We start from the raw sequence: 138225 nt of genomic DNA, 5'->3' as shown, positions 1-138225 counted from the left end.
GCACTCAGCCCTCTATGGCATTTGCCCCTGATTGGTATAGCTGGGCCCTTCACTGTCCGTCCAGCCATTGACCTGCAGAGGGGTTACTGCTGAGATGTCCATTATTTCTCGTCTGTTGACTTTCTTTGATACATCCATGCCAGGTCTGAGGGCCCAGAACTCCTAGGGGCTGAGTTCCCATCTGCCAGCCTCCCTATGCCACCATTCCCTTTCAGCTGCGCCGGCTCCAGCTCCAATACACTCATGGCTGCCTCCACAGTCATCGCTTCCCCTCTGCTCCTTCTCCCTCAGCCAGGAGGAAGCTGCTCTAGTTTCTGGAGGGAGTCCCCACTCCTCTCAGATTTATCCCACCCAGCTTTCACCCTGACACTTGCTTTGAATATTCAGTCTATGTTCAGAGGCCTCGCCATTCCCCCCAAGGTTAGGTATCTGGAGAGGTAGGTCAGAAAGCAACTCTATATATAAAGCTGAGACATTATCTCCTGAGGCAATGAGCACAAGATAACCCAGCTGCTTGAAAAGGGGGCAGTGCTGGGGATGAGGTGTTAACATATCAGTAAGGATGACCAGCCCGTGTTGCTCAGTGGTTGAGCTTCAACCTATGAACCAGGAGGTCACGATTAGATTTCTAGTCGGGGCACATGACTGGGTTGTGGGCTCGATCCCCAGTAGGGTGGGCATGCAGGAGGCAGCCGGTCTATAATTCTCTCACATCATTAATGTTTTTTTCTCTCTCTCCCTCTCCCTTCCTCTCTGAAATCAATAAAAACATATATTTTTAAAAATATCGGTAAGGCCCTAGCCAGTTTGGGTCAGCGGATAGGGCATTAGCCTGAGGATTGAAGGGTCCCGGGTTCAATTCTGGTCAAGGGCACATGCCTGGGTTGCAGACTCGATCCTCAGTGGGGTGTACAGGAGGTAGCCAATCCATGATTCTCTCTCATCATTGATGTTTCTATTCTATCTCCCTCTCCCTTCCTCTCTGAAATCAATAAAAATATGTTTTTTTTAAAGATATTAGTAAGGAAAAATTCGGTAATATTTCAAAACTTTTATATCAATAATTATATATAAACTTAATATAATTATTATTCATTTTCCAAATTTCTCTATCCTTGGGGGCAGAGATGTTATAGCCTTGCAGGGCTTAGCAGTAGTTGTAGTAGTAATAGTAATAATAACAACAATAATAATAACTATAATAATAATAAATGATAAGTACTTATGGGCTAGGCACTATGTTAAGTGCTATATCTATGTTACTTATTTAATTCTCAGAAAAATCTTGAGGCAGTTCTTATTATTTCCATTTTATATACGAGGAACCCGATCCTCAACGAGCCTTGTCCCCAAGACGACACAACCTGTAGGTGTAGAGCCTGGTTCTTACCCAGTTTGCTGCCTCCAACTAAATCAGTTTGGGTTAGCCAGCCGCATAGCAACCACTGGCCATACTGCCCAGATGCCCCATGAAGACTCACCAGTTGGCTGGTCAATGTCACTCGGGCTCCCACTCGCCAGCGTTGAGAAATTCTGTCAATGAGCAAGTTAGACAGGTACCTCCCCAGGTGCAGATGTGACGGAATGTTGGCGTGACTGGTTTCACCATGGAGGAGCAGGAAGTTGGCTAGAAAGGAGGTTACTCCCAAAGACCGAAAGACCAGCCTATAGGTCCTTGGCCCACCTGGCAATGGGCTCCCCAGGCCAAGCTCAGAAACACTGCCCAGTGTTCCTGCATCTTCCTTCTTGTCTGAGGGATGCTGCGAAACCAGGATCCCCCCACCCACCCAGAAGTGAATTAGGTAGCAAGTATGTGTCAGGTGAAGCAGGTGCCAGTAGTCTGACCCTAGTGGGTTGAGAGGGGGTCAGGCAGGACCAGAAGTGCACATTCCAAGTCCAGCTGCTCCCTGGATGAGTGTGTGTGTGCGTGCGCACATACATGCACACACACACACAGACACGCACACACACTGACAGAGACTGCTAACTTCCCCCTAATATGAGATTCCTTTTCTTCTATAGTGATAGAAGTTTTTATTTATCGCTGGGCAACGTCCACCCAGAATGAAGACTTCATTTCCCAGTCTTCCTTTTAGTGAGGAGTGGCCATATGACTACATTCTGGTCAAGAGATGTACATGTACGTATCTGTGCAACTTTCAGGCAGGGCTCAGCTGGGCGATTGTTTTGCTCCTTGTGCCATTAACTGAGGTCACCTAGTGGTGTTTAGCTGGTGCACGGATTGGCTTACAGGGTCCAAGACAGCTTCGCTCAGATATCTGGCACCTTAGCAGGCACAGCTGGGACTGTCAACTGGAGCACCTACATGGGTCCTCTCCAGCATGATGGCCTCAGGAGAATTGGACTTCTTACAGGGCAGCTCAGGGCTCCAAGAGCAAGGGCTCCAATGATCCCGAAAGATGTTCCATGGTCTTTCGCAACTGAGCCAATCGAGTCAGTTGACATCACTTCTGCCTACTCTATTGGTCAAAGCCGTCACAAGCCCACCCACGGTCAGGTATAAGGGTCATAGACCTGAACTTCTTAATGGAAAGAGTGCCAAAGAATTTGTAACCATGTTTAAAAAACACAACATCAGCCCTGGCCAGTGTGGGTCCGATTCCTGGGCAAGGGCATGTACCTGGGTTGCAGGTTCCATCCCTGGTCCTGGTTGGGGCGCATGTGGTAGGCAACCAATTGATGTGTCTCTCTCACATGGATATTTCTCTCTCATTCTCTTCCCCTGTCTCCCTCCCTCCCTCCCTCCCTCCCTCCCTCCCACCCTCTCTGAAAGCAATGGAAAAATATCCTTAGGTGAGGATTAACACAAAACAAACAAACCCACAACACCAGCCCTGGACTACATCAGTCCAGTCTTGAAGTTAGAGCAAACATAAACTTCTATCTGTTATTTTGGTTATCTGTTACTCACAGCTGAATCCAGTCCCAACAGAAACATATATGGACACGGATACTTTCACAATATGCAGCGTGCATACAGCCCACAAGAGACAAGGGGGTAAGCAGTATTGGAACCTCGCAGGATTAGAAGCATTCATTTACTCACATTTACTCATTCAGCACACTAAGTTCATAGCTGTCTTTCTGCTATGCTCTTATCTCACTCCGGACTTCCCCGTCCTAGCACTTGCCTGATCTAGTGTGATTATCCATCTATTTCAGCGGTTCTCAACCTGTGGGTCGCGACCCCTTTGGGGGGTCGAACGACCCTTTCACAGGGGTCGCCTAAGACCATCGGAAAATACATATGTAATTACATATTGTTTTTGTGTCCAATCACTATGCTTTAATTATGTTCAATTTGTAACAATGAAATTGGGGGTCACCACAACATGAGGAACTGTATTAAAGGGTCGCGGCATGAGGAAGGCTGAGAACCACTGATCTATTTGTTTATATCGACCTTATCGGTTCATCTCTTGGACCTTGTCAGTCGTGTTCATCACTTAGTACTGAGCTCAGGACCTCAAAAATATTTGACCAGGTTCACGTTTCACAGACAGCCTGCAGGTGACGCTTTGAGCCGCTGGGGACTGGAGATTGGGTGGAGAGTAGTGAGACTACTTAGGAGTTTGTACGGTGCCTGGAAATGATGGGGCCCTGGACTGAAACCTCAGCAGTGGGGATGGGTGAGAACAAGAGGTGGGATTGTCAGGCCTTGGTGATGTTGGGTGAGAGAGAAGCAGGAGTCAAGATTGGCACCCAAACGTCTAATCTGATCAGCGGAATAATGAACAGTGGCACCACCTACTGAGAGGAAAAACCAAAAGGGAGGTGGAAGACTCTGGACAAAGGTGATGAGCTTGGTTTTAGCAATCTGCATTCCAAACGCCTGGGGGACATCCAGGTGGAGGCATGCAGGAGGCAGCTGGGCACACAGAGTTGGACAGACCAGAAGACCATGAGGACATGACCACGAGTTCAGGAACAGTCTCACGTGTGCGCACTCATTGTTCACCCAAAAGTGTCCAAGGAAACAGGGCCCTCGGGTGGAAGCTCACAGACCCGCATTCCTCTCTCCACGGCAACCTAATGTGTCATCTTGAACAAGGGACTGCCTTTCGGGCTCATAGCTTTCTGCTTTGCTGTGAAAATGAGAGGACTGCCTCCAACCTCTGTTTCCTTCCAGCTCTCACATGCCATGATTCCCAGTTAAATATCAGAAGGTCTACCACGTGCAGGTTACTGTGCTAGACGCTGACCTCGTTTCTGCTTCCCACAGAAAACCAAATCAACAATAACAACAACAAAAAGGAGGTCAGCTGCAGGAGGAGCCTGGGAGGTGAACCACATTGCAAGCTTCCCACTCCAGCCTGTTCTTCCTTTCACCCCACACCCAGTTCTCTGTCCACCCAATTCTCCAGCACGTCCACCTCAGGCCTCCAGGCTCCCCCTGGCACTGCTGGCCTAACCCTCTTCTCTCTCCGAAGAGCAACTAGGGATAAAAATTATTCTAATTCCTCACATTTGTGTCACACTTTATTTATTTTTTTAAGCCTTGAAGAATTTTTATTTAACGTAACAAGAGGTTTAATAGCTTAGATTAAAGACTATCTAGCACTCTTCTCTTGTCGTTCACCAACTGTTTTTATGATGATAACTCCGAGATCTGGAATGTGATCGAAAATGAGGGTGTTTTGCTGCTTGTGCTTTTGTTTCAGAATTGGTATGCCCTTTAGGAGGTTGACATGGGGATCTTGCTATGGAGGCAGAATGTCTTCCATGTGATCTTGATTTCGTTCCTGAGCTAGTCCGCTTTTGAGGTGAACTTGATTGTGATTTTCCTCTTGATTTTGATCTTTTTTCTAAGGACTTGGACCTTGACCGTCCTCCAGAACCAGAATTCCGTCTTGGAGTTCTTGGCTGCCTTGCGGAGGTAGACCGCCTTGGTAGTGACTTGGAGTGAGATTTAGACTGGCTATAAGAAAGTCGCCTGTGTCGAGACACCCAGAATGGAGCCCGACTCAGCTCCGGCATCACCACCAGGGGCTGCCTCGCCCTCTGCGGGCCGCACACCTCTACCTCCCAAACCGCCGGCTCGGCCCGGCCCTAAGTGCGCACGGAAGACTCTCATAACGGATCCACGCCAGGACCTGGGCCCGCAAAGGCGAGGAATTTAAAACTCTCCCCAGCTGCGATGGTCTTCCGGCTGCTGTGTCACACTTTATATTTCTACTTTTCCAATATAAATGGTATTTATTGCACAGGAACCATGTGGTAGGCAGTATGCCAGGCTCTGAGGCCCTGCCTGGAATGAAGAAGACATGGGCCCTGTCTTCTTCACCATACGCAGAGAGGAGAATTAGCAACGTAAAACTATGCCATCCAATCAATCACCCAGGGACTGGAGGAACCACATAGGAATCACATAGGGCTGCAGGGGGAGTGTGTGTGTGTGTGTGTGTGTGTGTGTGTGTAGGAGGATCTTCAAACCCTGTTAAGTTTTCATAAAACACCAACATTGAAAGGATCTCATACACCAGTTAATCCCACTCCCTCATTTTAGATGTGTAGAAACTGAGGCTCAGAGAAGTTAAGTGACTTGTCTAAGGACACACAGCTGGTGAGGGTAGCAAAGCCTAGACTGGAAACCTATTCCCCAATCTTCTTCCAGTTCTCATACATTGTACTCTTTTTCCCTCATCACACTAGCCTCCTAAGATTATTTAATAATAATAATAATCTAAGCTTTATAAGTGCTAAGACACTGCCAGGCATCATGCTAAACTCTCCACATGGATTCCATGTGTGTAAAGTACAACATGGCAAAAAATGAATCTAATGTTAGATTTTCATTTATTGTTGATGGCAACTCTAAGAGTTAGGTGTGTTTTTATGATCCCATATTATGGTTATATGGAGTCTTAGGTTGATTGACTTGCTCAAGGTCACCTCGTTAAAAAAGCCAATATTTGAGTACAGGTAGTCTGGTTACAGAGTCATGTGCATCAAAAAACCGCCTTGCAACTTTGTTCAACATGCAGTCCCCAGCCCTACCCTCCAAAAGCCTGATTCTATAGGTCTGTGGTGAACAAGCAGGGGCCTTCATTTTAACCACGAACTCGAGGTGATTATGATTTGGTTGTTCTTAGGCCACACCCTACAAACCCCGACTCTCTTGTATCATTTTTCTAAATACAGAATTTTCTGGCAGAGCCCCTCCCTTCGCTGGGACCCACGGAACTGTCCCCAGGGAACTGGCTTTGGGAGACTAGGAATCAGGGTGCTCTAGGGACAGTCATGTGCCCCCTGGTGGTCAGAAACGGGAGGCCAGGAGCTGCTGCTCCAAAGATCCCAGGGCCAACAGTACACATGTGAATTTTTCTTTAATTCTGCTCAGCCAATGTTACTGAGAGGCCACTGTGTGCCAGCACTGAGCCAGTGTAACTCCCGGCACACCCAACAGAAACAAGACTTGTGGGAGCCAACTTCGTCAAGGTGGCTGCTCACTTGTTTTTTCCACTAATACAAAGGCACAAATTTCAACTGGCCCGGGTAGGCATTTCCAGCAATATATGGCTGTGTATTTTCGATCTCTCGGAAGGCTGCAAAAGAGGTTTTTGAAAAAGGCTGAGCGAACACTCTGGAACGGGAATCCGGGAGCATATTTGCAGAGCAGCGTGAAGAGCCAGGCTTCCGAGTCAGGCTGCTGCTTCAGCCTTTGGGGCCCTGGGCCAGTTATGTCATCTGTCTGGGTTGCAGCTGCCTCACCTGAAACATGAAACAATAAGAATACCTGCCTAAGAGGGCTGTAGTGAGGGTGACATGGCCTCTTAGACAGCACCTGGCACATGGTAAAAGCTTTAAAAAAACTTCAGTGATTTTTAAATACTTGGTTGTTATGTACCATGAAGTATAGAAGACACAAATCAAGAGACATGGCATCAATCTTGATTTATTCTCCTTGAAAAAGAACAGTAATAATTTTCGAGCTCGTGTAGCTGAGGGGACAAGTACTGCTCTGAATCCTCTAATATATGCCCACGAACATGCAACGTGCTCCACACCGTTGGTAACGTAGGACTGCTTTGGAAAATTGTTTGACAATGTCTGCTAACACTGAGCATGGGTATGACCCCGCAATTCCTCCCCTGGGTACATTCCCCTCAACATGCTTACATAGCATAACCAAAAGCATATATAAGCTTGTAACAATACTATTTTTAACAGCTCCAAAGTGGGAACTACCTAAGTTTATCGACACAATAATGAACTAAAAATCGATGGTATTATCAAAGAATAGAAGGCCATGCAGCAATGCGAATGAACGAACTACACATACACACCGTGACCTGAAAGAATCTCACACAAAAAACCTGATGAAAGAAAGAAGCCAGACACTGAAGAATATAGACCATATGATTCCATGTATCTAAAGCACAATGTGGCCAAAATGAATCTAATGCCGCTAGAAACTGGAATAGCAGCTACCTTTCAGAGAAGAGGCTACGAGGAAGCTGCCCCAGGGCTGCCAGCACGCTCTATATCTTCATCTGTGTGGCAGTTATACAAGAATGCGCACTTATAAAAACGTACAAGACGGTTCACTCATGATCTGTGCACTTTCCTACAAGTCTGTAAGGTTCCAATAAAAAGATTTTAAAACACTCTTGATAGGTCCCTCATGATGAGTCACAGAACACACTCAGACCTCATTTATCACAAACTGAAGCCCAGAGTCCTTCAGGGTATCAGAATCAGGAATTTAATGCCCCTCTGGGGATGGCAGATGTGACCGCAGGCCAATGATCTCGGACCAGATTTCCTGCTCAAAGCCAAGAACAAATAGGCTGCCTTGTAGATAAAACAGGCTCTAGAAAAACTGCACTATTGGGCTATGGGGCAGAGCAAGAGAGCTCAGTGTCTTCCTGGAGTCTGTGGGTGGAAAAATCAGAACTCTAACACTGTGCTGATCACAGCGCTAGACTTGCTGTTTGAGAACCCTACCCGTGGTCGGCAAACTGCGGCTTGCGAGCCACATGCGGATCTTTGGCCCCTTGATTGTGGCTCTTCCTAAGCCTTAGGAGTACCCTAATTAAGTTAATAACAATGTACCTACCTATATAGTTTAAGTTAAAAAAAATTTGGCTCTCAAAAGAAATTTCAATCGTTGTACTGTTGATATTTGGCTCTGTTGACTAATGAGTTTGCCGACCACTGCCCTAGTCCAAGAAATTCGCAAAAATTGTCTGGAAGTAGTGAAACTCATAGAGGACTAGCATAGAGAAACACAAAAGCCCCTATAAGAATTCCTCCAGAGCCCGGAAAATGAGCAAGAGCCTGCTGCCTGAAGACACAAATAAATAAAGAAGCAAAGTTCGTGATGGAGAGAGATGGCAGATGCAATGAGTTCAAAAACTTATAACCCCAGGTTTACAGATAAAAGGACAATATGAAAAAATGTTTCAATTCATAAAATGTAAAAACTAACTTAAATATGTTTAAAGTGTTCAAACATAAAGGAAGAAATAGAATCTATATAAGTGAGATAATATGGAGGAAAGATAGGTTTATAGAACAATCAAATAGAAATTATAGAAATTAAAAACTCTTAGACACTTGGGTTTTAAAAACAGAATTTAATACATTGATTAAACAGCTAACTAGATCCTGCTATAGAATGAATTCATTAAGTGGAAGACAAATATGAGAAAATAATTAAAAATGTGGTACAAGAAGATAAAGAGATAGAAAATAAGAGAAAACAAAAGACATGATATATAGAATGAGAAGCTCCAAATAGAAGTTTGGGGGGGGGGGGAATAACAATAGTGGAAGAGAGAGGCAGTTACAAAAACAGGTAGTGGTGAAGTTTCCTGAACTGAAGAAAAATATGTGTTTGCCAACTAATGAAGTATATGGCCTGAATAGAATTAAAGAAACAAAGTCCATACTTAACACATGCTGTGGCATTGCAGAGCATCAGAGATAAGTAGAACATCTTAAAGGCTACTAAAAAGAACAGACTACCTATGTAGGAACAATAATCAGAATAATGGATTCTCATTATTGATGAAGTTTCCACAAAAGACAATGACATAATATTATTAAAGTGCTGAGAGAAACAACTGTCAATCAAGAATTTTATTTCTAGCTATACTTGCATACAAAAGTAAGGGTGAAATAAATGGTTTTCAGACATACGAAGATTTAGAAAGTTTATTACTTATAGAAATTTGCTGAAAGAATTATTAAAGGATTGCTTTAGTAACAAGGAAGACAAATCCAGAAGAAAGGAGTGAAATGCAAGAAGGAATAATAAATAAATAAATTAGTAAATCTAAATAAATATTGATTACTAAAAATGTAAAATAAAATAATAAAGAATCAAACAGCAATGTAGAAGATGAGAATGAATGCTCAGAATTAAGATCTTTATCTTACTGGGAAGGATTGAGAAACTAGACACTTTTAAGATTAAAGTGTAGCCGAAACCGGTTTGGCTCAGTGGATAGAGTGTTGGCCTTCGGACTGAAAGGTCCCGGGTTTGATTCCAGTCAAGGGTGGGTTGCGGGCACATCCCGGGTGGGAGATGTGCAGGAGGCGGCTGATTGATGTTTCTCTCTTAGATGTTTCTAACTCTATCTCTCTCCCTTCCTCTCTGTAAAAAATCAATAAAATATATTTTTAAAAAAAGATTAAAGTGTAATTTTTAAAATACTAGAAATACAATGTATACTTTTCAAACCAGTGAGGGGTGAAAATTATAATTTAAAAATTTAGTCAGAAGACAGGAGTGAAGGGAGAAAACCACAGAAAATAATAATAAATAGAAAACATTAAGATTATAAATTGTAGTCTGGCCAGCATGGCTCAGTGGTTGAGCGTCGACCTATGAACCAGGAGATCATGGTTCCATTCCCAGTCAGGGCACATGCCCAGGTTGCAGGGTTGATCCCCAGGGTGGGGCATCAGGAGGCAGCCGATCAATGATTCTCTCTCATCATTGATGTTTCTATCTCTCTCCCTCTCCCTTCCTCTCTGAAGTCAATACTAGTAAAAGAAAAAGAGAAATAAAAAACATTTAAAAATATTACAAATTTTAGTATATTCTATATTCTATAGTTCACAAAACAAGTGAACATGATCTATATGCAGCAACATGGACAGATTTCAAAAATATAATGTTGAAGGAAGAAAGTAATTTACAAAATTTATATGTCATGTACATGTACATTTATACAATTTCCTTGTAGATTATTTATGTACCTTTTTACAAAGAGACTACACATATTTATATAAGTATGTAGTAAAATATGCAAACATAGATGGGAAGCATGTATTCTAACTTCATGATAGTGGCTGCTTCTGAGGAGCAGGAGAGCGGGAATAAAACTAGTAGGAAGCACGAAGAAATCTTCAATTTTATCGGCAAGGTTTCTTTTTTAAAAATATTTGAAGCCAATATGACAAAATGTTAGCACTTGTTAATTCCAGCCAGTAAGGCATAAAGTTTAGATATTGGAGGCTACTGAGAAAGTTCTTTCTTATTCTTTAGAAAGCCACAGGAAGCCACTGTCTTTCACTCCTGATAGATGTGAACAATGAATCACACAGCCCCGATTGCTACTGGAAAACACCCAACAATCATGAAAGCAACCAGGCTTAACATGAAGCCAATACTGCAGTCAGTAGAATAGAGATGGGAAAAACCCAGCTCATTGAAACATCACTGAATCAACTAAGCCTGAAGCTTACCTTACTGCATTATTGTCTGTTAAGTGAACCAAATAATTTCCTTATTGTCTCAGCCAGTTTACATTAGGTTTCCTAGTACTTGGAGACAATACTGATGATAACTGATACAATGAGATGGAGAAGTGTGCACATGCAGAACTATTAGGGAGGTAGAATTAGCAAGATTCAATCAAAGGTCGGATATGATGGCGAGAAAGAGAGAGGACTCAAGATTGATTCTCGGATTTCTGGCTTAGATAACCAGATGCACGGTGGTGCAATTTCTGAGACAGGAAACATCAGAGAAAGGTCAAGGTGAGGGTAGAAGTGACAGTGGAGAGAACCTGATCAGCTTGGCTATGTTGGGGAATCTTTGGAAGCTATCCAACTATAGCTGAATAGTGAATAGTGTCTCCCCAAAATTCATGTCCACCTGAAACCTTAGAATGTGACCTTATCTGGAAAATTGGTCATTGCAGATGAGGTGAGGTAAATTAAGATGAGGTCATACCGGATTACAGTGATTGGTGTTCTTACCAGAGAAGGTCATGTGAAGACATAGACGCACACAGAGAACTCCACACGAAGACAGAGGCAGAGACTGGAGTGACGCATCTACCAGCCAAGGAGGCTAAGCATGGCTGACCAGTAGCAGAAGCTATGAAACAGGCCTGGGACGGTGTCTGCCTTAGAGCCTTTGGAAGGAATCAACCCTGCTGACACCATGATTAGCACTTCTGGCCTACAGCCCTGCAAGAGAATACATTTTTGTTATTTTAAGTCAGTTTTGTGGTAATTTGCGCAATAGATCTAGGAAACTCATACAAAGACAGATGTCTGAACCTGAAATATGGATTTAGGAGCCATCGGCAAAAGTGGCTGCTGAAGCCTTGGGGTAGATGAGATTACCTAAGGAGAGTATGGAATGAGAAGAGAAAAGCAGTCGAGGACACACCCCGAGGAAGACTGGCCTGGAAGGAGCAGGAAGAGGAAAAGGAACAGGCTGAGGAGGTTGTGCAGGAGCAGTGCAGGCTTATGGGCAGAAGAAAAAGAGTCAGTAGGAGTAAGGTTAACAATTACAGGAACAGCCCTGGCTGGTTTTTCTCCGTAGTTAAAAAGTCAGCCCTCAGATCGAAGGGTCACGGGTTCATTTCCTGGTCAAGGGCATGTACCTCAGTTGCAGGTTGGATCCCGATTCTGGTCAGGGAGCACGCGGGAGGCAGCCAGTCAATGTGTCTTTCTCACATCTCTCTCTCTCTCTCTCTCTCTCTCTCTCTCTCTCTCTCTCTCTCTCTCTCTCCTCTCTCTTTCTCTCCCCCCCCCCGCCCCTTTCTCCTTCTGCCTCCCTTCAATTATCTTTCTATAGATCAATGGAAAAAGATATCTTCAGGTGAGAATTAAAAAAAAAAATTATAGAAACATTACCTGGACACCAAAAATCAGAAATACAAATTTCATCACTGATGAAACCAGCAGACATATAATTTGTAATCGGAGCTTTAAGACAAAAAGTGGATGGGAGCCATTCACTTTCTAAGGAGATGAAGCATAACTCACCACGGGGCTTTGCACAGTGACTTTCTTCCAAAGATTACAGAAAGGAAAGGATGGGCGGGGGTGGAATAATTTTCAAGTGGAGATATCTGACAAACACTACCTTAAGCCAGGTGCTCAGGATGAATATCTAAGTAGCCATAAGCCACTTGATAGTATGTGCCCTTGATGTGATATGAGAAGGGCCCTTTGCCTCTGGGGATCTTCCTTCCCAAAACACATTAGCCAAGTCTAATGAGAGAAACATCAGATAAATCCATATTGAGGGGCATTCTACGCAAATACCTGACCTGTACTCAAAACCGTCAAGGTCATCAAAAACCAAGGCATGCCTGAGGAACTGTCACAAACATGCAAACTAAATGGAATATGGTATTCTTGCTGGAATCTGGGAACAGAAAGAGGACACTAGGAGAAAACTGAGGAGAACTATATAAAGTATAGACTTTTGTTAATAATAATGTGCTAATATTGGTTCATTAATTGTAAATTTAATGTAAAATAGGAAAAACTAGGTGTGGGGTATATGAGAACTCTATACTACACAATACTTCTATAAATCTAAAACTATTCTGATTTTGTTTGTGTGTGTGTGTTTTTTTAAATACATTTTTATTGATTTCATAGAGGAAGGGAGAGGGGGAGAGAGAAACATCAATGATGAGAGAGAATCATTGATCGGCTGCCTCCTGCACACCCCAAACTGGGGATCGAGCCGGCAACCTGGCATGTGCCTTGACTGGGAATTGAACCATGACCTCCTGGTTCATAGGTCAATGCTCAACCACTGAGCCATGCCAGTGGGGCAAAAATGGGCTCTTGAATATTAAAAATGTGACTTTTTAAAATAACAAATTTGGCCAAAAAGTTTGTGGTTGATAGAATACTGGCTCTCCAAAGGTGTCCACATTCTAATTCCCAGAACCTGTGGATATGATCTGACATGGCAGGGACTTCGTAGATATGATGAAGGAATTTGAGATGGGGAGATTATGCTGGATTATCTAGGTGTGTAATAATAAAGGTCCTTATGAGAGAGGCAGGCAAGAGGGTAGGAATGAGAGAGAGAGAGAGAGAGAGAGAGAGAGATCTGAAGATGCTTAACTGCTAACTTTGAGGCTGGAGGCTGGAGACAGGAGCCGAGAAATGCAGGCAGCCTCTACAAGCTGGGAAGGCAAAGAGGCAGATGGTCCCCTAGAGCCTCGGGAAGGAATGCAGTCCTGCCTCCAGAACTGTCAGGTCATAGATTTGTGTAGTTAAGCCACTATGTTGTGGTAATTTGCTCTAGTAGCAATAGGGCACTAATATAGTATTAAAAGCTAAAACCAAGGAAATCTCTTAAATGTCAGAACCAAAAGACAAAGAGACATAAAAATAGAATACAAATATAAGAACACTAGAGTATCAGCAGAGGGGTATAGCTCAGTGGTAGAGCATTTGACTGAAGAACACTAGAGTATCAATTCAGGAGGTCCAACCTCCAATCAATAAAAGTTGCCGGAAAAGAGACACAGTACACAGAGGTAAGAAAGCGGTCCAAGAAATAACACAGGAACATTTCCAAGAGCTGGAGAACATACCTTTCCTGAGGTTGAAAGAGTCCATCACATGCCCAAGGAAATAAAGGAAAAAAGATTTTCACCAAGCACAGCCTCAGGAAACTCAGATCACTGGAGAGGTAAAAAAAAAAAAAAAAAAAAAAAAAAAGATTTCAGCCCTAACCAGTTTGGCTCAGTGGATAGAGCGTCAGCCTGCGGACTGAAGGGTCCCAGGTTCGATTCCGGTCAAGGGCATGTACCTTGGTTGCGGCCACGTCACCAGTAGGGGGTGTGCAGGAGGCAGCTGATCGATGTATCTCTCTCATCAATGTTTCTGACTCTCTATCCCTCTCCCTTCCTCTCTGTAAAAAAATCAATAAAAAATTTTTTTTTTTAAGATTTCAAAAAACTTCTAGAAAGAAGAAAGTGTCTCATGCAAAGGACCAGGAATCCAAATGGCATTGCACCGAGGAGAAATGCCTTCCTAATTGCCAGGGGACTGGTACTCTATACCCAGCCAAACCTTCCATCAAATGTGACTGCACAAAAATACATTTTTAGACATTTTGACCTTAAAAAATGCATTTCCATGTGTAATTTCCAGGATGCTATTACAGAATGTGCTTTACCAAAACTATGAAAGAGAAAGACAGGGTCAACTCTGAACACAGCGAAGGGCATTCCTAGAACGCCAGCAAGAGAAGTTTCTGGGAAACACCTATGCAGCCGCATAGAGAGGAAGTTCTTCAGCCTGGAGCAGAACAGGCTTCCTGAGGGCAGTCTGCAGCGGGTAAGACGGAGCCAGTAGGTGATGTGATAGGTATGAGCATGTAGAATACGGTCTTAAGAGGTATTTAATGAAGGTGCTGGAAAACGGAACCAATGGGGAAAAAAAAACACAAGGCAATTTTTAACTCCAGGAAAAGCAAAATGGGGTTCAAGAAAGGAAATGTTATGATGTCTAGTAGTCAACAATATTTACAAAGTCACAGAAACAGGTTCAGTATGGGTTTAAGCAAAAGTTGTAATATACCTACAGGAGGCGGGGAGGGAAAGAGCTAGAATCCTATCTGCCAAGATAGGAAATCAGTACATAATGTCTAAAATCAATGAAAACCAGAAAACAGAGCTCAAAGAATTGAACACGGTAACCTCTAGGTAGCAGGGCTGCTGGGTTTGTAAAAAATATTTATGATACGTATTTTATGAACACATGAGTTCCTCATAAGTTATATATACTTTTGTAATAAAATATGGGGGTTACTTCTTTAAGTACTATAGACAAGAGGGAGCTAATTGGTTATGAAGTTCCTGGGAAGGTGGAAGCACATGTTACCCAGGACAGGAAGTGGTGGACATCTGAGACTGGAGGTGAGGAGGTGAGGGTAGTGTGGAAACAGATAGTGTTGCAGGTACTGTAGGTTCCAGGGGCAGGAAGTTGTGGAAATCCATGCCTGATGAAACAGGATATAAGGTCTCCTGCTGGGAGGAAAGGGTATATGGGTGGGTGAGCACCATGAAGGCAGCAGTGAAGTAATACACGTATGTAATAGGATGTGAGCATGGAATTGTGGCTGAGACCTTAAAGTGGTAGATATCAGAAACCAAAGCGAGTCATGCGCCAGGCCACTATGCAGAAATCTCAAAGGAGGGGTTTGAGAACTGATGTGCTGGCCCTTAACCCTCCCTTCTTACCCCAAGAATATAAGGAGTCGGAGAGATTAGAGACAGGGCTATGAAGAGAACTTTTGGAGAAAGCTGTGCTGTGAACGCCCCGCCCTTCAGGGAAAGGAGAGAAAGGGCCTCACCTCAGGGCGGAGGAGAAGGCTCCAAGGGGCCCACTTGGAGAGATTGCTGTGTGTCCCCAGCTGTTAGAATTCGAAAGGGCAGAAGTTGGGTTGGGCAACCGCTGAGGGATGAGGCAAAACAGAGGAGGCTGAGTAAGAACCAGCCACACACCAGAATTTGCTGTGGCCAAGTACATGTGAGAGTTTCCAAAGGACCACAGGCAGGCCATGCCTCAGAGAGCTGGCGTGGGGCTGGAGTGGATCCAGTCCACGGGAACTCCGGAGGGTGGATGGGTCCTCAGCAGAGTGAAGCTAGAAGTAGATCACCAGGTGCCTCGGGGCTGCAGGAGGAATGGCAGCCATAGTGAAGACGCAGACCTGGGCCCAGGTTACTGCGAGTGGGACCCCCCTGAGAACCAGAAAGTGCCCACGAGACAAGCAGCTTTGAAGAGTTGCCAGGCACAGAGCGAAGCCATCTCACCAAGGGACCATCAAGTAAGAAGTGTTCTGCTCTCCTTCCTCTCCCATCCCCTCCAACCCTGGAAGGATCAGAAACCACCGACGAAGCAGGAGAAAGAAAAGAGTCCACTTCCCCAGGGTGCAGGCTTTCTGCCTAAAGCAGGTCCCATCTGGGGTCGCAAGGAGAGGACTTACCTTTCACTGGGAAAGAAAGTTTTGGTTACTGAACACTCAGTGCCCTGAACATTCTAATTGAACACTGAGAGCGTCTTTTTGTGATTTAAAGTAACCATCCACTCATCCACTTTTATTCCCTAAAAGTGGGCAGAAAACAAGCATGGGACTGCCCAAGGTTACATCCAGGGCAAGGGAGAGAAACGAGCCCCACTGAAGAAACAAGAGGGGCAGAGGAGGTGAAAACAACGCTGCATTCACAGCTGCTCCTGGGAGTCATGCTTGCTCATACAAGTGAAGGGTAAGGGCCTCCTCTAAACAGCACAGTAAAGAATACAGATTTTGGTACCAAGAAAAGTGAGCTTGGCATCTGGCTCTGCTACTTTCTAGCTGTGTGACCTTGGGTAAGTAACATAAGCTGTCTGAGTCTGTACAATAAGGTTCATTAAGCATATCTTATAGTTTGGGGGCAGATTAAATAAGATTTGGGAAAATACTTAGAAATGTATTGATTCTATTCTCCACTTTGTTACAGGATGTTGCGGGGTGGCTAGTGAGCCTGGTGTGCCAGGGAAGGCTTTCTGAGGATGGCTGCTTTTCACACCGTTATCTCCAGAGGACAGAAGAGAAGCAGATTGGCAGAGGGGCAGCACAGAATATTCTAGACAAAGGTGGGAGGAGACTACGTTGGCGGGTAAAACACGGAATGCCAAATAATTCTTTACTATAAGGATTATTTTCTATTTTTTTTAAAAAAAAAAAAAGGTGGGTGGAGGTGGAGGAGGGTATAGGAGGGATAAATGGTGATGAAAAAAAGAAAAGAAGAATAATATTTTGTAGTGTAAATGGAACCCAGATTTAATTAAGTGTTCAAATTTAATTTTCATTTGCTAGATCTGGTCATTCTAAATGAGACGGAGTTGGACTGCTCCTCTGTGGTGGAGAGAGTGAGCTGAACATCATCACCCCGTAGGGTAAGTTCCATCCTCATCCCTATTTTTCTAAGAGTTCCAATTGGGAGGAAATGCAATATCAAGAAATTCAGTTAAAAAAAAAGTGGGGGGAGGTGAAGGATGGTATAGGTGTGGCTCAGTGGTTGAGTGTCCACCCATGAACCAGTTCAATTCCTGGTCAGGGCACAAGCCTGGGTTTCTGGCTCAATCCCTAGTGGAGGACATGCAGGAGGCAGCAGATCAGTGATTCTCCCTCATCATTGATGTTTCTATCTCTCTCCCCCTCTACCTTCCTCTCTCTGAAATCAATAAAACATATTTTAAAAAGAAAGGAAATCAGATTGAATTGCGTTGAAATGCCCTCACCAGTTACGTACAGAGGAAGCAGGCAAGGGAGACTGGTCCCTCAGCACAACAGCACCCCATCCAGGTGGGCACCGTCTGTGCCTGGAGGCAGAGAAATGGATGACTGGAGACTCAAGATGCCTCCCAAGCTCTCTCCCAGTGCTTGTGCCTTGTCAGGGGCCGTAACCCTGGTTCTCTTGCTTGTTTAAAAGGGCAGCAAGGGGCAGGGCAATAAAGGTCCCCCGGAAGCAGCCCCCCCCTGGGGAGGGAGGGGTGGCTGAATGCTGACAAGGCCCTTTGCTTTGTACCCATCCTGCTTATCCCCAAACAACAGGAGTGCTGCTCAGCCGCCTGGTCGGCCTCATTATGCTCCCACCACAAAGTGCTGAGTCCAGCGGCTGTCCTGGCCCCATGACCTCACCCTCCCACACTGAGCCTCATCCTGTGAGGCTCCCTGGGCCCAGAGGCGAGGCCGGGGCATTCCATCCATCCATAAAATTCTGCGTCTCCACCATGCTTGACATGTAACCCTAGTGTGGAGGAGCCCAAGGTTCAAACCCACCATGTTCCATTTGAAAAGTCATCTCATTCACCTCCAAGTCTAACAGTCCATCCCACTGGACACCCAGTTGCCCCACCTGCTTGTGCAATGAGTGTGTGCACTGAGAACGGGGTTCAAAATCCACGTTCCCATGCGCTTTGGAAAATTAGACTGACAGAATGCACGGCTAAAACTTAATAAAGCCGAAACCGGTTTGGCTCAGTGGATAGAGCGTCGGCCTGCGGACTGAAGGGTCCCAGGTTCGATTCCGGTCAGGGGCATGTACCTGGGTTGTGGGCACATCCGCACTGGGAGATGTGCAGGAGGCAGCTGATCGATGTTTCTCTCTCATCGATGTTTCTAACTCTCTATCTCTCTCCCTTCCTCTCTGTAAAAAATCAATAAAATATAAAAAAAAACTTAATAAAGAAAAATATTGGAAACAAAGAACAGCTGAACGAATGTGGTCTTTTCCAAATTCAAAGAAAACACTTTTTAATCTGATCATTTTTCTAAAGTTTTTGCTGCTTGCTCCCACGTGTGTCTGTGAAAATCTGGAAGATGATATCAGATCTGGACAATTACTACTGTAGTTACCCTTTACTGAGCTCTACCTGAGTACCTAATGCTGCCCTAAGTACCTTTATCTCCCTTCATCTGATGTCAGTGGGTCAGGTAGGTATTATTATCCTACTTTGTGTCAGAGGGACAGGGCTGCCCAGAGGAAAGAATATGGGCTTTGAGTCACATGGACATGCATTCAAGTCCCTGCTGGGTTTCCTGGCCCAGAACTTGGCCCCTCAGAACCTCAGTTAACTCATCCGTAAAATGGGTGTTATAATGATCTACTTTTTGGAGTTGTTGTGAAGATTAAAGAGGCACCATCCGGTTCATAGTAAATGCTCAGTGAACTGTAGTTATTGTTATTATGGATAAACAGGACAGAGCCAAACCCAGCTTGGGAGAAAGGATTACAAGGTGGCGGCTCCCTTCCTTCCCACTCCTGGGGTGGCTGTGTCCTGACTTTCCTGGGAAGAGACGGTGGTGGGAACTGGAGGTAACCAACACGAGCAGGTGAAGCAACAGTTCCAGGCAATGTCAGCGGGGGAATCCTCTAGAACTTGGTTAAAAACCACATTGAGGGAATATTTGAAAAACATCATGGTTAGCGCGGGAGATCTGGTAATCCTTTCCCAACCTCCACGGATTTAAGGTAATTGAGGAAAGTGGAGAGAAGACAGGCTGGGGCTGTATATGACTCTGGGAATATGTGATGGATATTGGCAAATCGTTTGCACAGTAACCCCAACCCCCTTTCCCCCCATGTACACAGACAATAGTTTTGTGCATGTGCATTTGGTCTTTTCAATCAAACATTAAAAAGCTCCACTGTTCTGTTGGTTCAAACAGTCTTCACTGTACTAACTCTTCAGTAGGGTATAAAGCTCCCACATTAAAATACTGAGAGTAGCCCTGGCCGGTTTGGCTCAGTGGATGGAGCGTCGGCCTGTGGACTGAAGGGTCCCAGGTTCGATTCCAGTCAGGGGCATGTACCTTGGTTTCGGGCACATCCCCAGTGGGAGGTGTGCGGGAGGCAGCTGATCGATGTTTCTCTCTCATCAATGTTTCTAACTCTCTGTCCCTCTCCCTTCCTCTCAGTAAAAAAATCAATAAAATATTTTTAAAAATAATAAAATAAAATACTGAGAGTATATGAAGCACAAACACAACACAAGCAAGTCAGTGTGGCCAGGGCCCAGCCACGGTGGCTCAGTGATTGGGCATTGACCTATGAACTAGGAGGTCAGGGTTCAATTCCTAGTCAGGGCACATGCCCAGGTTGTGGGCTTGATCCCCAGTGTGGGGCATGCAGAGGCAGCCATTAGTGTTTCTATCTCTCTATCTCCCCCTTCCTTTCTGAAATAAATAAAAAAATATATATATATTTTTAAAAAGTCAGTGTGGCCAGGGTAAATAAGAACTATATCATGGTTACCTCTGTGCCTATAGAGTCACAAACCCCATCATAGGATTAATTTATTCAAGACATATTTATTGTCCAGGTTGGGTGGCTCAGTTGATTGGAGTGTCATCCTGTGCACCAAGGCAGATTCAATTCCTGCTCAGGGCACATACTTAGGTTGCAGGTTCAATCCCCGATCGGGGCACATACAGGAGGCAACCGATCGATGTTTCTCTCTCATCTCTCTCTCTCTCCCTCCCTTCTTTCCTTCCTCTCCCTCTAAAATTAACAAAAACGTATCCTCAGGTAAGGTTTAATTGAGCTAGGAGTCCTGCCCAGAGCTGCAGATGTACTGATGAACGAGACAGATGAAGCCCCTGCTTGCAGTCTCGTGAAAGAAGCAGAGAACTGAGCAATCAGTTTCTTTATTTTCAAGAATACCTTTAATCATTTTGCTAGAAAATATGTTCACACTGTTCAAAACTCAAAAAGTAAAGAAAGATATATAGTGAAAAGTTCTGTTCTATACCTGAGCCCCAAGTGCCTCAATTCCCCTCCTTGGAGCCCAATATTTCTAGTTTCTTAAGTAATTTCTACAGCGTGATCAATGCAATAATTGGAGAAGTACAGAGTTCCATGAGAGCACATTGCGGGAGTGCCCAAGCCAGTCCAGGGTTTAGGGAATGAATGAATGAATGAATGAATGAGCAAATAAGTGTTTCTTGAAGACCCCAATTCTGTGGAGGAAGAGAAGAAAAGGTGAGGAAGAACCACCAGCCATGGACCCAGACACCTTAAGTCCTGCACAGCCCCCAGCCGGCCAGAGATCATCCCCAATGCGACTCTGTCCCTTGCCGGCCATTGATCCCGACATCACCAACTTATTTAGCAGCAAAAACATCCTGGCGCAATGCATCGTGCTTAGCATCAGGCCTGTCCATTTGGAAGATTCTGCCCAAATCTACAAATACTTGTGTACATACCAGAACTTGCCCCCTGAGTTTTGGTTCTGAGAACAGGGGATTCTGATGAACCTTGAGTCACAGGCCGAAGAGTTGGCAGAGGGATTAGGAGAACTGCACTGGGAAAGGTTTCTTCTCTCCAGTCAGGTTTTCTAAGGTATCTGTCACCAGAAAGAGGGTAGGATAATAAGTAATAATAAACCAACAATGTATCTTCTTTTTTTGGAGTTGAGAGAGGCTGAGTGACTTGCCCAAAGTCACCCAGACAGAAGCTGGGATTTGAACCTACATCTGCTGGGCTCCACTACACCTCACCCCTACTTCTCACAGTAGCTGAGGTGCTTAAACAATACATCCTCCCCGTCAGGGCTCCTGGGGAAGCCCATGAATCCCCTACACTACGCTCCTCAATTGCTCTGACCTTCCTGAGCAAAATCTTTTTACCCATTAGGGTACTTACTATAGTATCTTGGGCCTGTGAGACTGCCAAGGGCCGAAAGCAGTATATTAAAAATCTAAAGAGATCGCCCTAACCAGTTTGGCTCAGTGGATAGAGCATCGGCCTGCGGACTGAAGGGTCCCAGGTTCAATTCCAGTCAAGGACATGTACCTTGGTTGCAGGCACATCCCCAGTAGGGAGTGTGCAGGAGGCAGCTGATCGATGTTTCTAACTCTCTATCCCTCCCTTCCTCTCTGTAAAAAAGTCAATACAATATATTTATAAAAACACACTAAAAAGATGTGTAGGCTCCAAATTTTTCAAAGAAGATTGCAAAACTAAAATGAATGTTTAATAAAATAGCTACAGAGAGGCATGTCTACTAGTCAACCGTAATTGAATTTAACTCTTACATATTTATGTATAGGTATATAGTATACAAAAAAGATTCCCAAGAACAGAGTGAACCATTTTTTTCTTAATAAAGTTCAGAATTAAAATAATCCCTCACATTTTTTAACCACAAAAGACAAAAACTGTATTTCCTATCTGGGAAGTGAGGTGAGGTTTGACGTGTTGGATAGGACACGGGTCTTAGGAAGGGCCTGGGGTGGCGCGAGGAGTCTGGAGAAGGACAGGGCCAAGCACTCACCTCCCAGCTGCTTTGCGATCACGACCACAGCAGCCACTGCCGCCAGCCTCACCCACAGCAGTGGGGCCTCTCTGTTTCCCTCGTTTTAACAAAGGCCTGAGGGATGCCTGCCCAGCAGGCTGAGCCACCAAAGCTCTGGGGATCAGGGAGAACTAAGCAGAGGGAAAGAAGAGTGCTGACAGGGCAGAGGCTGCCAGCCTTCAGGGCTATAAAGGGCAGGGCCCCAGAGAAAGTGGCACCACACGGAGACCCAGACTGTGCATCGAGAGCTGGGTGAGTAAAGTCCTGAGGGACACTCGGGCCCTTCCTTCCTTTCTCCTGCAGACACATGCCCAGGAGGGGACCTCATGTTCATGCCGCCTGGTCAGAGCCTCCTAGGATGGCTGGAGAAGAGTGGGGAACTCGGCAGGGAGGCAGCCGTCTCTAGCCACCCCAAAAGGAGTCACTAAGAAGGCAATAATCACTACCCTCACCATCACAGCCGGGAGGAGGCATGGGGCTGCAATAAACTACAGGCTCCTAGGGCATAGGGAGAAAGTAGAGGGGGCAGGAGCTTGGAAATGCTTATTCAGAAGTTCAGAATGGAAAGATAGACCACAAAATTGACATGCATCAGCCCCTGGGCCCGATACCAGACAGAGGGAAGGGCCATGAATGGCACAGCTGCCTGTCTTCCTTCTTTTCCCTCCCTCCCTCCCCTTCTTCTCCCTCCTTATCCTTCCCTTCTTTATTCTCCCTACCATCTTTTCTGCCTACCTAATCTCTATGAGACTCAGTATCCTCATCTGCAAAATGGGGACAATGATAGTACTTACCTCACAGGCTGGTTGTGAAGATTGCATGTATTCACGCATGCAGAGCATTTAGGACAGGGTCTGGCACAGAGTGAGCCATTATTAGGCGTTAGCTATTATTGTCCTCTTTTCTTCCTCACTTTCCTTCAATAAGTTTTTTTCAACGGCACCCGTGCCCCCACACCCACAACCTCCCAGTGCCCCAACATGGACTCTGCTTGGTGCTGCAACTTGCACTCAGGAGACCCAGGCCCTCCATTGAGATGTTCACCAGGACATATTCAATAGGAGCACAGGTCAGTACTGTGATGAGCGCTAGAAATCAGGGAAGAAAGAAGCAAGCCGCTGCAGGCTGGGGAGAGCAGCAAAGTCTCTCTGAGGAGCTGGGCAGGTTGAGAGACAGAGAAGTAGGAGGGGAATGGGAGCATGGCCATGTACAGCCAGTCAGTCAGTTTGAGGGCTGTGAAGAGCTAGGTGAGGGTGAGACCACACACTGGTAATATGAGGGATCTGGACTAGATGGTTGCCAAGGAGTTTACATTAGGGTGTGAGACTGAGGCAATGCTGCCACCTGTAGGGGGTACCTGGAGGCTGGCAAGTGAACGAGAGCTACATTCATCAAGAGATCACGATGCCTGTGCCATGCTTTACCTGCACTATTGCTTCTAATCCTTATAATAACTCTGCCATAGAAGCTTTACTGATGGAAGACAACAGACTCAACTAGTGAGAGGCAGAGCCAGAATCCCAACCGAAGTCTTTCTGCTGGACTTCAAGCCTCCTTTACTCCCCGCTCTGCTCCATCACCTCATCTCCATCCCAGACGCCATGTCATCGGTGTGTGTTCTGTCTTCCAGGGACCCTTCCAACCACCAAAATGGCTCAAACCAACCCCATGCCAGGGTCTGTGGGGCCATGGAAGGTAAGCCCTCCCCCATCACATGGAAAAGTTCATAGGGGAAGGTCCAACCAAGGTCCAGATGCTTTTTCAGGAAGGATCGTTTAGGATGTCCCATTTGGACAGAAGGATGATGGTGGAAGCCCATGATGGGTGGGAGATAATACCTAGTTTTCTAGTTCAACTCCTCTCTGTGCTGCAAAAATCATCTTAAAGTTGAGCAGCCCAGAGTAGATTATGCCCTGGAGAAACTGAGAGCCCAGAAGAGAGAGATTTGCCACTGGATTAAAAATAAGTAATAGGACCCAGGTCTTCTGACTCTCATCCTGAACTTGGTTGTGACTGTTACCTGAAGTGGCTGATCCTCAGTCTGACCCTCTACCCTCTTCATTGGATCAACTTGAAGGCCAGTTCACAGCTTTGGGAGCTCGTTGTCCTCTAGCCAGGTTTAAGAATTCTCATTCAAGGCATTACAACTCTTTCTTTATACCTTAGGCTTCTATAGCACGTTTGGCTGGAGAACCTAAGCAATAATCCACAGGGAGCCCCTGGGCCTCCCAGAATCCTGGCCCCTGGGCCATATTTATGCAGGAAGCATAGTGAATAAGAGTCCTTGAGTCCTCGGTCTGTCTACTGGGCCAGTTATTGTTCCTAACAGACCATCCTATATAATAAAAGGCTAACATGCAAATCGACCAACCGGTGGAACTACTGGTCGCTATGATGCGCACTGACCTCCAGGGGGCAGACACTCAACGCAGGAGCTGCCCCCAGTGGTCAGTGCACTCCCACAGGGGAGCACCGCTCAGCTAGAAGCCAGGTTCACGACTGGCAAGCACAGCAGCCATGGTGGGAGCCTCTCCCGCCTCCTCAGCAGGCAGTGCTAAGGATGTCCGACTGCTGGCTTAAGCCATCAGTCAGACATTCCCCAAGTGCTCCCAGACTGCGAGAGGGCACAGGCTGGGCTGAGGGACCACCCCAAGTGCATGAATTATCGTGCACCAGGCCTCTAGTTCCTATCATAAACCAATCCCCCACACCTTATCCTTATCCTGGGCATGTGAACACCACCAACTAGTGGCATTAATTCAAACCCCTTCCTATCCTGTCTACACTGGAAGAGACCTCATCAGGCATCCTGGACTATGGCTAGTGATGGAAAACACAGGGTCACACATAAGCTACACTGTTGACCAGGACTCTGTTTTTCCTGATGTACCACATTCTAGCTCTCTTTCCCATTCAATCTCATTTCAGATAACCATCTATGACCAGGAGAACTTCCAGGGGAGGAGGATGGAATTCACTAGCTCCTGCCCAAATGTCTCTGAGCGCAGTTTTGATAATGTCCGATCTCTCAAGGTGGAATGTGGCTCGTGAGTATGGACCTCAGCAGAACCTCAGGCTCCTTATTGCCAGTCCCCTAAGACTTGGGGCCATACAGGTGGGAATTGGGGAAGAAAAATGTTCCCCGGACTCTACACATGTAATTTAGTAACTCAAAGCTAGAAGGTACATGAGGTTTTTAAGTGGCTTGGTACTAGATTTGTGAGGTATTAAAGAAATATATAGACCTAGCCAGTTTGGCTCAGTAGATAGAGCGTCGGCCTATGGACTAAAGGGAGGATTTGTTCCAGTCAAGGGCACATACCTGGGTTCAGGCTCCATCCTGGTCGGGAGTGCATGCCAAAGGCAACCATCGATGTGTCACTCTCACATCAATGTTTCTCTCTCTGTCTCTCCCCCTTCCTTCTACTCTCTCTAAAAATCAATGGAAAAATATCTTCGGGTGAGGATTAAGAGGAAGGAAGGAAGGAAGGAAGGAAGGAAGGAAGGAAGGAAGGAAGGAAGGAAGGAAGGAAGGAAGGAAGGAAGGAAGAGAGGGAGGGAGGGAGGGAGGGAGGGAGGGAGGGAGGGAGGGAGGGAGGGAGGGAGGGAGGGAGGGAGGAAGAAATATATATAATGGGTTGGGGCAGTGACAGTAATCAGATCTATGCTTCTAGACCCCATAGGCTGCTACCTAGGATTCTCTTCACAACAGCCCAGGACCCTTGAGTTTTTCTTGCCTGCAGAAAATAGAGAGAAAACAGCCAAGCTGCAGCCTCTTTACAACCAACTCCCCTCCTGTATGTCCCAGAGAGAGAGCAGACATCACTAATTTCTCTGTGTAAAAAGGAACTCAAACACAGCACTTGAGAGTCATGTTGGTTCATATTTAGTCGTCCAGGAGTTTCTGGTTGATGGTTAATCTCTTCGGTGAGGAAGACCTTCTCTTGTTTTGTCTTCTGACGCTTGGCAAGATAGTCGAGGCCTTTATTCTCAGTTTGAAAACACATAAGGAAAGGACTCTCATTTGGCCTAGGCAGTTGCTCACCACCAAAATTGAGCTTTTTAACTTCTTAAAAGGAATAATACTTTAAGGTATTGTCAGTAACTGGAACCTGGTTGTGAAAATATGATCTGAGGGGTCTTATAAATAAGGTATGGGTATGCAACAGCAGGAGAAAGAACCCACAAAGTGACAAGGAAACAAGAGACTGTAATCCATCAGTTGCCTGTCCAACCCTTTGCTTCCTTAGGAAGAAGCTAATAGGTTTGGCTGGAGCCAAAGCAATAGTCAGTCACTTTATCCTGAACCTGGAGCTCCAAGTAGAGAATAAGGTAACTAGGAAAGAAAGGAAATATAACTTTAGACTGACTTTGCTAATACACATTACTCAGACGAGTGAAGTAGATCCTTTCAGTGGATAATCCCAAAATAAATGTTACATTTATAAACCTGCTTAGTGCGGCTGCCAGCTCATTTCCCACCTCGTGTGGTAAATGTATTCTTTTGTATGGCTTTGTTAGAATTGGCTTGATATTTTACTCCACTATTAACATCTAAAACAAAAATGCCTTCTCCCTGAGGCCACGTAGACTCTGAACACCAGGAGCAAACGCCACTAATTGTCTTTGGCAGATGGATTGGTTATGAGCATACCAGCTTCTGTGGGCAACAGTTTATCCTGGAGAGAGGAGAATACCCTCGCTGGGATGCTTGGAGTGGGAGCAATGCCTACCACATTGAGCGCCTCATGTCCTTCCGCCCCATCTGTTCAGCTGTGAGTCTCTGAAATTTTTACTTCTGTGCCTGTGGGGAATGGGGCAAGAAAGGGTGCATATGGACTGACACACATGTTACTTCTCATCAGTTATGCTGAAATGTGGCAGGAAAAAAGAGAAAAGTAAGAGAGAGAAGAAAAACCACTGGTCTCTCTGTTCTAAGTTTGCCATTTGATTTTTATTTACTAGATAGTACTTTCATTAAGCTAAAAGTAAATGCCTTAGTATTTATAGGTGGCAGGAAGTGGATACTCAAGAGCCCAGATCTTCAACAAGTGCAATGGGGTACTAGTGAGAGCCTTATAGTAAAAAAGTAAATCCTTAGCCAGTTAAAATTCAATCTGTATAACATTTTACCCAGAAACAGGGAAGTACTAACGTGACCTTTCAATAAGTGGGATAACTGAAGAAACAGATAAATTTTCCAGTCTTTTATCTTTGATTCATAACCTTCTGGTTTTTAATACTAAGCATTATTCAATTCTGCATCAGACTAGGATACTTCCCAGTCTTTGGGAATTCAAGTAGACGCAGGATAATCTTCAACAGTTTGTTGAAAATGATCCTTATATTGGGAAGAGTGAGACTGGGTTACAACCTTTCCAATTATTTGTCTATATCATGTGATTTTTTTTCTCATGATTTTAATTAATGATCTCACCTTAGTTTAAAATCCTACTGAAATTCAAGTAGTAAAGAAGGTAACCTAAAGTTATAGATCTAAAATATACTGCCTTATCTGGATGTTTGCATCTCACTTTAACTCTGCATTTTTCCTGTGTATACTCTGATGCATTTTAAAAAATATGTACACCCAAGAAACCAATACCCTACTCAAATATAAAACAATTTGATCACCTCATTAAGTTCCCGGTGTCCCTTTCCAATCAATTGCTCCTCCCCAAATTCTATCACCAGAGCTAATTTGGCTGTTTTCGTACTTCATACAGGTTAGTCTTTGCACTAAGAAATGCTTGTGTAGTATTCACATCCCCTACTGGACTTCTAGATTATTTCCAACACCACACACACACACGTTTACTTTCCCTATTAATTTGTGGGATCTTTTTCCACATTAATGAATGTTAATCCCTTGGTTGGCTGTGTGTTGCAAGTGTTTTTTTCCCTGCTGTTATATTTTCATTAGTCTTTTGTTGTTTCAAAGTATAGTACCAGTTATTTATACATTTCAAATGTTACTAGAGGCCCAGTGCACAAAATTTGTGCAAAGGGGCTCAGCCCTCGCAGCCCTGGCTTCATCTGGAAGGTTGTCCTGAAGGACATCCAGAAGGTTGTTCAGCTGTCCGGTCTAATTAGCATATTATGCTTTTATTATAGACTAGAAGCCCCGTGCACAAAAATTTGTGCACTGGCAGGGGAGGGGGTTCCTCAGCCCAACCTGTGCCCTCTCACAGTCTGGGACCCCTCGGGAGATAACCACCTGCTGGCTTAGGCCCGCTCCCCTGGTGGCAGATGGCACGCCCAATCCCGCAGTGTCTGCCCCGTCTTCCCCAGTCGCAGATGGCAGGCCTCTGTGCTGGGACGGGCAGCTGCTCAGATTGTGCTGCCACCCGCCCCGCCTACCCCACCCAAGACACTGCAGGCCCGGATCCCGCGCTGGGGCGGGCAGCAGCTGGGGATCGAGCTGCCACCAGCTCCAGGCGCAGTGGCGCAGTGGGATCTGCCTAGATTATGCAAATTAGCCATCTTTGTTGGCAGTTAATTTGCATATCACACTGATTAGCCCATGGGAGGCATAGCAAAGGTACAATTACCATGTTTGTCTATTAGATTAGATGGTATTAAACTGGATTAAACAGGATTATGGGTAAATTTTTTCTTATAAAAAAACTACTTGAAATATTTTGACTTCAATGATCATGTACTTCTTTGTGTAAACCAGGAGTGTTATGATTTTGAAAAATAGGGCAATTACAAAATTAAGATAGCCATAACACTAGTACTAAACTTTAAAAAAATTTTGGATTACAGAATCATAAGGAGTCCAAAATTACCATCTTTGAGAAAGAAAACTTTATTGGACGCCAATGGGAGATCTGTGATGACTACCCCTCTTTGCAAGCCATGGGTTGGTTCAACAACGAAGTTGGTTCCATGAAGATACAATGTGGGGCGTAAGTGCAAAAAGAGTGTTGGAGCACATTTCAAAGTAACTCTCACAGCTGTAAATCTTGAGACTATTAACATAGCAGTGATTGTGTCTTATCCAATTTCATATATTGGCATCATATTGATATGGCTGTAACAGTCTAGTTATTTATAATTTTGAACCTCAAAATCTTGGTACCAACTTCAGGTCAGTTTTTCTTTCCCTGAGACTCCCCTAGAGTCTATGGAATCATTTGTTGACTACCCATACCTTTTTTCATGATCAAGGTTAATTTTTAATTAAGTATAGCCATTACTTACAAATGGCGCCTGACATTTTCTAGGCCTAAAAGTATTCCATACCAATTGTGTTGAGGAAAAGGGCTGTTTTGAAGTATTGACCAGTTCCTAATTAGGTTTTAATAGGCCAATGTGCTTTTGGATTTTCTAGCTGGGTTTGCTACCAGTATCCTGGGTACCGTGGCTATCAGTATATCTTGGAATGTGACCATCATGGAGGAGACTATAAACACTGGAGAGAGTGGGGTTCTCATGCCCAGACTTCCCAGATTCAGTCAATCCGCCGCATCCAACAGTAGTGGATTAGAAGCTCCAAGAGAATTCCTCAAGCATGAGACAACCTTGCTAAGCAATCTAGAATGAGCTTTATGTTCTGCTCACAGACACTGCTTACAAATGTTAGCTGCTGAAATCCACAATAAATGTCATTTAAAAAATGAATTAACTAGTGTGCTTTATATAAATCATACTTAAATGGCTGCAAATTTTTAGAAACAAGTTTCTATAAAACCCCAGATTTCCTTCTGTGTCCTTGGAAGTCACTTACCAGCCCAACCACAATTATTCCCAATGTCAAATAACATTCAAGCATATAACCCAAACGTACCAGTCTATGCAGTGACAAACACACTTTTGGTAAGTGTTTCTGCGTATTTTCTCCTCATCCCCTACCCTAATAATGTTGATGTCAGCATTGATTTTTTTTTTTCAACTTGGTGACGACAAATCAATGCAAAACAAACGTAGGAAATTTCTTAAATAATGCATTAGCATATATTTCTACATAAAGTTATGAATAAATCCAGTCTTGGCAGCTTATTTTGGTTGCTTAATTGCTTAGCTCAATTTTGGTTTCATACTTTCAGGCTCAATGTCATGCAAAAAGACAGGACAGCTGTCCTCACAGCTGATTTTTCAATAAACATGCCATTTTTAAGCACCTTAATAATCTGGATATTTAAAAATGCCATGACATAAGACCACAGTACATTTAAGACTTAAGTTTGTACATTTCATCTTTTGGAAATATATCATCAATGTCACAATATTAACTTAGTTTTCAGTAATTTTTGTTAAGCATACAATATATAACACAAACACCTCAGAAAACTTTAAAATTTTTTTATTCAACCATGTACACTTATTGTCTCTTAATTGGGTCTACAAAGTTCTCAAGTTTTTTTCTGATAAAATAAGTAAATCTTGGTATGGATGTAGAGTGTTTGTAATTTATATTTTTAAAACACTGAACATGAAGTAAGACATCAATAAAGGAAGATCATTACGTAACTGACACTTCTTCAGAATCCTTATCAGAAACAGCTATGGCAAATACCTAAGCATTTAGCAAAAGGATAAATTTCTGGCCACTATTCTTTTACCTAGAAAAGGCCTATCTTTTTGACTGGGCAAAACAAACAGTGGGAAAAAAAAAAAAGTCTTGAATTGGGAGAAGGAAAACATCCTCTAATATAATTGTAGTTCATTAATAATCCTTTCCCCCAGATTGAGGTAACTCAGCTCCTAAATGATGACGCACACAAGACTGAACATAAGTAAACTACTGACAGATGCTGAGAAGCCAGAGCCATCTATGATGCTACACTCCTGCATTTATGCCGTCTGAGGCCATGCATTATCGGCCACCTTTTGAGTCTTGACTAGTAGACTTCGTTTCTGTCACTTTCAGTGAAGATACAGAAGGGTTCTGCTGTGTTTTCCAAGTCAACAATAATACATCAAGAGCACACTTGATGACAGAGAAGTAACACTCTTCTATACATAATTAAAAACTATAAAACAAGGATTTCTTTTGTATCTAGAAGCATGGGGAAAGTACCATTAGTATTATCTTCTACTTAAACTTATTAGCCTCTTCTACAAAGGTCCTGGAGAGATTACAAAACAATCTTTTAAAAGATGACTGACAAAACCTGGCCAGTAAATCTACACAATCTTTTAAGTACACATACATGTGAAATAAAGCTACTTATTTAGTACATGCAAACTGCAGCAATTTAACCAAATTCTAAACTTTTCTAATCAGCTTGGATAATTTTAAAAAGATACACATTATCTTTAAAACAACCTGTGCTTAGATATTTAAGCAAGATAATGATTCTAATTTCAAGTCAATCATTCATTCATTAAGCCAAATTTATGCTAGTCATAAAGGTAATAGGTCATCCTACACCTTTAAACCAGGTTTAAGTCATAAAATTATCACAGAACTCCATGTGGCATAAGCTCCTTCCTTCATTTCAGTTTGAATTACTTCCCATTTTTATTTGATCAAATAAACCAAAAATTTCACTGAGGAAGTAAGAGCATCCAACAGTTTATACAACTGATAAAAATGCCCTGTTTCAAGAAAAGCCCTTTAGTAGATACAAGTCAAGCTCTCATTTAAACTGAAGTTTACTAAAACAGGTGCCAGTTTTCCTCTCTTTTGCTTCTACTGATAAGCTAGCCCAGTACTATAATTTTGAGCCATGTTTCTAAAGATGGTGAAGCTAAGAACAGCAAAGTAATAAGGATAAGTCACTTTGGGTAATGACACACAAATTAAAATTCAAAACATGTGCATAGCTTTATTCATCTACTTAGATCTAACCTTTTCATGGAGCTTCGGCAAAATTCGAGTGTGCAAAATGCATTTCTAAAACGTAATGCAAGCAAAGCTTTTCACATTTACACTGGCAAGAAATACAGAGAAACTAACAAGTCACATTAGGGAGAGTTTTTTTAATGACAAGAATTGCACAGTTCATTATTTTGAGACAATTGTTGCAGACATTAAGTATTTAAATTTTTCTAAGCAAGGTGCTTTAACAGTAAAAAAATTTTTAAGTTGGAAAGAGCCAATAACTTGGATCATAGCTCACATAGAATTCCAAATTAAAGCGGACTGTTATCTCCCTAGATTTTTCAAACAATGCTTTTTATAACACTTTTTTTTTAAATAACACTAAAGGAAACAGCAAGCTGAAACTTTTCAAAGCACACAAGAAATGGTGTCATCACATTACTCGAAGAAGGTGCTAAGGAAGGAGGGAAAGGGAGTGAAGAGTTCTTTTACTATTTCCCACTACTAGAACAGCCACTAACAGACTAAGAACAAACAAAAGAAACAATAAAAGTAAATTAAATCACTTCCCCAGTTTATAAAATAGTTCCAGTTTGTGACAAGATCTATAACTTTAAACAGAGAGCACCAGTTGGGCGATAGAATGAGCATTTCATACTGCATAAAAATTAGTGAGGTGGTAAGAACCATCAACCATCTCAGGCATTACTACATGGCCTTTCCAATTTATTTTTTTAATACACATGCAAGGCACATTGATATAAAAATAGATCTCTGGCCAAGAAATATATTAAATAAGCAAATTAAAATTTGGCTTTGCAATATTGGCAACATCAAAATATAACCAGATAGCTTTGGACCACACATCTTTCTCATATTCCTCCACCCCATTTGGTGTTTTTTCCTCCTATTTTGGGTTCAATCTTCAAGTTTGGGTATGTGCTTGAGAAATGACTTTTCTCTTGTCAAGTAGCATTCCTACTATACTTGTTTATCTTTGCCAAGTAAAAATATACTAGAGAAGCAGAATAGTTGGGAGTTCTAATTGATTTAATTAAACTAAATCGACTGGCATGGGGCAGCCTTATTTCTCTTCTGTATACAAACAAAAAAATTAAGTCCTCAGCTTATATAGCAGATATTTTCTTTCTAAAAGAGAAATCAGCAACAAACCAATGCTACTCCCCTTAAGCCATTCTTCCAAAATCCTCCTTTTGAGGCAGAGAGAGGAAATAATAGAAACAAAACTAAGTTTAAAGGATTTTTCAGTAGTAGAAGACATTTTAAGGCCAAAAAGTGTAATACTAACAGAATTTTTCTTTTCCTACGTTATTGTCCTTCATAGGCCAATACCACAAAGTTAATTGTACTGATTCCCTCCCAAAGAGAATTTTAAAATTCATTCGCTTTTGTTACTGGCTGTGCTACAGGAAAGGTATCAAAACAACCTATAAAGGTATGGTATGTTGTAATGTAAAAAGTGCATCACATTTTTGATTTTCAGTTTCTCATAGCAGCAGCAGGATTAATCCGAGACAGATAAACAGTTTTATTTTCATTCTAAAAATGCAACATACCTAATGAAATGTATTCAAGATCATGAAAGGATCCTCCTCTTAAAGGATAAATGAAACAGACTAACAGACAAACAGGGGCAAACTAGAGGCATTCATTCATATTTACATATTAAAATCATTTTGTTAACACCAAATCTTTATATCTAGCAAAAGAAATACTTTAAAAATAAAGCAGACATTACTAAAGCAGTATCCATTTTTGGAGCCTTTGTTTAGCACCTGAGGAAAAAGGGTATATGGAAAGCTATATAATTTACCTCAAGTTGGTTTATTGGTCTGTGGAGTAAAACTGATATACAATGAAAGGGATACTGCACTGGGAAAAAACACATTTGTAACTATTTTAATAAGGCTGTAGAAAAGGGATACTGCAGTATTATAAAATGGCTTTAAAACTCTGGACATACACAATTGTATGGATAAATAGGGAAGTCTGAATCAGCAATCCCATCACATGTGAGGATGGCTGTTCCATAGGCTTCTAGCCAATAACTGCTGACACTCCCAGTAATGCAAAAATCAACATACCACTCATGCTTCACTGGGTGTTTTTATTATGCATACAACTTGAAACACTATTTATTCATAAGACTCTTGAGTAGCAAAACTGTGAAGTTTAATTTAAAACACATTAAAGCACTGCTTTTGAGTGGAGCCAATGATTCATCATTTAAAAAACCAACATAGGGTGGTCCTGTTTCTCACATCTGAACAGATGTAAGTATATTAAAAAAAAACACACACATTTTATGATACTTAAAGCAAAAGCCCATCTTTCTCACCATAAAAGAATCCTGGTGCCTGTTAATCACATTAATAAAAATAACATCAATATTAAGAACTGATAACCTATGTGTCTCTGCAAACTTTGAGCAGCTATACTTCTAGTCTTGTCCTTTGCCCATCCCCTTTAAACAAATATGTATACTTTGGGAAGTTAAGCAAATCCTACCCTTTCTTTTAAAATTCAGCAGTACTACCTAGGACTTAAGAGACAATGCTTGATTAGAATCTAATTCAACTGGTGCAGGCCAACAGACCTATTATAAAAACTATTGTCCAAATGTGTGTTTTTCCCACTATAGTGTCTGTTTTGCAGTTAGCATAGGTATACAAGAGGGATCATGTTATTTGAGAATATGGTCCAGTGGCATAACTACACTCATAATCCTTGTAAATGAGACTTTTAATCTATTTCTCCAAAGAAAGCCTTGAAAGAACGACTTCTTATTTAGTGGAATTTAGAATCAAGTGCAGTCCTCTTACAGATTTCTTTGCCTGTGGCCTTTTGGTATGTAACATACAATTTCACACTAAATGGCTTTTTCATGTTTGAAAAAGTGTACAGCAAAAGATAAACCATTATTAGATCCCTCTAATTAGGTTAGCAACAAACCTAATGACTAAGGATGAAACCACCACTGCTATGTACTGCTTTGTGAATAAACACATATTGTATTGTGGACAACATTCATAATTGAGGTTTGCAATACTTTCCCTAGAAACTGTTATTTGAAGGAAACAATGCAGCACTTCTTTCCTTTATAAAGCTTTTATAGATTCTGAGGGATGACTAGGTAAGCAGGTGATTAACAACAAAATTCTAAAATGGAATCTTTCCAGCCATTTATTTCAAGAAAAAAACTATTTGGCATTAACAAATTCCTAGTTATTTTCTATGGCCTCCTCAAAGGCAGAGGAGAAAGGGCTAACTACAGATGCTGTAAATACACTTTATGTGAAAGTTCATTACTAGGAGGTCAGAGGAAAGGCTATGCAATTATCTTCAGTTCAGCAAAGTGGGAGTGAATAAAGAGAAAGATAAACACACCCTGTCTTTTGTGGGGAGGGGGAATTATTCAAGACATCTACAAGAGAGTGGTATGTGACACAAAAGCCTATAATCAAGACAGATTTTAAAAAGAAATCTTCACCCATAATTAGTATCTTCATAGCTATTAAAAAAATAGGTCATGATTTCATTCTTAGTGCCATTTTTCAAACACTACCCCTTAAAGGATTAAAACCACCTGACTTTATTCTGTAATGAAAACAAATGGCACAAAATAAATAGAAGTTCATTCTCTGAATACTAATGTCTTACACACACTTGTTTACTAACTTTTAATATCTCCTTCTTTCCCTCACACACACACAAGCAGTCAACACACACATACATACACACACACACCCACCCCATTTGCAGTCTTTATAATGGAGGGATGTTAAAAATCCCCTCTAGACTGTATTTGGTTTATGCTACAGTACTAATACTCTGAGTTGAAGGAAAATTCTTTATACCAAACAATAACACATTAATGTTATTTAAATGTGCTAAATTAATCACAGCTGAAGTTTTTTTAGAAGCTTACACAAAAATAATGAGAAAACAGATCAACTCTTAAGATTTTTTTTTTAATAAGTGCTCTGTAAGGAATTGTGTGAGGACCTAAGGAGAAAGACTGCGACAAGTAGAGAGTTAAGTGTTACCAAACAGCACAAAGGAAATTTGTCCCAAAGTCCTGCTTGTACCCTAAGCAATTAAGTCCATTAACCCAATGCCCCCAAAATACTGACAGTTAATATGATGGGGCACTAGGGTTACCAGAAGGTTAAGAGATATTTCTAACTATATACCTCTAACCATATACTCAAGGAAATTTCAGTGAAATCAAAGTGAAATGTTGCATTGTCTCATTTAGATGTGAGACTCTGAAAAACCTTTGGACAAACAGAAGGGATACATTCTCTTTTTGGCTTCTCTAAACATGGAGGCCTGAGGGATATGGAAAGGAAGTAGGAAAGCAACAATTTCCTAGAAATATTTTATAAGTGTTGCTTCTAAATTTAAAAGCCCAATTCAGATGGGGACTGGTTTGGGATTTTTTTTTTCTTTTTAAATCTATATTAATTCAACCTCTGTATGTCACAAACCCAGTTTCCTGTGAGTTGTGACAAAAGAGCTTTAAAATTCCAGGCAAGCAAAATGGAAATTTAAAAAAAAGAAAGGGGACATGGGAGGGTGGGGGTGGAATCTGGCCCTAAGGCGACAAGTGGTTACACAAGGCAATTGAACACACAGCAGAACTTTAAAACCTGTAAAACAAACTGGAGCCTTTTTTCCTTTAATCAACCTTATATAGTTTTTTTAAAAAAACTTTTTGAAAATTTTTATTAAAAAAAGAACACAAAAACACAGACTTCTTTCACTTCATTGCATTTCCAGTTTGTTCAATGCTTTAAAGCTCAAGGATGCTTCTGCTTTCAATTGTACATGGGCCTGAAGCATCCTAGCTTTTGGCAAGCAGGCAGGAGACTCAACAAAAATCAAAATGGGAACAAGGCAGACTAAATGCAGGGCACATCTGTAAACATATTATACATTTAAAAATTACAATATCAGTAAAAGTGATACAGTTTACAGGTGAAATGAAACTATCTGAAACTGGCCTATCACAAGTTTCTGAACCTGTACTGATACAATAAGTTATTATATATATATATGTATATATGTACACACACACACACATATATATATATATATACACACACACATACATATATATATATATTATGTATAAAAAGTTTTGTTTACATCAAGTGGAATTGGCAATCCATGCTTATACTTTTTAAATCTAAGCAGGGCAGAAATCCAGACTATAAAGATATTTATTCTATGTTGAGTCCAATAGCTTCTTTCAAAAACTACTTGTTAAAAGCCTCAAATAGTCAACAAAACAAGAAAACTCATCCACACTACAGTCGCTCAAAACTGGACATTTCTTAATCAACAGGGTTGAGCAAAAGTAGTTGCTTTCTCCCTGAACAACCCAGGGTATCCAGTCTACTTTTATTAGAAGACTACACCTCTCTATAGAAATGCCCTGCTATTTTAACCTGTATCTGCCATACATGGATATACTAATTTCTGTGTGTGTAATGTGATGCTATATCAGGCCAGAAAGCTTGTTTTTATGCCACTAACATCACCCAATCTTAAATTGGACCCTTTGTTTCTGCACACACAAAAAAACTTATTTTAGCATGCTATATACAAGCTGCAGTGCAACAAGATGGCAATGTGATAAGACAGGGTCAATGCTCTTCTCTGCCCAAAAGAAAATTTCCAGAGTTTCACATTATTTCTTAAAAAAACCCATTTTGCTCTAGTAATAAAATATATTTATTAAGATATAATTAGAAAGCTAATAAGCTCAGAAGTATAATTTGCATGAAAACACATCTCCTATTGGCAGGGTTTATTATCTCCTCTCTGACTAAAAACATTAAAAGTTTTAGTTTTCATGGAATTTTTTCTTCCCTTTAGGATATTTCTGAGAAATTAAAAGAATTTACAAAAAGGTACAGAAGTTTCTCTTTAGATGTTTGATGAAAAACAAGGAAAACATCACATTTAGTGTTAGTGACAGAGAGCAAGTTTGGAGCACCTACAGTTGAAAAGCAGAATATATTTTTGCTCCCACTTATATAATTACATTAAAAGATGGGCACAGGAGTATTTTTTTATATTAAATATCTAAAGCCAATTGTTTGTTATGTTACTTTTCTTTAAATGACACTCATGGATTCTTCGCTTGTTAAAGTCCAATATGTAACTAAAAGCCAAATGAACTATGTACCACCAACTATTCCAGAACTGTAAAACTTCAATGCCCTCCCCTAACCCCACCCAACAAAAAAATAAAAGAAAGAAAATATTTCCCCAACACCCCACAGAGGCTGCTTAACTCCTGGCAAGACATGCAAATCATACTTGCTAAAAAAATACACTCCTGCAAACTTCAAGGCATTTATCCAGCATTCTTGCAGGGCTCAAAGCATAACCAAAAGATTAAGGGAGGAGTGGGAGAAAATGTTGACTCATTCTGGGTTCCCTGTGATTAGTGTATCACTTTAGTCACAGAATAAGATACAGAGATCTCTTAAGTGGATCTGCTTTTCCAGTGGGTCATTTGTTGCCCAATTGATGACAGCAGGAACTTTAGAACCACAAGTCTGTATTCATTAATTACTTGCATTCACACTTAAAAACAAAAACTAACATAAGAAAAAAGAAAAAAAACTATTCAGTACCGGAGATTAAATAACCATGTGTTGTCTCTTGAAATAAATTTGATTCCTTAAGAAGTCTAATTACTTTCAGTTGCCTTTTTTTAAATAACTATATATATATATATATATATATATATATGTATATATATATATTTGTATATATTATCCTGTGATTCTACTTATGGTTCCTCTGCTGCGTTGAAGATCTAGGAGCATAAAAGCCTTGTGTCCCCCATGAACAGTGGCTCTAATGCTGCAGAAAGGTTACAAATAGGCAGTCTGGTCCTTCATTGATCTGGACTATCCATGGCTTCATTGTAAGTGATTATCCTTTTGGGATCTGGAGGGAAGGTTAAAAAAGAAATACATAAATAAAAACAAGGTTTGGAATCCTCAAATGGCCATGTTCCAATAACAAATCCAAAATAAACATCATCATTTAAACTGCACCTCCTTTTAATGAAAATACAATTTAAAGACCATTTCCTGTTTGTATTAACACATGCATGATCCATTTTTCTCTGCCCAATAGCTCAGCATCCTAATGGATTCCCAGCAACAGAGTTGTCAAGCCAATGCAAACCTTAACTCTTAAAAATGAGAGTTGAGCTTACTAACAAGTGATTTCTTTATGTGTTTTTCCTGATTATAACAGTAGTATATTGGAAAAAAGCAGGCCAAAACAAACAAAAATCTTAAATTGTCAATAACCCAATACTAAAACACTTGGATCTCTTTTCTTTTGTTCACAGAATAATGAAGTCAAATTTTATTTTAACCAGTGTGGATTGTCTATAGTTAGAAATTGTTCAAGTAACACCTACCACCAACAACTTCAAGATAAGCTGGTTGCGTCCTAATCATAACTTTTATTTCCCATAGCACAACTAGCCTTTTTTCTCAAAAACAGCAAAAGTCTATGGATCTGCTGGGTTCAAAGTATAAAACAGTCAGAATATGTCTGGCCAAGATGCCGGTGTTATTTTAAATTCCTATTATATAGCTATATGCCCCCTCTTTTGAGAGACAATGATTTTATTACATATTATTTCTACCTATCACAAGAACTTTTTATTAAAAAGTATATATGCTTTAATAAAAAATAGAAAACAATAAAACTTGTCACCTAATGGGAAAGTATAAAGACCTGAAAATAATACCGAAAAACTCAAGTTCCCCTCATCTTAAGATAGAGCCAATCTAAAAATTTAGTCCAGAGATAATATTCTTTCTAGGACTTCAAAGGCCATCCACTAGCATCCTGCCCTGAAGATAATGCTCATTCTTAATAGTTAATAGTCATGTTACAGTAAAAAGAGAGGTCCACCTCTCTTTTTGCAGGATATATTTTCTTGTCTACCCTTTTTTCATATGTGTTTGAATATAAAGATACACAGAAAGTGTTTCAAAATAGTTTAAGAGATTGCTAGTTATCTTTAGGCTATAGCTTAAAACAGACCAAAAAGACCTGGCCAAAGAATAAGAGCGAGTTGGAAGAAGGAGCAGTATTAGGAAATCAGAGAAACCTAAATTCTAGTCCTGCCACTTTCTAATTTATACAGTAACCTTTCTGGGCCTCAGTTTCTTAATCTGTCATAAGAAGAAAATCTAACGTCCTTCAAGTTCTGAAATTCCAGAAATTTCACATTCATCTGACAGTGAGATACAATTCAGTTACAGGGTTCTGAAGGCCCAAACCTATTAGTGACTAGTTCTCTATACTTTATAACTACCATATCTTAATATATTTGGAAAGAAGGCACATACTAATTAGGATAACCAATTCCAATTTTATGAAAATTTTAAATAATCCAGATATGGATTATCTAGTCCCTGTCCTCCTGCTAGTCATATCTTGTTTATTGGGATGAAAGAAGCTAATTTGCTATTCTCTCAATTTCTAACCATCTTTTCAGAAAATATACAGCCCAAATAAGGTTTCTAAAACAGCAAATATTTTTTTGAACTATGAATTTCAGTTATTAGGCTACCACACTAGTACTTGTCTACCACACAAGTACAGATAAAGACTGACCATAAGTGGAAACACTTATTTATGTTGATTTCCTAGATTAAAAATATTTATGGTCTGTCTTATTTTCATAATCAGGAGCAAAATAAAATATTTATGTTCTTTACCTAGCAGATAAAGAGTACTTAATATATTTTTTTCCCTTAGTGTTACCCAATCCTTAGCAGTCTTGATATGGTTGCTAATGCCTTTTGACTACAGTTATCAAATAACTCAAAATACAAAATCTTAATTATGTGGTAGGCCATTATTCATGTTATTCACATTCCAAAATAAAGTATAGTAAATAGTGATTAGTACTAACATTTCTGATAACCTAAACATTCTTACCTTGCTTCTGTAAATTCCAAACAGATTCCATTTCTGCAAAGGAAAAAAAAAATTATTTTATAATACACTAAGTTTTGCAGAGCACTTTAAAGTTATGCTGAACTCTAAAAAACCTACACTGGTGATTGCTGGCTGGAGGTAGGATTGAAATAGCACAGTTCTATGGAGCTCAGACAAAACAACTCATATTTTTCTATATTTTTAAGAATGTCATTCAGACTGCCTTAAGTATTGATTATAGAAAGTTAATTATCTAAAAATCAAACTGCCAAGAGAACTATTTTGTCTACATAAATAGCAAAGATATGTAGAAGCATGCTTAAAATATTTGTTGTAATAGCTCATTGTTATTATTTTTAAAAGTTATTTTTTGGCAACCCATCACCCCTCAACAAGGTCCCCAAATCTTCATAATGAAACATTTATTAAATGTGATTAAGCTTAGTGCTTAAAATGCCTTATTAAGCCGAAACCGGTTTGGCTCAGTGGATAGAGCGTCGGGCCTGTGGACTGAAAGGTCCCAGGTTCGATTCCGGTCGAGGGTATGTACCTGGTTGCGGGCACATCCCCAGTAGGAGATGTGCAGGAGGCGGCTGATCCATGTTTCTCTCTCATCGATGTTTCTAACTCTCTATCTCTCTCCCTTCCTCTCTGTAAAAAATCAATAAAATATATTTTTAAAAAAATGCCTTATTAAAATTTTACTTAAATTTTGCTATAAGCAAATGGTTCTATTTTTTAAGCCACACCCATTTATTTTAAGCCTTATGGCCAAAATGCCTATCCATAGCCATTTATTAATAACACAATCTTTATTTGCTCCAATTCCATTCAAATGTGATTATCTACAATGTGATTACTTTGGTATCTTACAATAAGGGAAATATACACACGACCAAACTTTAGTGACATACAGAAAGAAGGCAAAAGCTCTACCTGGGAGGCATACTAGAAAGCTTCACCAAGGGGATATCTGAAGTATTGATGAATAAGAGTAGATGAGCCCTAGCCGGTTTGGCCCGGTGGATAGAGTGTGGGCCTGATCATGTTATCAAATAACCAAAGGATTCTGGTCTGGGTATGATTCCAACCAAGGGCATGTACCTTGGTTGTAGGCTCCTCCCAGGCCCGGACCCAGGCCTGGTTGGGGCTTGTGCAAGAGGCAACCAATCGATGTCATTTCATTGTTCCTCTCTGTCTTTCCCTCTCTCTTCCACTCTTTCTAAAAAGATCAATGGGCCCTAACCGGTTTGGCTCAGTGGATAGGCAGGGGTGGGCAAACTTTTTGACTCGAGGGCCACAATGGGTTCTTAAACTGGACCGGAGGGCCGGAACAAAAGCATGGATGGAGTGTTTGTGTGAACTAATATAAATTCAAAGTAAACATCATTACATAAAAGGGTACGGTCTTTTTTTTTTTTTTAGTTTTATTCATTTCAAACGGGCCGTAGTTTGCCGACAGCTGGGATAGAGCATCGGCCTGTGGACTCAAGGGTCACAGGTTCGATTCTGGCCAAGGGCATGTACCTTGGTTGCGGGCACATCACCAGTGGGAGGTGTACAGGAGGCAGCTGATCAATGTTTCTCTCTCATCGATGTTTCTAACTCTCTATCCCCTCTCCCTTCTTCTCTGTAAAAAATCAATAAAATATATTTTTTAAAAAAGATCAATGGGAAAATATCCTTGGGTGAGGATTATAAAAAAAAAAAAAAAAGAGTAGATGACTATTACACAAGAATCAAAAAGAATTGGACCTTGCCCTAGCCAGTTTGGCTCACTGGATAGAGCGTCGGGCTGGGGACTGAAAGGTCCCAGGTTCAATTCCGGTCAAGGGCATGTACGTTGGTTGCGGGCACATCCCCAGTAGGGGGTGTACAGGAGGCAGCTGATCGATGCTTCTCTCTCATCGATGTTTCTAACTCTCTATCCCTCTCCCTTCCTCTCTGTAAAAAAATTAGTAAAATATATTAAAAAAAAAAAAAGAATTGAACCTTGAAAGAAAATACTATACTAATAAAATTACTATACTATACTATAGTAGCAGATTAATGGAAACAAAAACTACTTAGAAACAGGAGTGAGCTATAAGTAATAATGGGAATAAGTGCTCTTCCTGTGACCATACAACTACCATTTTTAAAAGACAAAAGGTGATTTTAAGCTCTATAACTGAATTCTGTGTAATTGTTTTTTATTTTCATCAGCAACCAATTATAATAAGCAAAACAAAACTGGAGCTCACTAAGATAGGATATATCTGGACATGGATTACAGTTAAGATACAACATAATCCTTTTCCATGGCTAAAATAGGTGCATAGATTCTAAAAATTATTTTTTGTTTTATGAATATGGATGGTGTTAGAGCATGGGAGGAGAATCACACTCTCCCTGCCTGACTGCCCACACTACCCCCATTCCAATCAAACTCACTTCTAAAAAACTGGTACTTTTTGAAAATTTGTCAGAATTGAATATTTGGAACAAATCGGTTAATTACTCCAATGATCAAATTATCCAGATAAAAGCCCCTTAAAAGTATTACAACAGACTTAACTGGTTTGGCTCAGTAGATAGAGCAGTGATGGCGAACCTTTTGAGCTTGGCGTGTCAGCATTTTGAAAAAGCCTAACTTAACTCTGGTGCCGTGTCACATATAGAAATTTTTTGATATTTGCAACCATACTAAAACAAAGACATATTTTTGATATTTATTTTATATATTTAAATGCCATTTAACAAAGAAAAATCAACCAAAAAAATGAGTTCGCCTGTCACCTCTGACACGTGTGTCATAGGTTCGCCATCACTGGGATAGAGCGTTGGCCTGCAGACTGAAGGGTCCCGGGTTCGATTCTGATCAAGGGCACATGCCCGGGTTTCGGGCTTGATCCCCAGTGGGGACCATGCAGGAGGCAGCCAATCAATGATTCTCTCTCATCATTGATGTTTCTAGCTCTCTCTCCTTCTCCCTTCCTCTCTAAAATCAATAAAAAGTATATTTTTTAAAAAAGTATTACAACAATTCTCTTATTTAACAAAGACTGGGAAATAATGCACTGATCGTCATTTGGTTCAAGAGCTTAGCTGGATGCTATTGCCTTTAAATTGCTGGGTAGATGCCCATCCTCTCCTACGAGGCCTAAGAAGGGGAGAGAATTGTAACCAATCTAATTTACCACCAATGGATTACTTGTAACCCACTTATGTCTCCTTTGATTGTAATGCATAAAACAAGGTGAAAAAACTGCCATTCTGGAGGAGCATTATCCCAATTGAGATTCTGCTTCCCGGCAATTGTGGACAGTTTGGCTCAAATAAACTGACAATTATTCTTTGCAGATTTGAATGTGTTTTTCCCCCATTAACAGACCACACAAATAAAAATCAGGAAACCCACGCTTAAATATGATGATTTGCCCAAGTATCTGACTTCTGTCATTTAAATTACTTCCATTCCACCAGTCTATCTTCCTGACATTCAAATGAAAAACTTACCTTCCTTCTCTTTTAGAGCTACTCAGCACATCCTAACTGGATGGATCCAGTCTAATATTTACATTTACTCATGATTCTCCTCCAACTTTTATATTCTTTATCTTCCTCTTTTCTGTATTTCCATATCAAAAATGTTACCTATCAAAACCCAGTTTAAAGCCATTGCCTCCATGAAAACATATCATACATTTACTCTTTCTACTTTCACTCCATTAAATTCTCTTCCTCCACTGAAATCTCCTAGCTATTTGTATCCTTCTTATGACATTTAAAATCTTACCATATAAACTTATTGTTTTCTCCTCTACTTGATTAAGTTCTTTAAAGGAAAATACCCTGTCAAAGTCTTCCATAACTAAACAAAGTGCTTTGCCTAGGGTAGGTACATCATAAGGGAAAGAAAACACACACACAAATTATTGCACAACTCCTTAGTAGTAGAGAAAACAGTGGCAAAGAGTAGGACAGAAAAGTATGACAGAGGAAAAAACAAGAAAAACAGCATTTTAAATGCTTGATATCCTTCAGTGCATTCTTAGTCAGGTAAAAGAAATCAATCTGGTTTAAATTAACACTGACCAAACACACATCTCACATCCATCCACCATATTTCAACAGACTTGGCTTCAAATGACTTAGACCTTTTCAAAACCAAAGATTTGCCTTAGGCCTGGCCGCAATAGCTCAGTGGTTGAGTGTTGACCTATGAACCCTCAGATCTTGGTTCAATTTCCAGTCAGGGCATATTGCTTGGGTTGCAGCCTCGATCCCCTGTGTGGGCATGCAGGAAGCAGCCAATCAAAGATTCTCTCTCGCCCTGGCTCGTTTGGCTCAGTGGATAGAGCCGTCAGCCTGTGGACTAAAGGGTCCCAGGTTCGATTCAGCCAAGGGCACATGCCTGGGTTTCGGGCTTTATCCCCAGTGGGGGATATGCAGGAGGCAGCCAATCAATGATCCTTTCTCATTATTGATGTTTCTCTCTCTCTTTCTCTCTCCCTTCCTCTCTGAAATCAATAAAGATATATTTAAAAAAAGATTCTCTCTCATCATTGTGGTCTCCCACCTTCCCTCCCTCTCTGAAATAAAAAACAAAACAAAGTATTATATATATATAATTCACCTTAGAAAGCTAGGATCTAATGTTATAAGCCATTGACAACAAATCAAAGAATTTTGCTAAACTAAGAATTCTGAGTAACTACTTTGAAGGAGACAACAGTTGTATGTTCATTAAAGGTTGATACTCTAACATACTCAAAGTATTTAGTAAAATGTTATACCTGGAATTTGCTCTTAAAAACCCCTATCAAAAAAAGTGTGAAGGCAGATAGTTGAAACAAAAATGATAATGCTTTTAAAATGTCCAAACTAGAAGCTGGGTACATTGGAGTTCATTATATTATTGACTCCATGTTTGTGTATACTTAAACTTTTTCATAATTAATTTAAAAAGACTTCACTTCAGCCCTAGCTGGTTTGGCTCAGTGGATGGGGCGTCAGCCTGCAGACTGAAGGGTCCCTGGTTTGATTCTGGTCAAGGGCACATGCCTGGGTTGCAGGCTCCATCTCCATTGGGGGGGCATGCAGAAGGCTCTCTCTCATCATAGATGTTCAACTTTCTCTCTCCCTCTTCCTCTCCCTCTCTTAACTCAATAAAAAGTTTAAAACATTTTAAAAAAAGGATATCACTTCATTAAAATTTTGCCTCTTGAGTATCACTTTAGATAAACAGGAAAAGAGGACATACCTCTCACCTTAAATACTGGTACTGCTATGTAACAGTACTATATACCCCCAGATAATACAAAAATTAGCAGTCTTACTTCTTTTAAAAAGTTAGCATAATATATATAAAAAATTAAAGGAAAAATCCCCCCAACGAGAATTCCCATCAATCCCTTTATGTCTTAATGTATCTTCAAATAAATATCCTCATCTGTACTAAGCATTCAGATTTTTAATAATCAGAAGTACTTCTAAGGCTGCAAGTAATAAATCTAAAACATGCACCATTACTACTGAATTGATATAAGGCACCCTCCTACCTACTACTTCCAAAAAAGTTGTTGAAGGGCTTATTTTTAAAGTTAGGAGGTATACACAAAACTTCCAATTCTAAGCCTAACTTCAACTCACTTAGTACTAGACTACTTTTGAGCATTTGAAGACTACATTAAAGGACCAAGAAAATAATACAGATGCTCACCCTGGCCGGTTTGCTCAGTTGTTAGAGGACTGGCCTGCACACCAAAGGGTCTTGGGTTTGATTGCCAGTCAAGGGCACATTCCTCAGTTTCTCGGTTGCAGGCTTGGTCCCTATCTGGTGTGTGTGTGAAGCAACCAATGGAAACATCGATGGTTCTCTCTCTCTTTCTCCCTTCCCCTTTCCCCCCACACTTCCACTAGCTAAAAGCAATAGAAAAATATTGGCAGGAATTCAAAGAACCTGCCACTTTGGGATCTAATTGAACAGAATATTGCTTATCATTATAGGGGGGAAAACAGTCTTTACCAATTTAATCTCAATAATGTCCAACTACAAAAATCAAAACTGCCTACTTTACTAAAGCAAATCTTTCAATAACACCAGCTAAACTAAACATAACTGCATCCATATAGGGACATTTAGTTTATCTAAATACCATTAATTTCATATTCAGTTAGCCTATCTATAGGGAAAATACAGAATACCTAGAAATAAATAGGAGTTAAAACCCGCATTTTAAAAGGCCTGCAGTTCTCTATAACAAAAATCACACAAACCCACCAACTAAACACCTAATGAAACAACTTATCCCAGAATCTTTTGCAAGTTGTGGGAGATAACATAACCAGATATCCTCTCAGCCTCACACAATGACCACCAGTACAAAATACTTAGGTAGATTTTCCCAGTAATGGTCTCTAAAAAGGGCAGATGGCACAGAAAATAACACTAAGAACACATAACTTCCCTGGCAGAATTTAACTTATAATTAACCACATCTTAAGAAACTAAACATATTTTTTTCCCTTGACTTTCCTAAAAACATACTGCTCCTGGTTAACTTATTAAATTGAGAGAGAGGGAGGAAGGGAAAAGAGAAATATCACTTTGTTGTTCCACTCATCCATGTATTTATTGGTTGCTTCTTCTATGTGCCCTGACCAGGAATACCGCCTTGGTTTATCAGGTCAAAGCTCTAACCAAATGAGCTACCTAACCAGGGCTAGTTAACTTGTATTTACTTCCGAAGAGCAGTGCTGAAGAAAAGTGAAGAGAGATCATTTTACCTGCCAAGATTTCTACTTCTAAACTCTTATAAGGCAATTCTACTTGCTCCCATTTTTTTAAAGAAAAACAGAAAAAGGACATCTGTTTATGTCATTAAATGTCTTCCATTTGCAGATAAGAAAATATATGCAGACTGAATAACTTGCTTAAAAGTCATATAAATAGCTTTGTTATTCATCTCTGAGCCAGTGATTCTTCCAGGGAGAACAAGCTAATTACCACATCCCCCTGTGTATGCTGCTCTGACCCTGCAGTTGGTACATGGCTGCCTAAATGAGTCAGTAAAAATGGAAATGTGCCCTGGCCACTGTGGCTCAGTGGTTGAACATACTGCCTAATAATAGACAAACATGTAAATTGACTGTCCCTCTGCTACACTCACCAGCCAATCAGGAGAGTATGCAAATCAACCCAACAAAGATGGCAGTTAATTTGCATACATAGGCGAGAAGTGGCAGAGCAAAGACTGAAGGCTCCAGCAGGAGGAGCAAAGGCCTGGGTCCTGGGTGCCGAAGGAAAACCGGTGGTGGCAGCCAGGGTAAGGGAAGACCTATTGCACAAATCTCTTCATGCAACGGGCCTCTAGTCAGTCAATAAACCAAGAGTTCGATTCTGGGTAAGGGCATGTGTCTGGATTGCTGGCTCAATCCCCAATGAGGGGCGTGCAGGAGGCAGCCGACCAATCTCTCTCTCCCTTCCTCTCTAAAATCAATAAAAACATTTTTTTAAAAAGGAAATGTAGCTTTTCCCACCCACCCATGCATCCCCGCCTTCCCTCTGAGATTCGACAGTCTGCTCCATGCTTCTATGTCTCTGGATGTATTTTGTTCAGTTTATTTTGTTACTTAGATTCCACATATGAGTGAAATTATGTGATATTTGTCTTTCTCTGACTGGCTTATTTTGCTTAGCATAATACTCTCCAGGTCCCTCCATCCCATCTCAAAGGGTAAGAGATTCTTCTTTGTTACTGCTGCATAGTATTCCATGGTGTAAATGTACCACAGCTTTTTTACCCACTCATCTATTGATGGGCACTTGGGCTGTTTCCAGACCTTTGCTATTATAAATTGTGCTGCTATGAACATAGAGGTGCATAAAACAACAAGTTATCACCTCACAGTTGTCAGAATAGCTACCATCAACAAATCAACAAATGACAATGCTGGCAAGGATGCAGAGAAAAGGGAAGGTGGGAATGCAGATTGGTGCAGCCATTATGGAGTTTCCTCTAAAAATTTAAATATGGAATTGCCATTTGACCCAGTAACCCCACTTCTGATTTACATTTTAAATAAACCTTGGTGGCTGTGTGGAGATTGAATTGCAGAGCAGCAAGAAAGCAAGTCTAGTGATCCTGTTGGCTGCCCCAACAAGAGTTCGTGTGGGAGATGAGGGGTTCAGTGTGATGGAGTTGGTACAGGATGGAGGAAAGTCTATAGTTCGGGGATTCGTTTTGAAGATGAGGGAAAGACAGAAATGAAGAATGGCACCTATAATTTGGGTGCCATGCTGAGATAGAGAATGTGAAGAAAGACCAGATTGGGGGTGGAGGGGCAGATTGAGAGCTCTGAAAGTCAATATATGGAAGACATTTCCAACCAAGAGACTGAAGAGCACACTTAGAGTGAGGGTGCAGGTAGAGAAAAGAAAATGTTGAAACTAGAACTTTGCATTCCATGAATGTCTGTGTCACTCAACAATGAGAACAGAGAGCACAGTTAATGCAGTAAGAGCAGCTGCAGTTTCTAGAAGGCAGGAGCAACTGCATTGTGTGCTGCGGAAATTTGGGGTATGATTGGATTTTCAAAATACTTCTTTTAAAAAATATATGTACTTTTTATTGATTTCAGAGAGGGAGAGAGAGAGAGAGAGAAACATCAATGAGAGTGACACATTGATCGGCTGCCTCCTGTACACCCCTTACTGTAGATCGAGCCCACAACCAAGGCATGTACCCTGACCTGGAATTGAACCAGGGATCTCTTGGTCCATGAGATAACACCCAACCACTAGGTCACACCAGCCAAGTTCAAAATACTTCCTGTAAGTAAAATGTTAAAGTACCTCAAAATGATTGTTAGCTATGTTCAGTAAATGTTTGTTGATTGAATGGATGAACAGAAGAATGTATAGATTAATACAGAAAAGGCAAAAATTATGGATCCAACTCTTGGTTCTGTCAGTGACTAACTGCTTAGACTTGGGTTCACTTAAGATGTGAACTCTTGCCCTAATCGGTTTGGCTCAGTGGATAAAGCATCAGCCTGCGGACTGAAGGGTCCCAGGTTCAATTCCAGTCAGGGGCATGTGCCTTGGTTGTGGGCACCTACCCAGTGGGGAGTGTGCAGGAGGCAGCTGAATCGATGTTTCTAACTCTCTATCCCTCTGTCTTCCTCTCTGTAAAAAAAAATCAATAAAATATATTTTTTAAAAAAAGGAAATGTAGCCCTAGCTGGTTTGGCTCAGAGGATAGAGCATCAGCCTGCAGAATGAAAGGTCCTGGGTTCAATTCCAGTCAAGGGCATATGCCCGGGTGTGGGCTCGATCCCCAGTAGGGGGTGTGCAGGAGGCATTGTTGATATTTCTATCTTCCCCTCTCCCTTCCTCTCTGAAATCAATAAAAATATATTTTTTTTAAAAAGGAAATGTACATGAAACTAACATTATATATCAACAAAAATTGGAAAGTCAGTCAACTAAAAAATTTTTTTTAATGGGAACGTGCAGTATATATTAGGTGTGTGCATGCATGCATGCATGGGTATGCATTTTCTTGGGGGTGGGATGAGGGATGAAGGGTGGAAGACTGAAACCTACTGTTCTTAAAAGTACTGAGGCTGTAAACTTCATTAAACCTCAGTTGCTTTGTGGATTTAAATAAATCTATTTATGCCATACATCAAGTTAAGACACAAACCCTATCCTAAGAAAATTAGCATGATACTTGAAAGATATCTGGTTCCTTTTTAACATGGGCTATGAAAAGTACAGCCTCTGAGGAGCCTGGTCCCTACAATGCTAACTGTGCTTACCATTGTAATTTGTCTAAATTATTTTCTAGTTACCATTCAGCACCCATTGTTCATACTAATTTTAAGCAAATTATAACTATCAAGTAAGCTCACTAATAAAGAAGTATATGATGTAAAAAGCAAAGGAGCGGGAACATCTGTTCAAAAAATTATTTAAAGAACTGAAGTTGGAAAAGTGAACATTTCTTCTAAACTTGAACTATACTATTTCCAAACACTCTGAATTAGTTTTTCAGCTGTTTATCCACACTGCAATCAGCTAAGTTCTAAAATTCTTAGAGACTCTCATAGCAACTTGTAAAATTCACCCTTCATACAACAGCTAATAAATATATATTACATTGACCAATAAGAATCTTTGTATAGGAAACAAATGAGTTACCTTTAGTGTGATATACAATAGCAGCCCTCAGGTCAAAAGAACCCCAGCTATCATTCCTTTCTAGGCCTCTCTGGTATCTCTGTTCTTTGGCGGAGCCTAACAAAGTGTTCGTAGGAGACGCCAGAGGATTTTGATTTTCTACCTCGTAGTCCTTTGAGAGAAACACTAAAGCACCTTGACTACTGGTGTCTGCTTTTTGCAGGTCACCTATATGACTGGGCTCCAAGGATAAGGCTCCACTTTCATTACTAGTCCCAGATTTTAGAATGCTGCCCAGAACTTGAGGACTAGTCCGTTTTTCCAGCTCGTAAGCCTTGGGAAACACAGGATGCTCAGTTCCTGAGGGGATTATTTCAGCACCCTGTGAAACCAAAGTGGCAGGATATTCCCCTTGAAATGTCACCTCCATCACTTTATGATCTGATGACTTCCCAGTAACAGTCTCAGGGCCAGCACTGGGCTCATTTATAAATGATAAACCCCACTGATTCTGGAAGATATCCCCCAGGTTTTGCTGATCGGTCTGAGAGGGTAGATCCACTTGAGCTGTGCTCACCAGCACAGTTTGCATATTTGAAGGGTAGATAAAAAGGCTAGTTGTAATTTGTTCAACAGCTGCTGAAGTCAGACTCTTGTCCTGGAGAACTGGATCAATCGCAGCAGAGATGAGTGTCATACTATTAGCAGCAGTAGTTAGCAGTGGCTGACCCCCTGGAGAATACACACTTGCATCAGTTCCTGCTAAAACAGGCCCATTAGAAAAGTTGGCAGAAGTAACAGATTTCAGCGCTGACATAGGAACCTGTGATAACCGACTTGAAGATTGGGTCTGATTTTCCCCAGCAGATGATGAAGAGGATGAAGATGAAGACGGTGACACAGAAGAGTTCTGTACAGTTTTGTTGAGGTTTTCCTTAACTTTACTTGCATAACTTATTTTAGGAACTATTTTAGCACTGCTATTGTCCACTGGAAAAACTGGGGGTGGTTTAAATAGGGTCCACGAGTCCTCTTTGGAGGCAACAGCAGAAGCATGCTTTCCTTTAGGCCGATCATCAAACTTTTTGCTGCTCACACCAGGTTTAATATCAGAACTTTTCCGCAGCATATCACCCACAGGAGGTTTTCCTCGACTCATTCCTCCAGGCCCAGTTTCATACTTCCAAATGGGCTTAGAACCATCCACTCGATTTCCCTTTTGTTCACTGTAGTCAGGCTTGAAAGTTTCAAGTCCCTGTTTTAAGGTTGGGACACTAGTCTCTTGCTGCATTATTTTGTCCTGCACTAAATTAAGGTTTTCACAACCCTTGGCACTGTTGCGCCTAGCTTTCCTTTTTTTAGGAGTGGTATATCCGCTCTCAGATCCACTACCATCGTTATCTGCTCCTTTGCCCATATAACCATTAGTAATATAGCCAGAATTATTTGTTACAACACCATTTGGAATTGATATAGTATCACTCTTATCTACAGACTGGTTCTCTCCAGATTTACTTTCATATGATTTTCCATTCTTTTTGTCCATACTGTTTTTCTGAATGAAATTCCTAGTTTTAATTCCTGCTTTCCCAAAGGTGCTGGACTTTATAGTCGGCTTCAGGTTAGTGTCTACAATTTGTTGGTTGCCATTGAGGACCCTGGAAATAGGGTTGGTAGCTTCATCAGAACCCAGGTTCTTTAAAGGTATTTCTCTTTCTCCAGCATTACCATTTAGTTCACCATATCCTAGGGAGGGGGAAAAAAAGGTTTTTAAAAATTATAATATACAAATTACAGTAGTACTTAACATTTAAGGAATATTTACTTACTGTATGCTAGACACTATGCTATGAGCTTTAGTCTTAGATATTATTTCACAGGTCTCTGAAAAGACACTTGTCAACCCCATTTTATAGATTAGGAAGTCAACTAAGAGATAGGACGAAGCAGGAATTCAAACCAAAGTCCGAGTTCAGAAAGAACATGACTTCAGCAGTTTTCTACTAAACCTCTCATCTAACATACTCAACCTCCCCATCATTCTCACAAGACTGTTATAAAATTTCCTTTATAATTAAGAGCAGAGCTACCCTTTGGGCAAAATCATTATACTGATACAGCAATTTCTATGAAACTATAAATGATTGGTGGTGACCATAAACAGTTTCTATTGCATTCTGTCAAAAAAAATCTAACACCTGTGAACTTTTTTCAAAGTAGTTAAATTCATCTTTACATTCCCCAGATATTAAATCATACTTTTACTATAAAACCAAAACACATATATTTTCTTCACTTTTACATTTGGGTAAACAGTCTCAGATAAATTAAGTAACTTGCCCAAGTCACAAAGTGGAAGAACTGGAAAACTGAATGAACTCCAGTCTATATGGAACATTTCTATCACTATGTCATACTGCCCTACACAAATGAAGCAATAAGAAAATACAATCAAAACCACAATGAAAGATAACTAGTTTTTAAAAGAATGGTATTTGAGTTTAAGACCTCCAACTGCCATAAGTAATTTATTACCATAGGTGATTCAACTGAGTCCAACTTTTCCCATTTCCTTACTAGCAAAAGAGTGATACTGTCTACCTTTCTAAAAAATGTTTCCAAAACATCTTGAGGTCAAGTCATTAGAAACGGATACATAATAGGATACATATATACACATTTAAAGCAACTTTACAGGGGGCAAAGGGTGGGCCTCCAACAGGAATACCAAATAATTTGCCTTTGTCACTTTCATTCATTCTTTTGGGCTTTTAGTCTTTGAAGGCACATGAGCTTTTATATTCCTTAGGTTTTGAAATTTTGTTTTAATTTCTAATATAATATCAACAGATATAGCCCACATTAAAAGCTCTTTGCATATTTTAAGAGTACAGCCCAGCCAGCGTTGCTCAGTGGATTAAGCATCTTCCCATGCACCAAGAGTTCACAGTTGAATTTGTGATCAAGGCACATGCCTGGGTTGTAGGCTCCATCCCAAATAGGGGGTGTGTGCGGGAGGCAGCAGATCAATGTTTCTCATTGATGTTTCTCTCTCCCCCTCTACCTTCCTCTCTCTTTAATTTAAAAAAAAAAAAAAAAGGAGTAAATTTTTTGAATTTAATTCATTCGGAAGGCTGTTCGAGAAGCGATTTGTTGGAAAACCAAATCATTTTTTCCCATTAGGAATAATGTAAATTAAATTAATCTGTTCCAGACCCCCAAATGATTCCATTATTAACCTTTCTTATATACAGTACATGTCTAATGTACTGTTTAATCTATAAACGCTCCTTAAATTTACTGAACCATCCCCTAACTATCCTTACAAAATGCCATCACCAGTTTATCCAATCAACAAGTTTTTCTACCTACTCAATTGCCTGTAATTGTTTTGTGAGCACTTTCACACCCTTAGCAACATTAGCAGTCTTGATGGCCTTTGTTTTAAAATTGTGCTAATCTGTAGATTCCGCCAGCAACAAAAGCATTCTCTCCTTTGTTTGTTGCCTGAGAGATGCTTTTTGTCATGCTGAGGTATCAGCAAGAAAGGGTTGTCCGATAGAAAACTGAAGTCTTGTCCACAACAGGGACATTTTTTTGTGTGACCATTGGTTGAGAACCAAATTGTTCAAGATGGGAGACTTTCAAGAACCACAGTTGGACTGTATAAGGAATACTAAGATTAAAAAAAAATTGGGGACCATTGTTTTAAAAGAACTTGATGTTTTAATAGAACAGTCTTGGAAGATTCACAACAGGGCTTACTTTTACATGTTCTACATCAGAGAAAAAGGTGGGAATACTAAAATGAGCACATAAAGGCATTTTCTTCCAAGAAAACATACTTAAGACATAATCATTTCCTAAGAGTGGCACAAAACTTGTACAATGATAATATATTCTATAGAAGTTCTTAACTTCTGGAGTTATATTTTATTTCTTGGCTGCTGAAAAAGCTGTATTATCCAATCAAGTCAAACTTAGTGTAAAAAGTCTAACTATAAAACAGTAAAGAAGAGATCACTACTCAGAATACTTTTTAAATGTTTTTTGTTTTGTGTTTGAGAAAAGCAGAAAGTCTCAATATTTTTAACAGAAGTTTACCCGTGCACAACTCTAGACCAAAGGAGAATTACACATAGCATTTAATATTCTAATAGGCTGACAAAGACTTCTACCCTTGCCCTAACTGTTTGGCTCAGTGGATAGAGTATAGGCCTGCGGACTGAAAGGTCCCAGGTTTGATTCAGGTCAAGGGCATGTACCTTGGTTGTGGGCACATCCCCAGTAGGAGGTGTGCAGGAAACAGCTGATCCATGTTTCTAACTCTCTATCCCTCTCCCTTCCTCTCTGTAAAAAAAAATCAATAAAATATATATTTTTTAAAGACTTCTACCCTTGAGCCCATTAATTATAACTTGCTCTATCTCAAAGGTAAGCAGTCTTAAACATCAAAAAAATCCAATGTCCAAACCAAGTTGGACCAAATCCAAGACTTTTAAGCGAACTAGATTACTAATATTTAGTGCCTCTGATATCAGAAATCACCAGTTAAAAGAATAGTTCCTATGCTTCCACCTCCAAGTTTTAATGACAGAAACTTTTTTTCTCATTTAACTATTTAAAAAGTTTCCCATGTTAACCTTGTTGGTATGCAAAAAGTTTGCCAGAGAATTTTTTTTTAATTTAGGTATTTAAAAAAATGTAAACACTAAAATTATTGAGGAAAAACCCCTCTCCTTCTAGTGCTTTTATTATTCAGGGTTGTTGCCATGCTAAAGCATCTAACTCTACTTCAGAGGGACTCAGCAAAACTTGAGTCCTGATAAATCCAGCTTTGGATTGGAAACTGAAATTAGTGGGCACATTTGGCCCTCTTTTGCGCCCTCTTCTGGATAAAGAAAAACCATTCCTCTTTTAGGTCTGTGAGTCATAAACGCCCATCTCTACACATTGCAGATACAGTTCAAAAATCATAACTTTTCTTATTAGATCAGCATTATGCATGCTGAAGCAACAGTATACTGTGACCAGGCCGCGCATGAAAAACTGCTCCTCCCAAATTGTTCATGTTCTCTCACAATAGCTCAGCCTCGTTTCCCCTCCGTTTCCCCCCCTGGAAGAAGACACACTAATTTGAAGGGTGCCCGTTTGAATGGTGCAGGGCCTGCTTCTATGGGGAGAGTCCTGCAGGGGTCTATATCTGGCTGACAAAATACTCTTCATACTACTACCTTCTCTTCCAAGCAACTACAAAAAGTCAAGATTTTATCACCTTTAAGTTGACTGTAACGTTAAAAAAAGACTTAGTGTTGTACAGTTTCTTAGTTTCTAAACTGTTCCAAATCCTTAAGATGAAACACACTTTTATGTTCATTTCCACTGCACACAGTCAGTCCCTACCACCCCCCAAAAGGGAAAATGACGTTTCCATGTCAGTCTTCGAGTCCCATTAAGTCTGCAATACAAAAGCACTTTTTTTTCTTTCCTGCTCTCAGTTAAGGGCATGTATCACATTTGACATGCTGGATCTAACGTTCATTCTCTTTCCGTTCCCTTCATTTCAATGTACAAAGAACCCTTATTTTTAAAAATCTGCGTGGTCATAAACTTTTAAAGTTCATCCCTTCTCCAATATTTTCTACAATAACTACTTTTACCCTCAATTTAACGTCTGCTAAAAACGGAGAGTTTAGGGGTCAATATCGGTTTGAACGTAGGAAAACACCTCGCCTTACGCTGTGGAAAAACGCCTCGTCCAAGGCAATATGGTAGCGAACCCACCTCACGGACGAAAGAAACTTGCCTTCTCCCCGCTACAATCAAACGTTTTCCATTCTCTCTTCAAAAATGCTACCCAAGCCCAAGAGAGAAACGTGGGGGTCGGAGGAAGATGGAACAAGGTTTTTTTGTAAAAAACGAGCTGCGAGGAGGAAAGGGCCCAAGCGAAGGCCTGCGAGGCGGAGTCGTGAGCGAACCTGGCAGGAGACGAGGTTCCTGTGGCAGAGAAACTCGTGACCAGGGAGCCGGGTTCCCGCTGGGTACCCCACCCGACCGCCAGGCACCGCCTCTACCCCAAGTGGGTCCCCCCACCCCCAGCCCTCCGGCCCGAGGGGCGCCGCGGACGCCGCCCGCCGGCCGCGGCCTCCTCTCCTCTCCCCTCAGCGCCGCTTCGCGACCAGCTCCCCGCCCCGACCGCCGGCCGGCGCCTCACGCCGCCCCCGGGAGCGGGAAACGCGGCGGCCGGCGCGCGGGACCCGGCACAGGCCGCTCCCCTCGTGGCCGTTTCCCTCCCCCACCCCTCACCCCGGGGACCCGCCCGGGGCCGCGAGGCCGCCACCGGGTTACACAACCCGGCCGGCGACGGGGGAGGGGTGGCCGCGGGCCGGGGGCGGCAGCGTCCCCGCCGCGCTTAGGGGCCCAGCGATCGCGGGTGGGGACCCCGAGCCACCGGCTCCGCCGCGCCGGGCGCCCCTCGGCGCCCCCCCTCCGCTCCTCAGCGAGCCGGAGTCTGTGACAGGAATCGGCTTCCAACATGGCGGACAGGAAGCGGCCTCGCGAGGAGAAGAGAACATTCCAGCCGCGCCGGCTCCGGGGGGAGCGGGCACGGGGCGCCGGCCGCGGGAGCCGCCGCGGGGGCTGATTGCGGGGCCCGGGCCCCAAAAGGGGCGTCTAGGGGTAGACATGGCCCGAGAGACGAGGGGTCCCAACCGCCCCCCACCCCCAGACGGGGAACCCCAAGGCCACAGGTGGGCTTGGGGTGGCGGGTAAGGGAGGGCACTTCCTCAACTCTGCCCGTCTCCCCTTTGCAGGCCGCCCGCAGTAGCGTCTCGCACACCACCACGGTCGGGATTCGCTAGGCCTTCCTGAGTTCCACCCCGAAGGGTTTGGGGGGGCTAGGTTCGCCCCAACTCAGGGCCCCCAAGAGAGAGTGCTCCCAGGACCGCAGGCAGGTAAACGGGAAAGGAATCCTGAGGCCAGGCCTCCAAGACCAACCCTCCGGGTCCCCCCGAGCCGGGCGGGGGCCGGGAAGGTCACACTGGCCTAGTTGGGCCTCTCCCCCGCCGAGGGGAAGGGAAGGGCGCTGCAAAGCCCCCGGCGCGAGCTTGGGGAGAAATGAAAGGGGCTCCCCAAACCCGCGGGGGAGACGGACACACACACACACCCCCACGCCCCGACCGGGTCCGCGCTCTCCAGCTCCAGCCCCACCCCCATCGCCCCTGCCCCCCACCCCCATCCCCCTTCCCCCACTCGTCCTCCCTCACAGACCTGTTTTCTTCTTCGGCGTTTCCTGGTGCTGCTGGAGGGCGTGTTTCTGCTCATGTTTCAGCGGCTTTGGCTGGGCCTTGGGGCTGCCCTCTGAGCCATGCTGCAGGTATTGATGAGGCTGCTGGTGATGGTGGTGGTGATGGTGGTTGTGGCTGTGGTTGTAGAAATAATAATGGTGGTGGTGGTGCGGCGGCTGCTGCTGCTGCTGCTGGGGGTGATGGTGCGGGTGGTGGTGGCTGTGATGGTGCTGAGGCTGTGGCTGGCCGGGCTTCTCCTCCATTGAAAGCGGCTGGGACTCCCTGGCTGAGGCTGCGGGCGGCTGCACCGTCAGGATCTGAGACCGCTTCCCCGGGCTCGCTCCGTATATCTGAGCGCGTCGCGCCAGCGCACTGGTGAACCCAGCGATTTCGCGAGATTGGCAGCCGCACTCCGGCAATCAGGGGCCACGCTGCGGCGCAGGCCCCGCCCCCCGCCGAATCCGCTTCCCTTCCTCTGCGGCCCGGCCTCCCGGCCAGCGCCGCTTACCCGGCGCAACCTCGCAGGGCCGGGCCTCCAACGTCAGCACTATGGCTCTCCCTGCTGTCGCTTTCTCTCCGCCGCCGCGCTGTCTGCAAGCAGCACTTTCTACACGCCTCGCCGGCGAGCCAGCTCACGTCCAGTGGAGCAGATTCCACGGGCGAGTCCACCGTCTCGGAGAGCCATCTGTTGGTGTTGCATCTCCTCGAAAATGTTGGTTTTTTTTTTTTTTTTTAATCCTTTTCCGGGTAACCAGAGGGGAAGCTCAGTTCCGTTCCTTAACCCCGAGACCACTAAAGGGACAATACAAAAAAGAGGAAATAAGTACATTTTTAAGATTACCAGAGCTTCACAATCGGCAGAGCGTTTTGTATTCTGGATTAATTTTACTTTATATTCATATGCTAATCTCTTCCTTTCCACGAAGGGATTATAAGGTTCCACAATGGGGTATCTGTGTAATTTTCTAAAAGGGCACAAAGGGTTTAAATCACTGTTTCTTTGTAGTTGGAGGCAATAGAGAGCGGGAGGGATAAAAATCTAAAATCTACACAGAATTAGTTGTGGTGTGTGTTTTTTAACTCTGCAGGTGAGGTCAACTGTGGGACCAAGATAGGTTTTAGATTTAGACTATAAAAGAGTTTCAAGAGTGAAAGAAGGAAAAGAGTACTTTAAAAGTTATTAAGTTTTGAAAATAAATTTTGCACTTATGGGAAATATTGGCATTTAAAGACTCCATTGCATTTTGTAGTGTCAATTTAACTTACCCAGCATTATCACATCACAGCCTAATTTTTAAAAGCAAATGTTAGCGTCAGGATAGTAGTTACTCAGTAAGGAAGAAAAGGGTTAGGATGGAGAGGGATACCCTGTGATAGTATTTCATTTTTTGACCTAAGTGGTGATTCTACAGGGATTGGCACAAGTAGGTTTACAGTTGTGAATATGGTGGAAACAAAGTTTATTCTTGTATTATTTATTTGTTCTTGTATTTATTATTAACCTCGTTTTACCACTCCTGAATATAGTTCTTAAACTGGATATGTATGTGTGTATATTATACTTTAAAGTATATGTTATATTGAGGTATTTAATTTACCATTGTAACCATTTTTAGTTCAATAGCAGAAAGTACATTCACATTGTTGTGCAACTATCACCACTGTCCATCCCCAGAAGTATCTCATCATTCACATTGAAACTCTGTGCCCATTAAACAATAACTCCCTTTCCCTCCTACCTCCAATACCCTGGTATCTTCTATTCTTTTTTCTGTCTCTCTGATACCTCATACATGCAGAATCATGCAATATTTGTCCTTTTGTGTCTGACTTATTTCACTTAGCATAATGTCTTCAAGGTTCATCCATGTTGTATCAGAATTTCCTTCCTTTGCAAGGCTGAATAATATTCCATTGCATGTATATGCTACATTTTGTGTATACATTCATTCAGAATGGACACATGAATTGTTTCCTCAATGTATACTTTATAATTTTTTTTAATGTGGCTTGAATTCTTACAGCAGGACATCATTAAAGGAACAAAGACGCTTAAAGGAAGAGTTTGTGGACTAAAATCAATGAAGGTCAACACAATAGTATAATTAAAAGGTAAAAGCCTATTTCCAAAAGCAAATGTCACCGAATCCAGATAACCATGACCAGACTGTGACCTGTTCAATATGTTGAGGTTTCACATTGCTTTGCTAATTTTTAAAGAAAGACCCCTTTGTAGCAGGAGTATGTTTACCCAGTTTTGAGAGCTAAAGCCCCAATAAAGTCCCAATATATTGTCACAAATAAGTCTTTGCCATTGAATAGTATACCACCACTTTCCATCTACTAAAGGAGAAATAAAAGTGTATATAGCATTGATAATGCTTTATATTCTTTTGCTGATTTATACATTTAGTTGGAAGGCAAGAATTCCTGAGTTCTAATTTCTCTTTTTACATTTTCTATATTATAATTTCAGGCAAACCAAGAGCACTCATTCTGAGTTTCTGACTTATCACACCTTAGCTTGCCTTAGGTTCTTCACTTGCAGTTGTATAAAGTTTAGGAAACTCAGCCTTGTTCTCAAATGCTCTAGTTAGTAGTAATGGAGTAGTATGGAGAAAAGCTTTTGATATAATGTAAGAAAAACTGGTACTAAATTCTATGTACACTAGGATCATAAGCTTGTAAAAATAAGAATTTTTAATAAATATGAAAATACAACAGTAGAATGTGTACTGTTTCATCTGATTTTTCTAAAATAGTTTTATATAAAACATTTTTGAGATTTGCCATGTATTTAAAAATAATAATGCCATAATATCAAACCTCTGTGAGAAGAGAATAATTGGGTCTACTTTAAGCATATTTTGATAAAATTAAATCTGCATAAAGGAAAAAATGCAACATGGAAATATAACATGAGCCTGGTGAAATTATGGGTGCTTTTTTCTTCTCTCTATTTGCCAAATGTTCTATTCTAGGTAAGTATTACCTTTCAGAATAACATTTTTAAAAATATATTTTATTGATTTTTTTTACAGAGAGAAAGGGAGAGGAATAGAGAGTTAGAAACATCGATGAGAAACATCGATCAGCTGCCTGCTGCACACTCCCTACTGGGGATGTGCCCGCAACCAAGGTATATGCCCTTGACTGGAATTGAACCTGGGACCCTTGAGTCCGCAGATCGACGCTCTATCCACCGAGCCAAACCAGCTAGGGGCAGAATAACATTATTTTTAAAAAATTAAAATAAAAAATTGAATCTGCACAATGCTTTGAAAATCATTTTACACCTACAGTCAATGTGGGAAGTTATAATGGGGAGTTAGGAGGTTCCCATATATGGTAGGTTAATGTTTTAACTATTGCTGTAATCATAATAGTGAATACTTATTGAGCATTTATTTATTCTTTGTCCAGAATTACAGCAAGTATTTTATCTTTGTCTTCATTTATAATTCTTTGAGATGGATATTAAGCCCATTCGACAGATGAATAATTTGAGGCCTGAAGAAGTTAGGTGGCTTATAATTTAAAAGCCACCAAGTTTATATGGGGCCTGAAAAAGATTCCAGGTCGGTTGGATAGAAAGAATTTCTAACACTATTTAAGTGTGATGTACTTTTCTAAAATTTTAGTACACCTCTAAAAAACATTCAAGCTATATCATAACCACCATGAAGATAGTTTCTGGTTATTAACAGAGGCAGATGTACTGTGAAGCTATTGAAGGTTCAGGGCTCCTAAATGCACAGGACCCTCCAAGAACCTGGAGGGGCTCTAGAAATGGTCTTTTGAAAGACCTAGATATTTTTTCATTATTGTGTAAAAAATTTTTCCATTTCTTTTTTTTTTTTTTAATCTTTATTGTTGAAAGTATTACATATGTCTCCCTTTTTCCTCCGTTGACCTCTTCTACCTCGTCCCCCACTCCAGGCCTTCACCACCCTATTGTCTATGCCCATGGGTTATGCATATATGTATGCAAGTTCTTTGGTTGGCCTCTTGCTACCCATCCACCCTCCCCGACCTTCCCTCTGAGGTTGGACAGTCTGTTTCATGCTTCCATGTCTCTGTATCTATTTTGTTCATTAGATTCCACATGTGAGTGAGATTATGAGCTACTTAATCTTTCCCTGACTGGCTTATTTTGCTTAGCATAATACTCTCCAGGTCCATCCATGTTGTTGCAAATGTAAGAGTTCTTTTTTAAAAAAAAAAAAATAACTGCGTAGTATTCCGTTGTGTAAATACACCACAGTTGTTTTATCCACTCATCTGCTGATGGGCACTTGGGCAGTTTCCAAATCTTAGCTATTGTAAATTGTGCCGCTATGAACATAGGGGTGCATATATTCTTTCTGATTGGTATTTCCAATTCCTTAGGATATATTCCTAAAATGTTTTCAAGTAACATTTTTGTAATTTTTTTTCCTCAATAAGAGTCCCCCAAACCTCGATTTACCCCGGTTAACAGTCATTTGTGATCTGACTCAGAAGTCTTATAACTTCAATAGGCACTTTAAAAGATTATAGTCATATTTTATAACAACATGGGAAAATGTTGACACTATAACTCATGTGCCAAAAGCAAAGTAAATTATATGTATATATTATGATTGCTTATAAAATATGAATTCAAGGACTATGAGGCAACTTGAAGCCTAAAAGCAATAAAATATTTTTATTCCTTTTTTCATTCACAAATATTTATTAGGCACTTTTTATGGACCACATATGCTTTTGGTTACTTGAATTTTTTAAAACTCCATTTCTCTTATTGGTACAGTTTTGGAACTTTCAGAGTTCCAACTGGTTTGGAACTGTTAGTTATCAATTAATTTGTCTTAATTATCAAATGAAAAACGTTTTTCACACACCTTTAATCTTACATTTGTGAACTATGACATGTTAGAAGATACAGAAATATTTAACTATTTGGACCTCAGTTTTCTCTTTAACATACGGGGAGTGGGCAAAATGACCTCCAAATCTCTTCCTACTCTAACATTCCATGATCATATCTCTCCTCTTCATTCCCAGACTACTCCTTTATTTCATTATAATAAAACTATACAATAGCAAGAAATTTAGCTGAGAAAAATCTAGTTTTTCAACTGCAATGAGTATAACTTTATAGAAATTATCATCAGAAACAGTATTATGTAGCTTTCTATAGATAGAAATCAGCTTTCTGATGACAATTCCAGTTTCAAAATGAGGCAAATCACTGGTAACATCCACTGTTTCATTTCAGCTGGGAAAGAATTTTATCCATGTATATTTCCTTCAGATGTTAATATTTTTGCCTAGAGACACTAACTTCAAAAAAACGTTCAAAGGAATTGAATAGAGGTATGGGTAAATTAGGTTAGTCTTCTAATAACTGGAGTATGATGACTTTTCTAAATATAAAAGTTTTCAAAAGTGACAATTTGCTTTTAAGAAAAGTATTATGGGGGGGCGGGGGCGGGATTGAGGGAGAAACTATAGCTGAGTGGTTAAGTTTTGTCACCAGACAGAATCTGTACTGAAACTGCTTAGCTTTGTAACCTTGTTTGGGCACATTATTTAACCTCTCCAAGCCCTGCTTTACTCCTTTGAAAAATGGAAGTAATATTAGTGCCTAACACACAAGATGTGGTTAAATTTAAATAAGATAATCCAAATAAAGTTGTAGAGGATAGTGTTTATAATATCAGTAAGTGGTACTAAATATTAAATATTAGTGATACTGCCCTGACCGGGTAGCTCAGTTGGTTAGAATGCTGTCCCAAGGTTTCTGGTTCCATCCCTGGTCAGGATACATACAAGAATCAACCAATGAATGCATAAATAAATGGAACAACAAATTGATGTCTCTCTCTCTCTCTCTCTGAATTTTTTTAATGTATTTTATTGAATTTTTTACAGAGAGGAAGGGAGAGGGATAGAAAGTTAGAAACATGGATCAGCTGCCTTCTGCACACACCCTACAAGGGATGTGCCCGCAACCAAGGTACATGCCCTTGACCAGAATTGAACCTGGGACCCTTCAGTCTGCAGGCCAACACTCTATCCACTGAGCCAAACCGGTTAGGGCAATCAATTTTTTAAATACTGTAAATATTAGTGATACTAAATTTTTAAATATTATATATATAAAACTAAACTTCCTGATATAAAATTTCATTAAGGAAACTGAGTTTTAGAGAAGTTAGTTATCAAGTTAACCAAGAATAGAGTGTTTTCCCAATTTTGAAAAGGATAGGCAAATAGCCTTTTGGCTCTCTGAGCAGCACCATGGCTGTTGGCAAGAACAAGCACCTTATGAAAGATGGTGAAAAGGTTGCCAAGAAGAAAAGTGGTTAATCCAGTTATAACAGATTGATATGATGTGAAAACACCAACTATGGTAAATATAAAAATATTGGAAAAACACTAGTCACTAGAACTCAAGGAGTCAAAATTGCATGTGATGACCTCAAGGGTCGTGTTTTTGAAGTGAGTCTTGTTGATCTACAGAATGAAGTTGCATTTAGAAAATTCAAGTTAAATACCGAGAATGCTCAGGGCAAAAACTGCCTGATTAACTTACACAGCATGGAGACAAAATGTGCTCCACTGTCAAAAAATGGCAGACCATGACTGAAACTCATGTTGTTGTCAAGACTGTTGATGGTTATTCGCTTTGTTTATTCTGTGTTGGTTTTACTAAAAAAAAAAAAAAAAAAACCACAATAATCAGATTCGGAAGCGCTTTTAAGCACCAACAGGTCCACCAATCCTGAAGAAAATGGAAACCATGACCAGACAAATGACTTGAAAAAAGTGGACATTAAATTGATTGCAAATAAATAAAGTGATTCTAGAAAGCATTAGAAGACTCATAGAAAAGGCTAATCAATCTATTTATCTGTTCCATGATGTCTTCATTAGGAAAAATATGCTGAGAAAGCCTAAGTATGAATTGGGAACACTCAGTTTTCTGGTGAAGGTAGTAGTTCTGGAAAAGCTATTGGGGATGAGATAGGTGCTAAATTTGAATGTGCTGATGAATATGAGCTACCAGTTCAAGAATCTGTTTAAAATTCAGACTTTTAGTGGTGACAAGTAAAAAGTCTTATTTGTAATGTTTAAAAAATAAAAACAGCCCTGGCTGGTGTGGCAAAGTTGGTTGGAGCCTCGCTCTGTACACTGAAGGGTCTTGGGTTCTATTCCTGGTCATGGCACATACCCAGATTGTGGGTTTGATCCCCAGAAGTTACTTGACTGATGTTTCTCTCTCACATCGATGTTTCTCTCCCTTTCCCTTCCTCTCTCTCTAAAATCAATAAAAATAAGTAAGTAAAATAAAAACAAAAAATAAATAAAAATAAAAACAATAGTGTATTCAGTCTCAAATAGCAGTTCTTTTTGAGTAGCAAGTTCAAATTTGACTTTTAGTTTTTTCTTTTTGGCTTCTCTATTTTCTCTAAATGTTGTACATTGAATAATTTATTCCTTTTGTAAAAAAATATTTTTTCAAAATGAAACAATTCTGGCAGGGGATGGGGGAGGGTTAGAAGGAGTCAATGGGGGAGGGGGAAGGGTATACCTGTATTTCTTTCAACAATAAAGATAATTTTTTAAAACAATGAATAAATTCAACATCCAATTATCCTGTAAACATTAATGCCAAAAAAAAGACCAAGGAAATTAATATGCCATTCAGTTGACAAAATAAATTTGTGTATGAATGAATCAATAAATATTTAGTTGTCAGTATGTATATGCAGGTATATTGGAGTCCATAGTTAAATGCATCCAGAAGTTGGATAAAAGGTCACTCCCTGAGAATCAAACCAGTAAGATTCAACATAAGCGGGATAAAATGAACGAAAGAGAATCTAGTCCGTGTGACTAGAATGCCTAAGAAGTGATAAGAAAATAGTGTAACCATGAAAAATAAATAAATAAATAAATAAATAAATAAATAAATAGTGTAACCATGAAAACTACAGCATATTAATTTTATTTCTCTTCCTATTCTCACTTATTGTTTTTAAATTAGTACAGTATTTCAAAAGTTATGTGATTGGTATTGTATTATTGATTGCTGTGTAGCAATTTACCCCCAAAACTCAGGGCCTTAAAACAATAAACTTCTTTTTCAATTACAGTTGACATTCAATATTATTTTATAGTAGTTTCAAGATGTACAACAACAAACATTTATTATATCACGGGGTCTGAGGGTCAGAAATCCTGGTGCTGCTTAGCTGGGTGCCTCTGGTTCAAGGTGTCTCATGAGATTGCTGGGGCATCTGTTTTCAAGCTCACTCATGTGGTTGTTGGTAGGATTCAGTTCCTTGAGAGGTGTTGGACTGAGGGCCTCAGTTCCTCACTGGCTGTTGAATAGAGGCCTCTCCATAGGACAGTCCACAACATAGCAATTATCTTCCCTCAGAGTGAGCAACAGAACAAGAGGGAGCACTCAAGATGAAGACACAGTCCTTTTGTAACCTAATCTCAGGAACAACTCCCCATCACTTCTGCTACGTTCTATAGTTAGAAGTGAGTCCAACCTACACACAATTGGGAGGGGATCACAGGAGGGTATGAATACTATACACTCACAGAAGGAATCATTAAAGCTTATCTCAGAGGCTGCCTAGTATAAAAGCATTCATCAAACTTATTCTGTTTGCTCTGATGTCATCACCTAACTATAGTCTGAATATAATCTCGCATTATGTATGACTTCTCTATAAGGAGAGAAAGTACACATAAATTCTTAATATGTATTTTATTAAACTACTAGAGGCCTGGTGCATGGATTTGTGCACGGGGGGGAGCGGGGGGAGGGGAGGCGGGAGGGGCGGGGAGAAGGAGGGTGTCCCTCAGCCTGGCCTGTGCCCTCTTGCAATCCAGGACCCCTCAGGGATCAGGCCTAAACTGGCAGTTGGACATCCCCTGAGGGATGTAGCAGTGCACCAAGCAGCAGGCAGCCAGGGAGGAGCCAGAGCTGGGCCGGGTGCCATGCCGCTGCTCGGTAGCACTGCTGCAGAATTGGGAGAGACTCCCACCACTGCAGCTGCGCTCACCAACCATGAGCCCCGCTTCTGGCTAAGCAGCGCTCCCCCTGTGGGAGTGCACTGACCACGAGGGGGCAGCTCCTGCATTGAGCGTCTGCCCCCTGGTGGTCAGTGCACATCATAACAACTGGTCAACCAGTCGTTACAGTCGTTCGGTTGTAACGATTTCTTAGGGTTTTATATATATACTAGAGGCCCAGTGCACAAAATTTGTGCACAGGTAGGGCCCCTAGGCCTGGCTGGCAATCAGGGCAGATTGGGGCCTTCTGGCTGCCAGCTGGGGCCTTCCTTCTGGCTGCCGGCTGGGGCCTTCCTTAGTTCTGTGCCAGCCCCTGGTGGTCAGTGCACGTCATAGCGAGCAGTTGAACCCCCGAGGGGACAATTTGCATATTAGCCTTTTATTATATAGGCTATAGATTGAATATTTTTAAACACTTGCATTTTGTCACTTGCCAAACTTGTGATTTTGGTTAGTAAAATTTGGTGTCCCTAATGCTGGTCAGTTACTGAACCTACATTTGTGACCAGGTTCAGGGCTGTAGTCTCATCTTAAAGGGCCTACCTGAACTTCCAGGAGGCCTCCTTGTACAATAAGAATGGCTCTATAAAATGCCCACATGAGCCAGGCAGGTAACTTAACTTGGGTGAATTTACTTGGGTGTCAGCAAACTTGAATGTAAAAAACATTTTTCCCAACATAGCATCAAATTCTACACTAATAACTCTATTAAAATATATACGTACTTACCTTAAGAACTGAGTAATTTAATTTCTCAGTCTAATATCTGCATTCAGCTTACTTAAAGATAATCTGATACACACGCTCAAAATCCTTAATCACATCTTTTCACATAAGGTAATGTTTACTCTTTTACCATGTGAGGTAATATTCACAGGTTTCAGGGATTAAGATGTGAACATCTGCTGAGGGGACACTACTTAGTCCATGATGGGGCTTTGTCTATAAAGAAGTTTAAAATGATAGTAAAATTGACTAAATGTCACTCTGCCTTTTATTATGACCATGTGTTGGCAATTTTAAACAATGCCAGTAATAGCCCTGGCTGGTTTGGCTCAGTGGATAAAGCATCGGCCTTCAGACTGAAGGGTCCCAGGTTCAATTCTGATCAAGGGCACATGTCCAGGTTGCAGGCTCTATCCCCTGTAGGAGGTGTGCAGGAGGCAGCTGATCAATGATTCTTTCTCATTATTGATGCTTCTATCTCTCTCTCCCTCTCCCTTCCTTTCTGAAATCAATAAAAATATATTTTAAAAAAACACAACAACCAATGCCAGTGATAAAATACTCCCATGAGGCAGACCACTCCCAACACCTCCCCTCCTCACTGTGCCACTTCTAAATATTCCAATATGAGTAGTTCAGCCTGCCTTAACTTTTCAGGGCCAAATACCACATAAAACAATTTGGTGGTTCATCGATGGCCAGCCCCCCCCCCCCCCCCGCCCCCCGCCCTAATTTTGTTGTGACTGACTCCTCATTCTTTAGAAATCAGCTTAAGTAAATGTCACCTACTCAAGGAAGATTCCCCTATCTAGACAAAGTATCTTCCCCCACTTATTCCTTGTATTTGTTTCTTTCATAGAACTTGCCACCATTTGCAGTTATTTGTAGGTTAAATTTTCTCACCTACCTTATTAGGCTGTAAGCTCCAAGTCTTGACTGTTTTTTTCTCTGACTTATTCCCAGAGCCCAGCACAGTGCCTGCCACATGGTAGATGCTCAATGTATGTGTAGTATCATTGCATCCTCCTCAGCTTGTGTGCTGCCAGTAATGATTGTTTGTTCAACAATGGACAAATTATTCTTTCTTCATCTCATGTCCGTTACGAAAAGAAATAGCCACTCGTCTAAGACTGGTGACATAGAGAACCATTTATTTCCATAATTCAGAAACAGATGCAGCGTTATGGATTTTAGTAGAGTTTTCTCTTATTCCAAAGTCCAACTCAGGCATGATTAGGAATGTTCTATTCTGAAAATTCAGAAATATCATAAGATTGAATCATATAATAAAATATAAATAAGGTGTTAACATTATGAAGGGGGCTTATACATTCTGCCCAGTCACCACTAGAAATAACAAGAATCGAATCAGTACTCCAAACGTAACAAGTTCCAAAGATAAATTACCAATTTCCTCTTCAAACCACATACAAACTCCTCTTAATTTTCTTCAGCATTTCTTTCTTTCTTTCTTTCTTTCTTTCTTTCTTTCTTTCTTTCTTTCTTTCTTTCTTTCTTTCTTTCTTTCTTTCTTTCTTTCTTTCTTCCTTCCTTCCTTCCTTCCTTCCTTCCTTCCTTCCTTCCTTCCTTCCTCACTCGAATACATTTTCCCATTGATTTTTAGAGAGAGAGACAGAAATATCAATGTGAGAGAAACACATTGATTGGTTGCCTCCTGCACGCACCAGACCAGGGCCCAAGCTACAAAGGAGCCTGCTACCGAGGTATGTGCCCTTGGCCAGAATTAAACCCGGGACCCTTTTTTCCGCAGGCTGACACTATTCACTGAGCCAAACCGGCTAGGACCAACATTTCTTTTAGTAGCACAACTCTTCACCTGCCTAATTCCTTAGCACATTCTGTTTCTTCTGCCATAATTCCTCTAGCTCTTCCTGTAGCCCGTTCCTTCTCATCCTAAAACTTAATGTAAATGTCACTTCCAAGACTCTGTTCCTTCCTGCCCTATATAAATCATCTCTTCTACTCTTACATGCACTTATTATATCCTATACATTTCCTTCATAACATCTTATCCTAATTAATATATTTGGTTAGTCTTCCCCACTAGATTTGAAGCTACTTGGGAGCAGGTATTGTGTTTTGTTTACTGATATATAGCTAGCTCCTAAAGCAATGTGTGGCACACGGCATGTGATAACCAGTTGTAGAACAAATTAAGGTGCCCTTTTCTGTTTGGCCTATTACAAGTGTGATGCATTTGCACAACATTATGCAGAAGGAGGAAATTCTTATCCCTCTATTTCATGTCCATCACTTTAAAAAGTCACTTGTTTGCCGAAACCGGTTTGGCTCAGTGGATAGAGCGTCGGCCTGTGGACTGAAAGGTCCCAGGTTCGATTCCGGTCAAGGGCATGTACCTGGGTTGCGGGCACGTCCCCAGTGGGAGATGTGCAGGAGGCAGCTGATCGATGTTTCCCTCTCATCGATGTTTCTAACTTTCTATCTCTCTCCCTTCCTCTCTGTGAAAAATCAATAAAATATATTTTTTTTAAAAAAAAGTCACTTGTTTGAGACTAATGACATAGAGAGCCATTTATCTCCTTAGTGCAGAAACAGCTGCAGTGTCATGGACCTTAGTAAAGATTATTTTTTCCCACCATTAGGAAAATTTCATATTGAGTCTTACAGGAATTTCATAAAGAAATTGAATTGTAAAATACAGGACAGATGAAGAGTATGAAGGGGGAGGATCTGGAAAGTTTTGCCTAAGTTTTGCCTAGGGCAACAAGATATTTTCTATAAGCTTCCGAGATAAGCATACAGATTATTTTTTGCACACTTTCAAAACATCTCACAAAGATAGACAACATCTGCTGCCTATCTTGGCCAGAAGTACAAAAGTTATGTATTAAGGCTTTCATTTTCATGAATAGGAGAGGACAACTAATTTCAGATAAGTCTGGCATGGTAATTTGACCTAACAGAAAAGTGGGTCCACAGTACCACTCTCTTGGACCTTACACCGTATGACAGTGTGCAAAGCTATGTCCCTTCAAGGCTATCTATCCGTCAGGACTGCTTTGCATATCTGGGCTTCCCAGAAACTAGCCCTCATTTGCTATATGCCTCAAGCAGTCACACTTTGGCCTAGCTTGAAAGTGCTCATAGCTATTATAGCATTCAAACAATAACAAAAAGTCTTCAGATTTCCTTAGTGTCTATCTTTGAACAGTTCAAAGAGTTTCCACATAAGAAGATCTGAGATGAGAGAACCTGGAGTTCAAATAGTTTGTTCAAAGCTACAGTGAAATTATGTGTCACAATCAGCCTTCATTCTGCTGATTCCCATAAGGCCATGTAGCTTCCCAAGGGTTTGAGACCCTTTATGAAAAATTTCAAAACTACATATAATTATGAGTCTTGAGCATTTTTCTAATCCTCTTAACATAGAAAAAATATTATTTTGTGGTTTTTAAATAAAATGGCTTTGTGAGAACAAGCTTCTAAATCCACATAGAAGAGATCAAAGGAATAAACACAGAGGAAAAAACTTCCACATACCAGAAACTTTGAGGAGTTTCTGCTGGTTCAAATGTAGAGGAGCTCAATTAGAAGGAAGGGCCAGTTCAAGATTCTACTTCTGGAAAATGTTATCACCCTGAGGGAATTCCATGATCATCTGCTTACTTGGGTTGAAGGCTAGGCTAGGGCAGATGGAGAGATAGTCAGGACATACACTTATATCATTTTCAATCTTTTTTTAAAACTATATTTTATTGATTTTTTACAGAGAGGAAGGGAGAGGGATAGAGCGTTAGAAACATCGATGAGAGAGAAACATTGATCAGCTGCCTCCTGCACACCCCCTACTGGGGTTGTGCCCGCAACCAAGGTACATGCCCTTGACTAGAATGGAACCTGGGACCCTTGAGTCTGCAGGCTGACGCTCTATCCACTGAGCCAAACCGGTTAGGGCTCATTTTCAATCTTTTAATCTCTAATAGAATCCACTGTAATTCCTACTTAAGTATTAAACAAAGCTGGACATGCACATATCCCTCTATGTTAAGATGAACAAAGGAAGAAAAACCATTGGACTGTGAAAAGATTCTGTAGCCCGAAGGATGAGGTCCCCTTGAAAAATCAGAACAAAAGTAAATGATATATAAAGCAAAGTCAGAAAATCCAATCAACAAAAATGTAAGCATTTATATTCCCTAATGATATATCCCCAATACCTAAGATAGTACCCAGCATAGAAGAGTTGCTTAATGAATATTTGTTGAATAAATTGACTGAATACAGTAGAATCTCAGAAGGGGAAAACAGGGCAGTAGTAGAAGTAATAATTAAGCAATTCTCATAACACTTAAGCCTTCTGACAAAATGAATGAAAAGAAACCAACATCTAGACTAGCCAGGTGAAATTTTTTAATATTTCAAGGAGAAAAAAAAAGCCTTCAAGAATTTAGACCGGGCCCTGGCTGGGTAGTTCATTTGGTTAGAGCATTGTCCTGATACACCAAGGTTGTGGGTTTGATTCCCAGTCAGGGCACATATAAGCAGCCAATGAATACATAAATAAGTGGAACAAGTTGATGTTTCTCTCTCTCTCTCTCTCTCTCTCTCTCTCTCTCTCTCTCTCTCTCTCTCTCTCTTCCTCCTCCCCCTTCCTCACTCTTTCTCTTAAAAAAATCAATTAAATAAACAAACAAATAAATAAATAGAATTCAGACAGGGAAAAATAACAAAACAGAGTAGTATCTCCAAAGGAACTAAATTCAAGCTGGCCTCAGAATTGTGCAACCCTGTAAAACATAAGTCAATAAAGTATATCCTACAGAATTCTGAGGATGTTTATAGCTTAAGAATTCTATACTCAGCCAAGTTGTCATGCGGTTGTGAAGGCCTCAGAAATAAGTACTAGGATATAAAGGAGACTAAAAATGACACCATCCAGGTTATCTTTTCTGAAATAACTGCTTATACATATACTGCTGAATAAGAACTTAGGAATAAAGAAGAAAGTCATGGCATAAAAAGATACGCAGCAGTGTTTGATATAAAAAGATCTGTGCAGTGAGAAAACCTGAAATCATTTTCAAGGTCCACCATTTCTTACTTCTTTTCAGTTGGGTCAAGTTTCTAAGCTTTCTAAATCTCCGTTTTCCAGCTAATGAAAAGAAAATAGATTCCACCAAATCTCCTCTCTACCTACTCCAAGACTTCTGTGAGGATCAAGTGAGATGAGGCACAGGAAAACGCTTTACAGACATTTGATTAAAGTGTGAAATGTTTCGCCAAAACCGGTTTGGCTCAGTGGATAGAGCGTCGGCCTGCAGACTGAAAGGTCCCAGGTTCAATTCCGGTCAAAGGCATGTACCTGGGTTGCGGGCACATCCCCAGTAGGAGATGTGCAGGAGGCAGCTGATCGATGTTTCTCTCTAATTGATGTTTCTAGCTCTCTATCTCTCTCCCTTCCTCTCTGTGAAAAATCAATAAAATATTTTTTTTAAAAAGTGTGAAATGTTTCTACCTGGCTATGAAGCAAGTCATGTTCCTGGGCTAAGGAAACTGCAAGGAGGCTAGTCATTGCTAGGGAGAGGAAGCCAGGCATTGCTACGTGATGTCATTACCCAGACAGACACTTAGCATATTAACATATATACGTGTTATATATGTTATATATGAGTGTGTGTCCCTAAGGATGAGAGAAATTATGCCAAAGTGCTAACAATGGTTATCTCCAGGTGGTGAAATTTTGACTGATTTTTCTTTTATTTCTCTATACTTCTTGCTTCTCCTTCATGCTTTTCTTTATTTTCTAGAATTTCTATGAAGACTATGCTTGTTTTACAATTAGGAAAAAATTATTAATTAAAATTAAAATATATAGTAAAAAGTTTGTAAGATATCAATACAAGTAGAAAAATATCCTATATAATAAAAAGGCAATATGCAAATTGGTCGTCACATCTTCACATAAGATGGCCGCCCCCATGTGTTCACAAGATGACCGCCACAAGATGGTCGGCAGGGGAGGGCAGTTGTAGGCAATCAAACCAGCAGGGGAGGGCAGTTGGGGGGAACCAGGCCTTCAGGGGAGGGCAATTGGGGGCGACTGGGCCTGCAGGGGAGGGAGGGCAGTTAGGGGTGATCAGGCCTACAGGGGAGGGCAGTTGGGGGCAACCAGGCCAACAGGGGAGCAGTTAGGTGTCGACCAGACTGGCAGGGGAGTGGTTAGGGGTGATCAGGCTGGCAAGCAGAAGCCCAATCCCTGTGGGATCGGGCCTAAACTGGCAGTCAGACATCCCCCGAGGGGTTCCAGATTGGAGAGGGTGCAGGCTGAGCTGAGGGACAACCCCCCGCCCCCCAGTGCACGAGTTTTGTGCACCTGGCCTCTAGTATATATTATAAACCTACAAAAACAATATCCATTCTTAGATACCTAAAATGCACAAAATTATTTATAAATTCAGCAGTGTCTTTCTTATAGCTGGAGTTCAGTTTCAGCAAAACAAAACAAATGTCTCTTCCTATGAATGGTGAATGCCTTGGACTTATTCCAGAATAATATTGAATCATTCACATTGAATGGTGAATGCCTGGAGTTATTCCAAAATGATATAAAGTCAAACTTTATTTCAGTAAGAATTTTTAAGCCTAAAATCCTACAAATTGAATGAGTCCTGGTAAGTGTATCTGTTCCAAAAACCACTCTCCAAATTCATAGAGACTAGGTCTGACACTAGGAGATTAAATATACTAGACAAATGCTACTCCATGGTAAGGGTAGAGATTGGGGGTGGGGTGGGAATGAGGGAGTAGAGGATGATGAAACCAAATACCAATCATTAAAATATTGTCAGCAACATCCATTTTCACCCCAAGCTATCCTTCACCAGAGTAGTGTGTGATAAACAACATTTCATTCATTCATTTATTCTTGCAATTAACATTTATTTAAGGGCCTATAATGCATATAGCATTGTGCTAAGCAACGGATTTACAGTAGAGAACAAAACAGATTGGGCCCCTGCTTACATAGGGCCTAGAACCTAATGGAGAAGACAAATGCATACACAAATGGACATTTAACTGAAAATTGTGATGAGTGCTACGGAGGAAAGTACAGATTGTTACAGAAAAATTGGGGAAGGGATGTTTTAGGGAAGGAAAAGGGAGTGGTCAGACATGACCTCTTTGAGTAAGTGACATAGCTAGAACCCAAAAGATGAGTAAGAATTAGAGAAGGGATGAAGAAGAGTATTCCAGGAAGAGGGGAAGAAAAAAAAAAAAAAGCATGGAGCTTTGGGCTAATTGAAAGAAGACCGGTGCAATTTTTTTATTTTTTTATTTTTTATTTTTTGCCACTCATTTATTGATGGGCACTTTCGAAGTGCTTTCGAAGTACCAGGGAGAGGCACTTGGCCAGGCCTGGAGCTTCAGAGGATGCTTCCTGACCAAGATCATGTGCCATTAGTAGGAGAGGCCCAGGACAATAGTAGAGGTTTGGATGGTGGGTAGAGTGGGAGAGCTGTGTAAACAGATGGAACAGCATGCGAAAGGGCTCAGAGATAGTGTAACCATACAATCAAAGGGTCCAGGCTGCCTGTCACTACTTGAGCCAATTCAGCAGAGACGGGGTGAATCATATATTAGTATTATTCCAATACTGCCAGCGGTATGGGAGAGCAGCAGGTCATCCACAAAAATCTGCTCGGCAGCCCTAACTGGTTTGGCTCAGTGGATAGAGCGTCGGCCTGCGACTGAAAGGTCCCAGGTTTGATTCCAGTCAAGGGCATGTACCTTAGTTGTGGGCACATCCCCAGTGGGGGGTGTGCAGGAAGCAGCTGATCGATGTTTCTCTCTCATCGATGTTTCTAACTCTCTAGCCCTCTCCCTTCCTCTCTGTAAAAAATCAATAAAATATATATTTTAAAAAATCTGCTCTTCAGCGCCCCCCCCCCCACCATAAGCCAGCTGCTTATATAGGATAAAACAAAGATCACCAGTACAATCTCTTATGGAAAAGCCTGTCTAGACTCCACTGTTCCTCATCCAAGTCAAAACAGAGACCAATGCAGTAATAAATGCACAGGTGGGAGCAGACAGGTCTCACTCAGGTCTGTCACTTAGCTGTTTAACTTGATCACTGGGCCTTGTTTCAGTATCTTTGAAATGAAAAATATGGATTTTCTTTTTGGAACCTCTTGTAAATACTTGCCCTTTTTATGATGTTACATGAGGGTATATGTATAATGTAATAATCAACAAAACGTGGCATTTTTACTATCAAAAATGCCCATGAGGAGGAAAAGAAGTAGGAACTCCCCGCTAGTTTAGAAAAGTGAAAAGAGAACTATATCACTCATTTGCAGTTGGCATTTCATCCCAGAAGGTTAATTATGATCATGAGCTAGGTCATCTATTTTTGTAAAAGTAATCTGTTATTTGCAAGGAAATGGTTTATCTGAAGCTTCCTGGGGGAGAATCCTGTGGCTTAGCCTGAGAGTTTTGTTGTGAAGTTTCTAGGCCTTCATGGCTTTCAGTAAAATATACTGCTTTGAATCGAGTGGTACTTAGATAAGGGTCAGAATCAAACTGCCAAGAATATCTAGAGTTTCATCCCATTCCCACCCTGCACTGGCCCTAACTCCCAGGTGCAAGGCACAACACTGAACACTTGCATGCAATAGTTTAGTTAAGCCCCTCTATAACAACCTTATGAGGTACAGTCAGTAGTCATTGTTTATGGTAGCTATATTCATAACATGGTACTGAATGCTGAAATAACGAATCACAAGCAATTGCTCCTATGGGAAATACAGGGTTAGGTTCCTGTGAACTTCTAGTCATGATATTTCAATAAACTAACCAATACTTAACTTTGATGTATGTGTTTTTGCTTAAAGACACCATATGTAATATACATTGTTGATTCCTAAACATTGAACTCATCATGGTCAGCAACACTACTGGTATAACTCATGCCTGCTTGAAGCTTATCTCGCACGTGTATTTTCTCCCTCTTTTCTCCATGGCAGCCTTTTTGCACTCATGAACAGCACACAGCACTTCGGCAACATGCCTGGTAGCTATTTTAAATAGTACAATCACCAACAGAAAGCACAAAACTGAAAAATAAAAGTGCTACTAAATAGACCACCATCGTGTTTACAGTATGAGAGCTGAAACAAAAAGGCAAAGTGTTGCTTTCTTCAACCTCAACTAGGAAAGTACAAACTGGGCAACTCAAGTGTTTCACTGTGCGCACGTGTCTGTGCACATGCACAAAAGCACCATGAGCATCACCTTGGGGATTACAAAGAAATTTTAGTGCCCTAGCCGGCTTGGCTTAGTGGATAGAGCGTCGGCCTTCGGACTGAAGCGCCCCAGGTTCGATTCCGGCCAAGGGCACATGGCTGGGTTGCGGGCTCGTTCCCCAGTAGGAGGTGTGCAGGAGGCAGCCAATCAATGATTCTCTCTTATCATTGATGTTTCTATCCCTCTCTCCTTCTCCCTTCCTCTCTGAAATCAATAAAGAAATTTTTTTTTTTAAAAAAAAAGAAATTTTAGCAAGTAGGCAAGTTCATAAAAACAGAATCTGTAAGTAATGGAGATCAACTATAGGTTTATGATTTCCATTATGTAGATGAAGAAACTGAGGATCAAAGAGGTAAATCATTTCCCCAAGGTCATTCTAATAAGAAGTGGTAGACATGGGATTCAAACCCAGTTCTGCTTAACTCCAAAGTCAAATACACTTAATCACTATTATCTCCGGATGTTCATTACCAGGGAACTAGTTAAATAAATTATAATAATAAAATCCTACCGAAAGTTCCATAAGGGGATACTTTAGTATTACCTTCCAATTATTTAACAAGAGCTACCAAACGAGATCTTGGGTGCTATTCAAGGACATTTCTATTCATTTTCTCCCTTGATGTTCTCACAATTACTCAATGAGGAAGGTGCTGTCCAAATCTTCATTTGATTGATTAGAAAATTGAGGCCCAGAGAAGTTATGCAAGTTGTTTAAGACCACATGGCAAATGCCTGCCTGCCTCCAACTCCCCCGGGCTCCAGCCGAAGGAGAAGGGGGGTAAGTAAAGAGGTCTCTATACCAGTGATGGGGAACCTTTGGAGCTCGGCGTGTCAGCATTTTGAAAAACCCTAATTTAACTCTGGTGCCGTGTCACATATAGAAATTTTTTGATATTTGCAACCATAGTAAAACAAAGACTTATATTTGTGATATTTATTTTATATATTTAAATACCATTTAACAAAGTAGAATCAACCAAAAAAATGAGTTCGTGTGTCACCTCTGACACGCGTGTCATAGGTTCGCCATCACTGCTCTATACCATGGCTTGTATAAAGCAGACTGCCTGCAAATCTACCGGTGGTGGTAAAGCACCGAGGAAGAAACTGGCTACCAAAGCCACTCGAAAGAGTGCGCCCTCTACTGGCGGGGTGAAGAAACCTCATCGGGCACTACGGTGGCACTTCGTGAAATGAGACATTATCAGAAGTCCACTGAACTTCTGATTCGCAAACTTCCCTTCCTGCGTCTGGTGCGAGAAATTGCGCAGGACTTCAAAACAGATCTGCGCTTCCAAAGTGCAGCTATTGGTGCTTTGCAGGAGGCAAGTGAGGCCTATCTGGTTGGCCTTTTTGAAGATACCAACCTGTGTGCTATCCATGCCAAACGTGTAACAATTACGCCAAAACACGTCCAGCTAGCACGCCGCATACGTGGAGAACGTGCTTAAGAATCCACTATGGTGGAAAACATTTCAACCTTTAAAAAAAAAAATTTCTCTTTTTCCTGTTATTGGTAGTTCTGAACGTTAGGTGTTTTTTTCCATGGGGTCAAAAGGTACCTAAGTATATGATTGCAAGTTGAAAGTAGGGGGCAGAAATCGGGCATTGGCAGTTTTTCCATTTTCATGTGTGTGTGAATTTTTTTAATATAAATGCGGGGACATAAAGCATTAATGACAGCCAAATGTTTCAGTGAACAAGTTTCAGCAGTTCAACTTTATAACAATATAAATAAATCTGTTAAATTTTTCTGGGCAATGCCAGCATTTAGATTTTTTTGAAACAAGTAAATTTCTTATTGATGGCAACTAAATGGTGTTTGTAGCATTTTTATCACACAGTAGATTCCATCCATTCACTATACTTTTCTAACTTAGTGGCCCTACATGCAAGTACATGTTTTTAATGTTGTCTGTCTTCTGTGCTGTTCCTATAAGTTTGCTATTAAAATACATTAAACTAAAAACAAACAAACAAACAAACAAACAAAAAATACCACATGGCAAACAAGAAAAGCCTGGTCTTGAGCTTTTAACCACCATATTATTCTAAATCCAAAAAAAGAGCATGTGACCAAAAGAGCAACAAAAGACAGAAATTGAATATTGGGGAAAATATGATTTAAAAAAGTGATGATTATTTTTTTAAAGCAGAAATACTACATCTTTTGAAGAACTTAATATATGACTGAGAAGGGTTAGGAAGAGCTATGCTTAGTCAATAAGAATCTAAGTATACAGTTAACAGAGATTTTCATAAAATGTTTATTTCTGACCCTTATATTCAATTTTGCTACTGGATAAAGAGATGAGAAGGTAAATAATAGCATATATTATTGGTACCAGTATTATGCTAAAGAATGAGATGTACCATATAAATCTTTGAAGAAAATTTGGCAGTCTATCAAACAGAATAGTCCAGATTGTGGGAAATATCATGCCAAAGGCTTATATTCCAGCCAGTATAGCACCATCAGGTTTTTATTTATTTATTTTAAAATATATTTTTATTGATTTCAGAGAGGAAGAGAGAGGGAGAGAGAGATGGAAGCATCAATGATGAGAGAGAATCATTGATCGGCTTCCTCCTGCATGCACACTGGGGATCAAGCCCGTAACCCAGGGCACAAATCAAACTGTAATCTCCTGGTTCATAGGTCAACACTCAACCACTGAGACACGCCAGCCAGGCACCCTCAGGTTTTTAGAAACATCGTATCAATCTTCATGTGTGAGCTAAATAAGTGTCCAGTTCACTGTCTTCCATGAGCTCAAATTTATTTCAAATTTATGAAAATAGGGTACATGGTATTTTATCTAGTCAGCAACCTATTTATCTTAGGGGAATTAGATATATCTTAGAAAAATCTGTAGACCAAATTTTTTGGGGGGTTTTCTTTCTCAATTAATTTCCTTTGAGTGCAAGTAACAGAAAAATTAAATTATTTAAACAAGGAAAATTTATTATATCAGATAATGGGCAAGAGATAGGGTGGTTACTAAGTTGGTTAATTTAGCAGCAAATGATGTTATCAAGGATGTGGAATTTTTTCCCTATTTTTCTTCTCTGCCATCCACAGGCTTTTGTCCTCAGGCTTGCCTCCTCATGGTTGCAAGATGCTGCTGTATTTCCAAGGCATCATATTTATAGTAGTTCCCCTTATCGGCAGGAGATATGTTACAAGACTCCCAGTCGATGCATGAAACTGAAGATAGTACTATTTTCTCTTACACATATATACCTATGATAAAATTTAATTTATAAACTAGTCACAGTATGAGATTAATGACAGTCCTATATGATAAAAGGCTAATATGCAAATTGACCGAATGGTGGCATGACCGGTCGCTATGACATGCACTGACCACCAGGGGGCAGAAGCTCAATGCAGGAGCTGCCCCCTGGTGGTCAGTGTGCTCCCCCAGGGGGAGCACCACTCAGCCAGAAGTCGGGCTCATGGCTGGCAAGCGCAGCGATGTGGCCGGAGCTTCTCCCACTTCTGCAGCAGCGCTAAGGATGTCCAACCAACAGGAGCAGGCCTAAGCCGTCAGTTGGACAACCTCTGAGGGCTTCCAGACTGTGAGAGGGCACAGGCCTGGCTGAGGGACCGCCCCCCACCCCCACCCCAAGCGCACTAATTTTGTGCACTGGGCCTCTAGTAACTAATAATAAAATAGAGCTCAGACTGGCTTACTTCACTTAGCATAATACCCTCCAGATCCATCCATACTGTTGCAAAAGAAAGGACATTCTGACCTGGCTGGGAGTTGTATGCCCCCAGGACTTGGGAGTCAACCTTGGACCTGGGAATCAACTTTGGAATATGGTCCATTCTCATTCAAGACTGCCTATTATCATGGAAAGATTAACAACTTTGTTGTCCAAACAACGGAATTCCACCCTGCTTGGCCTACTTCCCCATTCCTGTAATCCCTACTTCCCCATGTAATCCTTGACCTGCCCTATGTAAGCAGCTGGTTGTGGGGGCTGTGGAGCATACTTTTGTGGATGACCTGCTGCTCTTCCATACTTCCAGCAGTTCTGGAATAAATGCTCATATATGATTCAAAAATCCTATCTAATAAAGAAGGAATATGCTAATTAACCCTCACACCGTCACAAAGATGGTGGCTCCCACAGCCAATAAGGAGGGAATATGCTAATTGACTGTCACACCCTCAAAGATGGTGGCACCCACAGCCACAAGATGGCCAGCAGGGGAGGGCAGTTGTGGGCGATCAGGCCTGCAGGGGAGGGCAGTTGGGGGGGACCAGGCCTGCAGGGGAGGGCAGTTAGGGGCAACTAGGCCGGCAGGGGAGGGTTGTTAGGGGCAACCAGGCCAGCATGGGAGGGCAGTTGGGGGTTACTGGGATGGTAGGGGAGGGCAATTAGGGGCAACCGGGCTAGCAGGGGAGGGCAGGTAGTGGTGATAGGGTCAGCAGGGGAGCAGTTAGGCGTTGATCAGGCTGGCAGGGGAGTGGTTAGGGTGTGATCAGGCTGGCAGGCAGAAGTGGTTAGGGGCAATCAGGCAGGCAGGCAGGTGAGTGGTTGGGAGCCAGCAGTCCCGGATTGTAAGAGGGATGTCCGACTGCCAGTTTAGGCGTGATCCTATAGGGATTGGGTCTAAACCGGCAGTCGGACATCCCTCAAGGGGTCCCAGATTGGAGAGGGTGCAGGCTGGGCTGAGGGACACCCCCCCCCAAGTGCACGAATTTCATGCACCAGGCCTCTAGTAATAATAATAATAATGATAATGATAAAATAGAACAATTATAACAATATATTGTAATAAAAGTTATGTGAATGTGGTCTCTCTCACTCTGCCAAAATATGGTATTGCGCTGTACTGACCCTTCTTGTGATGATGTGAAATGATGCAATGCCTACCTCATGAGATGAAGTGAGGTAAATGACATAGGCATTGTGACGTAGTGTTAGGGTATTATTGACTTTCTGACAATACTCAGAAGGAGGATCATCTGCTTCAGGTGATCTTGGATCATTAAGCCATGACTAAGTGATTAATGGGCAGATAGCATTTACAGCATGAATACGCTGGACAAAGGGACAATTCACATCCTGAGTGAGATGGAGCAGAATGGTATGTGCTCTGACCAGGGATTGAACCCATAACTTGGTGTATGGGCACTCTGACCAACTGAGCTACTAGCCAGGGCTATATTTCTTTTGATTTCTAGCTATATATCTTATTTATTTATTTTACATGTTACCTTATTTATTCTCACAACATGCCTGTGATGTATGGAGGAGAAAGTTGAGGCACACAGAGATCAGATTTGCCCAAAGTCACAGACAGCAAACAAACTGGAATGGGGTCCCATGTTGCAGAAGACCAAAGAAATACCAAGCACGCTTCCTAGAGAAAGGGAGGGACCCTGTTTATTAACACTAGTGGACTCCGGGAATAATATCCAAATCAGAGTGAAGACACATGAAGAGGGCTTCACTTTTTATAACCTTCTGGGGTCTTTGTCTTGCAGATATGGTTCCGCCCCCTTTTGTGGGCTTACAGCAGGGGTCCTCAAACTTTTTAAACATGGGGCCAGTTCACTGTCCCTCAGACCGTTGGAGGGCCGGACTATAGTTTTAAAAAAAACTATGGACAAATTCCTATGCACACTGCACATATCTTATTTTGAAGTAAAAAAAAACAAAATGGGAACAAATACAATATTAGTATTTGCATGTGACCCCTGGCTTACAGGAAGGGCCCCAGGTGTTGAAGTCCACAGGCCATATCCGATGATCTGTCCTGGGGCCAGCGATAACAACCCCCCCCCACCCCCCCTTCCAGGGCAGTGCATTGTTCACAGTTTTTATGGCCTGACACACCTTGCAAGACCAGTTTCCTCCTCACCAGAGCAGGCTCTCAGTTCACCCACGGTCCCCTGCAGTAAGTGCCAGTCACCAGGACATTCCCAGTGCTGTAGTCTACACACATTGTAGAGAACAGCCTTCCTGCACTGAGCTCCTTGCAGGTTGGCCTTACCCTCACCCTGCCCTCCCCACCCTGCCCTGTAGGCCTGGGCCATTGCAGCTCAGGGCTCAAGACACCCTGGGAATGGGGCTGGGGAGTAGGGGAGAGAGAAGGATGAGTAAAAAAAAAAAAGAACAGAACAGGAGAAAACTCAGAAGCTGAACAGATAGGCCCATGTCTGGGAGAGTGGGGGTTGAGAGACCTCCCCCAAAAAGGGCAGCTTACACACAAGGTATTTTTTTTTTTTTACACACACTTGTACACATACCTAGATATAGTACATGTTAAATATATGCTATTCACACCTTGCCCGGTGCCCTGAGAGCCAGGGGTGGTGCTGGTGGGCATGGGTGAGCAGATGGGAGTTTGTTAAATATGCACTCCAACCCTAACTGGTTTGGCTCAGTGGATAGAGCGTCAGCCTGCGGACTGAAGTGTCCCAGGTTCAATTCCAGTCAAGGGCATGTACCTTGGTTGCGGGCACATCCCCAGTAGGGGGTGTGTAGAAGGCAGCTGATCAATGTTTCTCTCTCATCGATGTTTCTAACTCTCTATCCCTCTCCCTTCCTCTGTAAAAAAATCGATAAAATATATTTTTTAAAAATATAAATAAATAAATATGCACTCCAAGTTCTATGTGCATATCTACACATACTACAGACACAGCCACTCACCCCTCAGGTACTGTACACAGGCTCAGCCAGGAATAGATAAAAGGGGTCCCTCTCTTGAGTGTCCCCTGCAAATGACTGAGTCCTACATTTTGCTGAAGGAAGAAGGGGCTGGAGAAAAGAAAAAGGTGGGAGTCTGGAGTGTGATAACTGCAGCTTTTATCTCATTCTTCCCCCCACCCCCCCCCACCACCCCCCCACCCCCGCCCCCAGACTTAAGCCCTCATCTTCTCAGGGAGTGTGTCACCTGCCTGACCCTGCCTAGGGCTGGCGGATCACAGGGTGAGGGCTGCTTCTGATGAAAGGAAGCTGTATAGGTGTGTGTGCACCTGTCTGTGTGAGCACTTGGCAGGGGAGGGAATGCGTGTCCATCCTCCGTCCTCTAGGCTCTCAGACACAAAGTGGACTGAGAACCAGAAAGCTGCCAGCCAGGGGAGTGACCCCTGTGTGAGCTCTGAAGGAGAAAGAGAAACGTAAAAATGAAAACTCTGAGGTCAGAGTGGGCAGGGGTGTTAGCTGAGAAAAGAAGGAAGGACAAGGCAGGTGTCCAAGGTTGCCCTTGACTATCATTGTCTTGTAAATAAGCTAATTTAAGTTCTCACTCCATAGGACAAGTAAAAGGTTTTGAAGGCTAGGCTGAGGAGTTGCTGAAGTTCATCTACATAGTCCACAATCGCCAGCAAGAGGGGGAAAAAGTTTTGTTGACTTTTTTAGGGGTGAAGCCTTCATAAAACTGGGAGGGACCCCAAAAAAGCCAAATTGTGAGCTCTTGTATGCATCACTTTGAAAGTCAGTTCAGGGTCTCTAGATAGAAAACCATACTAAAGGTTGAGAAAATTTTGCTTCATTAGCATTTCATTTGTGTGATTGATTTTTTTTTCTTTTATTTCTTTACTTTTAAATCCTCACCCAAGGATGTGGAGTGTGTGTGTGTGTGTGTGTGTGTGTGTGTTTATTGATTTTTAGAGAGGGAACGGAGAAGGGAAAAGAGTGAGAAAAACATCAATATCAGAGAGAAGCATCCACTGGTTGCTTCTGCACACGCCCTGGGGATCAAACCCAAGACCTGGGTATGTGTTCTGATTAGGAACTGAACCGTGACCTCCTAGTTCATAGGTCGACCCTCAACCACTGAGCCACGCTGGTCAGGCCAACTTGTATTCTTATAGACCAGCGATTTTCAACCAGCGTGCCACAAGAGGCGCACTGGTGTGCCTCAATAATTTTTAAAGCATGCAATACCTGACTATTTAGTCGGGGGCACTGACCTGATTGTCAAATTACAAAATGACAACAGCAAACACAACAATAACGGGCCAGTGTGAATGAATCAAAATTATACCTTTTATTTTTTTTGGTCAGATTGGCAAAAAACATATTTTTTTGGTATGCCGCAGAATTTTAGTATTTAGTTTATGAGTGCCATGACATAACAAAGGTTGAAAATGCTGCTATAGATGAGACAGTTTCCTTTTGGGGAGGGCCTCCGGGTGAACTTTGGAGGTGGTCAGCCTCCCTTGTTCACTCTTCAGAACTGCATGTTTTGGGGGTGCTTCTGGAGCCTGGGAGGCTGGGCTGAGTCCGCCGCATTGGGTGGCCGGGTACTGCTGACCAGGATGTCCAACGAGTTGCTCAGGCACAAATGGCACCTCGCTCTTGTGCTCCTGGCTATCCAGGTAGGTGTTCTGGGCAGACTCAGTACTGCTCTGGACAGTGACTGAGATGAACAGTGTTGATGTGGTGTGTGGAGAGGACAGGAGCGGGGTCTTCTTATACGCCACTAGGCATGATGAATTAGGAAGCGCTCGACTGTTGCTGAGACTACTAGCGCTGGGCAGTGGGGAGCGCTATCTCTCTATATTTTAAACCATGAGTTCACACTGATAAGTACAATTTTAATGTAACATTAAAAGGCCATTCTAAGTTTTCTCCCTTTCTGTACTTGTGACACCCACAGTGAAATATCCTCAATATTTACTTATTAAATCTATTCTTCCATATTCTCCAAAGTGATTAATTGCTTACATCCATGATGCCCCCTTCCCAGGAAAGCACTCTCTTCACCCCACTCACACTCCCACAACCTGCACCCAGTTGACACTGCCCTTCATCCCTCTTCCCTGTGGACACCTACCTTGCTCAGCCCCACCTAATGGCTTTGGACTGAATTATTCAGGAAGAGAGGGAGTCAAAAGGACAGGAAGGCAAGGAAGGAGGCCGGCAGGCAGGCCCATATATTTACCTTTCAATAAAGCTTACCGCCAGGCTGGTGTAGCTCAGTGGTTGAGCATTAACCCATGAACCAGGAGGTTATGGTTGGATTTCCAGTCAGGGTATGTGCCCAGGTTTTGGGCTCAATCCCCAGTAGAGGGCATGCAGGAGGCAGCCAATCAATGATTCTCTCTCATCATTGATGTTTCTATCTCTCCCTCTTCCTTCCTCTCTGAAATCAATAAAAATGTATTTAAAAAAAAACTTTAGGTAAGAAAAGTTTAACCAAAAAGAGAACTGTAAGACTGAAAAATGTTGGATGATATTACAAGCCAGTAGATATTATATTTTGGAGGAAGCAAACCCTCATGGTAATTTTTAAATAATAAGATAAATATAGTTTAATGTGTCAGGTTTTTTATTCTAAATATTTGTGTCTATAATTTTTAAATTAAAATAAATCACACTACTTAAACTAGAGCCTTGCTATTCAAGGTATGACCCACCAGCTACATGAGCCTCTTCTGGGACCCTGACAGAAATACAGGTTGAGGCCCCACCATAGACATACTGAATTAAAATCTGCATTTAACAAGATCCCCCAGGTGATTCATCCGCACTTTAAAGTTTGAAAAGCACCGAGCTCCAAATTTCAACATTTAGTAGCAAATCTATCTTGGTCTCACCTACAAAATGTAGGAAGTAAAAGTCCATCTTCTCTAGATAGCCACAGAAGTTGGAAATAAAAGTAAATACTACATCCATTTCACCTTAGATACTATTTTTTTAAAAGAGGTCAAAGAAGGTGGCTATTTTTTCAATGTTTTCTTTTTTTTTTAATATATTTTATTGATTTTTTTTACAGAGAGGAAGGGAGAGGGATAGAGAGTTAGAAACATCGATGAGGGAGAAACATCAATCAGCTGCCTCCTGCATACCTCCTACTGGGGATGTGCCCACAACCAAGGTACATGCCCTTGTCCGGAATCGAACCTGGGACCTTTCAGTCCGCAGGCCAACGCTCTATCCACTGAGCCAAACCGGTTAGGGCTTTTTTCAATGTTTTCTTTCTCTCTCTCATCCTTCCTTCCTTCCTCCCTCCCTCCCTTCCTTTCTTTTTTTTTCCTCCCTCCCTCCCTCCCTCCCTCCCTCCCTCCCTCCTTCCCTCCTTCCTTCCCTTCTTTCTTTCTTTCTTTCTTTCTTTCTTTCTTTCTTTCTTTCTTTCTTTCTTTCTTTCGAGTGAGGAAGGGAGAGGGAAAGATAGAGAAACATAGATCAGTTGCCTCCCATATGCACTCGCACTCCAACCAGGGACCAAACCTGCAACCTAGGCATGTGCCCTGACTGGGAATCCAACCAACAATCTTTCGGTACATAGGGCAATGTTCAACCAACTGAGCCACACTGTCCAGGGCCATATACTATTTTTATTCATTCATTTCCTTCTTCCCCTCCCACCTACCTCCCCCCCCCTTTCTTCTCTCATTTTTAAACATCTACTTTCACTAAATAGGTGGTAAACATCTTTAAAATAGTAATTATTCGCCCCATAAGTTTACAGTTTAATAGCCAGATACCAAAAAGTCTGGCTAGTGATTTACTAACTCACTTCTGAGAGAAGTATATTTAAAAAGTATGTACAACGAAGTAAAACCCAGTTAGATTGCTGTACTTTAATAATTGACTTCAAATGAGAGAACTAAATTTTTTCCATTATTTTTCTTACTGCAAAATGTCAACTTTTCAGTCCTGAAATCACAGACCATGGTTAGAATATCGGTCTGCAACTTGTTGGCTGTGTAAACTGGGGAAAGTCTCTTAAACTCGCTGCACTTCCATTTCAATTTTTGGAGTGCTTAAGCTCATCAACTTTGGAATAAGGCCTAGCTTTGAACTTGCTTCTTCCTCTTCTTAGCTATGTAGACTTGAGCAAGCTCTTTAACTTTTGATCCTCAGTGAAATATAGGCCAAGTTTCCATGGGAAAATGCACGTTAAGTACTTAGCACAGTGCCTTGGCACGTAGTACGTGTTAAATAATCATTAACTCAATGTTCTTGTCTCAATTTTGAAATAAGGATAATTATATGCAGTACAGGTTGCTGTGAAAGCTGAGATAACACAGGGTCTGAAGTATGTCTGGCACAAAGTAAGTGCTCAGTAAATATTAGCTATGATTGGCTCATCGGGTTGTTGTGAGGACCCAGTGGAATAAAATAGTGTAATACTCATGATCATTATTGTTCTCTCAAATTAGGAGCTAAGTCTCACCTCAGGTTTCAAAGAATGTTAACTATACTGTAATCTGCCGTTTTTAAGCCATTCTACATTATAATCAATTCCCTTACTTATTGCTTGTTTATATGCTAGGATGCTACAGAAAGCAACAGCTGAGCATTGCAGCTTGGATCTGGCTTGGTAATGCTCCTGTGATCCCAAGATCTTACTCCTGAAATGGCCAGCGCCGTCCTAGATGAGTGGCTGGATGAGTGAATTACAAAAGGGAAAAGGAAAGGCAGGTGAAAAGAAATGTTGCAAAATCTTCAAGATAAACAACAGGGACTACACCTGCCTCAGAAATAACTTCTTTAAAGACCATGCAAAGGATAAAAAGGAGGAACAGTGGACATGGCAGCATCCAATTGCTCTGGTAACTGGAATTTTGCAAATAAATACTTTGGCATAGCTGGTTTTTCAAACAAACTGGCCTCTTCTTTCCATTATTTGGTCCCTCTTCTGCTTCCTCATCCTCATTTGTATACACCCATTCCTATCATACTTTGGAAGGAAAGGAAAAGTACTCCTTTTTAAGCCATTTTACCCCCCCCCCCCAAATAAAATAAGATAAAATAAAATAAAATGAAATCTGGCAATGCATTGTTTGGTCTTACACTGAGGCAGGAAGTGTCCCTACTCTATATCAGGAGCTCTGTCCCTTCATGAGAGTCATCATACTGTGCTCCTGAGAAGTGTGGTAAGCCAGGAACCTCTCTAAAATCCTGACCGTTAAAGCAATAAAGCTTTTGTGAGCCGCTAGATTTCCCTAAACTTTCCTTTCCCGGTGCGCATGAGGGAAATGCTGCTCTAAATCATAGGAAATATGGGCAAGATTTGAGTCATTTGTATTGTATTCAACTGACCCAGTTAGGACCCAGTGTCCCTTTCCAGCCTAACCTCTCACTGTCCTCCCGTGCGATAGCCAAACACGTCTCCTTGTTCCTGGCACACACACTTTTTTGCCTTGGCTCTTGCCATTCTCCCTGCCTGGAATGTCCCCTCCCCTTCTCTCCACGTCCTCCTTCTACTTTATCAAACTCTCATATGTCTTCTTAGACGTCTCAAATCAAATAGCACCCCTTCCACAAAGCCTTCTCTGATTTCCATAGCTACTGAAGATTTTGCTTTTCTTTTTTGTGTTCTTTTTGGGTATTTGGAGTTATCTGTGTGTATCCTTCATTCCTCCATATCCCTGAGGAAGAGATGGAGCCCTTTGTGTATTCTCCTTCATCCCCCGTGGCATTCCAAACTGTAAGTGGCTTTTTTATTTACACGTATCCCTCCCCAACCAACCCTCTACTTATAAGCTTTTTTAAGGGCCATGTTTTGTACATACCCTGCACCTAGCTCATTGCTTGGCACATAGTTAGCGCTCAAGAAATACTGGTTGAAACAATGAATAAAAGTAGATGCTTTGTTGGAAATGAATTGGATTAATTTGTATTATGAAACTTTAAATTAGTGGGAAAAGTATAATATTGAGTAGTTACAAGTGCATGGAATTCATTCATTCATTATTCAGCAGTGAACCAGGCAAATAAAAATCTTGACTTAAGCCCTCGCTGGTTTGCCTCAGTGGATAGAGTATTGGCTTATGGACCAAAGCGTTCCAGGTTCTATTCCAGTCAAGGGCATGTTTTTAATATATTTTTTATTGATTTCAGAGAGGAAGGGAGAGGGACAGAGAGAGGTAGAAACATCAATGATGACAATCACTGATCAGCTGTCTCTTGCACACCCCCCACTGGGGATAGAGCCTGAAACCTGGGCATATGCCCTGACCCGGAATCAAATCATAACCTCTTGGTTCAACCACTGAGCCATACCAGCTGGGCTGAAGTAGGCTTCTTTCTCTACCTCTCATAGGTCTTTTTGATCTATTGTCTCCATTTTCTATGCAGATGAATTTCTGTGCATCCACCAAAGTTTAGCTTGCGCTTGGTTTTCATTTCCTGTGTCCTAGCCTTTACAGTACCTTTTGTTCAAGAACCCACCGTTTACCAATTGCTTCATTCTCTCAGCTTCTCAGTTCCAAATTGCTGGGAGAAGGCATCTCACTGGTCTAGTTTGCATCAGGTTGCCCTCTTTTCTAGGGGGCATGGAAAGAATAAGTTCACTAAAAAATGGAATATGAGTGAGAAGACAACAATTGACACATCTACGGGAAACGGCAGGGTTTTTGTTTTAAACCTGTGCTTATCACCAATATCCATTTCCAGAACTTTTTTATTTTTAATCCTCACCCAAGGACATGCTTAGAGAGAGGGAAGGAGAGAGAGAGAGAGAGAGAGAGAGAGAGAGAGAGAGAGAGAGAGAGACATTGATATGAGAGAGAAACATCAATTGGCTGCCTTCCTCACGCTCCCCAACCAGGGATCAAACCCGCAACTCAGGCATGTGTCCCGACCAGGAGTCACACCAGCAACCTTTGATGCATGGGACTATGCTCAACCACCTGAGCCACTCCAGCGGGCTCCAGAACTTTTCCATCATCCGAAACTGAAGCTCTGTACCCAGTAAATGATAATTCCTCTTTCTGCCCTTCCCCTAGACCAGGGATCCTCAAACTTTTTAAACAGGGGGCCAGTTCACTGTCCCTCAGACCGTTGGAGGGCCGGACTATAGTTTAAAAAAAAAACTATGAGCAAATTCCTATGCACACTGCACATATCTTATTTTGAAGTAAAAAAACAAAACGGGAACAAATACAATATTTGTATTTGCATGTGGCCCGCGGGCCGTAGTTTCAGGACCCCTGCCCTAGACCCTAGTAACCTTTATTATACTTTCTGTCTCTATGAAAGTATCTACTCTAGGTACCTAATATAAGTAGAATCATACAGTAACTGTTCTTTAGTGGCTGGTTAATTTTACTTAGCATAATGTCCTCAAGTTCATCCATGTTGTAGCACGTATCAGAATTTTATTTTTTATTTTGTTTTTTAAAATATATTTATTGATTTTTTTTACAGAGAGGAAGGGAGAGGGATAGAGAGCTAGAAACTTCAATGAGAGAGAAACATCAATCAGCTGCCTCCTGCACACCTCCCACTGGGGATGTGCCCGAAACCAAGGTACATGCCCTTGACTGGAATCGAACCTGGGACCTTTCAGTCCACAGGCTGACGCTTTATCCACTGAGCCAAACCGGTCGGGGCTATTTTGTTTTTTTTAATCCTCACCCAAAGATGTGTTCTATTGATTTTTAGGGAGAGAGAAATATCGATGTGAGAAACATCGATTGGTTGCCTCCCCTACTTGCCCCAATGAGGGATGGAACCTGAAACCTAGGTAAGTGCCCAGACGGGGAATCGAATCTATGACCCTTTGGTGTAAGTACAATGTTCCAACCAACTGAGCAACCCGGCCAGGGCTCATTCTTTTATATATATACTAGGGGCCCGGTGCACGAAATTCGTGCACTGGGTGTGTGTGGGGGGGAGTGTCCCTCAGCCCAGCCTGCCCCCTCTCACATACTGGGAGCCCTCAGGCGTTGACCCCCATCACCCTCCAATCGCAGGATCGGCCCCTTGCCCAGGCCTGACACCTCTGGCCTAGGCGTCCGGCCCCGGCAGCGGGGACCCGCAGCTGCAGCGGCCCCACGATCGTGGGCTCCGCTTTAGGCCCAGGCAAGGGACCCCTAGCTCCTGGGACTGCCAGCTTCGACCATGCCCAGCTCCCATCCCTGGCTCCACCCCTACTTCCTGCTATCACTGGCCAGGGCGGAAAAGGCACCTGATTCTCCAATCATGGCTGGGGGGCAGGGCAAAGGCGGCCCCAGGGCCGCCTTTGCCCTGCCCCCCAGCTCTTAGCTCCCCCCTGGGTTTCCGATCACTGTCAGTGGCAGGGGGCTTCTTCCTGCTTTCCCTTTCGCCTCCCTGCATTGTGCCTACATATGCAAATTAACCACCATCTTGTTGGCAGTTAACTGCCAATCTTAGTTGGCAGTTAATTTGCATATAGCCCTGATTAGCCAATGAAAAGGGTAGCTCGTACGCCAATTACCATTTTTCTCTTTTATTAGTGTTGATGATTTTTTTACAAAGAGGAAGGGAGGGGCATAGAGAGTTAGAAACATCAATCAGCTGCCTCCTGAACACCTCCTACTGGGGATGTGCCCACAACCAAGGTACATGCCCTTGACCAGAATCGAACCTGGGACCCTTCAGTCCGCAGGCCAACGCTCCATCCACTGAGCCAAACCGGTTAGGGCAGGGCTCATTCTTTTTAAAAGCTGAATGTTCCATAGTATGTCATATTACATTTTGTTTATCCATTCATCTGTTAGTGAGATTTGGGTTGTTTCTACTTTTGTGAATAATGCTGCTATGAATATTGTGTACAAATACCTGTTGGAGTCCTTGCTTTCAATTCTTTTGGGTACATACCTAAAAGCAAGTTGCTGTATCATATGATAATTTTAAGTTTAAATTTTTGAAGACCTGCCAAACTGTTTTTCGCGGTGGCTATACTATTTTTCAGCCTCACAAGTAATGCACGAACACTTGTTTTCTTTCTTTCTTTTTTATAATAGTCATTCTGGGTGTGAAATGGTATATTATGGTTTAGATTTGCATTTCCCAGATGGTTAATTATGTTGAGCATCTTTTCGTGGTTTTGTGGACATTTGTGCATCTTTTTTGAAGACTTAAGACATTTCTATAAAATAAAGAAGTCCTTGGCTCATTTTTTAATTGGGTTGTTTGTTTTTTGTTGTTGACTAGTTGTCGGAGTTCTGCATATATTCAGGACATTAATCCCTCATCAGATGATTTGCCAATATCATTCTGTGGATAAGATAATAGTTTTTCAATTTAGTGCCTGCCAAGGCAACTGCGTGAAATAAATTCTAGTCTTGTACTAACTTGCTGCAGAGGTCTGGGTCAAGGTGAGACTTGGGGATCGAGCCAGCAACCCAGGCATGTGCCCTGACCAGGAATCGAACCATGACCTCCTGGTTTCTAGGTCAACACTCAACCACTGAGCCATGCTGGCTGGGCACTGGGTATTTTTTCTTAAGAGAGAGAGGAAGGGAGAGGGAGAGAGAAGTAAAACTTCTATGAGAACAAAACATCGATGTGTGAGAGATACATCAATTGGTTGCCTCCTGCACGCCCCCTACTGGGGATCAAGCCCGCAACCTGGGCCTGTGCCCTGACTGGGAATTGAACCTGTGACCTCTTGGTGCATGGGACAAAGCTCAGTCCACTGAGTCACACTGGCCAGGCCTATTGAGTGTTTGATGTCAAATAAAGTTCAAAAACCTTTTACTGACCACATATGACAGGAAAGATGAAATTAAAAAGGATCTTAGGGAAAGCTAATAAAATCTGAATAAAGTGTGAAATTTAATTCATGGTAATATAACAATGTTGATTGTAACAAAAATACTGTAACAATGTAAGATGTCAACAATAGGGAAGCTAGATGAGGTATATCTATTTTTACAACATTTTTGTATATCTAAAATAAGGTTTATTTAAATAAAAATGTTAAAAATAATTTCTCAAGATATAGTTATGTACATAGCTTATAAAATTTTTAAGGCAGAATTCCTATATGGCCACCCAAATTTCTGGGTCTTTATATATTTTCTTTTAGGTAGGAGGATAGAAAATTCCAGCTGTCATAAGTCTTTCACTGGTAAGGGAGTTTAGAGGCCTTCAAAAGATTAAAGGGAGAGCCCTAGCCAGTGTGTCTAAGTGGTTAGAGCATCATCCCTCACACACTGAAGGGTTTGTGGTTTGATTCTTGGTCAAGGGCACAGACCTGGGTTGCAGGTTTGATTCCCACCCTGGTCAGGGAGCATACAGGAGGCAACCAATTAATGTGTGTGTGTGTGTCTCTCTCTCTCTCTCACTGCCCACAGCCCTTCCACTCTCTCTATAAAAAAAAAAAAAAATTGCCCTACTAAATGCAGGATATGCATTAATACACTAAGCAGACATGGTTCTAGCCTTCATGGAACCTCCAGTCTAGTAGGGGAGGTAGATAATAGGTATATTCTAAAAATACATAACATTATAATTGGGATAAAAGCTATGAAGAAACAAATGGTACCATGAGAAAGAATAATAATTAGGAATAAAGGCTAGTTGGAAAAGAGGGATAGCCTGAGACCAAGACTCAGAAGATGAGAAGAAGACCATGACAAGAGCAGAGAGAAACGCTTGTGCTAAAGCCTTATGGCAGGAGAGAGTTATTGCAAGGAGGCAGGTGTGGCCGGAGCACAGCAGGAGAGGGTGACATAAGATGAGAGTAGATGTGGGTAACAGCCAGGGTTTCTTCTAGGCCTCAATAAAGAATTTGAATGATCTTAGAACAATGGGACGTTGTGGGCTGGTTTTAAGTAGGGGAATAACATGATTGGATTGTGTTTTAACATTACTTTAGTTACTAAATGGCAAGTGGATTGTGTCAGGGCGATCAGGGGCCTAGGGAATTTTTTTAGAGGAATAGTGTGCTTCTATCAAATGAAATATTAAAGGAAATTAAAAGCACAGTGTGGTTTGGTGAAGAAAGTGATGAGGTAGGGTTAGGTTTTGTTTTTGTTTTTTTGTTTGTTTGCTTTTATATATTTTAGTGATTTTTTACAGAGAGGAAGGGAGAGGGATAGAGAGTTAGAAACATTGATCAGCTGCCTTCTGCACACTCTCTACTGGGGATGTGCCTGCAACCAAGGTACATGCCCTTGACCGGAATCGAACCTGGGATCCTTCAGTCCATAGGCCAACGCTCTATCCACTGAGCCAAACCGGTTAGGGCAGGTTTTGTTGTTTTGAGGAGCTAACACTAGTTATTTTTCCCATGGCTCCAAGTTGGATTGAGATAAGTAGATTTGTAGAGTCAGTATAGAGAATTCCAGAGACTGTGAACAGCCAATGTAAGGATAAGGAAGGTCAGAGATGTACTGCCAAGACCGGAGTACAGAGAAACTGAGGTACTTTCTTACCCAGAGCTGTTTTTACAGGGGTCTCAGGTATGTCACATCGTCCTGTCGGAGATATTCCACAAATATCTGGACTGGAGCTTAGGACAGATGTCTGACTGGACCGTTGAGATTCAGTTTGTAGTACATAGCAAGGAGTTAATTAATGTTTACTGAATAAGATTGATGTGGTCGTTCTCTATCTAGCAGGGAATAGTTGAAAGTGTAGGAATAGATAAAATCACTGAGGGAGAAAATAGAGAGAGAAGGAAAGGGGAACCGCCAGGAACAGCTAGGTTCTGATTGAAATGATCTGATAGGAACTGAATGATATGACCACAAGAGAAATTTGGGTCAGACTCTGGATGATCCTAAAACTGGTATTTTTCATAAGAATGAAATAACAGCTGAAACCGGTTTGGCTCAGTGGATAGAGCGTCGGCCTGCGGACTGAAAGGTCCTAAGTTCGATTCCGGTCAAGGGCATGTACCTGGGTTGCGGGCCATCCCCAGTAGGAGATGTGCAGGAGGCAGCTGATCGATGTTTCTCTCTCATCGATGTTTCTAACTTTCTATCTCTCTCCCTTACTCTCTGTAAAAAATCAATAAAATATATTTTTAAAAAGAATGAAATAACATATATTAAAGAAATGTTTAATTTCTGTGTCAGAAGAGATTAAGAATAGAAAGCCTGCTCTGGTCAGTGTTGCTCAGTGGTTGCAGCGTTGGCCTGCTCACCAAAGAGTCTCTGGTTCAATTCCTGGTCGAGGACATGCACTTGGGTTGCAGGTTCTTCCTCGGGGCCCATTGAGGTGCATGCAGGTGGCAACCAATCGATGTGTCTCTCTCACATCGATGTTTCTCTCTCTCTCTTCCCAACCCTTCTTCCTTTTCACTCTCTCTAAAAATCAATGGAAAAAAATATCCTCAGGTGAGGATTAACAGCAACAACAAAAGAATAGATAGCCTACTAGGTAAGTAGGATCCCAATATTTGGTGACATGATTTCAATTAGATTAGTATTTTGTACATAGATCTTAGCAGGATCAACTGGGAGTTTTTAAACAATAGGATATTGAATAAAATGGCATTCAGTCATTAGGAAATTGTCTCTTGTACAAAATGGCTAACTAGGATCTCTATAAAAGAACTATAATTAAAGGGAAATAAAAACAAATTCTTTGCTTATAGTTTCAGTGGGTTTAATTAAAACATCTTTATATGGATGAGCCAGACCATTCCATGTGCAATATGTATCTAATGCATTTGGACTTAGAGTTCTAAACAGATTCGGACACTAGATATTTTTCTGCCTTTCTATAGGAGAGGCAGTATAACCTAATTAAGATTGAGGGCATTAACATTAGACAGACCTGGTTTTGTTTGATTCTTTCTCAGGCACTTCCTAGCCTTGTGCAAGTTACTCAAGCTCTCGAGGCCTCGTTTTCTCATCAGTGCTATATAGAAAATGAAAGAACCTACTTTGGAGGATAATTGTGAAAATTAAATGAAAAATTTAAAGCATTTAGCCTAGTGCCTTATAGGCAATCCCTGACACATTCCATTGGAAAAAGACATAATAGAAACAACATAATACCCACTTATTACTTGCCAGCTACTGTGCTTAAGTACTTTAAATACATTATCTCATTGAATCCTTTGAGATAGGCACTATTCTAATCTGAATGTCGCTCCTGAGGAAAATGAGGTTTAAGGAATTTCAGTAATCAAGAGCTATACAAATGCCTAGTTAGCATAACCATCCACAGGTGTGCACATGAAATTTGATGCAAACAAATGCATGCGTACCAATGCAAGGATATTCACATCCCCCTTGTTGTCCTTACCACATTTCCTAGCACTTCTATCTGGTATAGTGGTGCTGGAATAGCACAGTGGAAATGGCTGAGGAATATCCATTCAACCAGCGTGTGTGTGCCTGTGTGTGTATGTGTATGTGTATGTGTATGTGTATGTGTATGTGTATGTGTATGTGTTGTTTTTTAGTGAGGTGAGGTAGAGAGAGAGAGAGAGAGAGAGAGAGAGAGAGAGAGAAACGTCCATCTGCTGTTCCACTGATTCATGCGTGTGTTTTACTGAAAAGGGTGATGTATTGCAAAGAGCACAACCCGGTCTCTAACTTGCTCTAGGACTTTGAATAAGTCACTTAACTAAGTCTTTGGGCCTCAATTCCCTCATCTGTAAAATGAGGGGGCTGGCAAAGTTCTAGAACCCTGTGAAAATAAGCAGCCCTAAGCCTCCCACCTTGTACAGGCAGTTCTATACAAACACTCCCATGGCAACGGCCACTCAGCTTTCAGCAATACTGGTATGCTGCTCCACTCAAGCCAGCAGTGCGTACTATTTCAATCACAAATTCCTGGGTGAATAGAGCGCTTGAATGGGGGAGGGATCTGTCAGTCAGAAATCTTAAAGCCTTTGGCTTTAAAATAAGTTCTGGAATAAATTATCTGTGGGTGGTGTGTATGTATATGCTAAATCAGAAGAAGAGTATCAGTTTAATTCACAAAATCACCCGTTTAGCAAGTAGAAGAGCTGCCTTAGCTGAGATGAGATTTAAAGGGTCACTTTGCCACTAAGTGCTGAGTCAGTGAGCGGAGGGGACTGTGGCCCAAGTTCATTAGCATGGCGAGGATGCCAAAGGAATGTCGCCAGAGGGTGTTTAAATCAACCAGGATTTTTGAGAAGCAAATCGAGTATTTATTTCCAAGCTGTGTAAACTAATAAGACTCTCTTATTATGATGGTTTTTAAAATATATATATTTTATTGATTTTTTACAGAGAGGAAGGGAAAGGAATAGAGAGTTAGAAACAGCGATCAGCTGCCTCCTCAACACCCCCTACTGGGGATGTGCCTGCAACCAAGGTACATGCCCTTGACCAGAATTGAACCTGGGACCTTTTAGTCCGCAGGCCGACGACGCTCTATCCTCTGAGCCAAACTGGTTAAAGCTATTACAATGGATTTTATCAGAGCACGATCTTAGAAGCACAGTGACTCTGGGGAAAAGGGACGAGGATAAAGGTGTGTGAGAAAGAGGACGTCTCTTTCCAAGAAAAGCAGGAGACGTCCTTGAATAGGCTACTGTATATATGCCCTGCTCTCAGGATAGTATTTGAGCCTTGGACAAGTTGTTTTCTGGGTTTTTTGCTGGTAGTGGTTTGATGACAATGCTGAATTCATGGAGATGAGGAGCTCCTGCCTTTTTCTTCCCCCTGCATGTTGCCTCCTTATATTTGAGCCAGGCAGTAAGAAGGAGCACTATCCTTTTATGACTCAGATGTAAATAAAGAGGACGCTCAATAAGATGCCAAGTTTAAAGACTTGACCTTCTCAGAGGAAGTGGATCCAGAAGAAATGCAATGCGCACTTCGCTAGGTCCCCACCTGAGGGCAGCAGTGCTAGCCTACTGAGAGCTCTGCATTGCCAGGGCACCCAGGAGAGGAAGAGGTGGCGATGGGAGAAGGGGAACCAGACTGGTGAGAGCTCTCAGAAGTGGGCTCTCTGTAGTTAGAGACAGAGCTGTGTCCTTGGAGCGGAGGGAATCGCAGAATGAATGGATGGTCTCTGCTGAAGACTGAACACAACTAGCTGAGAAATCTAGGAGCTGTAACATTCAGGGCAAATCAAAGCCTTGCAAACCTGTGGAGTTGGAACTTGCTGTTTTTCCTCTTGCCACTAGAGGGTAGGATATGAAAAGAAGATTTGAGCATTCTCATCCTCTCAAATTGGCTATTCAGCCCAGGAGGAATTCTAAGTTTTAGAGGTTTAAATCTTGTCCTTGCTAACAAGTATATCTGGTCAAGCCATTTCCCTGCTTATACATTTTCTCTCTTTTTAAAAGTTTTTACTTATTTTTAAAAAAATATATTTTATTGATTTTTTTACAGAGAGGAAGGGAGAGGAACAGAGAGTTAGAAACATCGATGAGAGAGAAACATCGATCAGCTGCCTCCTGCACACTCCCCACTGGGGATGTGCCCGCAACCAAGGTACATGCCCTTGACCGGAATCGAACCTGGGACCTTTCAGTCTGCAGGCCGACGCTCTATCCACTGAGCCAAACCGATTAGGGCAATTTTTACTAATTTTAAAATATATTTTTTATTGATTTCAGAGAGGAAGGGAGAAGAGAGAGATAGAAACGTTAATGATGAGAGAGAACTATTGATCAGCTGCCTCCTGCATGCCCCACAGTGGGGATTGAGCACACCACCAAGGCATGTGCCCTTGACTGGAATCAAACGCAGGACCCTTCAGTCCGCAGGCTGACACTCTATCCACTGAGCGAAACCAGTTAGGGCCCTACTTACACATTTTCAGTGGTTCCCTAAAGTCTCCAAAACAATGTCTGAGCTGATGAGAATGGCATACAAAGTTCTTTCAGATTTGTCCTTGATTCTTCCTTCACTCTGCTCCCTACCTGAACATACACAACTTTAGGGGAAATAGTGAGGTGGAAAGGGCAAGGGTGTTAGAATCAATCACAAGCCAGTAAGTCATCCCACACTCCTTTTTCATCACTTCCACATTCAACTCCACTAATTCCTGTCTATTCTGCCTCTCAGAGGAACTCTGTGATGGCAGGCCCACATCCACCTTGTTCATCTGTGTACCCTTAGTGCCTAGCACTCTTAGTAGGAGCTCATTAAATACTTACTGGTCAAAGTAATAAATGAAAGACTACATCAACGTCACTGTTATCAGACTAGTCCACCTTACTAGCATCTCTCACCTGGCCTTCAATGGGAACCCAAGGAATCTCCTATGTCCCCTCTTTGCTCCCTATAATCCGTTTTTTACTCTGCAGCAAGAGTGATCTTTCTGAGATGTAACTGTGCATAAAACCCTTCAATGGCTTCCCAGCTCTTAAAACATCTTTAATATGACACATAAAGTGAGTATTACTTAGCTATTTGGTCACTTGCTAGTGATGTAATCATCAGGAAGTTATTAAATCTCACTGAGTCTTGGTTTGCTCATCTAAAAAAAACGTGAACAACAAGCATTCCTACTTCACAGGGTTGTTGGGAGGATTAAATAAGGTAGTTCACATAAAATGCTTAGCATAGTATTCAGTTCTCTGCGAAGTAAACGGTAACTGTATGATTATTAGGACCTGAATGAGGCAGTCCCTGCTACCTTATGCTACTCCCTCTCATTTTCTGGCATACTCATTAGGCTACTTTTAGATCCTGGAATGTGCCAGGCTCTTCATTAATTCTACTCCTCTCTCTGGTCCCAATATAGAGTTTACATCCTCTAGGAAGCCTTTTTTGACACTCCGTGTCTGGCTCAGGTGACCCTGCAGTGGATTTCCATAGCAGCCTGTATAACATCATGACATTGGTTATCCACTCCTGGCATAGTGACTGGCATTCAGCAATGCCTCGAAAAGCGTCTGTTGAAATACCATGTGATTTCTCTTATATGTGGAATCCAAAGAGAAAAATAAACAAACAAAATAGAAATGGACTCATAGATATAGAGATCAGACTGATGGTTGCCAGAGGGGTGAGGGTTGGGGGACTGGGTGAAAAAGGTGAGGGATTAAGAACTACAAGTTGGGCCGAAACCGGTTTGGCTCAGTGGATAGAGCGTTGGCTTGCGGACTGAAAGGTCCCAGGTTCGATTCCGGTCAAGGGCATGTACCTGGGTTGCAGGCACATCCCCAGTGGGAGATGTGCAGGAGGCAGCTGATCGATGCTTCTCTCTCATCGATGTTTCTAACTCTCTATCTCTCTCCCTTCCTCTCTGTAAAAAATCAATAAAATATATTTAAAAAAAAAAAAAAGAACTACAAGTTGGTAGTCACAAAATAGTGACAGAGATATAAGGTACACCATTGGGAATATAGTCAATAATATTAGAATAATTATGTACTGTGGTAGGTGGGTACTCAGAATATTGGGGGCCCCCTTGGGCTCTCTGAGCAGCACCATGGTGGCTGGCAGGAACAAGCACCTTATGAAAAGCGGCCAAAAGGGAGCCAAGAAGGAAGTGGTTGATCCATTTTCTAAGATAGATTGGTATGAGGAGAAAGCACCAATTATGTTTAATATAAGAAATACTGGAAAGCCCTGGCCCATGTGGCTCAGTTGGTTGAACGTTGTCCCATGCACCAAAAGGTGACTCGTTCGATTCCTGGCCAGGGAACACGCCCAGGTTTCGAGTTCAACAGGAGGCATCAGATCGATGTATCTCTGACGTAAATGTTTCTCTTTCTCCATCTCCCTTTCTCTCGCTCTAAAATCAATAAAAAACATTTTTAAAAAGAGAAAGAAATATTGGAAAAACACTAGGCGTGAGAACTCAAGGAAACAAATCTCATTGATGGTCTCAAGGGTGGTGGTTTTGAAGTGAGCCTAGCTGATCTGCAGAATGATGAGGTTGCATTTAGAAAATTACTAATTTTAAGCTAATTGCTAAGAATATTCAGGGCAAAAACTGTCTGACTAATTTCCATGGCATAGATTTTACTCGTGACAAAAGGTACTCCAGGGTAATAAAAAAAAAAAAAATGGCAGACCATGATTGAAGCTCATGTTGACTACCGATAGGAGTCGGAGAAAGATAAGTATCACATGATCTCACTCATATGTGGAATATAATGAACAAAATAAACTGATGAACAAAATAGATCCAGTGACATAGAACCATGGAACAGACTGATAGATTTCAGAGGGAAGATGGGGGTGGGGAGTGGGCAGGGGGGAGAATAACCAGGGAAGTTATATGTGTAGCCCATGGACACAGACAATAGTGTAGTGAAGGCTTGGGAGGGGCGGGTGCGGGGTGGAAGGGGTCACTGGGAAAAACAACAACAAAAAACCAAAGGGGACATCTGTAATACTTTCAATAATAAAGATTAAAAAAATTTAAAAAGGACTACTGATGGTTTTTTGCTTCGTATATTTTGTGTTGGTTTTGCTAAAAAATGCAATAATGGATTTGGAAGGCCTCTCGTGCTCAGCATCAACAGGTCCATCAAATCCAGAAGATGATGATGGAAATCATGACTCCAGAGGTGCTGACAATGACTTGAAAGAAGCGGTCAATAAATTGATTCCAGGTAGCATTGGAAAAGACATAGAAACGGCTTGCCAATCTATTTATCCACTCCATGATGTCTTTGTTAGAAAAGTCAAAGTGCTGAGGAAGCCCAAGTTTGAGCTGGGAGGACATGGAGTTTCACTGTGAAGGTAGCAGTTCTGGAAAGCTACTGGGGATGAGACAGGTGTTAAAGTCGAACGAGCTGATGGATTAGAGCCCCCGGTTCAAAAATCTGTTTAAAATTCAGACTTAATGGTAACAAAAAATCCATTTGTGAAAAAAATAGAAAGAAATATAGAGGGGACCACTTCGTAAAGTATATGATTGTCTAACCACTATGCTGTACGTTTGAAATTAATATAAAATAATATTGAATATAAACTGTAATTGAAAAATAAAATTAAAATTAATAAATAAATACCTGTTGAATTATCTCTAAACCCAATGCACTTCCTTTTCCATGCTCTTTGTATGTGATTTCTTCTTTCTGTTCTAAACAGAATATTGTGACTACTACATCCATATTTCCTTTCCAAGGGTAACTTCCCCACCCACAGCCTCTATTGAGGAGGCAGGCCTAGGTAGCCACAGTTCATGTACAGTTCCTGGAGATACTTTTGCCTTAGCTGACTAGACCGGGATTGGCATCTGATGCAATGGTGGACAATCTAGATTAGAACCTGGCCAGCAACTTACAACATACCTGGCACCAAAAGAGGATTAGGCCAATCAGATTCCCTCTCACTCTCTAAAATTTGAGTTAGAAAGGGGAGAAAATGTGGCTATCAATGACAAGAACAAGAGCTAAATGATATAGAAAGAAAGATGAGTTCAGAGTCATGAGGGGTCGAGGCAAGCTATAGCTATAAAGAAATAGAAACTATGAGGTAGAGACCATCAATACAAAGTGAAGACTTTGTGAGTTATATAAATGTCTAATCACTATGCTGTATACCTGAAATTAATATAATATTGAATGTCAACTTTAATTGAAAAAAATACAAATCAAAGAATAAGGAAACTGTTGGTAATGGTAAAAGAGGCTCTGTCAGGAGAATAGCTAAGTCATGCTAATGATTGAGCATCAGGGTGAAAATATCTAAAATGCTGTCACTAGCTCTTCTGGGCTATTATTTTCCTGGGTTTCTGTGACATATATCTTTTTAAAAATTAATATATTTTTATTGATTTCAGAGAGGAAGGGAGGAGTGAGAAACATCAATGATGAGAGAGAATCATTGATCAGCTGCCTCCTGCATGCTCCACACTAGGGATCGAGCCCACAATCCAGGCATGTGCCCTTGACCAGAATTGAACCTGGGGCCCTTCAGTCTGCAGGCCAACGCTCTATCCACTGAGCCAAACCGGGTAGGGTTCTATGATGTATATCTTTCAAATAAAATTGTTGAGCTAAATAGAGTGAGTTGTCCTTTGCAATCCAATATGCCTGATTGATAAACCTTTCTCTATTTTGGGAAAACCCAGGCATCCTTCAAGTTGGAATTTCTGGTCCCCTTCTCTGTTCTCTCTTAATTTAGAGAAGTTCTTGTCACATTACCTATAATTATTGGTTTGTCTAGCTCAATTATGTGGATATCAGACTGTAAACTCTTTGAGAACAGGGTTTCTTGCCTGTATTTCTCAGCAGCATACTCTGTCTAGAGACATACTTGATATATAAAACCAGGTACTGTTCTAAGAACTTTACATATTTTAATGTATTTCATCCTCATGGAAGCACTCTGAAGTTAATACTATTATTCTCCCCATTTCACAGATGAAGAAAGTGAAGCACAGAGAAAGTGTTTGCTAAAGTGCAGTGTGAAGAGTAGAGAAGAGATTCAAACCAGGAAATTTGGCACCAGAGTCCATGACCTTAACTCCAATGCAATATGGCCTTGACCGGAAGGGGAATGTGGCCAGGGGATAGTAGTCAATATGAATATTTGAACAATCTTATTCAAGGTACAAAGCCTTTCACACATATATGAGGACATTAGGAAACCCCTCACCCTTTGTGGGAAACTAGCCAGAAGTTCTAGCTCTGAAATACCAAATACCCAGATTTCCCCTACATGCATAGAAAAATGAAGTATTAGTAGAGGGAGGGCACATACAGACATATTTTTAAACTCCATGAACCCTTAGAGATGCTAATACCTGGTAAGTTGGTCAGATTTCTAGGCTAATATCTAAAGAATCCTTAGAAAATGTATTAGAAAATAATTCTAATTTCATCTGGGCAACACAACCCCATTCTCAGCTATTCTAAGAACTGAGTCTTTCTATAAAACTGACAATTGAGGTTGTGTATGTGGTGTGGCAGGGAGGATGGGTAGAGTGAGTGGTGATTCCACTTTGTACTATTGTTTTGAAAGGAGGCTGGGTTTAGGGAGCTCTTGCAGATGCCTTTATTGGCAGCTTCAACTGGTTCTTTTAAGTTGCCATGGCAACAGGAAGCCAAACTCTGGGGGCTGTTTATTAGTGAGTGATAAGAAGCCAACTGAAAGGAAAGCTCTTTGAGGGAGCTCAGGGTTATGGGGAGGAGGATCATGGTGGAACAGGGTTTTTATATATAGATATAAGGTAAATCCAGATGTCTCCTGGCACAATATACAAGTAGCTTCCTCCTAATTGCCTGTATCTTATTTTTAAAAAATATATTTATATTGATTTCAGAGAGGAAAGGAGGAGAGAGAAACATCAATGATGAGAATCATTGATCAGCTGTCTCCTGCACACCCCCTACTGGGGATCAAGCTTGCAACCCTGCATGGGCCCCTGCTGGCTGGAATCGAACTGAGACCTCCTGGTCCAGGGTCAACACTCAACCATTGAACCACACCGGCTGGGCTGCCTATATCTTAGAGATCTGAGTGAGTAACCCAGAGAGCGGTCTGAAGGTAGCAACTGTTAAGCATGAGAATGTTCTTAGGTATTAATGGTGCTATGTAAGGACAGGAAGTCTTTGTGTTCCTCGGAAAGTGAGAGGACAGTGGGAGATGCCTCCACCTGAGTAAAATTTACCAGGGAAATGAGTGAGATTTGTGTTTGGGCTGAACTCCTGTTGACATAGCCATATGGCTTTTGCAGGCTGCCATCCTCCAGACAGTATATTCCTTCTGTAGAGCAGCAGACTTGCATGAAGGATTGTGCTTTCCTCACTGTCACCTTTATTCCCTCCCCCACCATGAGCAGAACTCTTAAGTGTAGACTCAAGGTGCCCCTGCATATCCTTCCAGCTTGAATTCCTGCCCAACATCAAGGATCTTGATCCTTTCCCCAAGTCACTTCCCACATCTCTGATTTTTTCCCTAGAGTAGGAGGCTCCAGGGGACCACAGCTGACTCTGCCAGGCACAGAGGGTTGAGTCATCCCACAGGCGTCAGAGCTGTTAGCAACAGCTCCGCTGATCTGTATGCAGCTCCAACTCTCTCTCCAGTTCAGAGTTTTGGAGCTGTCTTGTTCAAAAGTAAAGAACAGAACACAGATGGCTGGTAACAGGATCCCACAGGGGCCTGATTTCCCACTGAGCCCATCCTGCTAAATCTTTTATAGAATAGGGAATAAATGGTGAATGGAGCACAAAAGGAGGATCAGCTTTTGCACTCTTTGGGTCTTGGTGGAAGGCTTCTGAGAACAACTTTTGGCTACCCCTAACATTTTCCAGGCATATTCCCCTCCTGGTCCTTCTTTCTCCTCATTCACATCTTTTTTCCGTCCTCCCCCTCACCCATTTTCCATTCCAGTTCCCTATTCTCTGTAGTATCTTTGAATCCGATGAAGTATTATGGTGAAAGCTGCCTACCTATGTAACCAGGCAATTCTAATTCATACATGTATAAGAAAATCCAATCACTAGAAGCTCAGAGTGGCTGATTTTATCAGTCATCTCTTGGGATTCCCTTTAGTTCCTTCTGTTCTACAGAGGTAGCTTAACACATTACAAAAAACACCGACTTTGGAGCCAGAAAGAAGTGGGTTACAAGCCCTGTTCTAAAAAGTAAATAAACAAATACATAATAAAAAAGTTTTGCTCTGCTCTGTCATCTTGGGCAATTTACCTAACCTCTCTGAGCTCCTGGTCTGGCATATGAAGATGTATATAATCGTATCTACTTTGCCAGTTGGTTTATAGAATCCATTAGACAGAGGTAAAACATAGTACCTGGAACATGTGTCCAGTAAATATTAACTCTTTCTCTTTACTCTCACTCCTGCTGCTCTAAGTGCCAAATCCCTGATTTTCAAGAATCTGAAAACTTTTTCCCGTTAAGGAAGTTAGCATCCATGCTCAGGGGCTGCTGATGCAACTGAAGAAAGAAAGGTGAGTGGGAACTGTGTGTGAATGTTTTTTTTTTTTTTTTCAGAGAATAATTCCAGTGTTTATTATTGTGAATTCTTAGAACAGTAACCACATTGACAGAGTGTTCTGAGATCAATTATCTTATATTCTTAAGTATTCTCTTTTTTTTGATGTTTAAAATATTGATTTCTTTTTTAATTATTATTAGTTAAGGTATTACAAATGTGTCCTCATCCCCCCCATTAACCCCCAACCTCTCCCCCCCCCCGCCCCCCCGTCCCACACACTCATGCTCCCATCCCCCTGTTGTCCATGTCCATTGGTTTGGCTTATATGCATGCATACAAGTCCTTTGGTTGATCTCTTCCCCTTACCCCCACCCTCCCCTACTTTCCCTCTGGGGATTGATAGTCTGATCGCTGTTTCTCTGTCTTTGGATCTGTCCTTGTTCATCAGTCTATGTTGTTCTCTATAATCCACAAATGAGTGAGATCATGTGGTATTTATCTTTCTCTGACTGGCTTATTTCACTTAGCATAATGCTCTCCAGTTCCATCCATGTGTGTGAATGTTTTGCAAGACTAGATGATCAAGGCTTTGCAAAAACTAGCATGTGAATCTGCTATTATTGCTTTTCACCAATTTAGGGATTCTTGGGGAAGATTGCTGGTCTCCTCCGTTGCTGCTGAGCATGATTGATATTAATTTATTTTCCTTGGAAGATAAGATGCTGGGTTGTTGATTAACTGTGTGACTTTAGGTTCGTTATCATTCTTCTCTGGGCTTCACTAGAAGACAGGACCATTGCTCCTCTTCACTCCAGGAAAGGAGGATTGGTTGAGGTTTGTGTGAACTCCAGGAAGTAAGTTAAGTATGGTTGGATATGATCCTTGGCACTAAGAATACCGGAAGTATTTGTACAATCAGGTCAAATGCCACTGTTCAATTTAAGTGATTACTAAAGGCTCAGCTGATACAGGGCTATGGTTTGACATGGTACCTTTGTTCCAGATAATAAACATGTGTAATGGCAATTATACTAATGTGTTTTGCTCTCTGCCTTTATAAACAAGGAGGAGGAGGATGACAAGGCCAGGACACTGTACATCATTCTTTCTGACCAGGCTCTCTCTGACAACACGTTTTTCCTGTCTCTTTTTGTAACTGGTAATTAGGTTCTCAGCTGAGCTGTCAGGAATCTTGACAGGTTTCACAGGCAGTCATCATCTGACAATTTACAACTCTGGGCTTCTCACAGCTGGCATGTTCCCTCCCAGGAAACCAAATTTTCTCAATCCTAAGCTCCTCCTATTACTCAAAGAGTCTGATCTGAGAAGAAAGCTAGCTTTCTCAGTACATTATCCAACTCCAAAGCAGACCATTGGGTTCAGTGTTGGTGATGTGGAAACCTCTGTATTCAAGTATGTCTTCAGCACTAAGGGCTGACTCTATGGAGTGGGAGTCATCGAAGGCAGACGTCGCATGGGAGTATGGGAATTTAACATAGCCTTTCAAAAAGAGAGAAAAAAATAGTTAACAAAGTTGCTTTTTCTTTTGTTCTTAAAAGGCTCAACCCCTGTACACCCCCAAAATGGAAAGCAGGGACTCAAACAGATATTTGTATACCTGTGTTCATAGCAGCATTATTCACAATAATCAAAAGGTGGAAGCAACCCAAGTGTCCATTGACAGATGAATGGATAAATAAAGTGTGATAGGAATGAAATTGGCCCTGCCTGTGTGGCTCAGTGGTTGAGCATTGACCCAGGAACCAGGAGGTCATGGTTCGATTCCTGGGCAGGACACATGCTTGGGTTGCAGTTGTTGGCTTGATCCCCAGTGGGGGCATGCAGGAAGCATTTGATCAATGATTCTCTCCCAACATTAATATTTCCTTCCCTCTCCTTGCCTCTCACTGAAATTAATAAGAGCATATTAAATGTTAAATTTTTTTTTTTAAAGGAACTGCAGCGGGAAGGCCAGGGAGGGTTGCAGGGCAGGAGGTAGGGGGGTAAGAGATCAACTAAAGGACTTGTATGCATGCATATAAGCATAACCAATGGACATAAGACACTGGGGGATAGGGGAGGCTAGGGGACTGTCTAGGGCGGGGGGATAAAATGGACACATATGTAATACCCTTTGTAATACTTTAAGCAATAAAAAAAAAATTTTTTTAAAGGAATGAAATTGTGGTACATGCTACAACATGGATCAACCTTGAAGATTCTATGTTAAGTGAAATAAGCCGATCACAAAATGACAAATACTGTGATATTCCGCTTGTATGAGGTACTTAGAGTAGTCAGGTTTACAGAGACAGAAGTAGAACAGTGGTTACCAGGAATGAGGGGGAGGGATGGAACGGGGAATGGGGAATTGTTGTCCAACAGGTACAGAGTTTCAGTTTTGGAAGATGAAAGGGGTCTGGTTATCTGTCACTGCAATCCTAAGTGACTTAGAATTGTTTATTTGTTGCCCTTTCCCACTAAGCTGTGATCTCAAGAATAGGAATGGTATCATATTTTTCTATCCACAGAGCCTAGCGTAATGCACATATTTGACATTCAATAAATTTTTGCTATCTAGCAACTTAATTATCCCATAGACATTTATTTGAATTGTCCACATGACATAAATAGGGTTAGAAATGGGAGATGGAAATAAGGACGAATAAATACAAGTTGTTAGCCTGGCCTTGGCTGGTGTGGCTCAGTGGTAGAGCGTTGGCCCTCACACCAAAGGGTCTCCAGTCAAGGGCACATACCTGGGTTGCAGGTTCACTCCCAGCCCCCAGCTGGGGTGTGGGGTGTGTGGGAGGTCACCATGATGTGTCTCTCTCACTCTCCTTCTCCCTCCCCCCGACTCCCTCCCTCTCTCCTACTCTCTCTAAAAAGCAATGGAAAAATTATCCTCAGGTAAGGATTGAAAAAGAAAAAAAATTGTTGTTAGTCTGCCCTGGTTGGCATGGCTCAGTTGGTTGGAGCATCCACCTGTGCACCAAAAGGTTGCCAGTTCAATCTCTAGTGGGGGCACATGCGTGCTGGAGATGGCCATCAGTGTTTCTCTCACACATCGATGTCTCTTCCTCTCTTTCTCTCTCTCCCTCCCCCCGCCCCTCTAAAATCAGTAGAACATATCCTCAAGTGAGGATTAAAAACAAAAGTGTTAGCCTAGAACGCATGGAAGAATAGCAGCTACAAAAGTTAGTATGATAGAGAACTCTAGGAAAAGATGCACACACATACTAGAGTTCCCAGGAAGTTGCTGTCACCTTGGCACTATGTGCCTTGCTCATGGGCACATGCCAGAAATGTTTCAGAGTTTTTTAAGGTTCTAAGAATGTCTGGAAGGTACCTGCTTCCCAAACTGATGTACATACCAGACTTACACCTGGCCCTGTCATATGAACCATGTGTTTTCTGCTGTACCTCTCTATGTTGCTTGAATCTCAACAGTATATTTTGTGAAAGGAGAACACGCTGCCTATTTCTCAGAGTTATGGTGAAAATCAAAAGAGGTCACAGATATGAGAGTTCTATTGTAGCCAGTTGATAGTTGCTTTTTTTTTTTTTTTTTAACTGACCACAGCAAGTGCTAATATATCCTACTCTCGCTAGCATCCCCACAAAACCATATTATTTGGCCTCACCAGCAATTCTATTCTACTTGTAGTGAACATCTGTTGTTTTTGTCTGTCCAGAATTTCTCCTCTTCTTCTGGCAAAACGTACCCTAAATTCCTTTGGGGAATTCCTCTCTACCATTCTATGTAGTTCTTGTGAGCTGTTACTCTAAGCTTCTTGCCACAGAGTGAACACACAGTCCAAGCCAGAACAATCAAAATGTCTCGCCCCTTGATGAGGCGACTAGGCCACGGAAGGGCACACGACACAGGGCCCACGCTGGGCCACTCAGAGCTGTTCCTTTGGATTTTACATATTGTTCTGTGAGAGCGAGAAACTTTTCTTTGCCTTTGGGGTTGCTAAAGGCAATGTGTAAATCCGGGCATTTGTGGCCATTCTTCTCACTCCACATTGTCCTCCCAACCCCAGTCTAGCCTCCCTCTGCTGCGTGAGTGAAATAAGCTACTAAGATGAAAGTTCTCAGCATGTTCTCTGTGAAGCCTGCTTAAACCTCTCATGGGAATTATGCTGGTAGTCCATAGCCCCAAATTCTGATCTGCTCATCCCCACAAAGTCCCAAATGCCTTAAATTTCTATATTTACAATATTGTAACATTTCTGTGTTGAGACCATGTGAAGAGGAGAAATAAAGGATGCGTTTCGCGTTGACCATTTATATGGTGCCATTTGATAACTAGAAAAGACCTCTGCCCCTGCTCAGAAGGCTGCATATATAGGAAAGGTCACATGGTAGGCAAGCTTAAGTGGTCATATATACCTGAACTTTGGAACAAGTGCTCCTGTCACTTGTGATCATAATACAACGTCTCAGTAAAGGAAGTATCTGGTTAAAAGCAATACCAAAAATCTCCTTGATTCACTTCCTGTGTGTAGACAGTATCAGTGGCACCAGTGAGTGTTGGGGTATATTAAATTAGATGGCAGCAGTGGGACGCACCTGGCCCCCTAGTTGCACCTCTCAATAAAAACAACAGACAACTGTATAATAAAATCTAACCTACAGAGAAAAATATCTAAGCAACTGGGAGCTGGGTGTGGTGTGTGGCGAGACAGAAAGATTCAAGCACCTAACAAATTTCTTTTGTTCGCAGGCCGATGTTCTATCCACTGAGCCAAACCAGCCAGGGCTCCTAACAAATTTCTTTTAACTCCTAAGGCACTGGACTTTTCAGTTACAGGGTCCAATAACTTTTCTTTAAGTTGATTTGAATGGCCATTTTTAACCAAAAGACTTCTTACTAGTATAGTATTACTACCTAGTAAAGAGGAGGCCCAAAGACAATCCCAGGCCAATAAAATATTATTTTATGCTTTGCTTGTCAGTTGTTTCTGTTTCATATCCTACATGGCACAACTCTAGTAGGAATTTGTGTAGTTTTTTGTTTTGTTTTGTTAATACTGGCAGATGTCAGCCAAAGAGAAGGGCATGACAAAATCACCAATTGGTGATACATTCCGAAGACCTCTCAGGCCACAAACATGCTGCCCAGCCCTTCCCACATTCACAGAAGTCCCAGACAATCATGATGCACTTGGGTCATGGGGTGCTTGCCAGAGGCTAGTGTCAGAGCAATGGGATGAATATTTACCTTCTTACACATACAAAATAAGGGCGAACACTTTAAAACAGTTTCCATGGGCTAGAGGCACTTTGCATGTTGTCTTGTTTAACCCTCACACAATCATCTTGAAGAAGGTAATGTTTACCCCATTGTACAGATAAGGAAAGAAACCCTCAGTCTGGTTATGAAACTGACACAAAGTAATTAGTCACTGACACTAGTAAGTGATGGAGATGGGACTCCACAGTCAATGTTTTTAACTACTGCTCTCCTACCTTCACATCCACGGCTTGACATCTTCAGGGTTGAATGTCTTTTAGACTGTGGTACAGCTGCTTTAACTTATTCATGGCTTACTGCAGGTGCTTATCTGATAGATACCTGAGACGGAAGGGTTTTCAGGTCAGGACTTTCTTGAACTGAATTGTATTCTACAACCCTTAGGGTACCTTGGCCCAACATTGATCTATTCCTGTGGGTTAAAATGGAAGAATATGCTGCCTCCACATGCAGGGCATTCTTAAAATGGATCCAATTATATGGAAATGCAGAGCTCAAGAAACAACTCTGTACATAATGAGTTTTATTTTCCAGCCTGTGAAGCCATGCTTATATATCAGGCAGCCTCTGTGGACATGTCAGAGTGAGGTTTGACAGCCATACTATAACCTACCTTAGTTAGTTGGTCCTAGAATCTAAAGATGAAGTCTTTGGGTGCACTGATAACAGCCCAGAATGCACTGAATGTGTTTCCAGTAATGTATTTATTTATTTACTAGATGGTTATCCACTCCATAGAGTGTCTCACCCCTGGTTTCTAAACTGGAAATTCTAAGATGCATCCTTCTCACTAACTACCTTCTATCACATACAGCTTTTTTTTTTAAATTAAATCTTTATTGTTCAGATTATTACATTTGTTCCTCTTCCCCCCCCCCCATATCTCCCCTCCTCCCAGTTCCCGCCCCACCCTCCGCCCTCACTCCCCACGCACTGTCCTCATCCATAGGTGCACGATTTTTGTCCAGTCTCTTCCCGCATCTCCCACACCTCTTTCCCCCCCAAGAATAGTCAGTCCATTCCCTTTCTATGTCCCTGATTCTATTATAATCAACAGTTCATTCTGTTCATCAGATTATTTATTCACTTGATTCTTAGATTCACTTGTTGATAGATGCATATTTGTTGTTCATAATGTGTATCTTTACCTTTTTCTTCCTCTTCCTCTTCTTAAAGGATACCTTTCAGCATTTCATATAATGCTGGTTTGGTGGTGATGAACTCCTTTAGCTTTTCCTTATCTGTGAAGCTCTTTATCTGACCTTCAATTCTGAATGATAGCTTTGCTGGATAAAGTAATCTTGGTTGTAGGTTCTTGGTATTCATCACTTTGAATATTTCTTGCCACTCCCTTCTGGCCTGCAAAGTTTCTGTTGAGAAATCAGCTGACAGTCGTATGGGTATTCCCTTGTAGGTAACTGAGTTTCTTTCTCTTGCTGTTTTTAAGATTCTCTCTTTATCTTTTGCTCTTGGCATTTTAATTATGATGTGTCTTGGTGTGGTCCTCTTTGGATTCCTTTTGTTTGGGGTTCTCCGCGCTTCTTGGACCTGTAAGTCCATTTCTTTCACCAGGTGGGGGAAGTTTTCTGTCATTATTTCTTGAAATAGGTTTTCAATATCTTGCTCTCTCTCATCTTCTGGCACCCCTATAATTCTGATGTTGGTACGCTTGAAGCTGTCCCAGAGGTTCCTTACACTATCCTCGCATTTTTGGATTCTTTTTTCATTTTGCTTTTCCGGTTGGGTGTTTTTTGCTTCCTCGCATTTCAAATCATTGACTTGATTCTTGCGCTCCTCTGGTCTGCTGTCGGGCGTCTGTATAATATTCGTTATTTCAGTCCGTGTATGCTTAATTTCTAGTTGGTTCCCCAACATAACATCGAGGGTCTCATTAGTTTTCTCGTAGATCTCATTAAGTTTATCGGCGGCTTCTAAACAGTTCTTGAGAGACCTTAAAAGTGTGGTTCTGAACTCTATATCTTCCATTGACAATTTTGTCCTGTTTCTTTGTCTCCGCATTTTGTTATGCTTCCTTGGTGCACCCCCTAGTGGTCTTTGTTCGCAGTCTTATAGTTAAACCTTGATTGTTGTAGCTAATACCAGGGAGGGTTTGACCTCCAGGCCAAGTGGCTATGAGAATCAGCTGTGTCAGCAGTGAGAGAACTTCTGTCCTGTAGGGAGGTGCTAATCTAGCCTTCACCTGAGGCTATCCGGCAAATGCCTCTGTGCAGGGCTTGGGCAGGGCGGGTCGCACAGGATCAACAGGGTGGGCCGGAGAGAGCAGTTATGGCGGCTCTCAGTCCTGTCCCCAGGGGCTCTGCCTCTCTGAGTCCCAGCACCCGCTGCAAACCTCGGAGAGAAAGCTGCACTCGCTCTGACCGAAGCCAGACAGTCCCGCTTCTCCCGTTTGAGTCTGGGTCCCTAAAGACTCGCCTGTATCTGGAGCTCAGAGTCTGCTACTCCCTCCCGATTGAAAACGCCAACCGCGCCCTCCGCCGCCAGCCTGCTCCGCGCACTCCACACCTCAGAATTTGACGTCAGCACTGCGCCTCCTCTGAGTGTCCCTATGTGTTTCTCTTTCCTCCTGGTTGTAGGACTTCCACTCAGCCAGCGTTCCTGTGGTTCTGCGTGATGTCCGTTCCGTCTTTTAGTTTCACTTTTGAAGTAGTTGTTCAAAGCAGCAAACTCCGGCGTTAACCTATGCCGCCATCTTGGTTCTCTCCCCACATACAGCTTTATTGGGTTTTACCTTATCCGAGGAAATAGAGATTTTCATACGTAATCACAATTTTATTGAAAAAAAAAAGTATACACTAGCTAATTCTGGATGAAGATATTACCATGACTAATGAAGGTCTTAGTAAAAGTCAGGTAGTAATACCCAAAGAAAAGTTTTTTCTTTCTGTTTCTAACTATGCATGCACACACACACACACACACACACACACACACACACACACACACTTTGGAATTCAAGTTATCTTTCCATCTTATTTGCATCATTCCTGTAATTATAGATATTTGAACTAAAGGGACTCTAGAGATCATTTTAGTCTATTGTAGTTAGACAGGAAACCAAGGCCCAGAAAAGTAAAATTAAAATAAAATCACAGGTTCAGTGAATCATTTCTTTATAGGTTGTTTTTACATTGTTATTTAAATGTTTTGTGCATGCAGATTTTATCTCTCTAATAGGATTTTGTGTCCCTAGTATAGGGAACCACTTGAGGAAGGGGATTGGGAGGTAATGATGAAAACAGGGGCTTAAAGTACTGATCAAACCTGTACTCTAATAGCTCTCTATTTACTAGCTATGTGATTTGCACAGATACTTAACATTATGAGCTTTCCTCCTGTGTAATGAGAACCATCATCACCATCCTTCTTTCAGGGTTGTTGGGAAGATCAAGAGGATAATGAATGTAAAGCACTTCATAAAGTTCTTGGCATAAGGTTACTATATACTACACTTGATCTTAGCCAAAAGGCCGAGAAGCGATAAGGTTACTATATAAACGTTAGTTTCTTTTGCCCTCTTCTATATTTTATGTAAGCCTAACACATGGTAGAAATTCAACAAGTATTTGTTACATAAAGTTGAACATGACTTAATCTTTTACTGAGTGACAATACTGAAAAGATAGTCTCATTGGATAGATACCATATCAATCAGAGCATCCACGCACACTTTGACAAACTATCACACAGATACATGAGCAACAACAAATACAATGACATTACATGTGGTCATGCATCTCTCTCACACACTAGAAATATGTATATGGTATCAAGCTTGTCCTTCCTTGGTTGGTCGTGCCAGGATTACAACATGGTGGAGAGAGTGTGCTTTGGATTCATTCACAACTGGTTTAAAATTCTAGTTCACCATTTACTTACTAGATGATGATTGTGGGCAAGTGACATAACCTCTTTGAACTCTGGTCTCCTTGCCTATAAAATGCAGGTAATAATAATAGTACCTACCTCACAAGTTTGTTGTGAGGATTAAATAAGACAATGTAGAGAAAGAGCTTATCCTTGATTTTTGTCTCTGCTTGAGTAACTTTTCTGTCAAGGTCAAAACATAGTTTGTACAGCCCAGCCGGAGTGGCTCAGAGGTTGAGCGCCGATCTATGAACCAGGAGGTCACAGTTCGATTCCCAGTCAGGGCACATGCCTGGGTTCCAGGCTCAGTCTTCAGTGTGGGGCGTGCAGGAGGCAGCCGATCAATGATTCTCTCTCATCATTGATGTTTCTCTCTCTCCCTCTCCCTTCCTCTCTGAAATCAATAAAAATACATAAAAAAAACCACCACAACAAAAAGAAATAGTTGGTACACATTCTTTTCCCCATAGCTTTTTTATCCTAATGCACAGGCTCAAGGGTTACCTAATTGAGACATGAGAAGGCCTGACAGGGAAGTAACGTTTGATTCCAGGGCAGGGTCGGTGCCCGGTTTCCAGCTCGTACCCAGTGGGGGGCATGTAGGATCAATGGTTCCCTCTTATCATTGATGTTTCTGTCTGTCTCTCTTCCCTCCTCTCTCTGAAATCAATAAAAACATATATTTTTTAAAAAAGATATTTTGGCCCCAGTTGGTTTGGTTCAGTGGATAGAGCGTAGGTCTGCGGACTGAAGGGTCCCAGGTTCGATTCTGGTCAAGGGCATTTACCTCTGTTGCAGGCTTCTCCCCGGCCTGGGCTCTGGTCGGGGCTCCTGCAGGAAGCAACCAATCGACGTGTTTCTCTCACATGGATATTTCTCTCTGTCTTTCTCTCTCTCTTCCACTCTATCTAAAAATCAATGGAAAAATATCCTCAGGTGAAGATTACAAAAAACATTATTGTAAATGTATGATAATATTTTGGCTATATTGCAACAAAAGTCTTTGTTAGAGATAATACATATGAAGTATTTACATGTGAAATGTTATGACAGTTTACTAGAGATTTATTTAAAAACACATCAGGAGGGAAACACATAATAAGAGAATAGGTGAAGCAAGGAAGATAAAGTGTTGGTAATAGTGAAGCTGGGCGATGGATACATGGAGGTTTATTATTTTACCTTACTCCTTTTGTGTATGCTTGAAATTTTCCATAAAAAATTAAGAATGAATACTATGGGAAAACCTGAGTCTCTTTCCATTCCCAAATGTTTGAAATAACTAGAAGTGAACATTTTGTTTTTGTTAATCCTCACCAGAGGATATTTTTTCCATTGAATTTTAGAGAGTGTGAAAGAGATGGGGAGAGACAGAGAGAAACATCCATTGGTTGCCTCCCGCACGCACCCCATAGAGCCTGCAACGGAGGTACAAGGTACATGCCCTTGACCAGAATTGAACCCAGGACCCTTCAGTCCAAGGGTCGACTCTCTATCCACTGAGCCAAACCGGCTAGGGCTAGATGTGAACATTCTTGCTGTAACACTTTCAGAAGGATAAGGATTGGCGGGGCATCATTTAAGAGGTGGGTGGAGGAAGAGGAATCCTGGGGACAGGAAGGTAGAAAGAAAACTGGTTTTGAGTGGTGTTGAAAAAGCCAGAGAGGAATAGTTTCAAGATGGAAGGAGTATGACTATGTCAAACACTGCAGATGTCAAGAGGGAAAGGATTAAAATGACTCCACTAGACACAGTAACTAGGAGGTTACTTTTGACCTTTGTAAGATCAGTTCTGGTGGTGGTGAGAAAATAGATAACTTTTCTAAGAAGCTTGGCTGTGAAGGGGAAGAGATGTGAAGATTGTAATGTTTCTTTACCCCCGAAGGAGGAACTAGGGTGTGTGTTGTGTGTGTGTGTGTGTGTTTTAATGCAGAAGGGCAGTTGCTATACTAGTGTTTGTCAATGTAGGTGAAAAGAGGAATGACTAACGGACTCAGAAGAAGGACCCTTACTTACTAAGAGAGAGAATCTTTGGAACAAATTATATGTATATCCCATTGAAGCAGATAGGCTTGTTTTTCTGATCAAAGCCAGTTTATTTTCCCAGTTTATTGTCTCTCCTAACAACTGTTTTGGAGTACATTTTTACTCATAAGTCTCACACAACAAATCTATATCAGTTGTTTTATTGGTTGAAGAACCGATTTTTTTATGACTGCATTTTAGGCGTATCTTTCAGTTCTTGAATAAAATTGCTCTTTGTAGTCCTCGAAAGGGGTTTTTCCCTGGGGGGGGGGAAGGTTTCACCCGCCCCCCCCCCCCCAATAAATAAATAAATAAATAAGCTCTACCTCTTACCTGAATCAGGACTGTTAGGACTCTGTTTACTGCTCTTGTTTCAAAACTTATCTCTCAACTACTAAAAAAAATCCACAAAAACTTTTCAAGAATTTGTCTATTTCCTACCATCGGCATACAGGGTGGTGTAGATCTGTATTTCTCTTATTACCATTCCAAAAATGATTATAAACTCTTAGAATCTTACAACTCAGTTACATACCGATGACACTGACCAGTTTACCTCTAAACCCCACGGAGGGGTTGAGCTCAGGTACGTAAGAACGGGATAGTCTACATGTCCGGGCCAACTTCTCAATGGCGGGGTTAGTGGCGGGCGGGGGTTTGGGAATGGGAAGAGGGCAGGAGAGCAGATCAGCTCTTCTTTCTCCGCTTCCAGGGTGACATGAATGCACCCGACGCCGGCGTGGCATAAGGGCTGCCAGCGGAATGCGGCCAGGCTGGACAGAGGCTGGGGATGGGGCCACCCCGGCCGAGACTCCGCCCCGCGCCAGCCCTCGCGCGCTCCCGCGAGGCCGTGCACGCGCACGCAGGCGTGTCTCGCGCAGGGTCGGGCCTGTCAGGCGGGAAATCTCGCGAGATCGGAGGCTGGGCTGACTCTCGGGAGGAGGGGAGTGGTGTCGGGGAAGGGGGGGGAACCTGGGCAGCGGCCGGCCTCTGTGGCTTCAGGGCTCGGAGAGCGAGAGGGAGGGTGGCCAAGAGAGTGAGTTGGTGCCGCCGCCTGCCTGAGGAGAGAGGAGGGGTCCCGCCTGCCGGCGCCCTTCGCGGGCCGAGAGCGCTAGGCACCCACGAACCTCTGAGGCCTCCCGGCCCCTGGGGACCCCGCCCCGCCGCCGCCGGCCGGCCGGCCCGCGGCCTCTCTTCCCTTTGTGAGCGCCCCCTTCCCAGGGGTGGTGGTGGTGGCGGCAGAGGGTTGTGCGTGGGCCTGCCCGCCGAGGGGCCGCGGCGGGGGACCGACAGGGCCTCGGCTGTGTGAGGACGAGAGGCGGCCGAGGCCCGGGCCGGTTCCCCCGGAGCGGCGGCGGCTCCCGGCACTTCCCCGCGCCATCTTAGCTGAGCCCCAGCGCTGAGGGCGCCTCCTCGACCCCGGTCGTCCCCTCGCTCCCCCCCGCCCCCCCGCCCCTTGTCGCAGAGCTTGGGCTGGGCGGCTCGTCGGGGCTCCGGGGGGGCGGGGGGGCAGCGGTGTGTCGCCAGGCCCCCTCCTCCTCCTCGCTCCTCGGCTTCCAGCGTAGCGGCTCCCGCGGCGCGGTAGGGGGCTGCGCCTGCCTACTCCGCCCCGACCTGTCGGCGAAAGGGTAAGGGCACCTCTGCTTTGGGTGCGGGAGACCGGGAGGGGGCGGGGAGATTGGGCCCACCGTGGCCTCTGGGCGGAAGGAGGGCGGTGGGAGTGGGTGGGGGAGGGAGACAAGGAGGGTCGGTGACTCCGTGGGTGGGGTGGAGGAGGCGGCGAGGTGGACGCCCTCCGGCTTTGAGGGGCCCGAGCCCTTACATTCCTCTGTCCTGAGGGTCACCGGAAGGGGTGGTGGAAGGGGATGCCTCCAAGAAGGTGTGGCCCTCCGTGGGAGACGGGGTGGATGTTCACCCCGATTTAAAAGGCGCTAGGCCCCTTTCCCTTCTGGTCCCTCTGCTCCTCCCTCTCCTTTGTAGTGTGTGTATTCTCGGGAAGGGAGACTGTTCTGGGGAGACTGTTCTGGGTGGATTCCAGTCGTCCCCCCACCCCCACCCCCAGGAAATGGACACCCCTCTTCTGTTAGGGGTGATGGAAGCGTTTTTCTCCCCTTACTCTTCCTTCCCCCTACCCCATCGTTAGACTGCTGCAGTGCTGCAGAAGTCCAAGGCAGTTTCTTCAGACACAGGCCCGTGTGTGCCCTGAAGGGAGGGGGAGCAGGAGAGGGAAGTAATGGCGCTTCCCTTGGAAAGGTTACTCTTTTCCTTTGGTTTTAAATCGATAACAGTACCGCCTGGATACTCTTCCCCTGAGATCTGCCCCTGGGAAGTAGGTCCGTTCCTGCTGTTAATTGTCTGCGGGGAGAGGGATAAGGCCTCTCCAGAAGGGAGCCTGCCATGGCAGAACAGTTTTCATGTCTCTCGATCTCTCTCTCAAACACTGGATTGACATTTTGTGTGTGAGCATCTTGGGTTTTCATTAGGATTCAAATAAGATAATTTTGTATCCCCCCCTACTCCCTTATTTTCTTCCTATGACTTACTTTGTAGTTCTTGAAGAATCATTAAAGATCATTGCATACAGACAGGCAGTCTGATGGACATTCCTCTCTGGGCTCTGAATTTTTAGGGTTAATGCTATTTTGTATAACACTGAAATTGGAAAACTTTGAAAAGGATTAGGTTACAAATCTTTCTGTAGCAAATGCTTTGTTAAGGAAATGAAAAAAATAAACACTGTAATTTGCTTAATTATGCTATGATAGCATCTATATTTGTAGTCAATAAGTTGTTTTTCCACTTCTTTTGCTTCATGTCATTTGTTTAAGACAAATCTTGTCTGGTTTACAGTAGTACTTGTTGGTTGCGTCCTTTAGTAGAGTAGAAAAAAGAAAAATAAATATTTTGACATTCTGGAAGTGTGTCGCCAAGTGTATTTTGTTACCAAAGAGTAGTCTTGAAGTCTACTGTTGATACTTTTTTCTTTTTTAGTATATAAATTTACTGATGAAGTGATTTCAAAATGTTCCATATTGAATATTTACAGAATTAAATAATTATTTCACAAAGCAATGAAGATAACTAAGATATCCTATATAGTAAAAGCTTAATACGCAATTTGGCCCCTCCACTGGGAGTTTGACCAGGGGGCCGGGGGCCAGCCAACCGCCTGGGGCCCATCCCCCTGGTTGGCCCTGCCCCTGCTGGTGGCAGGCATCTGGGGGAAGAGAGGCCCCAGCCAGCAGCTGGCAGCCACTAGGGTCCCTACCTGTGCACCGATTTCATGCACTGGGCCTCTAGTATACATATGGACATGAGTTGTCTTGATATTTTACTATTTGGTATTGGGTATTTAAGCTTCACTTAGTGGATGACTTATTTTTAAAGACTTTCAAACGCCATCTACATTTAATGTCCATAAGAGCTTTTGTTGTATTTTTTGTTTGTTTTTGAAACCTGTTTTAAGACAGGGATTTAAAGATGTTAGTAGTAGGTGGTTAGACACCAATTTAGTTTCTGTCATCTTTATGATTTTAATATGGGGAGACACATAAATGGTCTGTTAAGTTAGATTTATTATTTTTCCTCAGAAAATGGAATTTTGCTTTCTTTATTCTTTTTATTTTTATCTGGGTTTATTTTAACTTCCTTTGTTGTTTTGTTAATCCACACAAAACATCAATGTGAGAGAGACACATTGACTGGTTGCCTCCCAAACAAGGGTGAGGAGCAGGGAGTGAACCAGATTATGTGCCCTAGACCTGGAATGGAACCCAAGACCCTGTGCATAGGCCAGTGATGGCAAACCTTTTGAGCTCGGCATGTCAGCATTTTGAAAAACCCTAACTTGACTCTGGTGCTATGTCACATATAGACATTTTTTGATATTTGCAACCATAGTAAAACAAAGACATATTTTTGATATTTATTTTATATATTTAAATGCCATTTAACAAAGAAAAATCAACCAAAAAAATGAGTTGGCGTGTCACCTCTGACACGCGTGTCATAGGTTCGCCATCACTGGCATAGGCTGATGCTCTAACCACTCATCAACACCAGCCAGGGCTAGAGTTATTTTAACAGCACTTCCCATAAATCTTTATTTCATGGCACAAAGCTGCATGTGTGTAGAGTTTCCCCCTACATAGCAAATTATTCCATAAAGTCTAATTCTCTGTTATGGTTTGTTGTTGATAATTCATATGTACTAGCATGAATAAATGCAAACATACTGCTTAGTAAAGAGTGACTTTTTAACTTGGAATGATGCAAGCAGAGAGGATTTATTAATAAATGCTACAAAATGTAAGTATGTGCACAGGATATAGGTAAACTACTTGATATAGTTCAGCATGCTAGAACTAAAAGAGGTACTTTTTAGGACAGCTAAAAAGAAACCCTGTTTTCTGTTGCTGGTGGTAATTGTGCTAAAAGTGGTAAAAGTATGTTCATAATCAATTTGATAAATTCATTATTAAGGAAAAACTGCCAGAGGGTTATTTCAGCTGACTTCTGATGCCACTGTCAGAAAGAATACTGAGAGCTCTTAGTCTGGGTTGGTTAATTTCAGATTAGTATGGTACTTCTGTTATTAAATAGTTCATCTACAAAATGGCAGTGTACATCACTTCCTGTTCTTTCACAACTGGCCCTTTCTCTAGATTCCCTTTTAATGACTTAATTTTTGGCATTCTGATTCTGATTTGTTAATTTGGTTATAATGATCATTCTGATGTGTTTTTTTCCCCCCTTGACTGATTTGTATATTAAAGTCAGTTAATTTTTCACCTGGGCAGAGTGGCTCAGTTGGCTGAGCATCATCCTGTGCACCAAAAGGTTGCCAGTTTGATTCCCAGTCAGAGCACATACCTGGGGTTGCTGGTTTGATCCCCAGTTGGGTACCTTATGGAAGGCAAATTATTGGATGTTTCTCTCCTTCTGCCTTCCCCCCTCCAGGCATGTCCTTGGTGAGGATTTAAAACAAAAGTCAGTTAAGTTTTCCATTGTTTCTGTTTTTGGTTTTCAATAGTCTCTATTACTTAAAATAATTATACTCATACTAATGTAATCTTTTTGAAATTAAGAGCTTTTTTGTATATATTAGTTAAAGGCTGCTGTTCAGTTCAGGATCATATTTGAATGAATCTCTTCCAAAAGTGTTATTTCTGTAATAAAGTCTTGCATAAAATTGGGATTGTTTCATTAAACAGAGTGCCAGTGTATGTTCATCTGCCTTTAGGTTTCTGTGCTTGTTTATGGCTGGATTATTTTTTAATTTCAAATTCTAAAATATAAGTGAAAAAGATACGAATCTGTATTATTTCATTCCATACCATTGTTGGATCAAAGTATTATAGTTTTTAGTAATAAAAATTAATGTTTAATTTCATTAAAGATGTCTAATTTCTTCTATATGTCAACATGAATTTAAAAGTTGGGTGGATGGACTAGAAATAATTTTCAGTTGGGATGTAATCTCTCAACATTTGGTAACAATTATTTCTATGTCAGTCTCTTCCATTTGTACTAGAAGCAGACTTTTTGTTCTGAAAAACAGTCTAAGGCTGCATCTTCTTACCTAGTAGAAAAATAAGTGACCTATAGAAGGTGGAAAGGTTTTTCAAAATATAAGTACCTGGCATGTAAATAAGGTAAGTAAAAGTACAAGTTACTGAGTACTTTGCATAATATATATATATAGCTGTTAAAAATGCCGTGTCAAACCCTAACGGTTTGGCTCAGTAGATAGAGCATCAGCCTGTGGACTGAAAGGTCCCAGGTTTGATTCCGGTCAAGGGCATGTACCTTGGTTGCGGGCACATCCCCAGTAGGAGGTGTGCAGGAAGCAACTGATCGATGATTCTCTCTCATCAATGTTTCTAACTCTCTATACCACTCTATTCCTCTCTGTAAAAAAATCAATAAAATATATTTTTTAAAAAAATGCAGTGTCAGCCCTAGCTGGCTTGGCTCAGTGGATAGAGCGCCAGCCTGCGGACTGCAGAGTCCCAGGTTCGATTCTGGCCAAGGGCATATGCCTAGGTTGTGGGCTCAATCCCCAGTGGAGGGCGTGCAGGAGGTAGCCATCAGTAACTCTCTCTCATCATTGAAGTTTCTATCTCTCTCATTCTCCCTTCCTCTCTGAAATCAATAAAGAAATATATTTTTTTAAAATGCCGGTGTCAGATAGCTATATTTAATTGGCCTCTAACTTATCTTTAAAACTGAGAAGGGGCTAATTTTTTCTTTTGATAAAATTATTCAATACTAGAGGCCCAGTGCACAAAATTCGTGCATTCAGGGGTGGGGGGGTCCCTCAGCCCGGACTGCGCCCTCTCATAGTCCTTGGGGGATGTCTGATTGACGGCTTAGGCCCGCTCCCCATCGGAAGCGGGCCTAAGCCATCAGTTGGACATCCTTAGTGCTGCCACGGAGGAGGGAGAGACTCCTCCCACTGCCGCTGCACTTGCCAGCCGTGAGCCCAGCTTCTGGCTGAGCAGTGCCCCACCCCCACCCCCTGTGGGAGTGCACTGACCACCAGGAGGCAGCTCCTGCGTTGAGCGTCTGCCCCCTGATGGTTAGTGCATGTCATAGTGACCGGTTGTTCTGCTGTTCGGTCGATGTGCATATTAACCTTTTATTATATAGGATGATGGTATTGTACAGATTTAGAAGTAGATGAATCACTTCATTCAGAAATATATTCAAAGTTCAGTTTCTGAGAAAAACATCCTTCCTATGTAATAAAAGCCTAATATGCAAATTGTCCTCTCGGGTGGTCGTTTGGGAGACTGGGAGTTCTACCACTTGCTGTGAAGTGCGCCGACCACCAGCGGTGTGGAACATGGTGGGCATCAGCGACATGGTGCTGGCAGCAGGCGGCTGTGGAGGTTTTGTCGGCCCTGATGGCCCCCAATGAGAGCAGGACCATGGCGGGATGATAAAGCAGGTGAGCGGGCGGCACCAGGCCAAGGCGGTGCGAGCGGTTGGGGCCAGGTCCTGACTGATCGCCCCACCAACGGTAACCAGTGGTGGGGGGTGGGGCCGCCGCCCGGCTCTTAGGTGCTGAGGGAGTCAGGTGGAGGGCCCAGCCCCAATCAGTCGCCCCACAGGCGGGATGGTAGAGCAGGTGAGGGGGTGGAGCAGGCCATGGCAGGGTGCCAGGCAGAGCTGTGAGGCTGGGGGTGCAAGCTGGGGCTGAGAGCCTACGGGTAGGGGTGCGAGCTGGGGCCCGACACCCGAGGGACCCCACCTGTGCACGAATTGGTGCACTGGGCCTCTAGTTAACAAATAATAGAATGGAACAAAATAATTATGATTTTCAGCCACCAGTAATAATAAAACTGGCACTTAATATCTTAATTTCACCATTTATTAGCTGTGTAACTTGTTTGTGTAACTTTTTAAGCCTTACTTTCTCAATCTATAAAATGAAGGTAGTATCCACTTTACAAGGTTGTTAGGTTTAAATGGGATAACCCTTGTTAAGTACTTAACATATTGCCTGATACATGTTAAGCACTCATTAAGTTTTTGGCTACCACACACTAGCTGCTTATGAAATGCTTACAAATGAATACAGAGGATTTAATATTTAAGAATGAATTGCATTCCATAATTTTGATTTGAAGTTGGATTTATACATTTGGAGTTCAATACATATATTTGAAAAGAAATGGTTAGAATTTCTAACCAAGGAGAGCTTACAAACTTTCTGAACCTGTAATGGACTATTATGTAGTTCTACAAGAGATTTTCTTTTTTCTGTGCTGTATCTAAAGCCCATCCTAAAGAACAAATTTCCTTTTCTTTTGGCACTTCATTTGTTTATTTAAGGCTCAGTTGGTATATCACTCTTTTACTGCCTGGAGCTCTTTTCACCATCCCTAGTTTTGAACGCATGCAAAGTACTCATGCTTTCCTAAGCATTTATTTATTTATTTTTAAGGTATTCTTTGTAGGTGTGTCTTCACCTTGAAAGTGCTTTATCCACAATTTATTAATTCAACATGTATTAAGTGATGATTATGTGCTAGTAATATATAGTCCCTGCTCTGGAGGAATTGTCTTCTCATTCTTTCCACCTTCTGATTAGTTTTCTCAAACTAGATATTCATAGTAGAACAAGGACCTTCCTATCGTTGTCAGTTCCTATAAGCCACTGCTTTTCAAACTTTAGGTTGTGACCCATTAGTGCAGTGGTTCTCAACCTTCTGGCCCTGTAAATACAGTTCCTCATGTTGTGACCCAACCATAAAATTATTTTCGTTGCTACTTCATAACTGTAATGTTGCTACTGTTATGAATCGTAATGTAAATATATGATATGCAGGATGGTCTTAGACGACCCCTGTGAAAGGGTCGTTCGACTGCCAAAAGGGGTCACGACCCACAGGTTGAGAACCACTGCATTAGTGGCTTGTGAATTCAATTTAGTGAGTCACAGTAACAGTTGTTAAAAATGAAAAGTAATCTATATATATAAAAAGCCAGTGACCTTAATGACGGTAATGACCAGTTGCTATGAGGCCCACAGTGGACAGCAAACTGGCCGATCAGAGGGCGGGGCCAGCCAGCCAACCTCATGGCCCCTCCCCACTGCTGGCCTGCCCCTGATAGGACTCTCCCACTCTGATCAAAAGCAGGGCACCGGCCAAACTCCACCTCTCTTCCCCCTGGCCAGCCCTGCCCCCGATCAGCCTGCTTCACCAAGATAGGCCTGCAGCCCCTCCCCTTGGCCTGCCTGCCCCTGATCACACACTGCCCCACCCCCTGGGGTGGGGCTGGGCGGCCAACCTCCTGCAGCCCCTCCCCCTGTCTGGCCACACCCCTGATGGGCCCCCACCGTTCTGATCGACCCCCCATCCCAATAGGGGGCAGGGCCAGCACCAACCTCCTGCAGCCCCTCCCTCCACCCAGCCCCACCCCAGACTGGCCCCCTATCCCATCAGGGGCAGGGCTGGCCAGCCAACCACCCACAGCTCCTCCCCATGGCCAGCCCTAATTGGGGGGCAGGCCAGCTGGCCAATCTCCCACCATCTCCTCCTCCCTTCCAGGCCCAGCCCCGATCCGCCCCAATTGGGGCTGGGCTGGCCGGACCCCACCCATGCACGAATTTGTGCACTGGGCCTCTAGTGGGAAATATCAGAGTGTGGTGTGTAAGTAAGGGTAAGCATTGTATGGGAAACTTTTTTTTCTGTATTTTTATGTGCTCTGGGTACCCAGTTAAGTTTTTTTGAAATTTCTTTTTTAATTCATCCTTTTTACTTGTAATCTCATGTCTTTGAATATGCTTGTTTGTTTTTTCTTTTATTTTAACAACCCTACTTTCAATCTCTAATTGCCAGTCTGGTTTGGTAGTTACGTTGTGCATATTTACCTTTCCTAAGCTTGCAGGGTACTGAGGACTCTGTCTAAAAGATCCTGGACAAGGTATCCATAGTTTTGCGTATGATGGTAACTTCTGAGTTTTTTGTTTTTTTATTTGGGAACATGTGTCATCATGTATGTAGTGCCACATCCTATGTGTGTGAGTGCAGTTTCTCATGAATTGCAGAATTTATTTTAAAAAAGAAGATGATTTACTTGTAACATTAAGAATATACTTTTTATTTTTACCCAGTAGATTTAATTTTTAAAATGTTAATTACAATATGTTTTAATAAGATTTATTATGTACCTATTTAAACGTGTTAAGTAAATATAATAAGTATATAGTTGATCCTTGTGAAAGTTAAGGGTGCTGACCTCCTGCATAGTGGAAAACTCACATATAAGTTTTGACTGCCCCAAAACTTAAGTTGTCCCTTGGTATCTGCAGGGCATTGGTTCCAGGACCCTCTAAGGGTGCCAACATCCTGAAGTCCCCTATATAAAATGGTGTAGATCAATGCATACAGTTGGCCTTCTGCATCTGTGGACACTCCCAACAACAGATCCAAAACAGAAGAGGTACTTATTGAAAAAAGTTTATGTATAAATGGACCCTTGCAGTTCAAACCTGTGTTGTTCAAGGGTCAACTGTATTTTTAAAATTTCAGTGTGTAGTAGTTATGAGTCTCTAGTTTGTATTTTGGATTGATTTCTAATTTATTCTCACTGAGACTGAGAAAGAGGTTTCAGAAAAAGTGGATGAACAGCATTACTAAACAAGGCCAGGGTTTTCCTTTTTTATACTTGCGAATTTAGTGTTACTCAGAATTGGAAAATCTTTGTCTCTTTGCCAAAAGCATACATATCCTTGATTGTAAAGACTATAAAGTTACTAATTAACCTATATTGAACTTGATGAGAAAACGTTGCTCTTCATTGTGGCACAGAAACTCTGTTCGTTATGTGTTATAGTATTTAAAATACTAGAGGCCCGGTGCATGAAATCATGCACGGATAGCGTCCCTAGGCCTGGCCGGTGATGAGGGCCAATCAGGTTCCCCACTTCCCCGCCTCCTCCTTCCCTTGCTCCCTCAGCTGGTTGCCCTTCATGTTCTGCGCCGCCCCCTGGTGGTCAGCGCACATCACAGTAAGCGATCGAACTCCCGAGGGGACAATTTGCAAATTATCCTTTTATTAGATAGGATGGTGTTTAAGTAATTTCATGCTGTGTACATGGTTGATGATGATTGTGTTTTATCAGGACCATGACATTATAGGAGTTCTGTATTTTAGTTGGTTTGTTTCAAAAGGGTTCTGAGTCCCAGAGGTACAATATAATGTGCCTCACTTTCAGATTCTTTACTTTGGTATATAGTTGTTAGAGCTGATAATTTTTCCGTTATCTAGAAAAGCACAAATAATTTGAAAAAAAAAAAAGAGTAATGGAAAGATCCTTTTATCTTCAGTTTAGGTACAGACAGATAAAATATTTTTGTGTATTATATACAAATGTTCATATTATGTATGAATGTTCACTTCTCTAAGTAATGCTATAAGACTTTAATAAATAGCAAAAGGATTTTAAGAAGAAAAAGATGTGCCCTAACCAGTTTGGCTCGGTGGATAGGGCGTCAGCCTGCGGACTCAAGGGTCCCAGGTTCGATTCTGGTCAAGGGCATGTACCTTGGTTGCGGGCACATCCCCAGTAGGGGCTGTGCAGGAGGCAGCTGATCGATGTTTCTCTCTCATCAATGTTTCTAACTCTATCCCTCTCCCTTTCTCTCTGTAAAAAATCAATGAAATATATATAAAAAAAAAAGAAGAAAAAGATGTGAAAATTTTCTAGTTAGGAAAGAAATGTTCTATAGTAGAGGAACTTGATTGCTAGCAATAGAAAGTACAATAAGCCCTCGATTTTTCGAACCTCGATAACGGACAAAATTCCCAGTCTGTATGTCATGTGAAAATTAGCACCCTGTTAATTTTAAAATGCTTTTAACTAAGATTTGCTTATAATTAAATTAGCAGGTTATTTTTTGTTATTAATTCACTGTTTAAAATTCTGGCAAATATGCACATAACATAAATAAAATGTATCATTTTAACCATTTTAAGTATACAATATAGTGGTGTTAAGTACATTCAGTGTTGTTCAACCATTGCCACTATTCATATCCAGAACTTTTTTTTAATATGTATTTTTATTGATTTAAAAGAGGAAGGGAGAGGAAGTGAGCGATAGAAACATCAATGATGAGAGAGAATAATCCATTGATCGGCTGCCTTCTGCACGCCGCCCTCTGGGGATCAAGCCCGAAACCTGGGCATATGTCCTGACCAAGAATTGAACCATGACCTCCTGGTTTATAGGTCAAAGCTCAGCCACTGAGCCAGGCTGGCCAGGCTCCAGAACTTTTTTTTTTTTTTTTAATATATTTTATTGATTTTTTACAGAGAGGAAGGGAGAGAGAAAGAGAGTTAGAAACATCGATGAGAGAGAAACATCGATCAGCTGCCTCCTGCACATCTCCTACTGGGGATATGCCCGCAACCCAGGTACATGCCCTTGACCGGAATCGAACCTGGGACCTTTCAGTCCACAGGCCGACGCTCTATCCACTGAGCCAAACCGGTTTCGGCTCCAGAACTTTTTTATCATCCCAAACAGAAACTATACATCCACCAAATAATAACTGTCATTTTTCCCCTCTTCCCAGCCCTTGGTAACCTCTATTCTACTTTCTGTCTCTGAGTTTATCTATTCTAGGTAACCGCACATAAGTGGAATCATACAGTACAGGGCATGGCAAAAGTAGATTTACAGTTGTGAGTACACAAAACAGAGTTTATTCTTGCATTATTATTTATTAAATAGTGTATTATTTTTCTTACAAAAATCTGTAAATTTACTTTTGCCCTACCCTGTATTTGTCCTTTGTGACTGGCTAATCTCACTTAGCATACTGTTTTCATGTCTTATTCGTGTTGTTACATGTCTCAAGAATTTCATTCCTTTTTAAAGGCTGAATAATATTCCATTGTTTGTAAATATCATATGTTTATCCATTCATCTTTTGATAGACATTTGAGTTGTTTATACCTTTTGGCTATTGTGAATAATGCTGCTATGGACATTGGTGTATAAGTATCTCTTTGAGCTCTGCATTCAATTCTTTTCCGTATATTCTGAGGGCTACTACAGTATTCTTAACCTTAGTATTTGCATGATATATCTTTCTTACTATTAATCTATTTTTGTCTTTTTATTTAAAGTGAGTTTCTTGTTGACAGCTTTCTAAAATTGCCTTTTTAAAAAGGGTCTTGCTTTTCTGTTTTGTTTTTTAATACACTCTCTTTGTATTTTATTTGGAGTCTTCTTAGACCATATACATTTAATGAAAATAACAATATGGTTGGGTTGAAATGTTCCTTTTTGCTATTCATTTTTTATTTGTCCCATCTTTTGTCAGTTCCTGTGTCCTTCCCTATCTTTGTTTGGCTTGAGTATATTTACTTATTCAATTTTATCTCCATTGTTGGCTTAATAGGCCAGAGTTTTTTATAATAAGTCTCTTTAACTTGTCACATTTCACCTTCAAATAATATTATACAACTTCATATATAGTGTAAGATGCTTCCAATGGCATTCTTCTGTTTTCCACTCTAATCCTTTGAACTAGTGTTGTCAAACATTGTCCTTGTATATATGTTAAAAACTCTAGATTACATTGTTGTTATTTTTGCTTTAAACAATTTATTATATTTTTAAAATAATTAAGTTATTTTTAAAGTTTTTAATATTTACAACATTATTTATGATTTCTACTATTCTTCATTCCTTTGTGAATATCCCAGTTTCTATTTAGTAACTTTTTCTTTGGTATGGAGGATCTTGCTTTAACATTTCTTGTTATCTACACTCCATTTGATCTTATTATTCAGATTTCACCAATTTTACCTACACTCCTTTGTGTGTGAGCTTGTTAGGTATATTTAGTTCTATGCAGTTTTATCGCATGTGTAGATTAGTATGACAACTATCACAGTCAAGATACAGAATAGTTCCATTATAAGGATTACTTGTCTATCCTTTATTGTCACAGCTACCTCTTTTTCTTACCCACCCAACTCTTAGAAATCATGCACCACGCATCTGTTCTTTTTTTTTTTTTTTTTTTTTTTTACAGAGAGTGGGCTACTCCACAGAGTAGCATTTCTTTCTTGGATTTACTTTTTCTTTTTTTAAAATATATTTTTATTGATTTCAGAGAGGAAGAGAGAGGGAGAGATAGAAACATCAATGATGAGAGAGAATCATTGATCAGTTGCCTCCTGTGCACCCCTTACTAGGGGGTCGAGCTCACAATGCAGGCATGTTCCCTTGACCGGAATTGAACCTGGGACCCTTCTGTCCACAGGCCAACACTCTATCCACTGAGCCAAACCGGCTAGGCCTACATGGGCTTTTTCTGGGTATTCCAGTTCCCTTTTACATCCCAAAGATGTGCATATTCAGTTAATTTAGATTTTTAGTTACAGTTCTGTTATTGATTGTAACCTTAGGCAAGACACTCAACCCTTCAGGCCCTCATCCATGACATGGATGACTTAAAGATATATAAGGTACCTTTGATCTTTAATGATCTGAGTCTGTTTATATATGTCAAACATTGTGCTCTTTTTTTATTTTTGAAGGAAAGAAATCTAAGATCAACTCAATACACCAGATTTTGTTGATAGTAAAATAATTCACTTTATATCTTGTATTTTTACTTCAATATTAAAAGAAAGCTATATTGAGATTTGGAAAACTCACAAGTGCTTGTCTTCCATTTGAACACAAAAATGACAAAGAGTCAGGATTTGTGTTTTGATTCATTCTGTCTCTAAATATTAATGAGTTGTCTATTCAGTTGTATGATGATTGGAAGGAAAGCCATAAACCATGTATATTGCTAAACTGGGATATCTGTCTTTTCTTTTGATAATAGTAGGGAGGGCAGAAAGCTTAGAAATGTAACTGAAAAGTGGATCTTTATATAGTGGAATTTATAATGGGGAGAATTGAGAGCAGGTTGTGTCTTAAAGAATCCAAAGTAATTCATATTTTGCTTATTAGTTCTTCATAGCTTTGGGCATGATTTGGTATAGGCTAATTTGTGTATATTTTAAATTGTTGCCTCTTTCACTTTTAAGCTAGGTCTAGGAAGAATATCATATTGGAAATAATCTTAAGACAGTTGTATTTTATCTCTCAGATTCTCCTATCCAGAAATTATTGAACAAAACCTGCCAGTAGTCACAGCTTATAACCAACTTTGATTTAATCGTAGATCCAATTAAATAGCTTTGTTACTTTAAAAAAAATGTTTTTATTGATTTTAGAGAGAGAGGAAGGGGAAGAAAGAGAGAGAAACAGAAACAGGAACAGAAACATAGATTGGCTGCTGCTCACGCCCCCTACTGGGGACTGAGCCCACAACCTGGGCATGTGCTCTGACTGGGAATCGGAACAGGTGACCTTTTGGTGCATGGAATAATGCTGAATCAGCTGAACCATACAGACAGTGCAGCTTTGTTACTTTTAAGGACATAGATGTGTAATATTTGATTGATCATTATGTTAATCATTTTTTAAAATTTACATTCAATAATTGTGTTAGCTTTCATTATTCTACTCCAGTGACTCTCAACCTCTGGCTTACCAGAAAAAGCTGCCTATTAAAATAAATTGCAGATTCCTGTGGCATGCTTTGAGAAATTCATATTTAGGTTTGATGAGGGGCCCACACACACACACACACACACACAAATAATTGTGCCTCAAAGTAGAGTTGGGTGGGGAAAGTTAAGGTATAGTAGAAATCTGGCCCTGTTACTTACTAGCTGTGTTATAGTGAGCAAATTGCTTAATTTCTCTGAGCCTCAAATATAATTTGAGTTTTCCACTAGAGATGATAACCAGAAATTGAAAAAAGGAGAGGAGTTTGGCATGAAGTGCTTACTGGTTATGTTCTGTGTTCTTAACATTTCATTTAACCCTCCTCAAATCCCCGTGACAGGTATCATTTCCCCTACTTTAGAGATGGGAAAGCTGAGGTCAGAGCGATTAAGTTACTTGCCCAACAAGTTAACTGCCAACAGTTAGTATGTTGGCAGATCCAGTTTGGGGACTTAGATAATCTGATTCCAGAACTTGTGCTCTTAGTTACTGTGTGTTCAAGACTCTGGAAAGAGGAGCATGATGATAAACTTGAGAGGCCTGTGTCTTCAGAGCACAGGAAATTGGAAGGAGATGAAGCTAACAAGATGGGTAAGGTCAGACCATGTAATTCCCTTGAACATTATGTTAAGGATTTTTGTTTCAGCTAAAGTACAGTGTAAAGGCATGGAATACTTAAATAGAGGGGATGACATAATTGGGTTTGCATTTTGAAAGGTCACTCTGGTTGTAGTAGATCAAATGGATTGGAGGGGATGGGGCCAAGAGTGAATGCAGTGGCACCCTTTTGGAGGCTGTTATAGTAAGTAGCCTGAGTAAGATAAAGTCGTAGCCTGGAGAGACTAAGGAAGTGATTATGCAGGTAGAGGAAAGTGGGACAATTTGAGAAAGATTTAGGACAAATCTACAAGAGTTGGTAATGGATTGGGTTATGAATGAAGGAATAGAGGGTATCAAAAATAACTCAGGTTCTGAATTGCTGAAGTGGATACACTTTATTTTATATAAGACACTCAGAAAGATGAGGTTGAATGACTAGATAATGTTATTAGAAGTGCCTTTAAGATATCCAAGAGATGTCAAATACATATAATTTTATAGTACCATTGAACTTTCTGTGTGGTAAATAAATGGGCTGTCCATTCTTTTGTCCCTTTTAACAGCTGGTGATTACTTTTCCAGGGCTTTATTACAGTTGTTATCTCTTGAGTTACTGGTAATAAAAAATAATGTAAATAGAGTTTGACTTAGTTATTATAGCTAGTAAAAGAATGTGAAGGGACCCTTTTCCCCCTCCCTACTTGGGAGTACATTCTGTGGGACTCTTTCCCTCTCCCCATATGGAAGTCTGTACTTGTTCTTCAATAAATCTCCATCTTTGCTATACCACTAAAAAAAAAAAAAAAAAGAATGTGAAAAGATTCTTCAATCTAGAAAGCAAATAAGGAAAAGTATGTTAGGATAGTTCTCCTTTGGAGAATGGCAGAACTGAGAATATATCCTGGGGAAAACACTAGTAAAAAGAGGACAAAAAGGGCTAATCTAAATATAAAATAACAATTTAAAAGTCATTCAACAAACATTTGTTTTGATTGGTTATGTGATACTCTCAGGTTTTGTGAAGGCGCTCCAGAACTTTATAATCTATACTAGATGCCCAGTGCACGAATTCGAGGGTGGGGTCCCTCGGCCTGGCCGGCGATTGGAGCCGATCAAAGGGGGTGGTGGTGCGCCCGGACCATGGGAGGTTGGCCGGAAGCAGGCAGTTGGCTGTGGGAGCGCACTGACCACCAGGGGGTAACTTCTGCATTGAGCGTCTACCCCTTGGTGGTTAGTGTGCATCATAGTAACTGGTTGACCGCTTGTTCGGTCGCTCAGGCTTTTATATATATAGACTAGAGGCCCGGTGCGCGAAATTCATGCACCCAGACAGGGGGGTCCCCTCAGCCCAGTCTATGCCATCTCGCAGTCCGGGAGCCCCGCAATCAATCGCCTGCAGAGGGAGGCCCCGCCCACCTGCTGCAGCGCCACAGGCCGGGTAGCCCCCCTATCGATCACCCTGCAGAGGGTGGCCTGGGTCTCCTCCCTCTGTGGGGTGATCATGGGGTGATGGCGGGGCCCCCCGACCAATCGCATCATACCTGCCTTGGCTGGCCTGGCGCCAGTGCGTGTCATAGCATGGCTGTCTGGACATCTGGACGGTCATTCTGCTGTTGGGCCATTTGGTCAATTTGCATATTACACTTCTATTATTATAGATAGCCTGGGGGCATAAGGCATGTAAACAACTACAATGTATAGAAAAATAACTATTAAAATAGAGCCCGGCCAGCATGGCTCAGTGGTTGAGCATCGACCTATGAACTAGGAAGTCACAGTTTGGATCCTGGTCAGGGCACATGCCCTGGTTGCCAGCTCTATCCCCAGTGTGGGACTTGCAGTAGGCAGCTGAGCAGTGATTCTTGCTTATCATTGATATTTCTATCTTTCTCTCTCCTTCTCTGAAGTCAATAAAAATATATTGGGGGAAAAAAGGAATTTCCTACCCTAATTTGTACTTAATAAATATTAATGGAAAAATCAGAAAAACAATATGAAAGATGAATTGGAGAGAATTAAACTAGAAACAGTCCAGATAGGAGGTTAACGCATTAGTTTAGGCAAGATATAATTAAAGCCTGAACTATGGATAGAGGAAGAGATTCTAGTGTGTTGGATTTACCATTTTATTAGATTGATGATAGAAGAGAAAAAGAGAAAGGGAAAAAATTCAAAAATCATATCTAGTTTTCTTCTTAGAGACATAAAGAATAGTGGTGCCATTATCTAGGGTGGGAAATGCAGGATGGATTTGCTGAATAGAATTGATAGGTCATATGATAATTCTATGTTTAGCTTTTTGAGGAACTGCCAAACTGTTTTCCACAAAGGCTATACCATTTTACATCCCCACCAGTAATGCACAAGTGTTCCAATTTCTTCACATCCTTGCCAACACCTGTTATTTGACTCTTTGATTATAGTCATTCTAGTGGGTGCGAAGTAATATCTCATTATTGTTTTGATTTACATTTCCTTAATGAATAATGATGTTGAGAATTTTTTCGTGTGCTTATTGACCATTTATATTTTCTTTGGAGAAATGGCTAGTCAAATCCTTTTCCCATTTAAATTTTTAAAACATTTTATTTATTTGTCAATTACCTTTGCCCTTTTAATTGGGTTAACCCAATTAATAATTGATTATATATTCTAGATACTAGACCCTTATCAAATATATGATTTGCAAATATTTGCTTCCACCTTCTTGATGAAAATATGAATGGAAAAATTAGAGAAAAAATGTTTAATTTTAATAAGTCCAATTTATCTTTTTTAAAAAAAATTTTATGTGCTTTTGATGTCATATCTTAAAAACTGTTGTCTAATCCAGGGTCATGCAGATTTTTCACCTGTGTTTTCTTCCAAGAGTTTTTAAGTCCATTTTGACTTATATTTTACTAGAGGCCCAGTACACAAAAATTTGTGCACTCAGGGGGGGTCCCTCAGCCCGGCCTGTGCCCTCTCGCAGCCTGGGACTCCTCGGGGGATGTCCACCTGCTGGCTTAGGCCCGCTCCCCGGGGGAATGGGCCAAAGCTGGCAGTCAGACATCCTTCTGGCAGCCCAGGAGCCCTCGAGGGATGTCCACTTGCCAGTGGGGAGCAGGCCTAAGCTGCAGTCAGACATCCTTAGCTCTCCTGTGGAGGAGGGAGAGGCTCCTGCCACCACCACTGTGCTGGCAGCTGTCAGCCTGGCTTGTGGCTGAGCAGAGCTCCCCCTGTGGGAGTGCACTGACAACGAGGGGGCAGCTCCTGCATTGAGCGTCTGCCCCCTGGTGGTCAGTGTGTGTCATAGCGACCAGTCATTCCCAGTCATTCTGCTGTTAAGGTCAATTTGCATATTACCCTTTTATTATATAGGATATGTGGTGTGAAGTAGAGGTTCAAATTCATTCTTTTGAATGTAGATATCCAGTTGCCTCACCAACATTTGTTGAAAGTGTTGCTGCATTTATCAGTAGTTTACTTCTTTTTATTGCTGCGAATAGTATTGCATTATGTGAATATACCACAATTTTATTATACATGTATTTGTTGGTAGACATTTGTATTTGCAGTTTGGAGTTATCTATACTAATAAAAACCCTGGGTGTAACATCACGGCCAGAAGTCCGACCAAGCGGAAGGAAGTCAGCACTGCAGGGGTTGTCTTGGAAACGGCTGCACCCTCCCCCAGCTGTTTCCCGGAGCTGTTCCTGTAAGGGTGGGGTTTGAGGCAGGAACCCACCCTCGGAGCGTGTAGGCATATCTTTATAAAGTGTGCTGCGCCAGTACGGCCAAGGGTGAACCTAAGTGGGGGCGGCTGAAAGGCTTAGAAAAGACAGACAAGAGAATGAAATCTGGGTCTCGGTGGGACACTGCTTCTCTGAGAGACAGTGACCACACCCACAGCCATGTCTTTATTTTATAGCAGATGCCATGAGGCAAAGTAAGGGTGTGACCAAGATGTTTACAACATTCTCCTGGGTTTCAATCCTACTCAACTACATGCACCTGAACTCTATCAAGCCTACATCACTCAGGCACGTGGGGCCACATGTTTGGACCATAGGTTCAAGCTTACAACTATAGCTGTTGGCTATAATTGTGCTGGGAGGGCCCTGCCCTCCAAGCTGGGACTTGCACGTGGCAATGAGAGGACTGTGCCCTGCCAAAACACTGTAGCCGCTCCCCACAATAAAGTTTTAATACATTATATTAGAGATGGTGGTGGTGGTACTATTTTAATCACAGGAATTGCTGCAAATTTACTTCTCGGTGGAAGAACCTTTCATTCCCAATATAAATGACCAATTCCATTAAATGAAACTTCAATTTCTAGACTCGATATAAACAGTGAAGTTGCTAAAACTATTAAAAAGGCCCAACTTCTCATTATTGATGAATGCACCATGGCATCCAGTCATGCTATAAATGCCATAGACAGATTACTAAGAGAAATTATGAGTCTGAATGTTGTATTTG

General features: G+C 41.7%; 3 protein-coding genes and 4 pseudogenes across 5 annotated transcripts in view; 5 read left to right on the top strand and 2 right to left on the bottom strand.

Moving 5' to 3' along the window:
- The first annotated feature begins 22298 nt into the window (after positions 1–22298).
- On the top strand, positions 22299–29712 carry CRYBA1 (crystallin beta A1). Its single transcript, XM_059669307.1, has 6 exons — positions 22299–22338; positions 23717–23781; positions 25015–25133; positions 26720–26861; positions 28855–28997; positions 29423–29712. The coding sequence occupies exons 2-6, from the start codon at positions 23737–23739 to the stop codon at positions 29568–29570; spliced, it is 597 nt and encodes a 198-aa protein (XP_059525290.1). The 5' UTR covers positions 22299–22338; positions 23717–23736; the 3' UTR covers positions 29571–29712.
- Positions 29713–38618: 8906 nt separating this feature from the next.
- Positions 38619–58685, bottom strand: NUFIP2 (nuclear FMR1 interacting protein 2). Its single transcript, XM_059669306.1, has 4 exons — positions 58308–58685; positions 51060–52784; positions 40871–40903; positions 38619–38848 (listed from the first exon to the last, which is right to left on the bottom strand). The coding sequence occupies exons 1-4, from the start codon at positions 58585–58587 to the stop codon at positions 38796–38798; spliced, it is 2091 nt and encodes a 696-aa protein (XP_059525289.1). The 5' UTR covers positions 58588–58685; the 3' UTR covers positions 38619–38795.
- A 5924-nt stretch (positions 58686–64609) lies between these two features.
- LOC132217809 (small ribosomal subunit protein eS1-like) lies at positions 64610–65395 on the top strand (annotated as a pseudogene).
- A 13065-nt stretch (positions 65396–78460) lies between these two features.
- LOC132218286 (uncharacterized) lies at positions 78461–79171 on the top strand (annotated as a pseudogene).
- A 22287-nt stretch (positions 79172–101458) lies between these two features.
- LOC132217808 (small ribosomal subunit protein eS1-like) lies at positions 101459–102820 on the top strand (annotated as a pseudogene).
- Positions 102821–115562: 12742 nt separating this feature from the next.
- LOC132219497 (U2 spliceosomal RNA) lies at positions 115563–115654 on the bottom strand (annotated as a pseudogene).
- A 3879-nt stretch (positions 115655–119533) lies between these two features.
- TAOK1 (TAO kinase 1) overlaps positions 119534–138225 on the top strand; it is a 117657-nt gene continuing 98965 nt past the window's right edge. The window contains exon 1 of one of the 3 annotated variants that reach the window (XM_059669303.1): positions 119534–119692. The gene's annotated coding sequence lies outside the window, so the exon portion shown is untranslated. The remainder of the gene's footprint in view (positions 119693–138225) is intronic. The other 2 variants (XM_059669302.1, XM_059669301.1) reach the window with 2 other exon arrangements.

The sequence above is a fragment of the Myotis daubentonii genome, chromosome 16 (genome assembly GCF_963259705.1).
Source record: "Myotis daubentonii chromosome 16, mMyoDau2.1, whole genome shotgun sequence".
In the NCBI taxonomy this organism is placed as follows: Eukaryota; Metazoa; Chordata; class Mammalia; order Chiroptera; family Vespertilionidae; genus Myotis; species Myotis daubentonii.
The sequence above is the reverse complement of the archived record's forward strand: the minus strand, read 5'-3'. Positions and strand labels throughout refer to the sequence as shown.

Excerpts from the sequence above, each read along its gene's own strand:
- CRYBA1 (XM_059669307.1), top strand. The coding sequence starts at position 23,737 with ATGGCTCAAACCAACCCCATGCCAGGGTCTGTGGGGCCATGGAAG. Across the intron at positions 23,782-25,014 it reads GGTCTGTGGGGCCATGGAAG|ATAACCATCTATGACCAGGA; the intron begins GTAAGCCCTCCC and ends ATCTCATTTCAG. Across the intron at positions 28,998-29,422 it reads ATGAAGATACAATGTGGGGC|CTGGGTTTGCTACCAGTATC; the intron begins GTAAGTGCAAAA and ends TGGATTTTCTAG.
- NUFIP2 (XM_059669306.1), bottom strand. The coding sequence starts at position 58,587 with ATGGAGGAGAAGCCCGGCCAGCCACAGCCTCAGCACCATCACAGCCAC. Across the intron at positions 52,785-58,307 it reads AACGCCGAAGAAGAAAACAG|GATATGGTGAACTAAATGGT; the intron begins GTCTGTGAGGGA and ends CCCCCTCCCTAG. Across the intron at positions 40,904-51,059 it reads TATTGTATATCACACTAAAG|AAATGGAATCTGTTTGGAAT; the intron begins GTAACTCATTTG and ends TTTCCTTTGCAG.